The following is a 122,689-nucleotide window of genomic DNA, read 5'->3' as shown; positions in this document are numbered from 1 at the left end:
AAAAAAAAGAAAGCCTAACCTCAAAATATTCCAAAATTCCAAATGTGATTTATTGCGAAGGGATGATATGAATGCAAAGTAGAGATTGAAATTAAAAAGGAGCTAACAAAAGCAAGTCACAGTCAGTGTTGAAAGTGGCCACCAACGTTTGTTAATTCAATTTAGTAAATTGTAACAATTGTCAATTCGATTGATGACATTTATTGACAGAACTAATAGTTCGGTACTTCAAAAAAAGAGTAGAGCGGTACAGGAAAATTTACATGTGCAAAAATTCCAAAGGTAACTAGATGTAAATAATTTTATTCCACACTGTACATATAATGAGCAACTTTCCTCCCTGATTGTATGGAGTAAACCTGGTCTTTTTTCCCATTGGACATAGCCCACTCGAGCTTTTAGTCATCTTTTTCCCCTTGGGCAAAAAACCATAGCCAATTCAACCGTTTATGATACATATGTATTTCGAATTAATTTGTTTTTTTACTCGAGGTGCAGTTTGTAGCCTGTAGCCTACAAAGCACCGACGGTAACAATCAAGCAGTCCAGAGGTGCAGATACTATTATTTGCACGATCCAAAAATTTTAATTGAAAAAGCCGAAAGGTTAAAAATTATTTTTGACTGTCAACATGACACTTAAATTTAGCTTGACAGTTAGTGATAATTAAAAAAATTTCGGCTTTTTTCAATTAAAATCTTTGCGTTGTGCAAAAAATAGTATATGGACATCGGGAGTGAATGATTTTTACCCTCAGTGCTTTGTAGAACCCTCGGGCTACAAACTGCACCTCCGGTAAAAATCATCCACTTCACTCCGTCGGTGCATAATATACTATTTTATAATTTTCATTCAATAATGGCACAGGTAACTAACAGCTTAAAACTAAATGAATAAATAAAATTAATTAATTTAAAGGTTTCGGTTAGTTAATACGCACTAATTATTAGATTTTCGATGATATAACCTAATAGTTATTTATTGTAAAGTATCTATGCAAGAATGTTTATTAAACGAGAGACGATAGTCGAGCCTTTAATTTTCTTAAGTGGATAAAACGCGACTAAAACATGAATGCAATACTACATTTTATCCACAGTCACACTCATTTAGAATCAGAATCGCTGGAATTTCATCTGATTTTATCAAAAAATGATTTGACATTTCGCTCTGACAGCGGCTGTCACCTCAAAAATCATTAAAATTAATTAAAAAAATATCGGGAGGTGTTGAATGGTTGCTATTTATTTTCAATTGTTTATCGACTCCATTTGTAAAAATTTGCGAGGTTGGTGAAAAATACAAGAAAGTTATTCTGTTCCTGAGATAATCCTTGAAGAAGCTGAAGAAGCAACTCTCCAATTATTGCCTGCGAAGTCCAGGGAAAAAGTATTCTCTGAACTTACAGAATGGAAAGAAAAATGGGGGTAATGACAATAAATGAAGAAGTCCTGTTATTGTATTTCTTAAATTTGAAGAAGTATGCAATTTCATCCATGTCGAAGTACTCGATGCCCAAGGCCGCTATAAAGGTTTATAAAAACGTAGACATTGGAAAATATAGTAAGCTCACTGCCTATCTGAAGAGATTTAAGATTGTATTTTTCATTATCCCACTAGTGGAAAAAAGTAATTTCATTATTCTACTAGTGGATAAAGTGGTACTTTAGAAGGTTCATAAGTGTGAATAAAACTTCAATTATAAGGTGATTGTGGATAAAATTCATTTATTTTCCGAAAGGTCATAAAACTTAATTAATTGCATTGTTAGTTAATAAAACAGGAAAAACATGATCGAGAGATTATTTATCTGCCCTAATTTATTATCTATTAATTAGTTAGGTATAGGAAATTAAATACTAAAATGATTCGAGTACAGATTCATTGATTCCATAACTGAAACAATACTTTAAATAATTCTAGAATTTTGGTAGTAATAGTTACTGCTGATAACGAGCATGAGTCAAATAACAATTGTCGAAAAGCTTAAAAATGAAGAAATAAGATTACGAAAGTTACATAATTAATGATATTGGTGCATTGTATCATGCTCAAACCATTCACAATATTTCTCTGACTATTTAATTAATTTTTGTATGACATAGTAATGCCACCAACAATAATCTGACAAACTGTTATTGTCATTTTCGAAACACTGGAAACAGAAAACAATTCATTTTTACGTGAATGTACCTAATGTAGGAAAAAAACACTCTCATTTTCTATCTGCTGATAAAAAGTGAGAATGATTTCGCAAACACACGGTATCGTCCAGACTGCTACGATCGGTGCGTACACTTTTATCCAATGATATATCTCATGAAACTTTCTGCCCAGAAAAACAAACAACTCCATCATATCGTTTTTTTTATCAATCGTGCGCTAAAAAAACAGACATAACACCTATAAATATCAATAATTCTCGACTATCTAACGAGAATTGTCACATCTCTGACGTCACATGCACTTATCTGTCATTTTAATAACCCGATAAACTAATTAGCGCAGAAACAATCGATAAAAATAGCGCCTGTCCCGTCATCATCGAGCCGGTATTGCAGGTATCTGTGAAGCACTGACAGCTTGTCTCTTGCTTGAAATTCGTGTTGGTCACCATACAGTAGTCCCCCGAATGCTCTTCAAACTTGATCCAGCCGCAAGCTCTGGTAATGATGGTCGTGGAATCGGCGGTGATGATTTGCCTGGTCTTGCGGCAGAAGGCGTTGGGTTGGGGGCATTCGACGATCATGCTGGCGTTGTCTCCTTCGAAGGTGACGCAATTCATGTTCGTCCTCGACGAGCAGTTGAAGCATCTGATGCAATGGACTAGAAAAACAGAGTGAATCCCCTAAGTTGAAGTTGTTTGTGTAGATGACAAAATTGGGTCTAGGTGGTATTGCGTATAGGTTGCGAAAAGAGTGATTAGGACTCACCTGCACTCGAGATAAGAGTGAAAAACACGATTGTTATGCACAGGGCATTCGAGGATCTCATGGTTGCCGGAGTTGAAACTTTGTAGGAATTTTAACTGAAAGTTGAACAACATTGAAAATTGAAATAAACAAATTATTGAGAGAGATGATGATGATGTTGGATTTGTTTTGGGAGCAATTGAATTTGGATTAAAACAGGAAACTTGTGGTTATTTAGTGGGAAATTTACATGCACGAGCGTAGCAACTACGCTTAAAAAAGTGCTTATACACATAAATTATTGCAACATACTTGTCAAATGTAAAAATGACTGCAATATCTTTAAAATATCTGTAAAAATCTAATTGAGCCTAATTTGAAGATATGATTTATAGGGCCATAAACCTACATATTATCAGAAAAATTGCACCGCACAGGGATTACTCTCAAAGCATATTTTTATTTAATACCATTACATTTTTATCTAATTACATTACATTATGACATACAACATAAATGTTACATTGCTCGCAATTTTTAACTTTATCTGCACAAACAACAATTAATTTCTAAAACACCGAGATTATTTATAACACGAAAACATTGTTTGTAACTTTTAATGTGGAAATTAAATTTAGTAGAAATCCACTTGAAGGCCGTTTCAACACCTACAGTAACATTTCGCCGTTTGGAATCTTCTCGTTTTCTCCTAGGATTATATTTTTTGCAAAAAACAAAGAAAACATTTACGGAAAAAATGATGCCAATTGGTTTTACGTTGTTTTTTTTATTTAATTTAGGTTTTCCAAGAGGCGGCACTGTTGAAACAGTTATTTAAATGAAATGATTTAACACCCTTTACTTAAATTTTATTTTACAAGAAAATGTGCTTTAGTGCAGTTTGGTTCAAACAAACTTATGACAAAATGAGTGAATTTAGTAATAGCTATTTATGCAACGAATTGCAAAATGAGCGTCTTTTTTGCACTAGACATGACAATTGGACCACGAGTGTTAACGAGTGGTCCAACATGTCGAGTGCAAAAAAATAGCCATTTTGCTACGTGTTTCATACAAGATTTTTTCTAATTTAATTACGAAAAGCACGCATTCTGATTAAAATCCTGTTTAAATCTGCTATTTCAATAATTTTCAGGGATAATACTACTATCGGGGAGTTGCTATGGGAATACTGTTGGTTGTTTTGTAAACAATAAAAATAATTTTCTGTCAGATTTTTTAACACTAGTGATATTATAATGTCACTTTTTTTCAATAGTTATTAAATGGTTGGTTGTTTCGTAAACAATAAAAATAGTTTGCTGTCAGATTTTTTAACACTATCTAGTGATAATATAATGTCACTTTTTTTCACTAGTTATTAAATGAAACACGTTTGACAACTAAAACGACATATCACAATGATTGTTTTTCGTAACTAAATTAGAAAAATGATTTTTGGTAGATTCTGCTCCTATAAATGGCTTCTAAGCAAGTTTTGAAATTTGAAATTTTCTAAAATATAAAAGTTCTTAATTGAGCAAACTATCCGGAAGATTACACTACTTACTATTAAGATTATCATCATTTAACGCGCTTGACACTTTCATCAATTGTAAAACGTTTCTGTTTGGCCTTGAACAAATTGAATTAAATAATTTAGATGATTTCCTTTGGAAATTGACTCCAAGGATGAACCACTCTGCTTGTTGCAAAATACTCTTTCTATCGAATTTTAAATTTTGATCGGTATTAGCTCACACTGCTCGTTATTAAAGCTATAAGATTTAAAGTGGTATCTTTATGGTATCGGGTATTCATTTAAATTTTCGGTCAAAGTTGGCGTTGAAGAGTCGATTGTGAACGCACTACGGATTGCGGATCACGGATCAGCTGTTTAAATCTTACCGTTATTTGTGTTTTTACACGAGTGGTGCGTTCACAATCGACTCTTCAACGCCAACTTTGACCAGAAATTTAAATGAACACCTAATATAATTTAAAACTTTAGTTTTGTTTTATATTAAACTTGGATTGTAAAAGTTCTTGTCTTTTCTGATAAATATTTTGCAATATGGAAAAACAAGATTCCATTATCTTTTAACAAGTTTTTAAGATTTTCATAACGTCCAAACACATTTTCAGTTCTCCAACAAGACAACCATTTTGGCAACACTGTCAAAATAGTGAGTTTCGCTTGCAATTCGAAATATTTCTGTTGCTGCTGAATAGTTTCAGAATTGACAGAATTGTCGTTTACTTTTTCTGCGATGTTGAAAAGTGATTCTTAATAAATTCTTTTACATGACATGCAGCTCTAATAAATTTTTGATTTATAAATTTTAAGCATTTTTGAAACTGAGAAAGAAGTAATAAAAAATATAAAACAGGTACCTATATTATTCAACCAGCGTGTAATAATTGCTCTTACTTCCGAGAATAACGTGTGAATCAATGACACATTTTCTGTGACGTACAAATGTTATTATTGTTATTATCAAAATTGATTTTATACTCTTGTTTTTGATAAAAACAAGTTACAAGTACATCGTGACATTTCAAAATAATTACGACATTTAAATATTGCTCTGTATCATAGTAATTTTATAACCTACGCGATGATTTGCTAATGCAATTTTGCGATTGGTCAAAATCGGTGGAGTAACGAGTAATTACTCATGACCGTGGGTAATGATAATCATTACTTAATATCCAAAAATGTGTTATTTAATAAGCGTGGCATTTTTTATCCATCTTATAGTAAGATAAGAAATGTTTCATAAATTAACCAAATCCATGAAGGTTTCATACATTGCTTAATTTTATGTAGAATGAATTTCCTATGGGACTGAGTTTCGGATTGCTCAAATTGTCCAGATGCGTCCTTCTACACAGGGTGCGTCCTAAAAACGCCGCAAGCCAAATCTCCGTTATTTATGGCTCGATTTAAATAAAAGAAAAACTGGAATAAATCACTTTAAAAACACTATAAGCACAATAGAGGTTAATGCTTTTTTAAAAAGTCATTCAAGGTCAGATGATAGTAAACTTTGTTTTTTCAAATAGCTTGGTATATTTTTTTATTCCGATTTTGAAAGAGATTATTTTTCTGGATCCAACGATATGCTGCATTCTAGGATGCGCTTAATAGTAATCGAAAAAATAAATAAATAAAATACCATTATTCACTCATTATTGTAATTTTTCATATATAATACAATAAGTGGTCTAATTTTTTCCAACAAAATTAGTCATTTAAGACATGAGTAGCTTTTCCAAAAGCAAAAGCTACGAATTGTATTCGACTTGACAATCCACCGAGAAAATTTTTATCGAGTTGACCTAATAAATTTGACGTTTCATTTTGACATAAATTTTTTCGCTGAAAAACCACTAGTTGTTTTTTCACTCAGCTGGTTGTTTTTTCACTCTGCTCGGTGTTTTTTCACTATAAATCAATTTGATTGGTCCAAATTTGAAAAATGCTGCAATTTGATTGGTTAAAAATTTTCGAGTTGGATTGTCTTAAAAAAAAATCAGGTTACTATGGAAAACAATCCTACACGAAGTATTTATTACACATTCTGTCACATTATTTTTTGTTCTGCTCTTCAGAAAGTATTGCTATTACGTTTAGGATTGATTTCCATTGTAACCTGATTTTTTTTGGAGAAAAAATTTCCACTAATGCTATTTTATTAATTTATTTTCGCGGTTACTGTTAAATTCATTCTAAAATGTGGCATATCATTAGATTCAGAAAAATAATCTCTTTCATAATGGGTATAAAAAAATATACCAAGCTATTTGAAAAAACAAAGTTGACTATCGTCTGACCTTGAATGACTTTCCAAAAAAAGTCTATGTTGTGCTTATAGCGCTTTGAAAGTGATTTATTTTAGTTTTTGTTTTATTTAAATTGAGCCATAAATAACGGAGATATGGCTTGCGGCGTTTTTTAGGACGCACCCTGTATATAGACGTGTAGTTATTTTGAGAAGAAAAGCTTTAAAAAAGACAGAAATTGGGAGCCAATATGACTTTACAGTCAATTAGTTTTAATATTAATTCGAGTTAAAGAAATTTATTTTGTAAAACGTGCCAACTGAATTTTATCTTTTTTTTGTAATGACAGATGTACAACAAGTAAATTTATTTCAGTTTAATTCCTGCGACAAATGCAAAAACACAAAAAAAGAACAAATGTGATGATTTTTATTGGTCTACTATCTAAATATTTATCGCCGATCATTGTCGAACAAATGAACCTATTGATAAATTGTATTCACTGTTATATTTAAGGAAGTGAAAAAATCATCAAGGTGGATCTCTATGTTTACACTTACTGTGTTTAACACAATAACGTTCTTTGCGTTTTTATAACAATAATAACAATATATGTATTTATTGTCCTATGACCACTACACGTGGTACAGAGAGTGTCAACAACTTACATAAATATGTACGCACGCACAATGATATTTGATATTTAACGTATAATATTTATTTAACATACAAACAAAAAGTTCAATATATTTTTCTGAAATGAGTAATGATGAAACATCTGTTAGGAAAAGTTTTGAATAACTCAATACAACCGTATGTTATTTGCATCTATTCATTACTATTTTAAGACATTTTAGTTAGTTTTTCTTTATAGATCTCAACCCATTTGCTCTTGTCAGTTGGTTACACAAGAATATCTAATAATATCTAAAGATTGTTGATAAATGTGTGTCAAAAAAGATTGCCAAACCCACGTTTGGCGGATATATTATGGTTTTACGTGAATTTACTTACTTACATGCTTTGCGTTAAAACTGCACTGTTGAAAGTGCGTTCCGCAGCGAGCAGTTTTCAAACGAACACTATGTTGCCTTCGTCGCCGAAAACATTAGTGAAAAAGTTATATTTAGACTGGTTGTTGATTTTCTACTAAATTGGATGAAGGCCAATTTTTTATGTTTATCTATTGGACCTGGAAAAATTTGTCATCTGACGGAGATGCTTTGGAGAATTTAAATATAATAACGTGCGTGCAACTTATGTAATTATAAAATTTAACGGTTAGTATTTAATTCAAATTTGATTGCAGTTAAAAAAATACAGCTGTTAAACAAGCTACTTCCTCACAACAATTTTATCTGTGAAGTATGTTTATAATTCTTGTCATTTGTCAGTTGTCATCTCTTATCTGGCTTCCTCGTAACACTCTAAAATTACAAAAAATTGACAATTAAATGTGGAAGTGTGTAGTTCTGCCTCAATACCATTTATCTCAAAACGGGACCACTTAAAAGTCCTACTTCATCTGAAAAAATACATGATTTTTGATCAACTTACTACATATGTATTTTAATTCGCATAACCGGTTTTTATTTTATTTGTTCTTGATCTTTATCGTTTTTCTTCGTTGTTTTTTAAAGGTCAGAAGTTATACATTTATAAAAATATTAATAATGCACTGAAAATAATATTTAATTTATGATGGCTAGATGCGTGATCTAAAAAAATAACCCGGTATAATATGTATATTCTTTTATCCTCTAATGCATAGTAACGAGTGTCGAAGTTGGCGTTGAGGAGTCGATTGTGAACACACCACCGGATTACAACTCTGATAAGCTGTTTAAATCTAACCTCACTTTTTGCGTTGTTTGTGTTTTTATGTTTTTAATATGCAATTTGAAAAATCAGTGTTTTTAAGTCGAGTGGTTCATTCACAATCGACTCTTCAACGCCAAATTTTAAAAAACACCCTTTATAGTATGTACCTATTTTCAAGAAAATATTAATAAGGTAAACAAACCACTACAAATTTACTTATAATTGTTCAAAAAATATATTTTTAATAGTTCCTACAGTCCAAATTACAAAACAACAATATTGGAAATAAGTGTTTTTACCTCACTTTCAATGCAAAAATAACTAATTGTAAGATACCTACTATTTGCAGCTAATTTTCCTGAATTGGACCCTGAACTCATAGTAGCCCAATTCAAATATTTTTACGCTATAAATATATTTGTACAGAGTGATTCACATTTTACCGCCCACACGATAAACCTTATTAAAAAATTAGTAAAAATTACGGAACGTTAGGGTTAAATTCCCTTGATATAAGGCTTCAAATGTGTGTAATCAATTTTTCCGTATCACTTCATTCATAGCCATAAAATTTAAAAAATCGATTTTGAGCAAAAAAAATTTTTTTTCGTACACGCTCATTCACAATTAATTCAAAGAACACATTTATGAAATTCGTATCAAAAGAAAATTATTTCAATTTTAACACTATCAGCGAAAAATGACCAAGATTTACAACTACAGTGTCATAAATAAATACCTCATTGTTGGTAAACAACCAACAAACATTTCCATTTACTACAAAAACCGGTGATGTTTTCATTATTTCAGTGATACCAAATTTTGCCTAAATGTTTGAAAGGACTCTCAGTGAAAAAATATTTACCTGTTTCATTAAAAAAAAATTGAAACTTTTACAGAATATTCTATAGCGATACACAATCGTTCTTGAATTTTTTGGGAATTTTAAATCGATTATAAGTGGGTGATTTCGATCAAGCGGTAAAACTTGAATCACCCTGTACATACATATAGATGATCATATTATACATAAATGGATACAGAAGTAGATCTTTAGTTACACCCAGTATATTCACGTTCCAAGAAATCAAAGCATCCTTGATCACTTTTTTTACCAAAACGCGATAAACACCATAAACACGCCAGAATAAATATCAATTAACTCTAATCAACCTGTTGGAATCATCGCATTCTAATCACATTATCAACAGTCATAATGCACCGATCATTCCACAGGCTGTCAAATTAACTGAGCCATTGTCGACTCAAACAAATGAGCGTCAGTGTCAGACAAAATATGGGGCTCAGTCCAGCAGGTGTCTGCACAGTCGCCGCATTACAGGCCTCTGTAAAGCACTGACAGGTGGTTTCCATTTTGAAATCGGTGTCGCTGACTTGACAGTTGGTGCGGTTATCCTTGTTCAGGTACCAGCCGCAAGTCCTCGTGATTCTGGTGAACTGCGGCGCATCCAGGACGGTCTGGACCACTTTCCTGCAGAACATCTGATAGTCGTCGCGCTGTTCGCATTTGTGCAGGAAAGGACTGTGCGTGTCGTTGACGGGGATGTCGGCGCACTCGGGGTTGACGAAGGAGTTACACTGGAAGCAGCGGATGCCCAGAGCTGAAACGAGATATAATAAATTAATTTTGTTGTAGTTTAATATTGTTTTCTATTCAGGTTAACTACTAGAATAGACCTAGTCAGATTTCTTCTATCTTCCTTTTCTGAAAAGCAGAAGCACGAAACGAAAGACATGGAAAGAGAGAAAATAAATTAAAACAGATCCCCAAAAAAATAACTGAAAGTCAAAATGACTGAATACCTATCTATTTTAACAGTAAAAAACCCATTTTTGAGGTAACTGTTGCTTACAATTACAGTAAACGCCTGTAAACTTTGACGAAATCGAAAACTCGTTTTCTAAGTTAACAACAGCACATCGTTGACGTTTCTTTGACATTTCCGCGAAAAATCTGCTTACCAGTGGCGTCGGGTTTGACAATAAAGCTGGTAAATTACCAATTCATCCGAATGTAAAATGTTGCCCTTGTTTATTTTATAAATACGTTGAAGGCTTATTTGCATAGGATTCCGCTACGACATGACCGATAATTTGCAACGCCTGCTCTGATTTGTTTTCTTTTTGATGGCTTTGTACAGCTAAACTTGAATTTCACAAGAGCAGATAACGGATGAAATAATCGAGCATTTGGAAACCAGGAGTTTGACGTTTCTGATTATTTTAATTTTATAGTTTTACAGCTCGACCCTTCAGAGTCACATAAAAATCCGATATAAGTAGTTTCCTCAAAGATATAGTGCGATTATGGATTTGTTTTTTAAAGTAGTTTACAACGGCTTAATCACGATCTGCTGTAAAAAAAGCAGTAAACCAATAAATACGAACCTGGATTTGTTTGCTGCCAACGATGACAAGGGCTTAGTAGGAGATGGTTTTATGATTTTCTGCTGTGAATAAATGTGAGCAAAAAGTAAGCAGTTAAACATCAATTAAGCCATAATTGCACTATGTCTTTGGGAGAAGTTTCTAGCAATTGATCTAAAAAATCTAAATACGTATCACTAATGTCTTGATACCATAGAGACATTTTTAAATCCAGATTAGAAATAATTTCCGATCATTTTCGATTTTTAACGCTGAAAAACAAGTATTTTTAAAAAAGAATATTTTTCCATTTTTACCAAACTTTAAAGAGAAAAATCGTAGCACTATTTATCAGTTTTTTTTTTTAATATTTTTTTAAGTTTTGTCCTTTTAAGATAGTATACGATCTTTTATTGATATCTCTGGTACTGTTCATAAAAAACAAATACAAATCCAAAAAATTGTATCTATTTGGCAGATTTAGGGGTGGAAAATAAAAGCAATTAATTATGATTTTTTTTGAGTGGTGGGCAAGAAGACAATCATTTTGGAAAAAAATGTTTGTTTATTTATTGTTGGAAATTTTTATATACAATTTGTTATAAACATTTTTATAATAAATATTTAATACGTATCACATATGTAATATATTTTTGATTTTTGCATATTCAAAGAACATTTGATATACCGGCTGTATTATGAAAAATCTTTGATGCTGTAACTTCTTTATTTTTCATACGATTGATGTGTCAAACAAAATCGTTTTAAATGGGTTACAATTTGAATAGATCCAATATTTGTTCTTGAGTTCTGTTTTTGACACATGATAGTCAAATTTTTTTTTCAAATTGCACTTTAACTTTTTTTGCTCAGTTTTATAGAGATTTTTATTTTGAATAACCACTCTCATGCATAGAAACAAAAAGAAAAAATTAAAAAATAATGTATTTTTTTTAAATCAAGCAGTCACATTAAACAGTAATAAAAGTGCATTCTAATTTTGTAAAGTGACTAAGAGAGCTATGGACATTCAAGACAATGTCTATTTGACTCCGACCGATAACAGAGATGATTTAGTAAGAGTATGTAAACAAATACCACCAGAATTTTTTTTATTAAACGTTGCAATGGGCGTCAGTGGAAGGTGTCGAATGTACCTTACAGACCTTTCACAATGACGTTAACGTTACGTCGATGTTAACGTTAGATCTAATTACATGTATTTTGGTATTTTTTTTAGATTATTTCCCTTGGCTAATGTTAGAATGTAACGTTAAGAATCCAGAACATTTCTGGCTATAACGCCAACGCTAACAATATCATGTAACATTAACTTTCATCATAACGCCATTGTGAACGGTCTACACTGAAATACATGTAATTTTGAATTTTTAGATCTAACGTTAACATTAACGTTTTAACATCGACGTAACGTTAACGCTATTGTGAATGAGCCTTTAGAGAGAATGGAGGTAATTTCGAACATTTGCTATAGTAAAGATACGGTTACTTGATTTTTGGAAATTCAATGTTTTTTATTAAAACAAATTTTTGATTTTTTATTTTAATATTTGTGTATTTAGAACATAAACATCTATCAGAATAAAGATACAGTGCAACTTAAAAAAACAAAGTTAGCTGCTATAAATATTTACCAAACTTACGTAATACATAATAATAATAAATTAATATACTTCTGTTGATAAGGACTACACACAATAGTACAATATTTACGTTTTGACCTTATTAAATTATGAAACAGCAACTTAATTGTGTGAAGTCTTGCCTGTTTCTAACTATAATACCTACTTATGGTTTTCTTGAGTTATTGACAGTAAGTATTCTAAATATAAAGAACAAGAGTCAAAATGTTGTTCATCATTGCACCTAAATCATAAATCTCCAGGGGTACACCACGATAAACACGATTTAAATTTAATTTATTATTACGAGACCAAGAAATGAACAGATCAATATTATGTTATAGTAATAAATAATAGACATAAGTGTTAATTAGCTTAGCAAAGTTGAAAGTTTTACAATTTAAACTGTCTATAACATAATTAAAATGTAATACAAAAGGAACTAGACCTACGTTTGAACCCTGGCAACTCTTCAATTTTTAGACAGTACTGAAAAAATGACACCGCTGTAGTTTAGAGAGTCCTCTTTGCGTTATATCTATTATTATTATAAATAACTTAAACAGATTGTGGAACAAAATTTAGAAATTAAATATTAAAAAAGCAAAATAGAATTATTTGTTTCTTACTAAATTTTATTTCTTATAAAATACTATGTACCTACATAGTTAAGTTTTTTATAGTCATTATCATAATCCACCGAATTCTCTCTAATTATTACACACAAGATAAAATCGAATCAACTGCCTAGACAACCATAAAAATGACATTGGACCACAGGATATGTATTATTTTTTAAACCGATCATAAAATATCTTGTAATTTTATTAAATTTTGGTTTTAAGTTTTATTCGAGAGGAAACAGTTTCAGGAATTGAAAATAATGATATCAATTAAGCTGATGGAATTATGAAATTGATTACATAAAATATGTAAGTATTAGGATGTTGCACAATTTTAGCCGAATTTATTGTCTGTATACGTCAATTAACTAATTTATAATCTATAATAAATTGTTAGCTAGACATTAATTTAATAAACTTTAATTTTGAAAAAACTTAATGAGTTAAGTCAATGTATAAAACAATAAAATTTTGATCATGTATTTAAAAAATATAGGAAACTTCCACCGTTACCACTTGTCAGTCATAAATTCTCAAAATACTTTTTGTATTACAAATTTTGATTATTTCTATTTCTTGGAATGAACATTTTTTAACTCTGAAACATAAATACAGGGTTATTCACGATATTTCTGAATTTGTTTTTGCCGCATTATACACATTGCAACAATATCTTGATTTCAACTATTGAAAATAATTATAACTGAATCCACGATGGCTCTTAGTCCTGTCTCTTTGACGTTAAAGCAAAAAATCTTTGCCAATTCGAAAAATTTGTTTTTACAATTACGACGAAAAGACTGATATGCTCCCATTTATGGAGAGCGTGGAAAGAATTCTGTCGCCGCTGCGGATGTTTAGAAGCCGATGGTAGACACGTTTTACATTATTACATTAACTTAATTTGTAAATTTATTTGTTGAATTTTGATTAAATACAGGTTATCTGCCAATCTGACATTTCTAACAAATCTATCCAATTTACTATGATTTCTAATTTAAAAGAAATAACAAATTAAATTTAGTAATTACTGCCATTGGTATTGTTGGTTGCGGCAAAATAAAAATTCAGAAATACCCCTCTCGTGAATAACCTGTAAGTATATAACTATTATTATTTTAGTGCCGATTCACCGAAGTTCAAATGTGGATTTTGTTACTATGACAATTATTGTCACTATTATTATCTAGTTAATACCAGCTTAGATTCATAGGACATATTAACTAAATAATACAAGATGATTCATTTCATGAGTACCTACATAATTATAAGCCTAACAAAATGCAATGTGATGCAACCAACAATACAGGTCCATCATAATTTTTTAGTTTTGGTTTGTCTTTTGATTATTCCACATATTGATTTTGATTAAATTTGACAAATGACGGGCCTGTCGACTATGTTGTATAAAATTAAAATTGTATACAGGATTATTCACGTAAAATGACGACCCTGACCAGTACAATTTATAAAGCTATCCTAATGCACATAAAACATAGATATGGTTTGTTTTTTAATCAAAGAACCACGACCTGTTGATTTAGGTTTGCGATAATAAAATTTTACTAAATTTAGGGAATTTAATGATATCTATTGGCTATACCAGCCAACGCCTGTCATTAGTGTCATTTTTTATGTCTTTGAAAGTAGGTATGCAAACTCGCATTTAAAATTTGTGTTATTAAAAATGCCTCGCAAAGTGAGACATTTATTAAACTCTCAAATTAGTTGTTATTACTTGTTATTTACTTTATTAACATGCTGCGCTACTAGTATTTCTACGTAACCTAAGTTTTTTATGATGAGATTTGTCACCCTATATCAAAGGTGTACAATGTTGCCAGCTCTATTTTGGGTGTAAATTGCGGTGTTAGTGGTTCTTTGATAAAAAACACAGACTACGGGCCAGTTTATAGAAAGAGAATTAGATACCTATTTAATTTGAATTAAATTTTAATGGGTGATTAACCCACAAATTCAAAACTTCGATTGGTTCAATCTGATCACGTGTTCAGTTAATTCCACATTTGATTACGATTAACTTAATTTCGCTTCTGTAAACTAGCCCTAAAGCTTTTAACGTCAGCCTAATGAATGTCAAGTTCTGACAAACAAATACCTCTCTCAACAAAGTATGATTTAATAACAACAATAACCAATTAAAATCACAAATGTAATGGGTAAGTAGGATCATGTCGATTCTGTCATCGTTCGAAAACCTTTTGAAATACATACTAAATATGTATGAACAAAAAATACAATGACAGATATACCTTTCAAACTAATAAAATACCTTCTTGGATTGGGTTGCATTTTTACCTGATTAGGCTCGTCATCTTATGTGAATAACCCTGTATATTTTTTACATAATAGGTGCAAATGTAATGTTGGCTGCATCACAAATTTCGTTAAGCGCATTATTATTCGTGAATCACCCTGTAGATTCATGGGACATTGCATCGAGGTGATCAACTGATCACTAATCATCATGACAGTAGTTGACTAATAAATCAATTTTTATTACTAATTACGTAGCATCAAGAAATTTTATTTAAAAAAAATAGTAATATGTGTATGAAACTACTGTGACGTTTAAAAAATGTATGAATAGATAAGTAGGTATCTATGGTATTCAAAGCTGACTTAAAACGTTTTATTTTTCACTTTATTATAATTGCATGATAACTCCTACGATACGAAATACGTAAACATGTCCATAACAACCGGGAAATAATAACAGGGCGTAATAAGAATAAGCGGGCGTAATGAATTCATAACACCCTCATCAATTCATAATTGCAAAGATGCCATTTTTTTTTTAAAGAACACGTATAGTGAAAAATAAAATCTTGTATGCACCACGGCCAGGGCGTTACCGAATGATTACGCCCATCGAACGATATCGATCTCTCGGGCTAAAGCCCTCTAGCTGGATTCATCGTTCTCCGGGCGTAATCATCGTTGTAACGCCCTTGGTGCATAAATAACTATTGTGAATCATCAGGTGCAGACAGAAATTACAAAATATTAAAGAAATAATTAAGTGTTGTCATGTTTTTTTTTCAACAAAGAAAATTTTGACATTCTTGTTTAAACAATAAATGTTTGTCAAAGTTTATTATGCTATTCAACATACAGATAATACGGTGCGATCAATTAAAAAATAAATCGAGTCGGCGTGTTACCTATGGCAACCCATGCTATAGCATAGGCTCCAAAGCAAACTCGATTTATTTTTTAAATGATCGCTGGGTATTTACTAAAACTTATAAAATCTATAAACACGTTGCTTTAAAATATGGTTTGAAATTTAAAAAAAAACAGCTTTCAACTTTTATTTTTTAGATCTTCAACGTCATCGACGCTTTGAATAATATGTAAATGAAACAAATTTAGAGAGGAAATTCTTGTAACTTTTGAATTCGTCCAGAAAATTTAGCAATTTTCAAAACGACTCAAGTCGGATTGTTTGCGAAATCCGCGATAATATTCGACTTCCCAAACCTCTCGACTTGTTTACACCACACACTTGAACGTTGTGGCATTTGAAACAATTATTGGAATTCTTCGATAACCATGGAACAATCGTCGCCAAAATTCTGGGTCACACCTTTGTCTGCGCCGCATTCCACCGATAAAGCAATCGTAAAATTCGCAAATTGGGTAATTCACTTGTTGCTCACCATCAACAAATCTCGATAAAAACAATTCTAAAAAATTACTCACCTGGACTGATCAAACCGAGGACCGCAACTAGCACAGTTATGTAACAAATGTTGTCGAGACTCATTATTGCGCTCGTTAGTGTTACACCTGGACACCAAGAGCTGCGATTGTTAGACGACAATTACTGTGACGCCACAGAAGCCAAGATAACACAAAATTAAGCAAATATGCGGAATCCGCGCCTAGCCCTCAGCAACACGGGGCTGGTCCCAACAGCGAACGCGTCTTGCCCAGGACCTCCGGCGGTACTCGGCGACGGCACGCGATCCACCATAAATAAGACGAAACAATTTTCCGGATATTTCTTGCCGAATCTGGATCTGGCAATTTTTCTCGCCGATTTTTCGACAATAAGCGCTCACCCGGCGACTACCCCGCACGTATCGACCACCAGATGGACAAACATGGGCGCGGGTCGTGACGTCGAAGAAGGGGTTGGTTGCGGCCGTCTCCGCCGGAAAACCCCATCTCTCGAGGCAGTGTTAAATTTTTTGTGCAAACTGCAGGAAGCGGCAGAACGCACCAGTTGAGTGTGGTTCGAACGGACCGAGTCTCGTTTGATTATCGTAATTGTGTTACTTATAATATTGGTAATGGCACGATTAAGACGAGGAGTGTGGTCCGATGGGAAGCTGGACACGAGGCTGGTACCAGCGACCTGGACGCACTTCCTTAATTCAAAAAGGACAAGTGCGAGGTCGAAGCGAAGATGAGATTCGACAAGAGGAAAACTTGTAGAAAATGGGTCAGTACCTAATTGATTGTGTGCGACCTTGATAAGACAGGGAGAACCGCATTCGATAAGATTTTTTAAAAATATTTGCTGATCCACGACTTTTGATAAGTCTTTGCGCTTGATAACCGAGTCGGAGAGACAAAGAGGCGCAACTGGTGTTAACTGGAGATCCACCGTATCGAGACTTTCTGAAACTAGATTATCTACAAATTATATCTTTTACGTTAATAACCTCACAGAAAAAATTACCACACTATTATTGTTATCATTATCATTATTATGACCGATTTAAATGAACAGACTTTCCGTCTATACCTAATGCTCGATTATGTTGTTTTTTTCTTATTTGCTGTTTTAACAAAGATCTCAATGCATACATTTTGAATGCGTTAATAAGGTATTAACACATCCGAAATCTAGGAACTTTTTTTCAGTTGGTTACACACATTGCCGGCAGCAAATTGACTGTGATATTCTCTGCTATTTACCCTATTTCTGGATAATTTATCTTTAATTGCAATTTTACTTCCGAAAAATGACAATTAATTATATCAGTCTAGAGTCAAGTTTAAATTTTAATTTAAATATAGTCGTTTTCAATGACATCCGTGCTGTCAGTGTCATTTTTAATATGTTGTTGCAGATTGTACATACACATTCATAACCAGTATTCAGAGTATAAGAAAATCCTAGTTAAAAAAATGTCAAACAAGAAATTGAGGTTATGGTAAAAGAACCCTTATATTTCGTGAAACATGAATAAAACTCAATCTTCAACATGGTTAAACTAAGTCATCCTCGGAATCTGAATCAGACTACATATTTGCTTAGCTTTGTCGGAAATCATAGATAATAATTTGAATTTGCCGCGTGAAGGTAAATTACCAAATCAGGAAATTCAAAATTACTAAACTGAAACAGTAAGTGATGCCAACATACTGCCATACTAACAGCACGGATGTCATTGAAAACGATTTTATCAACTTTGAAATAAAAGTGTCACCAACTGCCACAAAATTCCCTAAATTACCAAAATTGATTTTATTTGTAAAAATCACGTATTTAATATGCAAATTAGCAAAAATAGCATAAAAAACTCATTTTATAAAACATAAATCAATGCCAAATTTGATTTCTCATTTGAGTTACTTCATTGATATTTTTTGGTATATTTAGTTGTCTATCTTGAGTAAAAGATTTGTAACTATTTTTAAATTGTTGGAGTTCAGATGGTTGTTTTATTTTTAATGGTGTATAATATTCTGCTACAATTTTACTTTCTTTAGTATTTGTCATTCTTTTTATTTATTGTAAAAATTTTATTTAATTATTGCAACTTCGAACAATAAAAAAGCTAGATTTGTTAGTTGCATCTATATGTTCCAGAATTCGAGAACATTAATATTATTAAAAACTAAGATTATGTTTTAGAAAGAATAGAAGATGGAATTGATAGTTTTAAAAATTTATAAACATGCAAAACACCTTATTAAACTTTTTTTGTAGCATTACAACAAACAAATGTGGTTTGTCAGGTATATAAATATTCTAACTTTAGAAATCAAGAAATTATTGGTAATTTCTTAGAGGGGAGAATAATATAAGAAAATAATTCATGAACAACTTAAAAAACAAATTATAATGAAAAGAAATAAATGACATGTCTTTTACTTTTGTTGTTAAAACAAAAAACAGGAGAGCCTTATGAAAATACATGAACAAGACGATCAATGATATTAAATTCCATGATGATTTTTTTCTCCGTTTTCTCAAAAGAAAAAAAATGCATACATATATTAAGGAAAAATCAAAAATTAGGTAAGCAGCTAAAGAGATTTCAACAGTACGATAGTCATATTTTCTGTTCGAACTTTGTTAAATAGTGCCCAAGTCTAAAGTGTATATATTTATTATTTGTTGCAAAAATTATTTTTTCTACTTCTTCAAAATTTATATGTTTACCGCAACTACATATTAATTCACCAGCGTCCATTGATGGCACTCGCTTTTTTTTACAAAGAAAATACAAGTTTTAAAATTTATATCGAGCTTTTTAAAAATTAATATAATGTATTCTACATTCATTGTTTTCATTTTTTTTTTAATCACACTCTCAACCTGAAGTTCTACATTAAATTAATATCATCACTAATGTCGAACTCCTGTCTAATTGTTAACATTTCTCAGGTATATCAAATTTGTAAATAACTTGACTTCACTTTGTGTTACGCAATATTCTACAAAATTAAGTAATAATTTCTGAAAATAGATCGAAATTTCAGAACGTGGACTGCAGTTTGACTATATTTTTCTCTATCTTGTCACTTTCCTTGTCTTGGAAACATTCCTATAGTGGCAACTTAATTATGACATAATTTTTTTTTACTTTTTTCCTGAAAATTCTTTCAAACCTTATCAATTGACAGGTCCATTCCTCTAACGTTGTCTTTGTTTAATCTCAAGAATAGAGTGAGCTATTTAAAACAGGCTTGGTCATTAATTGAGGCATGCTGTTTTTATTGTACAAAACGAATAACCTCATACCACTTTCTTAAATTGTAGCCCGCACTGCAGCCGTGTGGCAGGTCAAGTTAGTCCAAATTTATAACACATGCGTTTTTATTTTTTGTAGCAGAAGTGGTGTGACATGGAGGAGTTATCAGAAGCTTATATACTGGCATTGGCCACTGTGAAATCTGAAGTGGCAGAAATGAAGAAGGCGTATGACACTGTCCTGCAACAAAAAAATTCAATACATAATGTTTTAATCCAACTAAAAGAACAAAGAAATGAAATAAACAACAAATACGAAATATTAAAAAATGAGACAGACAAAACGATAATTACACTTCGGAAGGAAATTAAGGTAAAAAGATTGCAAAACAACATACAGGCGCTAGAAGATAAATCGAAGCAATCAGAAACAAACAAGCTTGCATTGCAAAGTAAACTTATCACATCATACGAGGAACTTAACACATATAAATCGAAAGTAGTGACATGCTACGAGGAACTTAGCACATGCAAATCGCAACTGATGAAATGCTATGAGGACCTGCACAAAAAGGAAAATGACTTGGTAGGTAGTAAAATTTAATAAACAAGTAATAATTAAATGTACATATAGATATAAATCATAAACAATGTACTTCTTCAAGTGGAGTTACATAAGGCAGAGTGCCTAACATACTTGCAGCATTTCCACGTTGAATTGCCAATGAGATTCTTTGGTAGAAGAAAAATTTTGCTCTAGAATCTCCGGATTCAATCATAAGTTTTGCACCAATGAAATCGATAAATGTTGTACATTCCAAACTCCATGGACCTAACGTTTCGAAAGCTAATGCTTTAAAAATATAATTTGCAGACTTTAAATTTTTATATTTGTCATTTTTTCGTTTACTTGCTTCTTCGGCAGCTGATCCTGCAATTATTGAAGTTTTTCTTTACTCCATGGAATGAGTGTAGCACCATCAGGTCTTTTACCATCGTCTCTCAAGAGACCACATGGTTCAAGAGAGGAGGAAATGTGGATAGAACTTAAGGCTCGCTGGATAATTTGATTTAAATCTGAATGTCTTGAAAATCTGCCCTTACTTTTAGCACAACTAAGTCCGTGACGGCCATCATTTGAAACTGTAAAGCCGCAGTGGCAAGTATGTTTCTCAAAAATTTCAACACCAAAGCGATTTGCTACACATATTTGTAAAATCTTGTTATCCATAAATGTACCGATGTTTCTTGAGGGAAAGCCATGATGCCAAGCATTAGATTCCTTTCTTTGTGCGGCAAGAAAACGAGCTGAACCAATTTTATGACAAAGATTAATTTCATTGGCGATGATTCTTGTTGTATTGATTATATCCCAGCCTTTTTGTAAAAATGTTTCCGTTGGAAATGTTTTACCATTTAATTCAATCCATAATCCAATAGCTTCTTCAGCAAAATGAACATTAACCTTTTTGTCCGTTTTTGGTAATATTTGAAAGACTAGGTCGTGAACACCATGTATTGAACCAAGGAAGGCTGGGAGAGAGATATCTTGAATTTTCCTAATACCGAGACCACCATTTGAAATAGGAAGGGAAGCAAGAGTCCATTGATTTTCATTAAACTTTATGTTTAAAAATTTTTGTAAACTGTTACGAATAGCATTGTCTATTGATTTAATGCAATTGGGAAATTTCCAAAAGGGAGATGTTCTAAGTAAAAAATTTAATCTTGGAACAAAGAGACAATTTTTTACCAAAAAATAAGCCGTGTGTGAGTTTAAATTTTCTTGTTCTATATTTTTCAAAAGAAGAAAAACTTTTTCAATTTTCTTTTTGGCAATGAAATCAAAACCATCTTCAAAAATTGGGTTTCCAAGTAATTCTAAATTATTTTTGTTTACTACTAGAATTTCTGATGTTAGCGATTTGAATTTTCTTAAGACATCTTCATCAACAGTATCAGAACAAAAAAAAAGTTCACATTTATTTGGGTTAATATGTAGACCTATTTCCTTGGCCGTCTTGATAATTCTTTTAAAATTTTCAAAAACAATATCAGGAACGTCAGCTATTGTTGCGTCATCTAGATACCAGACGTTTAATTCAGTTGTAATTGATTCAACGATAGGATGAACTGTTAAGCTGAAGGCCATTGGTCCGCAAGGATCTCCTTGTTGGCATCCAACTACTGAAGGTATTATATAGTTTCCAAAGAAAAGGTGTGAAGGTTCTCTATAGCACTGATTCAAAAAAGGAAATAATGACGGAGTTTTATCCTTTACTTGTTGCAACATACTATCTCTTTCGATAGAGTTAAAGGCATTTGAGAAGTCAATTTTTAAAAGTATTTTTCCAAAATTTTCTGGGTTATGAACATATGTCCTGACAGAATGAATACAGCTTTCACAACCAAGTTTTGTAGCAACTCCAAGTTGATTTGGTGTCAAATAAGAATGTAGATCGCTCTGCAGTTTATAACATCCAATTTTTGCTGCAAGTCTTCGAAAAATGTTACCAATGGCAATAGGGCGAATACCACCATCTTTCTTCTTTAAAGCACAAAGAGAAGCACCGAAGATGAAAGGACACATTTCATTAATTATTTTTCCTGATAATAGAAAGTTACAAAGCAAGGTAATTGAAGATAATGCTCTTTGTCCGGCTTCACCAGCAGAGACAGATATCATATCTTTTAAGAACTGCGGTCTAAAACCATCTATGCCTGCAGCCGACCCACAAGGAAATGAATTAATGGCCTTTTTGACTTCAATTTCATTGACATTTAATATCTGGCAATCAGTAAGATTTATATTTGGAAATATTAATTTTCGTGACGGTTGTGGATGTTTAGATTAAGTTAATTTGGTAAGTTAATTTGTTTATTTATTTTATAATATTATTTTTCACTTGGTCCTCTGTCTTGGAACACTGACATCTTTTTCCAAAGTTTCCATTGTTTAATTTCGATGTGTGTTTCATTTATTGGTAAGTGACTATGAAGTCCACTTGTTGATTCCAGTATCCATTTTATTCGCCCTTTCGGAATAGAGATTGTAAACAACTTTTTCCCAGTTTAAAGATAGGGAAGATAGGTATCGGGTGCTTGTTTATACATTCGGAGATGTGAGGAATTACATTTCAGGTGCGCCCTGTTGCAATATCTAGTGCCCAAGCGCTGTTGAAATTAACACTTAACACAGTGCAACACGGTTCACTCCATGTAGTTTTATTATTTTTTTTAAGTTCTGCTAACATATTTGTTCTTAACAGTATCTGTTGCCTCAGATTTTTTTGCCGTTTCCGAGTAATTTTTGTCTGCTGTTGCCGAAAATGCCTCTAGTTTTTTTCTATCAGCTCTAGTTTTTGAATTACAAATAACCCATACTTTTGTTAGTGCAAGCAGATTTTTCTCTTTCAATCGTGAAGCTAACGATTCAGAGACTTGTTTTGAGAGGTTCAAATCTCTTGCGAGATCATTGTTGCATTTCTGTTACATCCAACTGTACCCACGAAGGTCTGGACGGCTGGTTACACCCCCACCGTCATTTTTCGTAGAACTAGGTAAAATTTGTAAATAGTAGAGACTTAGTCAGAAGATTTAGATTAGAAACCAGTAAGAGACAAATAAAGCGCTCAACAAAAGTGAGAGTAATTTTTTCTCTCACAACAAGACAAGAATAAAGACGTCTACCACGAAACGTCCAATTCTGTCGCAACAACCCAACACAAAACAAAGGGGTTACAGTCCTAACAACCATCGAGCTCGTTTTGTGAAAATCGTTGAGGTGTTGATGGTGAATAGTCAAATTTAGAATCGTTTTCTGATCTTGCTTCTGAAAAATCGTCAAATCGTTTGTAAAATTTGCTCAGCAGTGAAAGGAATCGACGGAACTGAAACATCATCTGAATGTCGTGTGGGAAGCTTTACAGACGTAGGAGCACTTGGATATTCCCATTTATGGCGATTTTTTTGATTTATACCCTTCACATTGAAACTGCAAAAATAACAATCATCTAGATGATTTTTGGGTTCTCGCCATATTGCTGGAATTCCAAATTTAAAGGTACTTCTTTTTCCTCTGTTCCAAAGTCTTAAGTATTCGACACACGATTTTCACAATTAGTAGCCCAAGACTTGTTATTTTCATCCAAAGGCATGGCAAAGTACAAAAAGTAGGCACTTATGACAAAATCAGAAATTGTTTTCCTAGATTTTCCAAAGTATACTGGCCACATACGTAGCAGAAATGTTGCGGATCGTTGAAGCAAAACCTTCTTGAAGAACTCATTCCAACTGCACTCCCGTTAATAGTCGTACACAGTGATCAGTGATCAAAATATACCGAAACATTATGTGAAGTAATATTCGAAAAAATCACAAAAACTAGAGCTGTTGATAAGATTCTGACGGCAGATATAAAAAAAGAGCCTAAAAAGCTTTCATATTCAGCCATTAAATTTGCGGCAACAGACAAAAAGTGAAATTTTGTAAACTAGTGTAATATACCCTTTTGACAAAATACTTGGTTTAATGCCTTTTCTTTATTTGTACTTCTAGATCAAATTAGTGGAACAAGAATAATTACTGATGTTACGAAAGGCTCTTAGCATGTTTGAAAAATCCAATATTAATGTCGAAGATCCAAAACGCCGGGCAGAGTCTTGGTCTGCCTACTTCGAAGATGCCAAGCCGAAAGAAGTCTTGGAGAAAGTCAAATTTAATAATGCAAACTTAAAAGACACCGTAAGAACTCTTTTTTTACGCATGAACGCAAAAGTACATGATGTATATCCTATAAATCATGAAATGAGAATCAGAGAGACCACAATTTCACCAGACGAACAAAAACTTCTACGTGCCTTATGGCAACTGTCGCCGCTCCGTAAAGGAGATCTCAAAATTGTTTCCGACAAACAGTACCTAAATACTATTCTGCCCAGGTTTTTGTACTTACTATAAAATAAAGAATCTTTAATGCCATGTGTGATCAATTTACCCTTATTTTAAATGTTATTTTATTTTTATTAAAAAAAAACTAACTTATTAAATTTTATAGTTTTTCCATTATAATTTGATGTTTTGACGCAATTAACAACGCTCAAAATTCAAAATGCGTTCCAAAGCGATATTCCTTATTCGTTATTAAATTACACGAAGAACGATGGGACGTATTGAATGTGTGTATATCTTTAAAAAGAATCAATTTGTACCTGCTTATTTTCGAGCTTATTATGTACGTCTCGTAATAGTATACAGGGTGTTTCTGAAATAGGTGCATTCATTTTAACTTGTAATAGAACTCGTCAAAAGGAACAACTTTTCTATCTACCATTTTGCCGAAAAACGATGTTTAATTCAAAAAAAAATAGCTTAGTTTTGGAGATATGAACGGTTTTAGGAAAATCTTTCCTAGTTTTGTAAGCAATTACGCAACGTTTTTCGCCAAAATGGCAGAGAGAAAAGTGATTCCTTTTGATGAGTTCTATTACCAGTTAAAATTAATGCACCTATTTCAGAAACCCCCTGTATTATGTTATGAGGAGCAAAAATGAAGTTTTATGTGCTGCGGCTGGTAGATTGGCGGCCGAACGCAGTGAGGCAGACAAACCAGCCAAAGCACATAAAACCATTTTTGCTCCGAATAACATATAGGTACTATTTTTTCTTCAAACCTTCATAACAAATTATTTAAGACATGTTAAGAACCCATGTAGGAAGTTCAAATGATTTAGCTAGTTTACTTTACTGCCGCTCATCAGCCGAGATAATAACTTCACGGACGCCCTCAGCGGAGATAATAACTTTATCTGCCGCTCATCAGCTCGTTAGATGTCATGACAATGAAGTGACACTTTAGCATTATCAATGCAGCAGGATAATGTCATAATTTACGGACGTTTGAAGAAAAAATTACATATTCAATACGAAAGCGTCTTTATAAAATCCATTATAGGCGTGTTGGTAAAATATTCGCGTTCAATCCAAGGGGTCTTGGGTTCGAATTTCCACTAATCCAACTTTTTTCTTATTTCGTAATATTGCGTAATTTGATGTATTATTATAGCTGATTAGAAATCATAATGGACTAGACCTAAATAGCTCAAATCAAAGAACCACGACCTGTTGATTTAGGTTTGTAAATATAAAATTTTACTAAAATTAGGGAATTTAATGATATCTATTGGCTATACCAGCCAACATCTGTCATTTTTAATGTCCTTGAAAGTACGCAAACTCGTAGCTAAAATTTGAACTTGTTATTAAAAATACCTCGCAAAGTAAGACATTTATTAAACTCTCAAATTAGTTGTTATTAACTTTACTAACATGCTGCGCTACTAATATCTCTAATAACCTCAATTTTTATATGAGATTTTACACCCTATGTCAAAAGTGTACAATGCTGTCAGCTCTATTTTGGGTGTTGTGGTTCTTTGATTAAAAAATAAACTATAGTTGTTCTTAAATCTGAACTGGTGTGATCTCGAGTGGCCATAGAGATTGATGACCCACGAAGATTGACGGGCAACTGAGTGCTGCCAAATATTCTCAAAACATTTCTCGGTTTTGAGACTCTTCCATCTATTCAGGACTTACAGTAATATCGAATAATAATGACCTGTCCTGTCTTGTTAATTCAGGATTGATGGTCATGCTGATGATTCTCCTCGATAGACACATACCTATAAACGGTATAAGCTGTCGTGAAAGAGGAGATGCTGTAAGAATAGATCGGATTGTAGTCGGGACGAAAACGGGGAATGTTTTGCACTCGGGAAATATTGGGGGTGTTGAAAACCGAGGGATTTGAATAATAATTTTTTCAGTTGTTTTATATCTTTATCATTTTTTTTGGTCGTTTTCAAATGATTTTTGCATGCGCCAACTGGTCTGGTCCAGAAATTAAAACTTATTTTGGGATGTCTAAAAACAACGGATTTTGTAAGGTTTTTTTAGGTGCTTTTAAGGTAATTATGTTTTATTTTGGATGATTTTCAACGGTTTTATCATGTGCCCAATTTCTGGTGGTCTATAGATTTTTAAGTATTTTTGGGGCGCATAAAAATTAATGATTTTTGAAGGATTTTAGGTCTTTTTCGGTTGTTTACTTTTTGGAAAGCATATACATTTTCAGGATTCTGCCTAGTTTTTTAAGACGTCAAATATCGTGGTACCAACCCTCCTTGATTTGGTGTTGTTTTTCCTTTTTTTTTGCATGCCCCAAATGGCTTGGTCCAGAAATAAAAAGCCATTTTGGAATGTCTAAAAGCAACGGATTTTGTAAGTTTTTTTGAGTGCTCTTGAGATAATTTTGCATGATTTTGGGAGATTTCAACAGTTTTTTCATGTGCCCAATTTTTGGTGGTCTACAGATATTTGGTACTTTTGGGGTGCATAAAAGTTAATTCTTTTTAAAGGGTTTTAGGCCTTCTTCGGTTGTTGACTTTTGGGAAAACAGCTAAATTTTTAGGGTCCTGCCTTGTTTTTTGAAGACGCCAAATGTCCTGGTCCAGAAATGAAAAGCCATTTTGGGGTGCTTAAAAACAAGGCATTTTGTAAGTTTTTTAGATCTTTTTCGGATGTTTACTTTTGGAAAAACACTAAATTTGTTTGATTCTACCCTGTTTTTGGTGTGCCCAATTTTTCGTGGTCTACAGATATTTGGGTACTTTTGGAGTGAATGAAGATTAATGCTTTTTGAGAGGTTTTAGGCCTTTTTCGGTTGTTTGCTTTTGGACAAACAGCTAAATTTGTAAGATTCTGCCTTGTTTTTTAAGACGCCAAATGTCCTGGTCCAGAAGTAACATTTTATACTCTACTGAACTATTAATATTTTTTACTAAAATTTATAATTTTAAAATTATTGGTAGTCTGATAAAATTTAAACATTTCTTGACAACCGTGAAATTTATGTAGGCAAGTTTGTTTGTTGTAAAACATGAATGTTGAAGACTTTTCTGCAAAAGAACCTGAGGAATTTGCTGAAGCAGGCAACGTTGGAATTTCAATTTTGAAATTATAATTTTCATTTTGTCTTAAAATTTTCGATTTTCATTTGATTTATAGGTACTCGCACCCCCACTTGTTCTTACACAGGGATGGTATAGGTACCTGCACCTCCCACAAATTTTTACCATTTCACCAATACCAATATGACTCTAGCTCTCCCTGCGAGACGTTTGTAACTTAAATTCTACTTGCTTTCCTATATTTCAATATATCATTGTTAAACACTTACGGAACAAGTGTCTGATGCATGTTTAACAAAAGAGATTCTGATTTAAATCTTATCTATGTAAGATGTTTGCGACAAATACTTTTCGATAGTCCCGAGAAGGTGTATGAACTATGTGTAACAGCAATGTCCGATTACGATGTGTCCTTATTGAAAGGAATTTTATTTAGATGTTTGCAATTTTCTTGTTTCAGATCAGGGACATTTTAATTTTGCAGTTTAAAAAAATTAAAATACATACATAGGTACATATCGGTCTTTGATCAGTAACCAATTATTTACTTCCTTTTAGAACCAATCATATTACAAATGTTCTTTTACCTGCACTAAGAAAGATTATATAAAAAAGGATGAATACAAACGAAACGGAACACTTGGCATAAATCAAAATCCCTTTTCCGACCTAAAGCTTTATGAACGTCGGCGCTGTTAAAATAATATAACAATTCATCATCGCTAGCATGTAAAATTCTAACATAAATTTGACTAAAATTATTTTGCAGGTCATTCTCATTACTGTCTCATTAACATTTTGGCTTGTGAATTGACCTAAAATAGTTTGCAATGATATTAAGCTGTAAAGCAATAAATAACATTTTCACCCCACTTTTACTGGTGAATTCAATATGTTTTACAAGACATAACGCATCGTTCGGCTGTTGTTTCTTCAATGTGCTTAAATAAAAATAAATTACATTGTTTGCTGAAAAATGTTAAAGTTTCATATTTGGGAATATTTAACTTTAACTTCCTTCAGATCATCCACACATGTAAAACGCTTACAATTGAAAAAGCTGGCAACCATTAAAAAATGAAATAAATAATAAAGGACCTAAATTAGAATACAAATACTCCTCAAATTCCATCCAAAAAATAGATTTGTAAAGTATTATATAGGGTGTCTCAAAATTCGCGAATTCCGAATTCAGAGCGTGGTAGGGAAGGGCCCAGTGTAGCTCTAAATATTCGCGCTTCCTGAAGAAGATATAAGCACTTTCATTTTCTTCAATACATAGCAGTCTTCATATCCACAGTGACAAAATACTCTTCTATACTCCGTACTCTGATAGATTGCACGTTTTTTGACAGAAGACAGACACAGAAACTGGTTTGGCGGGAATTAATCTGCAGGGATACAACGGTTTTCTACATAACGTGAAACAATTGAGATGGAGAGTTTAGTATTTTTCACTGCTTTATGTTTTGGAACTAGAATTTAAAAACGTGCAATCTATCACCGTACGGAGTTTAGCTACGTTGCCGTTCCATTTTTAAGAAAAATTACAAAAATGTAAGATTTTTTTACTCCAAAGTAGGTAAAGTTATTCTTCAAAAAATTGTTTTCCATTATTATTTTCCACAATCATCTACACCATAAATAACAATAAACACTGAACTTTTCAGCCTGTATTTGAAGAAAACGCAGTTCAAAGAGTGCACCTTCAGGCCAACGTACGGTCGGTGGACAAATAAAACTGGGACACTTAAAATTTAATCTATGTAAATCAGACCATTGAATTGTCAATATATCTGTCAGTGTCTATATAATATGTCATACCAAAGTTAACCTATTTGTCATAAAGCCGTAATTAAACGATGTAAATTTGTAAATTTTGACTTATGTGATTGTCATCTTTGTCCCAGTTTTATTTGTCCATCGACTGTATCTTTGTGGGGGGAGTCCCGATTTTTTTTTATTTCCATATTTAGACTACTGAAGTGACCCCCTACAACGCTCTGAATTCGGAATTCACGAATTTTGAGACACCCTGTAGTTTCACAAAAAATAACAGACAAATTATTGTACAAATATTTACTAAGGGCTGATTGCACCAACGCCAGTTAAAGTTAACTATAGGTTAAAATGCTTCATTACTCTAGTTACCTATTGTTATATCAATGTTTTCGTATACATACTTATTTTAATCTGTAGCTAAATTTAACTCACGTTGGTGCAACCGGCCCTAACTGGTTTATTTTCAGTGAAAACTAAAATTTTATTATCTTATCTAAAATACTTTACTAAGAATTACCATACAAGCTAATATAGCCCCGAATCATGCATTACCATAGGAATGTAACAATTGTGCAAAAAATCCAAACTAAATTTTTCCTTTTTTTCAAAATGCACAAATTTAAAGAATGCCAACAACTTGACAATTAACAAGACCGTATTTTGTACATTGAAGGACAAGCATAAATCTTGCCTTAAAAAAACAAATTTTCAAATGTCTATTTATTTATTTTCAATATGTACTATTGCGGGCAAAAAAAGTGGGACATCAAATTTCTGTCAGTTTTGAAAAATTCGATGTAGTTCAAGCTTTATTGTCATTTTTTTTGACACTATTCCAGCTGACAGTTTAAGAATTTATTTTATACTCCTATTTTCCTTTTCCAAATGCCCTCTTCTTTTGATAAAGGTAGATTTTGATTGGAACTTTACATTAAATAAATATTCACTACGTGCTTACTTACAATCATTCCCTACAACCTACAATACTTAATGACAACGTCAATCAATTCAAAGTAGGGTTAGAATCAGGTAAAGGTTATTTCACATTAAAAGTCAAGACAATGACGTTGATGTCCCACTTTTTTTGCCCGCAATAGTACTTACTTAGTCCTTAATAAATATTTTTTGTTTTTTATTTTAATTATCTTGGAAAACAAGGACAATATTTAAGAATAAGAATAAACAGCAGGTGCAAAACTGTAACTGTAAATGGGAGTAAAAAACATAAAAATATATCCTATAAAAAAATAACCAGGATATCTGTTTTAGAAATCGACTTTCTGGAAAATAACGAAAGAACAAATAATTGTGGACGTAACATTTAAGGAACAATTATACAGGGTGATTTACGAGGAATAATGAGCCCGACGGAATAGAAAATGCAACCCACAATACATTGCAACAAAAAGCCGGACATCGAAGCGGTAAATGTCCGGGTTTTTCTCCTGATGAATTGCGGATTGCATTTTCTATTCCGTGGGCTCATTATTCCTCGTAAATCACCTTGTATAATTAGACTTGCTTCAGACAATTCAGAAAGAGACAATTATGTAGTTATAATTAGTCAATAGAACTCAAGAAAATAGATTAGTTTCGTAACAGTTTTGTATTGATATTTTCTGATCTCTAATATTTCAATATCTTTGTCAAGATTAGAGAATACAGTTTACTTGTCCTTAATTAATCAAATATTGATTTATCAAAAACATTAAACATGATCTCATTGTTTGATGAAACATTTGGATTACGTCATTATTTTCCAATTTGTAAGAAAAGTGGAAAAAGTAAATAACATCTTTACGGAGTTTTAAAAATAATTAAAAGTCAAAAATCAGAAGAAAGTGTTGGGCAATAAATCTAAAGACGGCTGCACACGACATGGTCCAGCTTACCCAACGTGAAGCTAGGAAAGATTCGTCATGATTGTCATGTATACGATAAACTCTGTGTCAATATTTGTCAATACCGGCGTTGGCCGAAGTTTGATCTGGAGGAGGTAAATTTCCACACACCAAAGGGAATTCGCAGGGTTGCCCTTGGCATGTGAATAGTTACATCCACACAAATCAATGCTTACAAAATGTTGTTAAAATATATGTTAACTACCGCAATAAAAAAGCACATTCATTTGCGAACATTATTTCTATTAGGTTTATTTCGTTCTACTTTTATGAAGAGGCGACATCCACCATCTTCTTTTGGTGAACATCTTCTAAAATGTACTTAATAAGTTTTGCACAAGAAATTATGAAAATTGTTCATTGTCGTATTGTAGTGTTCTAAGTTCAAATTCAGTAGTTCATATTGATAATTTTTAATTAAAATTGAAGAATGACTGAAAAGTTAATTTTGAGGCACTAGGTCGTCTCTAAATATTTTATTTCAGCTCCAAATTTCAAGAACCACTCTTGATGTATTAGACGCACATGTGATGATATCATTTCACCGATGTTCAAGTTGACAATGTTTATTCGCCAACTTCACATTGACCCAGTTCAGGCATGTTGTGTAAAGCCCCCTTAATGTATCGATAAACTAATAATTAAATTCAGTTGGAATAAAACAGAATTAAATAAAATTAATTTGTATTTTGCTGAATAATGTTCTTTTTTTAATTACTAGTATATCCATTACATTTGTTCTTCAGTTGTCTCTTTGGAAATAAACGATTTTCCTTTTCTGTTTTCACTCACATTCGATCAAATAAAACTTCAAGCTTTTTGAAAAAAAAATTCTTACATTTTACAAATCCTACATTTCTTACATATTTTAGGTAGGTATATTTCTTACAAATTAATTGAAACCAACTGGTGTACTTGAGAATTTCACAATTCAATCGCATTTTCTCGCTGTACATGTGTTTATAAACATTTCATAAAATACAAAAAATAAGTAAATTACAATTAATTGAGTCAATTGTTTTATAAAGTTGCAAGTTGCAGTTAATAGATTGGTGTACCGGAACGTTTCTTTCATAGACGTTTCTTTAATAAAATTTAAAAATGGCGCTGTATTTAGTGTTTACTAATCGCCACCAGAGTTCGCTCAATTCAGATTCGTAAATCAACATGTACAGGAAACTTTATTTAGATAAGAAGTCCACCAATGTTCGATGCATTGGTAACAGAACACATTAATGTTTAAGTTTTTTTTTAGTGATGTAAGTGGTTAAATTTGCAGATTTTTAAAATTTTGTAAAATTTCTGGTGTATCATGATGTTCACATTGGTGGAGTTGGCAACCCTTCAGTTGACAGTTGTAGGTTATGCAACCTCGACATCTCGCGTGTCTCGTTTCAGCATCTCGGAGCCTTCTCCGTCGCCTCCTTCCGACCCCTCCAGCCGTGAAGAACGTCGCCACCTGTGCGCGAGAGGTCCAAGCTATGCAAGAGCCCTCCTGCGCTGCTGTAATCAAAGCACCTTTTTAATCAAGGTGGCCATGGCAGTGCCTTAATTTATAACCGAGCTCTTGACAAACGTGAAATGTGCGAGAGTTGGTGCGGCGGAGTCTCCTCCCGTGAAAACGCTCCATTCGTCGCTAAACAATAAAGAAGAGGCTGTGAAACCCGCTAAAATTAATGTTGAATGTGTCGGTGTACTTGATGTGTCCCTTTGTTTTTGTGTCGGAAGTGTTCGAATATGTGTAATGTACCGCCAAAGTTTTATCAGCTCTGTCGTCTTTGTTTATCGATAGATAAGGATGCTGCGCTGTCTATTTTCGACGATGTCGGCGCCCAGAACAACCTCCCGACCAAGATAATGACGTGTCTCTCTATCCTGGTACGTGATTCATTGTTTGATAACCGAGACAGGGCCGTTTTAGGCGATTCGCGGCCCAGGCTCTAACCTCTTGTCGCGGCTCCAGGGCCGGCCTGGCCGCTGCACCTCGCTATTTCCGACGCACCGTCGACATAAATAGAACCCCGAAGAACATCTGCCGTCGCGCGTGGGCCCCGATGCACCGGAGAAAGTCGAACGATAACAGCTCCTGATAACGCGACCGGACGGAGGCCTCTTTGTGCTTTGTCGAGCGGAGCCCGCTGCGATGGCCGACGACGCACAAAAACCGTCTTATCAGAATTTCAGATTGACAGACAGAAGAAGGGAACCGGGCGGTGACGGCGGCGGACCGGTCCGCGGAAAAATCCGACAGGGAGGGAGAGGTAATTTATGCGCGGAGATAACGGCCTCCCTGATAGCGCTTTAATTACGCGAACAAAAGAATCGACGAAAACAAAGAAGGCCACGTTGCCGGATCGACACAGACGAAGATGTTCGGGGTCACGTGACGGGAAAGTTAGGTTAGGAGGACCGCGGGGGTGCGATCGGATTACTACGATAACGAAACGTACGTCGACTGTTTTGTGTTATTTGGATTATCGACGGCCGATCGAGGCGGCTTTGCTTGTCTGGTCCATGTTAATTGACGTTTGTCTTGTGGTTAAGTTAACAATCAGCTATTTGTGTTGTGTGACATAATAACATTCGAATGGGGTTTTTACACTGTTTTCACACTTACAACAAATAAAAAAATATATAAATACACATACGTCAATAAATCTAAAAAAAAAAAATATCAACGATATATATTCTGGAGATAGAATCATACAAACATACCAAAAACAGCACACCATGTTTTCATTTTTGTCAATACAATAAAAAAATTTCTACGTATAACGTCATCTTTTACAATGACAATACTTAAATAAATTCATGTCAACTTTGTCATTATAATATAAAAAGCTTAATTAATTATAAAAAAGTAACAAATGTCAATACTAAACTGGTCAATTAACTCTTTGAGCAAACTGTCAATGTATACGTCACTGTAATTATGAAAAGAAGTGCACCTAGAAAGTACACTGTACGTTACTATTAATGATCTAATATCGTGTTAATAATTGGGTATTTATATAACTAATACGTTTTTTCTCTGTATTTATTTTTATTTCCAATTAAATTTACATGGAAATAACAAAATACCATTTAAAATATGAATGTTTGTTGTTTACCATTCTTGACATAATTATGATTTAATTATATTAATTTTAATATGGATAATTAATTATATTATATAAATAACTACTGCTTAATAAAAATAAAAGAGGAAACAAAAAAAAAGAAAAGATAGAAAAATGTACTGGGTGTAATTGTACAGGGTTATTATAAATGATTGTAGTCCAAGTAGGTGTAAAAACGGAATGTAAAATTTATGGTTGCCGCTCCATATAAAAAACATCAAAATGATGTGAATAAGTGAGTACACACACAGGAATTAAATTGGGTGTAAAACAATACTTTTGGATTCAATTTTTAATTAAAAACAAAAAGAAATAAAATTCTCATCACCGCACTTTTACTTAAAAAATGACTGTGACAGGGACAAAAATTGACAGTTCACATGAAATCGGCAAAAATTTCATAACATGGGCATGACCTGCTTCGACTACAGTAATTTATAATAACCCTGTATTATGAGCCGTCATGCATTTTTTATTGTTTCTTGTTTTCCAAGGGCTTCGTAATACCCTAAAAATATGACTCATGATTAAAATAAAATGGCATCTTTATTACACTAGTTTACTGTTACTTAATAACAAAAAATGTATCAGTATATACTTGGTGTGACTCTAACATAAGTCGCAATTGAGTTTTGTTTCTACGTTTTTTAAGTTTTATAGTGTACACTCGCAAAAAATCAATAGGAATATTTTTCAATCAACAGTCCTGTGATACAATACAGGGTGTTTTCGAAGTTGATGCGTTCCTTTTAACATGTGATCGTATACGTTGTTCTAAAGAGTTTTAGCCAAAATCACCTTAGTAAAATGTGTACGGCAATGAAGATACAATAAGTTTTTAAAATTTAATTTTTTTGAAATTTTTGAAACCGGTCCTGCTCAAATTTTGCGCTGATTTGCTAGAAATTAGAATTGACAAAAAAAAATCAAATGAGCATGGACGTTAATGAAAAATACTGTCAGAGTTGTCATGTAATTAGTCGGAATGGCTTTATTATTAGGAAAATAATGAGCTCACAGATATGTTGCTAATGTATGGGCAATGTTATCACGTTATCAGAATGCAGCTGCGGCGTCCAGAGAGTACGCAGAGCGATTTCCGGAAAGACACCATCCTGGGCCACGTCAGTTATTAATCTAGTAGGTACAGCGGAGAAATAGACAGGACCGGACTCAAAATTTTAGAAAACAATAAAAATATACAATCAATTATCTCCGTTAATACAAACATTTTACTAAGAAGATTTAGGCTAAAATTCTTAAGAATAATGTATTGTACCTCGTGTTACAAGGAACGCCTCAGCTTCGAAAACACCCTGTATACAATAGGTACTTGAAAATGTTATTGCTTGAGTGGCAACTGTATTGCAATAATTATTTATTAGAAATAATTTTAAAAAAATGTATAAAGAAAATGTTAGAAGAACTAGGTGTGATTGATTAATTTTTGTTTCAAAAATCCAAGAACAAATTTTAAAACGGTCAAGTAAGATAGCGATCACAACTCACAATGTTATTTAAAATATAATGACGGTTGTATATTTTATTATTATAATTAGGTACTTCTTCCTTGTTACGAGTATTTCTAATTTATTTCTAATTCTTAACGAAAACAAAGTGAAACAGAAAATGACAAAATTATAGAAATAAGAATATGTATACATAAAAGGTGTTTGTTTTTTTTTAAATTTGGCGTTGAAGAAAGAGTCGATTGTGAATGAACCACACTGGTTTTTCAAACTGCAGATTAAAAACACAAACAACCTAAAAAGTGAGGTTAGATTTAAACAGCGGATCAGAGTTGTAATCCGGTGGTGCGTTCACAATCGACTATTTAAAGCCAACTTTGACGCCAAATTTCAAAAAACACTCGTTACAGGGTATAATATGTATTTATAAATGATTGCCTGGTCAAGCCATCTTTGGAAAAAAATATTATTGTGCAGCCTTTTTGAAACATCCCAAATTTTAATTTATTATTACCTGTCACATCTGACATTAATAGCTTTTTATTCGCGCTTTTCAATCCAGTTTTCGTTCGTTATATTCGTTTTATCACAGTTAATAAATGAGCTAAACGGGCTGACAAAATTTGTAAGGGTAGGATTAGACAAGCATTTATAGCCGGTCTGTCCAGCTTGCTGTCAAATATGTAGAATCAATTCGGCAAATCCTGAATGTCACATTTTCAGGTTAGGTTGTTGGTTAAATCCTACCCTCACAAATTTTCTTTAGCTCTGTGTTACATTAAGACACCTGGTATATTATTCCTTTCTTTTTCCTCAAATTATAAAATGTAAATCAAACGCAATATTAAAAGAAGAATATTTTTATTGATAGTATTTTAACTTAAAAATTCTAATGTAGATTAAAATAGAATGGTGATTTTTCTTAGAACAGTTTATTTCTAAAACACGCCGAAGCTATAATCTGATGGTTTTGTCATAAAAATATGGTCAAGAACTGCTTATCCAGACTGATTCACATAACTTTCCGACCCTAATGAAAGTTAAATGCAGCCAGTAATACGTTATTCAGTGATAACTTGATATAATTGAAATTTTTTAATAAACAATTGTCAAAACGTTGTCATGTTGGTATGAGCCAAACAGTGATTTTCATGATAATATGATTTGTCACATTGAGTGTCAACATTTTTTTTATGTACTGTCGCGAGCAATAAATTTTGGTCGTCAATGTCATTTCAAAATTTGGTTAGATTGTCACAAATTTAAAAAATTTCCCTGCCTGATTATGCCCAGGTCAACAAAGTGTCAAAAAAATTGAGAAAAAAAATGACATTTAATGTCATACAATATGATGATAGGTTATGATATTTACGACTGTTTTACAATGGAGCATTTTCGACTGTTTTACAATGGAGCATTTTCGACTGTTTTACAATGGAGCATTTTCGACTGTTTTACAATGGAGCATTTTCGACTGTTTTACAATGGAGCATTTTCGATTGTGTCAAAGAATGACCTTGACGACCAAAATTTATTGCTACAATATGATGATAGGTTATGAATATGGAATATGGAAGCTGGTCCATATGCGCATATTTTAGGGTGGTACAGTTACTTTTTTTTACTTAATTTTAACACTGACAATTGTTTATTAAAAAAATTTCACTATACCTTTATTTACTATGAAATCTGGACACTCCTGGCATTATTGACAATCACTTGACAGTTCCTTTTTGTATAATTCTGAAATAATTTTTGTGAATTAAAATGTACTCCAATGACTAAAGGATCGGTATGATATTGATGTATGATGAGTCAATTTCTTAAATAAAAAGAAATATTGTCGATTACTGCAATTTATAAATTTTTATAATTGTGACTTGTGAGGGATGTCCAAACCATACAAAACCAGTGGCGTAGATAGCTTTTTGCTTTGGGGGGGGTCCACGTACTTTTGCATTAAGTTTTTGATTTTCAATGTAGTTTCCTACTTATAACACTAGAATATGAAATTATCACAATACGACTTGAAGGAACACATGTTTATTGTTTATACTCATGTTGAAAAAAAAAAAACCTCAAAGAACAATTTTAGATAAATAGTCCAGCACGGAAAAAAATCGCCAAAAATTATGCTGTTTTAATTAAAAAAAGATCATGATTTAAACAAATACGTACGTATAGTCGCGATCATTAAATTTTGGTCATCAATGTCATTCTTTGACGCAATTTAAATGGTCCATTGTGTTCAGGCCGTTAGCCCTACCACTGGTGGGGGTTACCACCCCCCCTAACGCAAACCCTTGTTAGTTCTATATCGCACTTGTAACTGAGAAATTAAACCAGAAACATCATTTCAATAAGTCTTTTTTTGCTTCACCAATTTTAAAAGCGCCAAACGATATCGCAAATCTGGTCCTGGTCCGCGATCACATTGTAAAACGGTCGTACCTAAATATCATAACCTATCATCATGTCGTATGACATTAATTTTCATTTTTTTACACTTTGTTGACGTGGACATAATCCGCTAGGGATTTTTCTTTAATTTGTGACACCAAATTTTGAAATGACATTGACGACCAAAATTTATTGCTCGCGACAGTACTTAGGCAGGCAGGCAACGTTCACGTTGTTTTGGTATAACGAGAGGCCATGATTAATTTTTTTAACGTTGGACACACTGTTTGATTTCTGTCACTAAAGTGCCTGACATGCGGACCTATTAAAATGAACATAACATGTTGCTGAATTTCCCGCGATGTCTGAGTATTCTTCTATTGCAAAGTAGTAAAACTGACAAAAATGCACTAGACATTGACGCTATTTATAACCTCAAACTTAAAAAAATATAACCTAATTCAACAGACACCGTTACTAAAATTAAATGCAACATTTCCATGGCCTCCCATTAGGCCAAAACAACGTGAATGCATTTTATGTAGTCGATCTTTCAATTTTTAAATCGTGATTTTTTTTTCAATACTTTATGTATAGGTACAGTGCAAAGGTGCCAAAGGTAATTGCATGGTAAAACTTATACCCCCTCTTAACTTTTGTTCAGATGAAAATATTCAAACCATTTTTTGAACAAAGTTGGAAAAATTTTTAAACTAAACTGTCAAAAAAGTTGTGAAAAAAATATTTTAGTAAAAGTATTTTCTTGCCACTATCATTTTTAGCAGGCTGAAATGTTAGTTAACTTTTGCCACCTTCATTTTAAAAAAAGTATTATTCAGTTGTGAAAGAATATGGATGAGCTCTGGGGGGGGTCCGGACCCCCTGGACCCCCCCCTTATCTACGCCACTGTACAAAACTATAAAGTAATTCATGTTTTTGGATCAAGTTATGAATGAAAAACGTATTGCTGGCTGTATCTAAATTTCGTTAGGGATTCAGTCTGTATTATCATAAATCTTAAATTTTATTTAAATGGTCATTTACTATGTACAATTACCAAAAAAATTATATTGTTTTCACCAAAATATGCTTTTACTGACAATTCTGATTAATTGAAGAATACACTTTTCAATTTATAATAAAAAAACATTAAAAATACCAGGTGTTCATTTAAACTTCTCCTTAAACTTGGCGTTGAAGACTCAGTTGTGAACGCACCACGGAACACGGATCAGCTGTTGAATCTAACCTGACTGTTTGCGTTGTTTGTGTTTTCAATCTGCAGACTAATGAGTGGTGCGTTCAAAATCTACTCTTCAACGCCAACTTTGTGGAAGAATTTAAATGAACACCCGATATAAGTAAAATGTAAATTTCTAATTTGTAGTGGTCTGTGACCCATGTACACAAATAGAGAATGACTGTTATCCTACTTGTTATAAAGATTGTACTTATTTATAGATCCCAGCACTCTAGATCAATAGGAAAAATTAAAACATATTTTCACTGAACTCTCCTCCTGTCATTATTGTAACGAAATCACCGATAATTATATTTTTCGATTTTATGAAATTAGATAGGAAAATAAATTATTACATTATTTACATTCTTTTTACTATTGTAAAAAATTCTCCATTTTCTGTTTTCCTCCATTTTTTCTTGCTAAAAATTTGTATCTATTCTTTATTAAAGGAACACATTTTTATTTCATATAGTCTTTATTTGACAAATAATAATTATTCATTCTGAACGAGATATTTAAAAAAAATGTATTCTCCACCATTTTGAATTCCCCTTATTAAACCAGAATATTCGTATTAGTCTATTGTTCATTTTTAGGTTGCAACTGTCATTTGTGGAAACTTATTATTTCAGTTGTTATAGCAACGGTGAATTAAACTTAGTCTCAGCGTTAGTCATAATTTCAGAGAAGCGTCGACTATTATCTTGATCATATGGTCACACATTTCGTTCTTTTTTTAACCCGTGACCAAATTTTAATTGGTTTTTCCCTCTTCTTCTCCATCGTTTACACAACTTTCTTTGTTTTCTTTCAATTATGTACCGAACGTAACTCAACAGCTTACGTCAACATTAAAAAGTGTGTCTCGCAGATCCGCACTTTTTTCCTTTGCGAAAGAGCGTCGAAACCGTGCATTCTTGGAGCCACCACGCCACTGCCTAGCATCGTTTATCGATTGTCATTTTAATACCATCTGTCCCATTTTCGTGTATTTTAAACAAGAGACAGTCGCGCCAAGACACTCCGAGATCAAGCGGGCCGTCCGTACGTCATTGAACGCAAACCTAAATTAAACATACGGAAGCACAAGCGAATTATATATTACGTCACGACGGATCAATTCCGCCGACTTCAATTGCAGAAACAGTGGATTCTGTGCACTTTTGCAGCAATCGTTGCACCGCATGACGTTTGGGTTGTGAAACGTCAAAATTTCGAGGTTAGGTGAATGTCGCACAGATGCGCCGCTCGACGTGACACTCTGTATATACCGGGTCTATTGTTAACAATCCATTTTTTTTTACTTGAGGTTGTTTGTGCTCAAGTCGAGCACATTTAGTGTAGGTGTCTGCTGTGACCTTGATTGATATAATTAGGTGATTTTCCATTGAAAAATGTACCGATTCATTATTTCGAAAAAAAAATGTATGTGTACTGTAGAATTGTGTTGTCACGTGACTTGTACTTTTTTCATCTTCGGATTCCATCCGTCCCCGGACCTGACCCTAACCCAAATTGATTAGATGACGTGACCAGTGCCGTGCGTCAACAAGGCGGACCATTAAATCATGATTATTAATGCGGAATAGCACGTCGAGACGGCTGAAATGTCAAGTTTCGTCCGTAAATCTCGCGGTCACGATAAGATACTTATTTTTTCCGCTCTAATGGTCAGGTGGAAAAACCGCACTTGATAAGGGGTCACAGAAAAAACTAGTTCTTCGTATCTTCGCTTTTATTGAGGCGGTCCGAAGTGCGGCTGTTCTCTTGAATATAAATTAGCTTCTCCCACAAGTTGATATCACTTTTATTATACAATCGGTCAAATAACGTGTGAGTCATTTCGCCATAAGAAACTAACAGATATAAATAAACAACGCGCGTTCATTCTCAGGCGGAATATACACTACAGAGTAGGATCGACCGCCCACTCCGAAGGAGATGGAAAAATGAGGAAAAGCGGCGACTGTCGGTCTTCATTGTTCTCAAACTGATCGTTCACGCTTTTTGTGATGATTCTAACCGTTTCTTTGTTCAGGTTTTTTAAATATTAGCTCCTTCATCTGTCTGCGACGTGGAAGGAACTGCGAAAGGCAAGAATTAGGGGGATGTTTCACTGTTTCAGAAGAATTTACTTTTCTAATGTAACATTACCAGCAAAAAACAATTCCGTTTTCATTTAGAAAAAGAGGTTTTGCTCTAGCCTCGAGTTCTAGAATATTAAATTAAGTTAGATTAAGTACACGTAATTTTGAAAGGAACTTTTGTTCAAAATGGATTTTCTCAAAAAAAATGCAATTAAAAATGTTATATTTGTTAAAAATTTAGTATCGGTTCTAGGGTTATAGCATAATCTTGTTTAGAAGAAAAATATGTCAACAGAAAATCCCTTTTTCTAAATTCGTATGTACGTTTTTTTTTTTTCATTCTTCATGATGAGAATATCTTCTTTTTACGAAAATAATCCGCGATAGCAACACTGCCGTTGATAAAACAAAAGAACGTTTTGAAAAAACTGAAGATGTTAACCATAACTACCGTGAGATCGAAAAAAAATAGAGTAGGCGCTGACCATACATTTCAGTTGGCAGTTCGTGTGATTTCAATTAACAGATGTCAGTCCTAAAAGTTAGGTTAGTGATCTTGAGAATGTTGAAATCTTGATTTTCATTAAGAATTTTGTGTGACCTGTCTGTTGTACATAAAAGAATTTCCTCAGCTAGTGCAATGCAACAATGAGATTTAAAACTCCCGCACCTTTATTTAACGTCAACGGTGAGCACGGAGCACGCGCACACCGCTTGTTTATAAATCGATCCAAGATCCAACGATCATCGATCAATTAATATTATCCAGAGGTTGTTGTCGGTTGTAGGGGCTCTTATTGTCAAGGGGTAATTTCATGCACAACAGACACACGATAGAGAAAAAAGTGCAAATCTTTTTTAAGGATAAGCTGAACTGTACCAAATGATAGGTTAGTTTCTTGGGTTAATCTCTGCTATAATTCTTTTTTCACCTTTTTCAATATTTTCAGCTGATCTTTTTGTAGGTCGTCTGCTGCCTTTTTTACGCAGAACACTACCTGTTTCCAAAAACATGTTTACGCATTTGTAGACTTTCTGGGCAAGTTGTTGGTTAAGTGCCTTCAAAGTCCGGAAACTTTTGTTGAAATTCCTCAAAAACTCGAGGTGTCGAATAGGACCAAGCCTTTCTCCATTGTTGAAGAAACACTGGACAATGAAAATTTGTTGCTCTAAAGTGAACATATTGTAATACAAATTTTAATAGTCAATAATTAATAATGACAATTACCATTGTAATGACATTTGAATTAAATTTTTACGTGCTGCCAACTGAAGTGTGTTAATCATGGCTATCTCGATTTTTTTTATTTTCGATCGCACGGTACTATTACTGAATACCTGCGGTTTTTGGGTGTGATCATAAACACAAAAAAAACGTGTTTTTTTTTATTGAACTTTCGGGGAATTATTATATTTTTTCCTGGAAACATAACGGAGACGAAACATTGTTTCTATGTAATTACTAATTAGTTTACAGTTACTTGATTTTTTCTGCACGACACTATTTTTTACATACTACATATTGATTTGGAAATTTGGACAGAAATTGACACTTTAAAGTTTCCTTAATCAACCGTTGTTAAAAATGACTATTCTTTAACAGTAAAATGTAAGATTTGTTTAGATTTTAAAATGTTATATTACGTGACGACTGTGTAATGATTGCTATTATGCACAAGGATACAATTCGAGTGCGTAATAATAACCTTTACGCGCTAGTAGAATATCAGACATTTTCTTTAGTAGAAATTTTAATTTTAATAAAAAAAGGTGAGTGAATTCGCGAATAATGCTATTTCAAGATCATTATTTCTAATGGATATTGCCCTGTATCAGAACAACTTGATAATCTACTGGATAGCGTAATTTTCATTTTTTACTTGTTGCCATGACAAACCTTGCACCGTGCCGGAGACATTCCCCCAGGGTTCATTATAGCAACCAAAGCACTAGGTGATTTTCTATATTCTATGTTTGTTCAAATTGTTCATTTAACATTAGCTGTCGAAAAAATATATTTTTTGTTTCTGTTTGATCCAATACTGATTCACATAACTCTCCGACCCTAACGAAATTTAAATGCACCCAATACGTTTATTTACTATGAAATCTGGACACTATTGGCATTATTGACAATCACTTGACAGTTCCTTTTTGCGTAATTCTGAAATAATTTTTGTTAGTTAAAATGTGCTCCAGTGACGAAAGCATCGATATGATATTGATATGAGTCAGTTTCTTAAATTAAAAAAAATGTCGATCACTGCCATTTTTAAATTTTTATAATTGAGGCTTTTGTGAGGGATGTCCACACCATACAAACTTTTAAAATTATTCATGTTTTTGGATCAAGTTATGAATGAAAAACGTATTGCTGGCTGCATTTATATTTCGTTAGGGTCGGAAAGTTATGTGAATCAGTCTGTATAATTAGTAAAAATTCCAACTTTTGTTTTTTTTTTTGGTATTGGGTCCACTTTGTTTTACGTTTGTGTCACCCAGTTGAACAATTTTTATTTGTGTCGTGATAAATTTCACTTTGAACTTATTAACACGTGAGTCAGAGCCTAATTTTGACTGTTTTTTTGACATACTTGAGACTTGATAAGCTTCAAGCTTATCCATTGTTGCAGTAATGTGCACGAAACAACAAAAACATTGAGAATCTCAACATCACAAGGTTGGACGAATACCGTAGTTGTTATAGTTTGTTGTTGTATCATTAGAAAAGACCTTCTTGATTTTTTCATGTCTATTAATGAAGCAAACTAAGGAATGACCTTTTTTACTATTAGATGAACATTGAACTTCATTGTTACGAGACAGACTTTTTCTAAGGTTCTAAGTCCACTATATTCATAAGATCAAAACCAAAAAGATGAAGAAATCCCATTGTTATTTTTACTGTTCTTCTGTGTCTGGTTTAGGGAAGCGAACTTGGCAAAAATTAAATGTGATGAATAATAGTAATCAGAAATCAGAATAGAAAATGAATAGATTGTATTGCAAATAGATAAAATTAAATCTCTAAAGAAAAAAACAATCTCATGTAGCAAATAATTTCGCAAAAGAAAGTAAACAAATTAATTAACATAACACTTTAAATTCATCATACACATACATCATTATCCTTCAAAGGATAATGAAAAAAATACGGCTACTAAAAAAACAAAACAAAACTGCAGTTTAAGGAATCATAAAAGACAATAACTAAATCACGTACCAAAGAAGTTCATTGAGCAAAAAAAATGTAATGCATCCATTGCAAAGAAACTTAAAAAACAAGAAGGGAACCTCAGAAACCGCCACAACATCATAACAGGTGACGGAGCCTGGTCCTCAATAGACACAATGCATGTTTCTCAATCTGAAAGTGTTGAGAAATAGAAGATTCTTCTTTTTTGTTAAATCTGTACGCGTTGCAACTGTTGCTTTGAGAAATTAATGCACAGTTAATGAAGAATTGAATAAATAGTGTGCTTATAATTTACGACCTCTTAAAAATGAGAGAGCTTTTTACCCTGACAAATGCTTCATCTCGTGTTGTGTTACAAAGAACTCTTTGAAAGCCTCAGAAGAAAAATGATTTACCCTTTCTGGGTTTCAACATGCACCTTATGATTTCTTTTTCATATCGAGATTAAAAAGTAAAATTCGTGGTTTTCAAGTTCCGATCAAACTTTCAAAGTCCCTGAACTAACTCAGAAAGAGTGTTGAACTTATAATGACTGGGGAACAACGTAAACAGTGTTGAAAAACAAAAATTAGAATGGTTTCTGATAAAATTTGCAAACGTGTAGCTTATCTTGAATAATCCAGCCATAAATGTGCTTACGATAGTTGTCATAAACTAAAATAAAAAATGATTTGGATTTGAAAACGGTTCCTAGATGAATGAGTCACCGTTACCAACATTTGACGGAGCCGCAGCGCCCTAGATGTGGTCCCATAGCACTGAAATCCACAAATTGAAAGTCGTATTGTACTTGTTTCATCAGTTTAGAGCAACCAATATTGATTTGTATCATTTTTGTTGGTTTCAAAATAAGACTATTTTACTCTGTACGTGTAACCAGAGTTAAATCCGAAGAAAGGAGAAGAGGAGGGTTTCGTATAAGACAGCATCAGTCAAACTTTGTAACCATTGTTTCTGCGGTTTTATTTATCTATAGATCAGCTGTAGCTTATCGAACATGCTTGGAATAGCTTACAACAACCAAATATACGAGGGTCGTTCGGAAAATTCTCGGCCTGAAGCAGAGATGTCGCTATATGACCATAATTCTGCCATTTTATTTAAAAAGGAACCTTCAGTTGGCGCTCTGCAAAGTTTTAGATTCGCGCGTTTCATAGCTTTGTTGTGGTAATCAAATCAAGCAGACAATTCTTGCCATTCCTGTGAAATGGATAAAATTGAGATCCGTGCTGTGATCAAGTACTTCGTTTTAAAAGGTCTTACCCCAACAGACATTAAAAATGAGTTGGATTCTACATTAAAGGAAACTGCTCCTTCATTTTCGACGGTGAAAAAGTGGGCAGCGGAATTTAAACGTGGCCGTACCTCAATCGAAGATGATGAACGCACGGGACGTCCAAAAACGGCTACGACCGACGAAATCGTTGCAAAAATTAACAATGCTGTATTAAACGATCGCCGATTGAAGGTCCGAGAAATAGCTGAGGCTGTAAAGATCTCTATAGACCGCGTCCATCACATTTTACACGAAATTTTGGGTATGCGAAAACTGTCTGCTCGATGGGTGCCGCGTTTGTTGACAGTCGCTCAAAAACGCGTTCGAATGAACATTTCTCAAGAGTGTTTAGATCTATTTAAACGCAACCCTGCTGAGTTTCTTCGACGTTTTATCACTGTGGATGAAACATGGATTCACCATTATACCCCTGAGACGAAGCAGCAGTCCAAACAATGGATTGGAGCAGGCGAAAGTGTTCCAAAGAAGGCAAAAACGGTTCCATCTGCCGGGAAAGTCATGGCAACGGTCTTCTGGGATTCTCGTGGTGTGGTGTTGATAGATTACTTGCAAAAGGGCAAGACTATCACTGGGGCCTACTACTCTTCACTATTGGATAAACTGAATGATGCTATCAAAGCTAAACGTCCCCATCTGGCCAAAAAGAAAGTGCTTTTTCACCACGATAATGCACCCGCGCACACGTCTCGCATTGTTACGGCAAAACTTGAAGAACTTCGATTTGAAGTGGTTCCACATGCCCCGTATTCCCCAGATTTGGCTCCCAGCGATTTTTTCCTCTTCCCGAATTTGAAAAAATGGCTGGGGGGACGAAGATTCACTTCCAATGAGGAAGTCATAGCTGAGACAAACGGTTATTTTGCAGAGTTGGAAGAATCGTATTATTGTGAGGGTATCAAAAAGTTAGAACATCGTTGGACGAAATGTACCGATTTGGAAGGAGATTATGTAGAGAAATAAAAAAAAAAAAACCCAAAAATCTTGAGTTTTCTTTATCAGGCCGAGAATTTTCCGAACGACCCTCGTAGACCACCTCCTTCCAAAGATGTCCATCAGATTTGAAGTTTGTGATTGTTAATAACTGCAGAGAATTGGAATTGCTAATCTAGAGATTTTCAACGGATTCTTTTTTAATTCGTCAAAAAATAACTCCATTTTGTGTCTATTAATGACAATTACGCTTCGACTTTGCTTCCTACACCATCACGCTTTATAAATTATTTATGTTTATTCACCGCCTTATCATAGAACGATCGCTGCAGAAATCTTTCGCGACGTAATCACCGCCATCTGTCGTTGTTGATTTTTCGAAAAAGAAATCGCGCCGAGTGCGCTTTCTACTCGAAAGGTTTCACTTAAGTGCAAATCCGCGTCGAATCCATCACAATTAATAACGATAATGACGGACGGAACGAGAGCCGTCTTTAATTAATATCGGGAGTAATTATATGGCTGAACACAATGTGATAAAAGGCTCGCAACCCGTGCAGAACGCATCAGAACCGAGTTAGAAAGTGCTTCCGGCGTTCACTCTTATCACATCTCGTGATCGTGGCACAGGAAAAACGGACTTAATTAACGGGGCCCCTCTGTCTAACAGGAGCGCTTTTTCGTTGCGGAATTCTTGCGAGAGAACGTCATTTTCTTCGTTTTTTTCTAATAGAGAAATGGACAGATTTTTGTCGCGGTGGATTCGAGCAAAGTCGCACGAAAAAACGACGACGATGCGATGGAGAGTGGAAAATTAGGGAAAAAACGTCGTAAACTCCATAAACGATTTGCTCAATTTCTTAGAAATTTCTTAACAGACTGAAGAATAAAATGTTGTACCATTTCCGAGTAACAATCCAATGTTGTAACTTTTCCATTGTGCAGGAAATGAGTCTTACATTAGTTTTCTAATTGGACCATTCTACGCATTTCACTTGATATACAGCGTCGGTCAAAAGTAGATACATACACTTAAAATTTACCCCAAAACAACTATTATTTCTACATTTTATAGTTCATAAACTTTTTACAGTATTATCATTTAAATTAACTTGTAATCTCTTTTTATAAAAGACAAAGTTTAGTTGGAAAAAGCAAGAACTGAAGACTAAGACCTATCTGGGGTCATTGCAGACCCGTGCCTTTGAAAACTATAATAGGATTTGAATTACGCTTCACCGCTTGAATATTCTAGGCAGATTTATGTTTCTTATTGCTAACAGTAGCTTTTTTTAACATAAACGAAGAGTTTATGCGATAATTAATTCAGTTTATCTTCTCTGGGGATACAAATAGACCCCAGATACGTAAATTGTAAATATTTCTCTTGTATTTTTTTAAAAATGTCTTTCTTTCTTTTATTAAAATAACCACTACAAAAAACAATCTTGTTTTTTTTTCCTCGGGTGTGTATTCATTTGCTGAACCGGAACACAAGTTCCAACCAATGACAACAAAAAATAAAAAAGGACAATGTGTTCTCTGTTCCAGAAACACAGATGGAAATACAATTTTGTAAGATAAATGCTGTAAATGTAGTTGTAACGAATACATACTGTCAAAGAAATGAAAAATGTAAACATATTATCTCGTTTGATTTACCCTTTTTTGATTGTTAATTAATTTAAAAATTTTCCATCATGATTGTCGTTTGGTATGTGAAATATTCTTGAATACTGATATTTACAGATGTAAGAACATAATATGTATGTATTTGGGCAATTTTTACATGATACATTTATTTGAAATATGTAGTCAAAATGCGATTTTACAGAATCGGGTCCGATTTGACCCCCGATTGGTACGTGAAATTTTGTGGCAAGTGAATGGCGAGAGTTCATTGTTCATTGAAGCAACGAATGACATGTAAAGTAAATTTTAATCAGAAAAACAACGTAAGACAAAACCGGATAAGAAACCATACAGTTTAGACTGTTTAGAGGGAACACAGACGTGTTCGAGTGAAATTTACACGAGAGCATTTAAGTTGGTTTAAAAACCAGTTAAAAATATCTGGTTATCGGAGGTAGTCGTGTTTTGGTGTGAAGTTGCTTTTCTGGTCATAAATTGGGACCCTTGGTGAGAAGGGAAAGAATAATGAATAGGCACAAATATCTTGATGTATTCAAGAATGGATAGACATTGCATTGTATTGAAAAAATTTACCACAGTCACGTAAACTTTAACATGACAATAATCTTAAGGATACAACTGCTATTATAAAAGAATTTTTACACGCAGAATAAGTATGTATTTGTTTTAAAATGGACGGTGCAAGGACCGGATCTAAATCCCACAGAAAATCTTTGGAATGATATTGAGTACAAGATCTTAAATAGGAGTATAAAGTATGAATAAAATTTTCTGGCTATTTTAAGTTAGCTTCTTTACTTTCGTCGCCATAAGATTTAGTAAAGAAAGTAAAGTAAAAAAAGAGGATTTTCAAATACGATTACGATTAAAATAATAATTTTTACATTTAAATTTGGCGCTTCATATACGGCGTGGTCATAGCTCTCGATGAAATCACGGCGGTAGTGGTTCCAGTGTGGCACTAATCGAAAAGCAATTTTCACTTTAGTGTAAATAACAAAAAAATGTGTCTACACATGTGAAATGCATAATAATTAATTAATAACATGCCGCGTCATTTTTGTTCCATTCCATACAAATTTGATGCTGAATTTTATTTATTTAGTGTGAAAAAGTTCACATTTGAGTACAAAGAATAATTAAATTATTTTCTTTCAGCCGTGGTATACCATAAACCCTTTTTATTTTTGTAATTATTTATATGTTATTGCAATTTGTGGACTGTAAATAAAAAAAATATATGTATATTTATACTTTGTTATAAAGTATTTTAAAATTTCGTCCAACACTAAACCTGGATGCAAACTATAGAAAATATTTGGAGCTACATTGAATAGCAAATAAGAAGGTATCAACCAAAAACAAAATACGGAACAAATTCGTTATTACGGACAGAGAAAATTAAAGGTTATGTTTCTAAACACTTGGCTTTTAAATTTTTGATTGGCTCTGTACAGGGTGTCCCATCACTTGTGTCAGGTAGAAAAATGACTTTAAAACTAAATTATATGAAGGCATTATAGATGCATAAATACTGTTCACCGCCACAAAAATTGGGTATTACTTTTTTGTTAAAATTAATTACCCCGGTACAGCAGGCAAAAAACTATCACTTTAAAAATAAAATGTTCGACGCAGTTCAAATACAGTATACGTTATGAAAAAATGATAGGGAAATAAAATCCGGGAGTAGAATTTAATAAAAATGTTTCGATGTAAAGATATTTGGTTAATTTAATTTAGGTCCTTCTACTTTATGAACATTTATGGAAGACAAAGTTAAGTTTGTGGTTATTACTCTTGTCCGCAGTTTATGGTACGAAGACCACTCAAGAGGGTTCCAGGGGTACCTGCCTGTGGTACGGCGTCAGACAAACTGCAACCCCTCGTAAATCTTCGTCTGCCATAAATTTTCATAAAGTAGAATGGCTCAAATTAATTTAACTAAATATCTTGACATCAAAACATTAATTAAATTCTAACGTATGCTAAATTTGAACTGCATCGAACAAAATTTAATTTTTAAAGTGATAGTTTTTTGCCTGCTGTACCTAGGTAATTAATTTTAACAAAAAAGTAATACCCAATTTTTCTGGTGGTGAACAGTATTGATGCATCTAGGTAAAATAATAAAGTGAAGGGACACCCTGCATATCGTCACGATTCGTTACACTCCCAAAATAAGTTCCTCTGGACAGTTATCACTTAAATGTAAATAACCAAAAATATTTTTTTGTTCGACACTGTCAGAATTTGAGAATTTTCTCCTGTGTGAACGGATTTTGATAAATATCACAATTTGTCAAAACGAAACGTCAAGCTAATTTTAAAGATTTTAAGTGATTTGGGGCCTTTAATGTGCTCGTCGAACAAAAAAACGTATTCAACTCGTTCGTCTGTAAATTGGGCCTTTTTTACTTTTAATACAGATTATGTCGATATTCGGTTGTATTCGCATTGAAATAATTTATGTAGCAGAATTCCATCAATATGTAAAAAATATTCCAAGTAGTTTTTTCAAAAATGGTAATTTTTGCGTTACGACAGATTTATGTAACAGTTTTTCGTCTTCACCTAGATTTTGTACATCACTCAGCGAAATCCATTTTTGGAATAACTTTCATCTTTAAATTAATGTCATAACTTTCAATTATTTTTGAAGATTTTCACATCATTTGTTTTAATTCGCCCAATTAATAAATTTTCATTAATTTATTGTTCTGTAATTAAAGTATGTATTATTTAAATGTTCAATAATAGAATGTGATATCGATGAACTGAACAACCTACATTCTTTTTACATTCAGGTTACGACTTCGTATTTTTAAAAAAAGCTAAAATCATCAGTACATAGTTCCTATTAACTAGAAGTAAAAATATCTTATCTCGCGATGATTTTTTTTATATTCCTCTTCTTCCGAGAAATGAAAACTTGAAAAGCGGTTTGGAGAAGTCTTACTTAGTCATTTGGAAAAAATATTGGTGAATCAGCAATTGTGCCGATACTGATGTTTAATTGGAACACAGTCCATTGTATAGTAATTTAATTATTTATTAAAGATCTATTCTAAATGAAGATCATTCATGCTGCAGGGATTTCCTACTATTTTTTATACGTAACAACATTCCAATGTTTCGAATTACACGATTATTGAATTTAAATGATGTCTGATCAATAGTTTGCGGTGAAAGTAATTCTGTAAATCTCACAATTTTCAATAGTTGTATTTAATTGCACGAATTTTAAAACACGTAGTCTCAATACGATCGTTTATAAAGAAATTATGCAAAATAAATATTTATAACACGTACACTATCTATTTTATTGGCCAATTTCTATTCGGAACCGGTTGACATATTCTGCTTATGATGATCAAGCAAACTTGCGGACCCAATAAGTTGTGAAAAGAAACATCGCAATCGTAGATTGATTCGTACGGGTTTAATTGTCAAACTAGAATTGGGTTACATCTGCCGGTAATTTTTCACTGGAATGTCGTCTTTATGTTATTCTACGCTGCATTATTGCACTTCAAACCGGTTTTAATGTGTTGCACATTGTAAACTTCAGTCATTGTGATTTTGTCGTTCGGGAGAAACTCGACTAGATCGCATTATCACCTAAGTGTCAAAACATCAGAATTGTCACATTGGATGTGAGACTTGAGACACTTGTTGTCTAATTCTCCTGCTTTCGCTTTGAATATTTAATAGTAATAGAGTTATTAACATTTTTTCACCATTTCTTCGGACAATCGTTATAGTAGAAAACTTTTTATTTGGATGTATTGTCAAGGAAGACTCCTTTTGTTGAGAGCGAGAATTTTGTTAACAATACAATTCACAAAAGAGTTCGTTCATACCAACTTAAACTACTGACAGGATTTGACTTTCCTAGAAATTTGTACAACTGAGGCTTCCTTCCGAAGCAGGTATGTACATACTTAGAGCACTGTCGAAGACATGAATGAAACGTTGAAAAAACCCTTGCAATAAAATAAACGTTGGACAGTTTGAAAATTTAATTTTCTTCTTGTGTGAGTTTTTGTGAAACTAAGAGTAGTGTCACAAAGGAACTTTTTGTGAAATTGTTTTTGGAGGTTTTTTTTTATACGTATGTATTACGTTGGTATTGCTGGCCGGTGAGCTGCGAGCGCCTGAAACATTTGACATAAATTTCACAGAAATGCCACATAAAAGTCCCTAGATTATTTCATAATTAGATTTTTGAGTTTTTATCAAATTAATGCGACCAAAGTAGAAAAAATAGTATATTACACGCGTTTTATAAGACCCACTGTGACGCACTCGCACTCGTGCCACAATCAAGCGTCTTATAAAACCCGAATAATAATCTACTTTAAAACGAGTGGTTTTAGACTTTAAGATAATGTAGTTTAAAGTAAAAAAGTTGTCACAAATAATGAAAATTTTATTGAAAAATGATAAATACAAAAACAGAGCACAAAAACAAAAAATGTATTGTTTTCAAATAAATAATGTTCACTGATATATATTGCGGCATTAAGGTGTAATTTCTTCCTGTAGTCTTTAAACTGTTATTTAAGGCACGTGGTCTTTAAAATATCCAAAATGTATTGCAAAATGTTTGTGCTCTATTTATTTCTTTAATCCTTAACAGCTTCATGAGATTCTGGAAATCCAGATGAGATCTGTTGGTTCCATTGACCACCAATGACGTTTGTTGGTTTAGATTTAGACTATTGAAATATTTTATAAGGTATTCATTCTTGCCAACAAATACTGATTAAGTCCACTCATCATTGTTGCATATTACATTTCTGTAATAAAACATTACCATGAAAGTATTCTGTTTCAGGTAATAAACCATTGTTGCTAAAGTAAGAAACTGTTTACGTTTATAAACTAATAAACATAACAAATTTGTTTATTAGTTACTGAAGTAACTAATGTTCTGCACGCTACAGGGTGTAACAAAAATAAGTGCATTTATTTTAACTGGTAATAGTACTCATCAATTACTACAACAACTTTTCTAAATAAAATTTCTTTGAATTTGCAAAATTGAATTGCCATTTGTCCACTTTTTATTTTGACGTGACGTTCACGTTGAATGCAATTTTATAAATCTGAACATTTTCTTAAACAGGAATCGCAAAAATTGAATGTTTTTATTCCCTTCGTATTGCATTTGATGAATAAAAAGGTCTCACTTTCGTTTGTTTTTTTAGATTAAAATCGTTTGATAGGCTGGAAAGCAAAGTTTTAGTAAATTTAAATTAATTTTTAAAACCCTTTAGAATTTGTTTTCGAAAAAAAAATATTTAGAAAAGTTGTAATTGATGAGTACTATTACCAGTTAAAATTAATGCACTTATTTTTGTTACACCCTGTATACTCTTGAAGAAAACTTAAAAAAATGATAAATAAAGAAAAGTGCCTAGAGTAAGCTGTCAAATTTACAAATTCAGAAAAGGCGGCAAATCTATACGTAAAATGCATTCACATTGTTGTTGCATAATGAGAGACCATGGAAATTTGAATTAGGTTTTTCTAAGTTTGAGGTTATAAATAGCTTCAAGTCTAGTGCACTGTTGTCAGTTTACTAGCTTGCAATAGAAGAATACTCGACATCGCGGGAAATTCATCAACATGTTAGGTTCATTTTGATAGGTCCGCATGTCAGGCATGTCAGACGGAAATCAAACAGTGTGTCCAACGTTAAAAAAAATAAATCATGACCTCCCATTATATCAAAACAACGTGAACGGTGTTTATACCATAAATCGCAGCGAATTACGATGTAAGAAACATTTGCCATAACTGTGTAGATAACTCTTATATTCGCAAGTTCATCTGATGGCATATGCATGTGCCTTGCAATATTTAGCATTTGAAGAAACAGTCTTTTTATTGTTGCACATTTATTGCGCAAAGTTAGAAATATTGATCCTTTTGTACATTTGTAAACTCGACAAAAAGAATTATCACAAATTAATGTCTGATAGAATTTTTTTTTAAAGATCGATGGTCCTAGGAAAATCGAAAAGTAAAATCAAATGTGTTACTACGAGTACGTAAAGCAAAACCTACATGTTTTAATTTTGAAGGTAATGTCAAGGTAATCTTTCTAATCCATTTATCTCATTTCTTTGAAAGATTTAAAAAACTGATAGTCATTGTTATTCCATTTCCTCTAACGTAAGTTACTTTCTTTGACGGGTTATCATTTTTGAAAACGTGTATTTAGCAGAATTTTTTTTTTATCTTTCTAGCTTTCGTTTTTTGTTTTGGTCATTTTTTGCAATGTGTAATCTCTCTTAAATTAAACGAAAGGTGAAATGTGTTGTTACCAAGATGACTCGTTAAAAATAATTAGAAAAACAGATTTTTTTGTTTGTTCCTATGAAGCTGTTGTTATTCGGGAATTGCCCAATGTTTTTATAAGCTGACGTAGGGTATTAACCTATAAGACACCAGCTTAGGTGTATAGATAGTCCTTAATTCAGTTGAAATGAGGAAAATGTCCTTCCTTTCCATCCATTATCATTATCACAGATTCAGACTGAGAGTGGTTTCGCTGGGAAGTTTTTGTTTGGACCAAACTCATCCTATTTTTATTTTTTTTTCGTTAAACAAAAGTGAATGTGTGTCAGTTTAATCAATTGTTTTTTCTTATGTTTTTTTCTTTTTGCAAAAAGAAACTTTCAACCGTAAAGCACGTGGCCACTGATTCCAAGACATACCTACCCACACCAATAAATCCTATAAAATGGATATGTCATAAAATGTTACATTTATGTCTTTTTATGATGGATAATTTATGTAAATTGTATGCTTATCAAATATTATTATGTAATCAAGTCATATAAACAAATGTTTATGTATTAAAATTACGTATTTTCTTACGTTTCATTCAAATAATTTATTTCGTGCTCTTTTTGCTATTAATTTTATTCTCGTCGTAAAAACAACTGCATCTTGTTGTATTTGGCTCAATTATAAAGTTTATTAATTTCTCTTTGGTTTATTTTACTTTTACTTTTCATCATTCTCCCCTATACCCGTAAGTATTAAGTAAGCACCATGTGAGGAACAAAAACCATCAAGTAGAGATGTTTCAAAGAAAATTACAAATTTAATTACAGTTTTACTTAAGCACAGTTAGTAAATTAAATTGATAAAAACGATAATTCTGTTCTTACGTTAAGAAGCATAACGAATGAACACGTGACTGAATTTTAAATTAAATTCTAAGTAAATTATCAAATCCCGTAGTTTAAGAATTAAGTTGTTACATGTGTTGAATTTAATTAGTTGCAATTATACTAATTGCCGCTAATTTGTATTAATTTCAAAGCGATTTAAGGAACGTTTTTTAAATGGTGAATAAACAATTAAACGTGATTTCTTAATTCCGCTCCAGGGTAATTTGTCAACTACTAATTAAGGATCAAGTGAATCACAGCAAGTAGCATTAAGTAAATTATCATCCCGTACGTCTCTAATTTTAAACTATTACATTCTTTAACACATTCGAATTTATTTCATTCTGAAATCAGAATATTATGCAACCTCTGAGATTAAAATAGTAACACCAAGGATCTTTCCAAGTTTACTACGTGTACGCAGTGTATCAAAACATTCAAATCAATCTTCCGTCTCTCTCTTGGACTCTTCACAATGGAGAAATGATCGAAAATCAAATTTTGAAACGGTCGCAAAGACAAACTTTTATTTCTGATGATGTGCACGATTAAACCTTGGTAAAATTTGGCAACGGTTCAATTTCTGTTCCTAGAAATGAATGAATACGCTTTCACATAAATTACAAAAAATCTGTTGAATTATTTTCAAAGAGAATTTACTGTTTCGACGACAACTTTATGCATTGTCATATTTAAAATATCGCCCTTTTGATAAAACGACGACCGAATGCGTTTCGTAAATCTGTGTGGGTTTATTGAAGTTGATGGATAGGCGCTCTCAGTGACCAACATTTTTATCGAATGCAGCAAAATACAACGGAACAGTTCTGGAGATAGTTTCTGACTCATCCTACATACAGGGCGACCTAAAATATGTCAAGTGTTTATTTTCGGAGCAAGTGTTTTACATGTTTTTCGGATGTCTAGCTCAGAAGAAAGATATGAATTGTGATCAAGTGGGCGTTTAAATACCAGAACAGTTGCCAAATACTAGTGTCAACAGCTGATATGTTGAGCACACAACAAACAAATGCGGTTTTGCAGCGGGAGAAATCAGAACCAAGATAAGAATTTTTGTTTAATCCTTTCGTTAAAAAACACTGAAACAAAACAAAAATCACCGGAAATAACGTCACCAAAATATTGTTTCAACAAACGCACAACACAAAAAAAACACAGATAATTTGTCACCCCCGACGTCATCTAGTCACTTGTCCGTGTTGTTGCAGGTTGCCAACAGCGACCCACTACCCCACGTCATCTGTCTCAGATGCAGCGAACAGCTGGAAGCTCTCTACAAGTTCAAAGAGGTCGCCAGGAAAGCCGAGGACCTTCTCAACCAATTCCTAACGTATACGAAGCAGCTGACGGGAACGACAGAGGTAAGTCACTTATTATAGTCTTGCGTTGGTGTTCGTTATCGGACTGTAGAGTACGTGCGAGACGAAGGGTTCGTTCCTGTTTTGGACGAACCTCCGGTACCGGTTCCACCCCAGTCCCACGCTGACAAAAAGACCCATCATCAGAGCGGCCACGAGACCGGCCAGCGGCACCGAGAAATGATAACGGAGCAACCGGCGTTTCGCCTTCATCGGCTGCAAAAATCACATTTAAAGTGGTGTGACGTCACGTGCGCAGAGAAAGAAGTACTTTCGCTTCGCAGATGTCGCGGGTCAGAGAGTAGACTTGGAGGGGTTGACCGGTGGCGGGGTCCGAACAGGTGGGACCGTCTTGGTTGCGCGTTATGTCACCGGAGAGGGCGCCGGCGATATCGTAGAGGTCGCAGGTGCAGACGAGGGGGTTGTTGTTGAATTCGAGGGTGTCGAGTTGGGACCACTGCAGGAGGTCGTAAGGGAGGGCGGTGAGGCTGTTGTTGTTCAAGTACATCTGAAAGAGAGGAGGTTTTCGAGATGGGGTCTTTGAAGGGTGATGATAACTTACTTCTTTGAGGCTTGGGGAAGAATAGAACGCTTCGACGTCAATGTCTTGCAACAAGGGGTTGTTGCGGAGACTCAGTTTTGTTAGCGAGGGGGTTAGGGAGAAGGTGCGAGACTTGATGTGTTTCAATTTTGTCAAGTTGTTGGCCGAGATTTGGAGCAGGTGGTCCAAATCTAAATTTGAAAAATAGAGATGTCTAATTTGAAAAACCAAAGTGATAAAGTTGATGTGCTAGAAAATTTTGAATTGCAAAAATCAAATTATTATGAAGCCGTTGGTTAGAGGATCACTTTTGGCAAAACCAAAATAAAGTACCTAAAAGAAAAGTATCTTGGAAAGTACCTGAAAATGATTCCTCGTTTAACTCGATGATGGGATTGTCGTCTAATTTTAGTACTTCCAAGGTTGGGCCCAACGCCTTCAAACCACTCGGAACAAAATCCAATTCATTCTTGGACAAATCCAACTCAACCAAACACTTCAAGCCTTCTATAGCTTCCGGAACCACCTCAGTAAGCTCGTTATTGGCCAGATTCAAACCCTACAAGCATTAATTCAAAACGGCACCAATGAAACGTTCACTTATCCCTACCAAAAGCCCCGGTACTTTTCCCAAGGCCGCCTGCGTCTGGACATCCAACACCACGAAATCGTTCCCTTCGAGATTGAGCCGTTTCAGTTTGGGCAAAAACTGGAACACGTTCTTGTACAAAGTATGGATTTTGTTGTATGCCAAATTGAGATGTTCCAAAGCGATCGATTCGGGATCGGTGCCGCTGTAAGGCCCTCGGAAGTTATCCGAAGAGATATCTCCCGCTGTCAGCTGGTTGTAACTCAGATCGAGATACATCAAGTTGATCGTGCTTTCGAACACTCCCGGATACAAGTACTGGATGTTGCAGTTGGAAAAGACGACTTCCACGGAGGCATCCGTAGGTGGTAGTTTCTGGAGAGAGGTGAAGTTGTTTCGGGTGAAGGTGGCTCTGATGGTGGTGTTGTGTGGAGGCCATGACGCCCACATGTGAGTCAGGCTGCGGTCGGTACAGTTGAGAGTCAGAATTTGGGCGTCGTCCGATTTGGAACATGTACATGTCGTGCAGATCTTGGTCGAGTTTTCGTAGATTTCTTCGCAGGACACCACCACGACGCAATAGAGGAGATAGAGAAGGATCTGGAAAAAATTCGGTGAGATCTTGTAGGGGAACGTGACAGAAAAGGAACTCACCATGTTTAGTCTGGTGCGAAATGATTCAAACTTTCATAATTACGCACCTGTGATGATATCAGCGCTTTGTAATCTTCTTATCAATGTAATTGATAAGGTGAATACTTGGAACTCAGCCATGTTTATTTGAGGGAACTTTATTATTTATTGTAATAAAATCACGATATACACCAAATTGACACATACAAAAAATCGTAGTATCAAAGTTCTACAATAAATCCTTACTTAAAACTATGATATTGCTAGTTGGTTGTGTGCACGGGGTCGTATAAGATTGTCTGGCTGTAGGGGTAGCTCATGTTCCTTTGGTACTTCCTGTATCTAATGAATCCCAAGACGGCAGCCACCACAGCAATCATCATGACCACCACGCTCAAAATGATGAGAGCCACCTTCACCATCGAAAAGTGGTACTGAATGAATTCCTTCTGCGTCTGGTATTTGCTCTGAAATAACAACAGATCAGTTGGTGTCGTCGCAAACTCTCCACTCTTACAACCTTGACCAGACAGATGTCGCTCTTCAAGTTGTAAACGAAGGTGTAGCGTTCGCTTCTGGGGTCCATGCAGTAGGGACCGTTTTCCACTCGCGTAATGTCACGCGGAAGAGCTTTGGAAATGTTGTACAAGTCGCAAGAACAATCCAAAGGGTTGTCGTTGAACTCGAAGACGTGCAGTTTGGACCAGGGAAGGAGTTTGTAGTCGATGCGGAAGAGGTCGTTTTTGTTCAAGTAGAACTGCGAAAGAGAGAGGGAGTGAAATGTTTTGACCGACTGGTTCCAAATAGTTACCTCTTCGATCGATTGATTGGTTCCGAAGGCTTCTCTGTCGATCTCCTTGAGAAGCACGTTGTTCGAGAGACTCAATTTCTTGAGTTTGGGCATCGAAGCGAAAGTGTTGGCGTTGACGTACTTGAGCTTGGTCAAGTTGTTCACCGACAGTTCGATCACGTTGGGCAATCCTGAAATCGAAAAATTGGAGTTTTCGGACAGGTTTTCGAACTGACAGACCTGAAAACGTTTCGGAGACGAATTCGATGATGGGGTTGTCGTCCAGGATCAAAATTTCGAGACTCTTGCCGATGGTGGGGAGAATGGCGGGAACAAAATCGAGCAAGTTTTGTGACAGATTCAGTTCCGTCAGGTTCTCGTGGTGTTCTATTGCGGTCACGATCATTTCGGTTAGTTCGTTGTTGGCCAAGTTGAGACTCTGTGGAGGTTTAGGAATTAGCAAAATGTTGACTGTTGGATGCGCTTTTTTTTTTACTTGAAGTTTTCTTATCGAAGAGATGGCAAGCTGAGTGTGAATGTCGATCACACGGAAGTCGTTACCTTCCAGATTGAGGATTTTCAGGTTGGGCATGTGTTCGAAGACGTTTTTGCCCAAGCTGTGGATTTTGTTGTAGGCGAGGTTGAGGTGTTCAATGGCGATGGGTTCGTAGCTGGTGCTGTTGTAAGGACCCTTGAACTTATCGGCGGATATTTCTTCGGCTAAGATTTAATAAAGAAATAAATTAATGATGTGGGCGATTTAAATCAAATGTCTTTTGGTGACATTAGAAGTTTGAGGTTATAAATAGCGTCAATGTCTAGTGCATTGTTGTCAGTTTTACTAGTTTGCAGTAGAAGAATACTCAGACATAGCGGGAAATTCAGCAACATGTTATGTTCGTTCATTTTAATAGGTCCGCATGTCAGGCACTTTAGAAAGTAATAATTCCTTTTCGGGATGATTTTATTAATATGTACATAGTTCAAGGGAATCCCGCTTTTAGTAGAATAAGCTACCTACGTTACTAATACTTTAAGTAATTTTATAAATAAAATAAATAAAAATAAAATTAATTGATCTTTCAGACAATTTTCTAATGTATCAACGAAATCTTAATAATTCCAAATCATGATTAATAATAATCTTAGGGCCAGTTTCATAATAAATTTAAAGTCGGCTTTATCTAAACGTGACTTTAATGGATTGTTTCAACAATATGTTTCTATGGTAAATGGTAAACTTTTGCTCTTCCTGAAGAAGATACAGGGTGTCGCAAAATTAACGTATTCCAAGTCGGGGGTCTTGTAGGGAAAAATCTCAGGAATCTCGAAAAAATAAAATAAAAAATATAGGGGGGGTCTTTACAAAGATATATGGGTCTGAAGGTTTAAACTTGTCATCATGTTTTCTTCAAATAAAAAATATAAATGCTTGACATTCATTTTGAAATATGGTGAGGATGATTATGTAAAATATTAAAATACCGGGTGGGGCATCGTATACGCGCATTTGAGAAATCGCGACTTCTAATTAAATAAAATTGTCGAAATTTTTCAGACTTACCTGGCTATTGGTAAGGTACATTTCATAATTTTTTGATAGTTTTTCACTTACAAACAAAGCCAAAAAAAATTAAAATGTAAATTTCAACCAAAAAGTCAAATTCTGATTTTTATACTAACCTACCCAGATTCACTTCCTATAATTATTTACGAAATCTACGGAAAAAAATACCAATTAGATTTTGAATTAAACGTAGTTTTACATTTAAACTTTCAAAATCATTTTTATTTATGACCTGCTACTTGTGCTGTCATAAATTTAGGTGACAATGGAAACTGTCAATTTTATGGCAAAAAGGTTTAAAACGGTCGGCTATACCTTTGTTGGGAAATTATACCATTGTGCCGTAAATCACCCGTCTGGTTTACGTTTAAATAAAAAAGCGAATTATTTAGCTAACCAAGTCAAAATTTGTAATTGTGCCACCAGGGTTTGATGGGCTAGCAGATACAGATTCATTTAGTGTAAAAACTTTATAGATAAATTAACAATTAATTTCAGAAAACTAATAAAACTGTTACGGCCTTATTTATTAACAAAAAAAATTTAAAAAATTCTCAAATATACCTTATCAATAATTAGTGAGGTATATAAAATTTCGCCAATTTTATTTAATTAGAAGTCGCGATTTCTCGCGTGCGCGTATACGATGCCCCACCCGGTATAAATGAAAAGACATTTCTTGAAAAAACAGCTTTATCTCGAAAAAATAAAAGTTTTATTTTTCCAATTTTTGTTCAGAAAGGAAGTACAACATATGTAGCTAGAATATTGATCAGGTACTTTTGAATAAATATTGGCAACTTTGATATTTTTTTCAAAGTGACAGCAATTTTTTTTTTAACATATTTACTTGGTCAACAGGATGTCCCCTACTAAGCCCCGAACTCGGAATACGATAATTTTAAGACACCCTGTATAAGCACTTTAATTTTGTTCAATACACATAGCAGCCTTCATATTTATAAAGATTTTTTTTACTCCAAAGTAAAGCAATTCTTCAAAAAATTGTTTTACGTTATTATTTTCCACAATCATCTACACCATAAATAACAATAAACACTGAACTTTTCAGCCTGTATTTGAAGAAAACGCAGTTCAAAGAGTGCACCTTCAGACCAATGAATGTATCTTTGTGGGGGGAGTCCCGATTTTTTTTAAATTTCCATATTTGGACTACAGAAGTGATCCCCAACAACGCTCTGAATTTGGAATTCGCGAATTTTGAGACACCCTGTATAATTATTTTACTTTTTGCCAGGCATAACGGAGATTTATTTCCATTAGTATACTTAATTTGCTGGTGTTGCAGTTTGGTGAGCACGTGCTCTTGTGCCCTCCGGCATCAACCGCTTCTGAGTTGAATTAATATTACCAAAATCGTTAATTACACCAAGTACCAAATCCACCAATGCTGTTGTTGGACGCACTCGTATTCCAAAAAACAATTCCACCACATTGTTTTTCCTTTGTTTTCAATCAACATCGGCGTTATCTCGTCCCGTATCGGTGTTGGGAGTGAAACTGTTTTAATTGATGGCTGCTCCCGACCTATTTCCAACAAACCGCGCTTACCGAGCAAGAGATTGTGGCTAAGATCGGCGAACTTGATGTTCTTGGTGGCGGCGAAAAGCTCCGGTCTCAAGTATTGTATGTTGCAATTGGACAAGACGATCTCGACGACGGCGTCGGTGAGCGCCAACGGTTCCAACGTCGGTATGTCGTTGCCGGAAAACATGGCTCTAATCGTGGTGACATTTTTTCCGGGCCATTCCCCCGGGACGTGGTGCAATCCTCTGTTTGTGCAATTCGTCGTCAGAGTGTGGGCGTCGTCCGACGTGGTGCAGGTGCAGGTTTGACAGAGGTCGCCGTCGCCGAGGGCCTGCACCACCAGCAGAAACATCAGGAAGGAACGATGCTACGAAAAAGTTTGAGGTGGAAAGCGTTGGTGATAGGAAGATTTTGCTTACCATTGTAGTAACGTGGATGAATGCGATAAAGTGAGACACTATTGCGATCCGGGTTTTGTTATCTATCAGGTTTGTCCTTATCTCATGTTTTGTCGGTTTTATCAGAGTGAACTGATAAATCGGTGAACTGTGTCAGGTAGACTGTGGGACCTGCTACAATGAAGAATTTTCCTGCTTCCTTCGATTTCAATTTTAATATGAATTAGACGATATGAATCACGTTTTCGTTACGTATTATGTGTACAAGGTCGTTGAATACAGGGTGAGTCAGGTGACGCGGTTCGCTATAAATGTTGAAGAAATGGGGTATTTTGGTTTATCGAATGTTCGGTAAAATTCCACTTATTTATTATTTTAACTAACGAGATCAACTTAGCTATGACTAAAACAACCATGTATATTGCATACAGAGTGACCCCGAAAATCTGCGAGAAATACATAGTTGCGTTGGAAGCTTCAGTATTATTACGAATTAGTAGTGGTCCAGTCAAAGGACATTTTAAGGAAAACATAAACTCGTCGTCTGACCTTGATGCGTCGTATCATGATAAAATTAGGAATAAGATTTGTTAATAAAAATTTCCTGGTAGCCAATTTTGACCGGATATGCCCAATTATTGGAAAAATTATATTCCATAATTTTTTTTCTTGGGTTACTTTAAAAAATTGGTACGGGGTAGCTATCTAATCACAATACAATAAAAGTTTTGGAGTATTTTGGAATGTAACTGGTTTTCAAAAAAAAAGTTGAATTGATATAACCATTCGTCAACTTAACTGACATCTACTGACAAAAAAGTTTCAAGAGCAGAATTGTGAAAAAATGTCTGTAGCTATCAGACTTTTTGGAAGACTGGCTATGTTTATTAATGTTCCTAAATCGTTTTATTCCTAATAAAAAGTAGAAACTATTTTTATGGAAAACAAGGTTGATTATTTGGTTTATTCACAAAACAGCATTGCTAGATTTCTAAAGAAAAACATTTTTTTCGATAATAATATGTAATACATAATAGAAAATAGTATTTCAATTAATTGACGCCAAGTTTCAAATTTCTTGTAATTTTTTGTTTTGCATGTAGGTATGGTATCGTCATAAAGATAGTAATAAACCTATTTCTGAAGTTTGGTATTTGTCTACTGACCACAAGAATATAACAAAATGAATCCGCGTTTTGAAACTACATTCACAAAGGCGGTATTAAGTAGCTCTGAAATTCCATCAGAAGAGATTTTTTCATGGACATACTTCAGAAATCTTTTCTTCAAAGATCCATTGAAAGTAACGTCGGGCGGTTGCATTCTGGAGCAGAGTTAGCCCTCTGTTGCGGTCAAATCCATCATCGGGGCCGGTGTCAATTTATGGACCGATGCGTTTTCCCCGCCGAAGTGACTCTGGAAAGAGCCGGGTGGGTCCCGTCTCGAAGAAGAGCATCGTCTTTTTTGTCCAGCTCGCTTTTACGAAGCTGAAGTCTTTTTTGTAGAGGGACAGGAGAGGAGTGAACGAAACGAACACGTTTAGGGCGTGAACGAAAGTGGGACGAATTTCGGTGGGCGTCACCTATTTATCGGAAAGTTGAGACCAAACGCGGCGCAAACGAAGGTTCTCTGCTCGCTCTTTGGTCGGCCAATGAGCGGGCAGAGAACTTGGAACAAACCGGGACGCGAACGACGCTCCGGTATCACATGTTAGATCCATTTTATAAATTCTATCAAGAAGGAATTCATACTTGAGCATTGCCCTTGCAAAATTTTCAAAAAAAAGTTTTATTTTCTTCTCTTAACGCAGCGATTGTATTGACCAACTATTAACTTATCAGATTTCTTAGGATGTTTTGAAATTTTCATTTTTATGTCTGTTCATCAAGGGCGCTTAATTACGTTTTGCGGGAGGATACTGTGCTTTTTATAGGTAGCGTGTATTAATAACGGGAAATATTGACAACTTAATGAATTTTAGTTTTTAAACGAACTCCTAATGTTATCCAAATGTAATCTATCGGGTTTAAATCAGGAGATTATGAAAGCCAACATAACACCTACTCTGTAACAAGAATTAAAATACATATTCTTTGGGTTATTATCTTGCTAAAAGGTGTAATTAAACTCAACAAATACATCATAATGTGCCGAAAAGAAACCAAAACCAACGTCATCTTACTAATTAGTAAATGGAATTTATTTTCTTGGAAAACTCTTTATAATTCGAGAAACTCATTTTTAAATGAATCTCTTCATTTGACCTTCCAATTAAGACCTTGTTTCAAAATTTTATCACAAAAGATTTTTTTTTTTTGGGAAAGAAGCATTATTTTCCTCATCGACCATTTTCTTTTTCAGTCTTGGAACCAATTAAAAATAATTTGTATTGTTTGTTAATGCGAAGAAAACGACAATAAATTCTTGAATGTCTTGTTATCACTGCTTTCAAATAAGTTATGGCTCACGCAGAGAGCTAATTAACATACTTTTACTGTAGAAGAAATGATGGAAGATATTCACAAAGAAAAGAATCCTCTGGTTGAAAGCAAAAATTATGTTTACAGTTTTAAAGCCAGAGTAATTCCAAGCATGATTTTTTTTCAGTTTTCCTGAGAAATTATCTAAATATTATTTTATAACAAATGTCGCTTGGTTGATACGAAAATTATCCTTGAATTAATATTATTTATGGTCTAATGTTACGTAATACAATTCTCATATATGAAAGTATGTAACAAATATTTTTTCCTGCGCTGTTATCTACGCCACTTCTTGCTGTTATACTATCGTATTTTTATTTGTAACGTGCAAAAAATGTTTACTTAGAAAACATTAGATGACTTGCGACGGTCGCACTTGTTGTCATGGTAACGTCGCAAGAGAGAAAGATGACGCATATTGGTAATTAATGTGTAGGACAAAGATAGCTACACATTAGCGCTGCACCACCTATTTGCGACCATGACTTGAAATCGGGCCCTTAGAATTTATTTAATGTTGTCCTGTCGCGACTGGCTATTTTGCTAATTTTCCATTTTTGACAACAGGAAAGAATGAGACAGTCGAACGCCGTTTTGGAAACGATGATGAACGCCTCGAGAACAATGCAGACCGAAGAAACGCCCAACAGTATTACGATCAGCGTGAAGACGGACCCCGCACAACAAACGAAAGAGGACCAAGAATCGCACAAAAACGAACCAACAGACCTTAGATATCCACCACCGGACAGCGAACCCACGGGCGTACCACCTTCGCCGTCGATGGCGCCCAACCTGGGGGAGAGTCCGATGAAGATCGATCCCTGTCCCAATCAGCCGGCGGACTTGTCCAACAAGAAGCCGGAGAACGTGACCTGCGTCCCGGAAATAGACTTCATCAAAGAGGAAGCTAACGACAACGTCTCCGAATACAGCAACAGTTCGGATCCCGAAAGGCTGGAGGTGGACATGTCACAGGTAAAGAAATTGAAAAACGGAGACATTTTGCTATATAAGTGAAGTTTTTTGAGGTTGTGAGGAAAGTCTGACATTTTGTAAAACTAGTCTAAAAGCTTAAAAAAATATACAAATAAAAACAGATGTGATTTAATTAGAAACAAAAATGTAACAACAATAAACGAAGTCAAAATATTGGAATGAAAGAGAGAAGCTTCAGAAGAGTGTTTACAGATTTGATAAAGAGTCTCAGAAGACAAGAAGAGAAAGTTGGAATTGTTTAAATATAATTTAACAAAAATAATAGTATATTATATTATAAGTGATAGAAATGCATCATTATGCACGAGTGAGAATTTTGACCGACGAGTGCGCTTGCGCACGAGTAGGACACTTCTCATGAGTTTCATAATGGCATATTTCGATCACGTGTGATATACGACGTTTTATCTTACAGGTGCAACTATTGCAAAAAATCCAAGAAATGAAGTTTCATTCAAGTAAAATGACAGCTGTCAAATTTAGTCACTTGTGAATAATTTATGTCAAGTTAAATGGCAGCTGTCAAATTTACTCACTAGTGAGTACTTTATCTCACTTGTGATTAAAATTTGACTTCTGTCACCGAAAACAATGGTCTAAGGTAGCTCAAAAACTCCACCTGTAAGATAAAAGAATTTCCGCGTAAAATTGAAAGTAAAAGAGCAAAAAGGAACCAACATGATCATGCATTTGCTGTTGAGAGCTTTGGTAAAAATCATTATTTTGGATTGATTGTTTTAAAGGACTGATTTAAAAGAACAAGAACCTTCCACAGATGATTCATCGCTCGTAACAGTCATTCATATAACCAACACACAACATATTAATTTCTCACCTGCTGCGTGACTGATTCCTTTAGTAGAATAACTTTTTTTTAGAAAATTTTTTCGCAGAAAAAAGTGATAACGAACAGACCTGAATTACTTGGAATTGACAAGTTGTTGTGTAATGACTTAAACAGTGCATATTAATAAAATAACGCACGAAGCGTTCTCGGGTGTTTGCAAAATTTTGTTCTGTGCCGAAAAAGAAAGAGAAAAATGTCGCGAAGTGACCACGTTTTTCCCAGAACGTATTGAATATATTTGAAACTGAAGGTTGGTTGTGTATTTGCTTGGAAAATGTTTAACATTGAAGTAAATTGTGATAATTCTGTTTCATAATGTACAAAAAAAGGTAAAACAACACATTAATGACTCAGAGATTACAAAGTACCAACTTGCAAGTTATCTGCTGCGAAGTGTGAACGCTTAGATATTATATCTACAGATGTTGGAAAGATAAGAGTCAGAGTAGCAGTTTTTCGTTGTTACTTCAATAAATCACCCTGTATATTTCGATGTGACATTGAACGATTCCTGAACGATAAAAAGAGGTGCTACGAAGTCTGAAATACATTTTTTGTAAATGTTTTGACAGCTCAAAAAATAAATAGCTTCACTTGTCGTCCAAACAATATAAAGAATTACGTTTTACTTAATGTATTGGCTAAATATTTTTCACGTGGTATTGCAAAATTGAAAGGAAAGGCTTTTTTTTCTTTGGAAAAATTCAAAAATTTGGAAAGGCGACTCTAAGGAATATGGTAGTGAAAGTCTTAGCTGCTAACATTGAAGAGAACATAAAAGACCAATTAATATACCAAATTAATATTTAATTGTAAACAAAAAAAGTGGTTCTCTTCGAAAAAAGAAAGTAGGAGTCATTTCTTGCATAATCGTGGGTATCGTAAATTGTCTGAGGTCAGCAATTCTACAGAGTGACCAACGAAGAACATCAAACGTTAAAAATGACGGACATTTTTTTTATGTGTTCAATTATTGCAGTGATGATAATGATGATATGATAATTTGTTTGTCAGGGTGTGGAGGAGCATTCGAATTCGACGACGGCGAGCGCCACCTCCCCCATCCCCGAAAACATCCAGCCCGAAGAGGAGACCTCGCTGTGGAGGGCCCTTTCCCACAACGGCTATAACGCGAACGTACCGCTGAGCGGCGAAGCCAGCCAGTTGCTCAGGAAACTGATAACGTGTCGAAAGTTGGGCATGAGCATAACGCCGGCACCGCCCTTCGTCCACTTGGACGGCCGAGTCAACTCGCCCAACGAACCCCTCAACATGGAGACCAACCCCAAACCGGCGTCGGGGAGGAGAAAGCAGAGTTACCCCACCAAAGCCTCCATAGAGGATTCCAGGTAGGGAAGGAAAAAAGAAGGAATCGCAGTCGGTCGAACATCGAGAATCCAATGTTTTTCTACGGAAAATGTAGCATAGGATCAAGCAAAAACGCCCTGCAAGTTTTCTGTGGAAAACAAAAATCAGTTCTTATTTGAGATGTCATTACTGTCATGTCATTTGGTATTTTATTAAGCACTAAACAGAAACTTTGTTTGTTTTACAATTTTCACAAGATGGTTTTTACTGTAAACCATAAAAAATGAAACATGTATGCTTTTTGTTTATTGTATGTTTTTTAATCAAAGAACCAGGACATGTTGATTTAGATTGCAATAATTAAATTTTACTAGATTTAGGGAATTTAATGATATCTATTGGCTACGTCTGTCATTTTTAATGTCCTTGAAAATAGGCAAACTCGCATTTAAAATTTGCCTCGCAAAGTGAGACATTTATTAAACTCTCAAATTTGTTGTTGCTGCGCTACTAATATCTCTTCATAACCACAATTTTTATGTTATAAAAATTTTCACCCTAAATCAAAAGTGTACAATGTTGCCAGTTCTATTTTGGGTGTAAATTGCGGTGTTGGTGGTTCTTTGATAAAAAATTAACTATACTTAAAAATTGTATGAATTACGCTAAGGCGCTGAGTTTTGTTTTTCATAGGTAACTTTGATGGCATTTTTTTTTATCATATCTTCTGCTGATGACATATGAAGGTGTTACTACTCCTTATTGTTATTGATAGTAAGTGGGTAATAGTACTAACCAGGAAAACTCCAATAGCTAATTGAATATGAAGATATTTACAAAAAGAAAATAATGAAATAAGTATCATCCAATACTAAAAAAAATTAAAAAACCACCAAAACATGAAAGAAATATGTGGAGGTATATTGTAACAACAGATAAAGGAAAGATTACTTGATAGATTTGTTAGAGAAGATGAAATGACGAAAAAAGAACTATAGAAGAAATTTAAAAAGAAACCTTTCCTCAAATATTTAACATAACAAAACTTCTCATTACTAGAGGCTGCTAAGTTTAACCAAGCTATTTTGCCGCTCCCAGACTTTATTAGGTGATGCACTCGTAGCCGTAGTCATCGATTAATTAACCTGACATCCGATCCACCTGTTGCTGTAAAATTTCATTGCAGACGTGTTCGATACGTATGAAATGCAGTATAAATTAATTTGTCCGTAAAAGATGTTAAAAATATATCAGATATTTTTCTTTTAAAATCCAAAGAACATAAAGGAAACATCATTAGTAACTCAACTTGATTGAATCCTCTTTGCGAAAATCTCTTTTCAACAAGTTTGAAAAGATATTTAAGAAAATGAGGGAGATATTTTTCAGGGTTTATTTTATGATGCAAACAAAATGAGAGTTGAAATCACGGGGGCATATTTTGCTCGAGATTTTACAGAAGCATAGTGCGACACTTTTAATGAAAGAGAGAAAGATGAAAAACATTAATATATGCAAAGACGGAAAGAAGGAATGAATGATTAATCGGAAACAGCTACGGAGGGAAAGAGATGGAAGACGTTAAAAATTTAGGAGGTTGAGTGTTGCGTTCAAATGTCAAGGATTTATCTGTAGGATTTTGTCCGATGAATCGCGAGAGTAAATAGTAATAACTGTTGCAGAAGTCCGGCCCGAGACGACGGCGAGGACTACATCCCCGACTTCACCGGCAACAGCCCCTGGTGCAACCTGCAGATCGTGAAGGGCGGCAAAGGTGGGGCCGGCATGGCGAGGAGGGTGGACTTGTCGTGCACGAACTGCGGCACCCAGACCACCACCATCTGGAGGAGGAACATGCGAGGAGAGATGGTGTGTAACGCGTGCGGTCTCTACTACAAACTCCACGGCATCGACAGGCCCCACACGATGAGGAGGGACACGATCCACACGAGACGCAGACGTCCCAAAGCGGCCGAGGCCCGGAACGAGAAGGAGAAGTGCAGGGAGTACGGCGCCGTTAACAATCAGTTCAAAGGTTGGTAGCGTAGCGAGAGGGGGTAGCGGTCGCTTGATTTTGGTTAGTTATAGCGCCGAAAAAGGGACACGGGAACGCCGAAACCACCGACACGGAGGACATGCTGAGCGCGCTCAGACGTCAGATACAGCCCCATCTGGTGATGGCGCTGCAAGGACACAAGAATACAGCCTACCCTCATTTACAAGTGAGTCAGGCGCATTTTTTGACACGTTTTATCGAAAGCTGTGTCAGAGCTTTCATAGAATACGAGAATGTTTGTAAGGTTTTTAAAGTACGAGGAATGTGGCATGTGAAACCGTCATTACATCACAATTATTCATTACTCACTGGAAATAAAAAGATTCTGAGTGCAATGTGTTTTAAAAAAGACAGGTGTTTTTTTACAAAACAAAGAAATCCCAAATTGTATAACAAGAAAGTAAACACAAAACGATTGTCAAAAGCAAATTAACAGCGAAGGATACCAACTGCGTCAAAATTAGGGTATTATTAGTAAGGGTTTTGCTGCCAACGTAAATTTCCAACGCCTACCGCGATGACACTTACTCTGAATTATAATAAATAGTGTTTCTTTCAAAATAAGACGAAACTAACTTAACTCCTTCCAAAATATTTCGATTTCATCGCTGACTAATGATCCAGCTAAAACATTTTGGAATTGTCTTGTTCATTTTTGCATTCGTTCTTGCCGAATCTTCTATTCTCACAACAGAAAGACAATTTCAAACCTTAACCTATCCTCCCCCACAATTATTCCCTGTAAACTTAGATTTGTTACTTTGTAATACATTTCCACTGACATTGAAGATCTTTTGACAGCCTCCAATATTTTTAGAGCGTTGTTTTTCTTTATTTTTGTAAGAACTTTTCTTACAACAGCTGAACAGGCTTCAGTACTTTTAGCTAGTGCTGAAATTAGTAAGGTGTCTTTTGACTCTCTTTCTTGCAATGGGTTTAAACTAAAATTTTAACTTTTTTAGTCTTGAAAGTCCTCAAATGTGACGTGTTTTTGAATTTCTGACAGGATAAGATGTTCAAAGAAAATTGTTTTCGTAAACTCCTTGCATAATGTTTTACTTCTAAGAATGTTTTATTTAATTCACAGACAAGACAATGCGACCCAAATTACATAAATAAAATAGGAGATGCCAGTCATTTTTAGATTCGTAATAATAAATACATATTGTGATTGTTAAAAAGTAAATAAAATATTTGCGTAGGGTAAACTCAATATTTGTCTACAACAAATAGAGTGTTTACTTGCCTACAGTTTGTTTTTTGTGTTGTTAATAAAAAGTAACTATTTTCTACGGAATGATTTTGTAACAAGTTTGTGTGAATGAAATTTAAGTGTTTAAAAAAATGCCATCAAAATTACCTGCGAAAAACAAAACTCAACGTTTAACTCACGCAATTTTATTTAAACACCTGTTATTAGAAACATAAATTTTTTATGGTCTAAAGTAAAAACCACCTCATGAAAATTTGGATGACATTTTTATTTTATCATGTGGCAACCTGTTTTTTTAATTGAATAATTACCTCAGTAGGTATTTGAAAAAATCTTGTTTTTGTTAGTTTTATGGTTATGTTGACCACAAAGAAACTGTTTGCGAGTAGGTCTTCTTATCTCTTGCATTTTATTTTGTTTCGAGAATAACAATACGATTGAGATGTTTGTTTATCTTTTTTTTTTCTATTCATGTATTATCTAAAATTAAAAAAGATTAGCTACGCTTAAAGTTATCACACGACCTTGAATTAATTCCATCAACTCGCCAAACTCCTTCCGTATTTTATTTTAACAATAGTCCAATAGCTATGAATGAATTAGTTATTTACTTTACGGCCAATAGCTATGAATGAATTACTCTCGTGTCAAAAATAAATTACTCCCTAGAATTCGAACTTTTAGGGAAATAACGTTTTTCATGTTGTGTGTAACTAGAATTTTCAAAAGTAATTTTGAATGCCTAAGGTTGATTACTTTGAATTGAGAGATTAAATCCAAATAAATATGCCGCCAGTAACCAAAATTGATTGAAACGAAAAATCATCTATCACTTAGAGAGAAATTAGTCATTTGCAACTGTTACAATTAACTTGCTGCCTTACATTTTTGGGATATCTTTTGTTTGTCACCAGAAACCACATAGCCTCCAACCTGACCAAATTTATGGCAACCTGGTAACGAATATCCCTAAATCCTAGGGAGTAATTTATTTTTGACACGAGAGTAGTTATTTACCTTACGTATGCGGTAGGCTACGTTTTACAGCGCGAGGTTTTTAGTTTGAAACACGACCGCGAAGTGGGAGTGTTATAACAAAAACCGAGCAAATGTATATGCCGTTCACGATTGTTTTAAACACGCAGGAGGCCACGATATTTTTTTGTTAGATTGACGTCAGGTTCTGTCATATGACGTTTCGTTATTAAATATTCGTCTTGTTGTCAATTCCCTAATTGATTCAGTGTAATTCAATTATAACCTAAAACAGATTTATTATGCCAAATCACAATATTGCCAACTAAAATGTCAGATTTTCATAGACAGTCCGAATTTGAAACAATCGTGAACGGATAATAAAATGCCTATCTTTGTAACCAAATTTGAAATTTGTTGTAAGCAATAATTTTGCAAAATCTGTGAAGCGAGTGACATTTGATAAATGAAATGACCGAACGTTATTCTACTGTACCGATAGACTGACATGTTTACGATTTACACCACAAGATGGCGTCATCAGACTTCAGACGAAAACAATTCAAATTTTGTCCGTCATGACAATGTTAAATAGTCGGTGGCAATAATTCATGTAACATGTTTTGTAACGTTGTAGGCAGCGAATTTCGCCCAGTTCTTGCCGACAGGCGGATCCCCCGGCGGTTCCGCCCCCGAAGCCGAGTCCGACGAGGAGAGCATAGCCGACCTGCCCCTGAACCTCGTCTCCACTCAAATGACAGAAACCGAAAGTCATTGAAACGATTACCAGTGATACCAACTACTTAACTAGATACGTACAGAATGCTTGGTTAATTAAAAGTGCACCTAACTCGATTTTTTAGTTACGTTAGGTTAGGTTTTGTTTACTTACGGCGGAGCTCTCTTGATTTTCTCTCATCCCAGTTCTTTGTAGATATTTATTTATTTTTTATTTTATGATTCAGTACTTACTTATTTAAATAATTATTAATACTCAGTTCTGTTGTGTAACTTAAATTTTTCGCTGTAATTTTTTTTTGTGTTTATTTTTGTTTTTCACCAAATGTGATATTTTCCATGGATGCATTATTACCAATACGACACCGTAACCAAACTTTTTTTGCTTAAAGCCAGTAGTACCTTGTGTATTTTTTTAGTTTGTAATCAATACTCAGTATTTTAAGCGATCTTGACAGTTCTCGAAATTTGACCAAAATACTCATTATTTATTCTCTTATTTTGATGTGATGCAAATAATAATAATAATAATAAAATACTCTTTGATGGTTGATTTTTCATAATGAAACTTAATAAAAATGTTGTAAACGAGTTATTAATATTTTGTAGTTTTTTTAGCTGTTAGATTTTTTATATATATATGATTATTGTATTTAAGCTTTTTCTTTGTCGCGCCCCCTCTTTTTGCTCTGTGATTATTTAACAGTTGCAAGCACGTACTACTCAGTATTATTAAATAATTACAGATCAATCTCGGTTAGATCTAGACGTAACCTGGTAGTATTAACATGTTGAGTGATATTTCTTTTAATTTTTAACCCATTTTTTTAATAATTAACTTATTAAATCCAAAATCAGTATTTTATACATTTTTTTTTACTTTTTACTAAGCTGTATTGCCTTAGGTTTTAGTTGTGTTATTTTTTAACTATGTTTTTAATTCGGCAGCTATGCCCGCAGCTTGAAAAATTGCCGTAAATGTTGCCCTTGTTCACGAAAATTGTTGATTTTGTTGGAACTCGAGTGTTTGAGTGGTTGTGATAAATCTTGTTAAGAACGGGCGCGAGCTCGCACACCGAACTCGCGTCTATTTGGCGTGTTTGGTTTTTCTACATTTTTGTCTATTTTTCTCATATATTTTGTAAAGAGTGTTTTCTTAAAAATAACTGTAACGTATTAACAAATTGGCTAATAGAATTTTAGAATATTTTTTTACAAATAAACGCTGCAATTACTTAACCAATTTTATTGATTACACCCAACTACATTCCAAATGAGAACACTTCCATTAATGATACTTGTAATTCTTGTGGCGACCTGCAACAGTAACAACAATTAACACCAGAGGGCGCCTCGCTAACTGCACCCCAACTTACTAAGTTTCTTTGAATTAATCACGTAGAAAAAGACCATTGCCCCCGACACGACCTGCAAGAACGGGGCGATCCCGGCCCTCTTGGGCTGCACGTACTTATGCTGCCATCTCCACCAAGCTGTCAACAAATAAATTAGCGGTGATTTTTTTTGCGAAAATAAAGACGTACCGCGACTGACGGCCGCTACCATTGCGGGAGGCGTCTTGTTACGGCGCGCCAACCATGATCCCAGATCTCCAAGCTTCACTTGGCTTAAAGGAGTATCAGCTGAGGGATTGATTATGTAATTTATAGGTTATGTCATCCAGGTTCCGATCACACCGTGGATACTCACCCTTGCCGTAATAGCGTGCGGGGTCGTACGGACCGTGCACTTTGGGGTCGTATTCCGCTGGATAGTCGCCGAAACCCATTTTAAACCACAATCGAATTCCACCCCGACTAATAAACGTCAAGGTTTTCGATGACGGTCAGAGTCAGATACTCAGATGTCAACGCTTGGGGGCGCTGGTGTCACGAAAGTATTAACACTTATAAATAACTATTTTATACCAATCTAAAGGTATTATTACTTACTTTTGCCTGTTATGACTTTCTCTTACATTTATTATAATTACAATACGATCAATGGTCATTATTTACAACCACTTTGATCGATTGTTGAATACAGTTATCTGTAATAATTCTCGGCCAGCAGTCAATTAAACATTTCACTCGCGTTTTAAAATGGCCCACTCGTGCCAAAAACGGCCCAATTTACGCACGAACTCATTAAATAAACTACTAATTACGCACAGATAATTAAACATAGTAAGACTGTCTAGATCTATTCAAATTTCGCGACGCGCTAAAGTGAGGCCGAACTACATAGATGTATGTATAATAAGTTGCATATATTTTCACTCATCATTTTACAAACGAACTCGTTAAATAAACTATTTATTAATCTATTTTTAATATTGTGGTTTTATTTGTAAAAAAAACAAAGAAACAAACAATTGTCCAAATATTTTATTCCATTATTTTTAAAAATGTTTTATTAAGTTTTAAATTTTGAAATTGTTTTTCGCTTGTCAAGATTCATGTAGAAAAGAGATTTTCTTTTCTCTGGGAACGAACTTTGGTGCGTTGAAAAACCTGTAACACTTTGCCTGAGAATTTTGATGAATGTGCACGTTCTTGGACAACTTCAGCATCAGTCATAAAAGCCTATCGTTATATCTGGGAGGCCGTGGTTTTCAGCAAAGGGTGCCCTTGCCTTAGATATTTGCTTCGAGAATAGGAGTCGTTGAATTATTCTATTTTTAATCTAAAACATTGCAAAGAAAGAAAAAAGAAAGATGTTTTTGGGCCTAAATTTTAGGTTAGCTGTCAACATGCTCCAATTAATATACGCTTTAAAAAAGCACAACTATCCTAGCCCAGGATTTTATTTGAACGCGCGATATAATTATTTATAATTATAACAATGGGCCGGATTGTTGTTTTCTCCAGGTTGGTACTGGTTACTGTTACTGGTTGGTACGACTGCCAGATTATTGTTATGTTATGACGTCATAATTAGGTGTCAAATCGATGGGTGTTTGTTGTCAAATTACTCACTGGGTGATTAATAAAAGGTAAAGGTGACAAGGCAACACTGCGATGCCTTCTCCGAGTAAAAGCAACGGTGAGTCTTCAAAACGCAGTAAGTTCGAGTTCGATCACTTCGGTTATTCTTAATAAATTGATGATTGTTAGCTGGCGGAACGACACCCGAGAAAACCGAAGAAAAGGGGGTTTCTGTTAACGAAATAATGATCGTCGATCCAGAGACGCTCGAGCTGGACTTGAATCACGGCAGAATCGACAAGCTTCAGAACCTTGAGCCCCTCACACAAATTGAACGGCTGTACTTAAGATGGAACCTCATCACAAAAATCGAGAATTTGGACACTTTGGTGACCCTTCGCGAGCTGGAATTGTATGATAATCAGATAGTTAAAATGGAAAATCTAGACGCTTTGGTTAATCTGGAGTAAGCAGGAGACAAGTTGTGTTTTTATGTCGCTTTTTCAAGGATTTTAGATTTGTCATTTAATCGCATCAAGGAAATTGAGGGTTTGGACAAGTTGGAGAAGTTGGAAAAACTCTTCCTGTCTTCAAATAAAATCACAAAAATCAAGAATGTCAAATGTCTAAAAAATCTAACCATGTTGGAGCTAGGAGACAACAAAATCAGAGTAAAGCAAAAACGTTTTGGATGTGAATTGTCAAACACAAGGTTGCTTAAAACTTTTATAGGCCATGCCAAACCCAAATAACCACCACCTGTTAAATTATGTTGGTGAAAACAAAATTACACTAAGTGTATAATGACAATTTTGATATTACTAGGATGCTAGACCAATCAAATCTAAGTATACAACGTTGCCGGTTGATTTTCTAGGTAGAATGCAGTGTTGGTGGTTATATTTGGTTTTGACTAGACGTTAGTGAGATCTGTCACATAAATTCCGATTATCTTATTGGCGCGCCTAGTTACTTTTACCGGTAGTGCCAACCTAACGACAAGTCCTCAATTCACATCTAACGTTCCAACAGTATGTTTGTTTTTTTGATTAGTACCAAAGCGATAAAAACTGTTACAGGAGATAGAAAACCTTGAAGACATGACCTCCCTGACTCATCTCTACTTGGGCAAAAACAAGATAACAAAAATAAAAAACCTGGACGCGTTAGTCAACCTGACCTGTTTGAGCTTGCAAAGCAACAGAATCACAGTCATTGAGAATTTAGACAGCTTGGGCAAGTTGACTGAGTTGTACGTGTCAGAGAACGGTATCACAAAAATCGAGAACTTATCGCACAACCCACTGGTGGAAACGCTCGACGTGGCCAAGAACAAGATCAAAACCATCGAGAACGTCGACCATTTGAAGCATTTGGAAGAATTCTGGATGAACGATAATCAGGTGTCCGAGTGGGCTACAGTCGAAAATTTGTCCAAAAACAAGAAACTTACAACGGTGTACCTGGAGAGGAACCCGATCGACAGCGACCCCATGTACAGAAGAAAACTGAAGATGATCGCCCCCACCCTCACCCAAATAGACGCGACTCTCTGTCAATGTTAATCCATCTGTCTTATTGGAATCCATTTGATTTTATTTTTTTAACTAATCGCGGTTCTTGATTAGCTAATGATTAATTTTAGGCATCTAATAATAGTAAAACCGAGTAGTAGTGTTTATACCGTTTGAATAAAGGTTATAATTTTTGTAAGTGACACACTGTGCTGTATCTAACGTTCCAACGTGAATCCTTAATAAAAAAAAAGTTCCTTGGTGTTATTTCTGTTTGGAAAAAACAAGTTTGTTAGGTTAGCGCGAATTTGCTGGCACCTGTTTTGTTCTCCAGTGGTTTTATAAATAGCCAAGCTGGATAAATTCTGGGTTTGTGGGCCAGTTCCCATGATTTTTCCTCGTCAGCCTGACCGCTCCGCGTTACGATGAGCGAGCAGTTCGTCCTCCGGTGGCACTACCAAGAACTCACCCTCCTCAAGAACCTGTCCGCTTTCCTCGAATCGGACGTCCTCACCGACGTCACAATATCTGTCGACTCGCACACCGTCAAGGCGCACAAGCTGGTGCTCGCGATGTGCAGCGTCTACTTTTTCCAGCTGTTCCAGGTGAGTTTTTCGTCGAATTCGCCTCATTTTTGTGGAAAGACGACGCATTTAGCCGCGCTATTTTTACCCGACATTCCGCCCACGTCCTTCAGGAAATGGGGGACACCCAACACCCTGTCATCGTGCTGCACAACGTCTCCCTCAACGACATGAAAGCCGTCCTAGCGTTCATCTACAGGGGCCAGTGCGTCGTCTCCAAGGAGCAACTGCCGGGCCTGCTCTCCCTGGCCCGCCTCCTCAAGATCCAGGGATTATGTGATATGAAGGTGCGACTTTTCGAATTTGCCGCCGAGGGCGCTCGCGCTCAACCAACGAGATAGCGCCGATTCGGCGCCAAATTCAAACGCTGACACGTGTTGTTACTTCAGGTACCTGAAAAACCCGTACAAAGCGACATTTCCAGCGACAAAAGACAAGAGAAGGATGCCGCCTCGAAAGCGACCGAAGACCTCGACGCCACTCCCCCGAAACCCGCCCTCTGGGACAAACCCGCCGAAAGTGAGCCCCCGAAGCGCACTCCCCTCACTCAATGCCAGTTTGCAGGTTTTGCCGAAACTTTTCTCAAGAACAACGACGAAGAGGACGACGCCTACGTCTCGTCCGTCAAGCGAGCCCCCAGGGACCTGTCCGAAACGTGCAAGTGCTTCCTCTGCGGGAAGTACTTGAGCAACCAGTACAACCTCCGGGTCCACATGGAGACGCACGAGGAGGCCTACCACGCCTGCCAGTCGTGCCCCCACGTCTCCAGGAGCAGGGACGCTCTCAGGAAGCACGTCTCCTACAGACACCCCGAGGAGTACCACACCAGGAAGCGGAAGAAAATTACCTGAGCATCGGACAGCTATATTTATTCATATAAACAAAAATAATACTTTTTAGATTAATAGTATTTGGATGATTTAGCAGTTTTTTTTTTCATAACACTCCTCCATATTTACATTATTATTATTAATAGTAGAAAAGAACGTACTCTCGAATAAATAAATAAAATAATTGACAAATCCGGCGGACCGCAAGGTTCCGGCTTAGGCCAGCGACTCTCTCTACTGCATCACCCTACCTCCATCAATAAATAAACAAAAGCCATACGAAATCACACGTTAAATGCAGAAAATAAATGTTAAATAAAAAAATGACAATCGAACACATTCTCTTAGAACTTCGTGATGGTCCACAGTTTCGTGTTGCAATCCTGACCTACCGAGACCAACGTCTGGTTGTCCAACCAGGCCAGTCTGGTCACCTGACTTTGAGCGTGGGCATCTGCAACCAATCGGTCGGTTTTCACCACTTTTCACGTCACATTCAGCACCAGCTTACTTTTGATGATGATGTGTTTCGCCGGTTTCTCCACCGACCAGATGATGATGCTCGTGTCCAAACTGCCGCTGGCGACCAACAACGAATCGGGGGACCAAGCGACGCTGTTGACGCGAGCGTTGTGGAAACCCCACTCTTGATTCGTGGCGAGCTGATGAATTCGTCTCGTGTTAATTGACACGTTTAAAAGATTCACGGGTGCAAAGAATTGTTCTACTTACGTTCTGAAATTTGTCCTCGAATGCGTGAAATAACAGTACGTTTTTTTATTTCAACAAGTGACATTCGAACAAACTTAAGAAATCGCTTGAAAAACGAAAGTGATTCGTGGTGGTCATCGATCTTGATAACAATATAGGTATGACATAAAAGGCCTGTTCATTTCATTAAAAATGCATCATGAAAACGTTTCCGAGGAAGAGCCAATTTCGGCCGATTAGGGTGCCATAAAACGCTCGATTCACAAAAATAACAATCAATACGCAATATAATGAAGAACAATAACCACACTAAGCACAAAAACAACCAATTTTTAATTTCAAAGCAGCAAAAAACGAGGAGTTTTTTGAGTTCAAATTCAAAATGTCATTTGAACAAGAAAAATTGTCAGTGACAAAAACTTGAGATGAATAATATCCCCAAAAAGCGCCAGTACACGCTGCGCTCTGTGGAAATAATTCAAACTACACTTTTGAACATGCCGGTTATTCACATCATGGTTATGTCATTATGACTGACAGTTTTTTATTATGTAATAAAAACGGATGTAGCGGTATAAGCGGAACGTTTTTCTTTGCTAAATTGTCTGCACCGTGACTTTACACAACTCTGACGTCCAAACGACCGATGTCGACCTTTACCGGCAACAGTGTTTCCAACAATTTTTTGAAACACTGTGGATGGGTTTAATGTCAAAACAGTATTTATGGCATGACTAATGTGTTACGAAAAAAATGAATCGTATTGAATGAAGCGTATTGAATCGATATCCGTATATGAGGAGAGACTTCTTTTCACCCTGAATGCAAGTCTGTTGCACCAGTGCATCGAGAGCAATAATTACACGAGGGATGAAAACACACTTTGGTCTCGTGGTCTGCATGATGATGATGTTTTTCCATCAAACAAATCGATTGACATTTTTCGATGATAAAATTGTTTGAACATTGATAGATCGTTCGAGTCAACAAAACACTCGCCACTTACCTTATATTCGGGCACGCTGTAAAGAACGACTTTCCTGTGGGCGTCGCAGGCCACCAGATAATTGTCGTCGGGGGAATACGCGACATCCGTCACCGCCCCCAAATGATCGAGTTCTTGCAACGGCGCCAAATCTGTACCTTTCAGTTCGTACAGATGGACCTTATTGTCCATGGCTCCGCCCACGGCCACGTGACCTCTAGGCGACACGCTCACACTTGAAGGTTCATACGTGACCTTGAACCAATCAAACATGTTGCAACAAGACATTTTATTTACGTTATACCTACTTTCAACGTGCTAAGCTTGCGATTATCTTGCGCCACCGTAATCTCGTTGACGCTCGCCGTCACTGCGATGTTCTTCTCTTTCAAGATGTCCATGCCTCTGGGCTGCGATCCCAACTTCAAGTCTTGTCCCTTGTACGTATTTTTTTCGATGTCGATCTGTTTCAACGAATCGTCGATTCCGCAAGTGTACAGAGTACCTCCGTTGACTCTCATTCCGTTGATTTGGTTGCCGTGTCCCACTCCTTCGATGCGATCGTTCTCGCCGCTGTCGGCGGTCCACCTCGTTACGTTACCGTCGTGGGACCCGGTGAAGATCACGCTGCGATCTTCGTTCAGTTCCAGGACCGTTATCGGTTTATTGTGACCCTTGACAACCCTGAGGGGTTTCGTGGGGTTGTTTACGTCCAGATAGTTGATGAAGCCGCTCAGAGAGACGGTGAGCAAATGTTCGTTTTGCCACAAACATGACACCTAAAGACAAAGCAGGCACAATGCTGACAAGCAAAGCATCACAAGATGACTCACTTGTTGGTCTTCGACGGTAGACCCTAAGACAAACTCGGACACGACTTGCCGCGTTTCCACGTCCCACAGTTTGGCCGTTTTGTCGCCGCTCGCGGTCAGCAACTGCTTCCCGTCCGGACTCCAGCTGACCCCGTAGACTCCACCGCTGTGGGCCGGACTGCCGACCTCCCCGACCAGATCCGACGAGGTCCCGTCGTAGATGAACACTTTACCGTCGAATCCCGCCGATGCGAACAAGTTCCCGCTGGGCGAGTAGCGCACAGCTTGCACGAACCTGCTGTGGTCCTGCGCAAGCGTCATTCACGTGACATAACCTCGATCGTCACCTTACCTGTTTTGTCATCTTGAACTTGAACGGAGGTCCTTCAAAAACGGCGATAGTGTTGTCTTCGGAGCCCGTGATGATCCTGAAGGGTCTCGAGGGCCTGAAATCGCACGAGTTGATCGGCTTCGACTGGCCCGAGATCTCGCCCACCGAAGTGCCGGTCTCGGACATGAACACGTGACCGAAGCGCTCGCGGCCCTCGCCCACCACGACCATGCGCTGGTTGTCGGGGGACCAGGCGATGTCCTTGATGGGACCCCCGATCGGGTGGAACTCATTCTTGAGGATGTGCTCCTTGTTGACGGTGTCCCAAATCCTAACCTTACCTGACTGATCTGAAAATTGTGACAGGTGACGTTAACCGCGACTGTGTTTTGTTTGCAGTCTAACCTCCAGAGGCGATGTAGAAGCCGCTGGGGGAATACTTGGCCACGTTCACAGGGCACGAGTGTTCCGTGTAAACGTCGGCGATCGCGGGATTCTGCACATTTGCGTCTGTTAGGCAAGGTCTGGTAAATGCGGCAAGGTACTCACTTGGATGTTTCGGATGATCACAGAGTTGCCATTGGTGTACAGAAAGTTTTTACCTTTGGGGTCCCCGCCCAAAACTAGGGGTTGTCCACGCGCAGTTCGCGGTAAAGTCGCATAAATATTCTCTGGAAATGATAAGATAAATTGCATTACAAAAAAAAATCACAATTATACACTTATCACTTGATTTCTCAGGAATTCACGGGGCTGTCAACCAAAAAACAAAAGAAATTGTATCACTTACTTGATGCATATGACATTTTCTCGGTTATTGTGTGAAAAATGACCCGGTTTACCGGAAATGGTGAAAATTGTCAAGTGGAACACGAGTACAAAACGATTACAAAATGTTTCCAACGGCGTCACTTTTGGCAGTCTTCGAGAAAATCCGTTGGCACACGGTTAGATCATGAACACTTGGACGATACAATTTTATTTCGCAAATTTCACGATTATATATTATTATCTAGCGGTTATGTTTGCCATATACGGTATATTATAGTAGTCCCCCATATGACGCCTGCGCCACTGGAGGTATCCTCCCATCTACAAGTTGGCAACATTGCAATTACGTCACCTCAAGCATGTGTCAAATGTCAAATTGTCGAAACTGTGATGTTTTTTTGATTAATTGACTACCCTTTCACGCCAAGCTAACCGTCGTAAATTATTTGAAACTAAAATGGCCACATCCAAGACAACAAATACATATAATCGACAAAACTGGGAGGATGCGGTAAGTTTGAATGATTTCTAAACATACAAAAACTTACCTAACCTAACTTTCAGGATTTTCCCATTCTGTGTCAGACTTGTCTTGGCGACAACCCTTACATTCGTATGGTACAAACGCTATCATAAATTATACCATGCCATGCAAACTAACGATTAATTTTTAGACTAAAGAAAAGTATGGAAAAGAATGTAAAATTTGTTCACGTCCATTTACCGTATTTCGGTGGTGTCCTGGGGCCAGGATGCGCTTCAAGAAAACTGAAGTGTGTCAGACATGCAGCAAGTTGAAAAATGTGTGTCAGACATGTCTCCTAGATTTAGAATATGGTCTACCTATTCAAGTACGTGATGCTGCTCTCAAGTTGAAAGATGACTTGCCAAAAAGCGACGTCAACAAGGAGTATTACATACAAAACATGGAGCGGGAGGTTAGTTTGTTTTTTGTTGTGGATTAGGCTTGACTATTTAATTTTTCACAGTTACAACGCTCAGATACAGGTGTTTTGACCAACAAACTTAACGAACCCAATGACTTGTTGATGCGTCTGGCGCGCACGGCACCCTATTACAAAAGGAACAGACCCCACGTTTGCTCGTTTTGGGTCAAGGGTGAATGTAGAAGAGGTGAGGAGTGTCCCTACAGACATGAGAAACCCACAGATCCTGAAGATCCGCTTGCGGATCAAAACATCAAAGACCGCTATTATGGGGTCAATGACCCCGTCGCGGATAAACTGTTAAAACGAGCGGCGGCGATGCCGGCTTTACCGCCGCCAGAAGACAAAACAATCACCACTTTGTACATTGGCAATCTTGGTAATCTCACAGAACAGGATATTAGGTATAAATAAATAAATTATGTTTTGAGAGGAACAATGATAACAAAATTAATTTCTGCAGAGATCATTTCTACCAATATGGCGAGATTCGGTCGGTGAGTTTAGTCCCGAAACAGCAATGCGCTTTCGTCCAGTACACTTCAAGAGCCGCGGCGGAAACTGCCGCTGAGAAAACGTTCAACAAATTAATTTTGGGAGGACGGCGCCTCACTATAAAGTGGGGACGGTCGCAAGGACGCGCCGGTCCTTCTATCACTACAGGTCTGGAGGCTTACGAGCCTGTGCCAGGCTTACCAGGAGCCTTGCCAGAGCTCAGTAACAACTTTTTCAACTTGGAACCGGGACATATTCCTTTGCCGAATATGCCGCCGCCGCCGTCTCTAATAGTCCCTCCAATGTTCGGACCGCCTCCTATGCCCCCATTTTTCTTCAATCCTCCTCAAATGTCGGCGTACGTCCCGGCGGCAGCGTCGAGTAGTACAGTAACAAGTGAAGCAGCAGTGGGGGCTTCCAAAGGGACTGTACATTATCCCAGTCAGGATCCGGCTAGGTTAGGAGCGACCCAATTACATGCGGATAGACAGGAATAAGAAGAGTTTTTTTGTACCAAGTGTAAAACTTTTTTTTATTATTAAAATGAGTAATCCCTTGCTCTGGTTTTATTTAAATGTAAAATGCCAACTTTATGACCGTCGCATAAAAAAGTTGGTATCATTGAGTTGTTTTTTTTTTTAAGATAAAAACGTTTTTCACGCTAGTAATTATTTGTTTACTTGTTAGAAGTCTCAAAGCAAACATGTCAATTAATTACTTGAGAGAAGTGTAAAAAGGAGACAATAATTTATTAGTTCTAATTTTATCTGTCGCGCACGTGGCGCCCTCTTTGACATTGACCACCCGTCGTGACAGCTGACGTGTGCTTTGACACGATGTCAAGTATAGCAAAATTCCTACTTTTCTATTGTCTAAATTGAATAAAGAACGAAGGTAACAACGAGTTTACGTGAAATAGGGCAAGGGTCAATGGTATGAGGCCAACTTGGTATGTCATCTCCGGTACAAGAGTCGGGTCTTCGTAACACTTCACCATCACCTGAGCCCGGGACCACTCAGAATAATGAAACCGGCGCTCTCGCGACAGACTCAGATAGTGACAACGATAAAGCTGACCCTGGCGTGGCAGAAACAAAAACGCGTCCCACGTTCGCTATCAAAATGTTAAATCTGTGCAAAGAAATAATCGTGATGGTCCTGATAGCGGTCGCATATGCTGCGCTAACCAACGAGTGAGTTGCGCCCCGAAACCCGACCCCATTTCAGCTTGACTTTTCAGAAGCCCCCCGAAAGTGAGCAAGAGCCCGGCGGCGTACCCCTTCTTCCCCACAAACTCCATAATCACTGACTGGTACAAAGGTCAGATAACTGAGGCCATCGAAAAGGCGCGCTCTTCTGACATCGCATTCGTCATGTTTTACGCGCCGTGGGACGCCGAGAGCCAAACGGCCCGGAAGCAGCTCGAGGTAACTGCCAGCTACATGCACCAAGAAGTAGCCTTCGCAGCAGTCAACTGTTGGCAGCCAGGCAGCGAATGCAAAAGACAGTACAGCAAGGTGTACAAATGGCCCGTTTTGATCGCCTACCCCACGCACGGCAGAGGCATCCAGTACAACGGCCCCCTTGAGGCTTTCCACATGATCAAGTTTTTGCAGAACTTGTGTAAACCTCTGGTGCGGCCCAACAATACTGATGACCTCATAGGCAAACATGATGTAAGTCTTCTAAAATGTCAACACTCGTCTGTGCAATTAAAATTATTTCAGACTGTAATCTCCGCTAATCTTAATGTTTTGCCGGGGAGCTACGAATACGCGGTTTTTTATTCGACAGCGCTGCGGTTCCTGGAGAGGGACCCGTTCAGGGACGCGATTTTCGCGGTTCTGCCGCAGAAACAAGACCTCGAACCGAGCATACACCTCCACGTCTGGAACGGAACAATTGTGAGTCCCGCTGAAGGTTTTATCAAACGATTGTGTTTTGTTCTGTAGACGTACGACGGAGAGTGGAGTCCCGAGTCTTTGACGGCGTGGATACTGAAAAACTCGCAACAGGTGACAAGTTGGGTTGCCCCCACGGGGATGAAGAGCTTGACTTTGGCGAGCTTCGTGCAACCGGGACCCACCCTCATTCTGTTCACCCCAAAAAATCCACTCTTTCAACGTGTTGATTATTACGACATGGTAACAGGGAGCGTTTTGAGTAAATTTGTTTTTATCGATCACATTCCAGTTGAAAGAAGTGACCTACGAGTACTACAATTGTGCCAACAACACTTACGCCGCCAAAAGACGAGAACTAGTCAGAGAAGAAAGACTAAGTAAGTCGCGGAAGTTTATTTCTCTTTATGTTAACATCGTGTTGTAGGAGGTCGTGAAAACTACCAAAAATTGCGACAGCGGTGTTTAAATCGACGAATAAATGAGGGGAAGAGGGTGGTGACAAGCGTACCAAACATTTGGACCAACAGCACCTTTAAAGACATATGCAATTGCGTCAGTAATGAAATGATCAGTAAAATATGTCCGGAGAAGGACGCGTCTGTATTGACAGTAGACCCGATGTCACCTGACCACCTACTGAAAACTGTAGCCGAGGAGGCGTGCCGAGAGTTTTTATTGGCTCACAGGTACGCCCCGCCCATTTTTGAAAGGCGTGTCGAAAATTCACTGGACGTGACCGGTTTTGCCTGTCAAACCAATTCGAGTTTAGGCTTTGTCGCGATTGACAGTTTGAGGTTCAGTCACTTCGCCGAAAAGTTAGGTGTGGACTTGTCGACCTCGGTACAGAAGACTGGAGTGGTTATTGTAGACGAGAAGGTGACATAACCGTCACGTGTCAATTTTTGTTGTAAAGGGATTGGTTTGCAGATGGAGACGCACCACATCATGGCCGCCAACTTGAACGGAACAAACCTTCGCTTATTCATTCGCAACTTCACCCAGAATACTCTTTCCAGATCTCTGCGCTCCAGAGTTCACCTCAAGACGAAATCTAATCACTTTTACCCTCACCTGGACTGCTCCAAGTCGAGTCATTTCTGCGTCACCGAACTAGCCACTCATAATTTCCTCGACACAATCCTCCAACCGAACAAGGTAACAAGTCGCGATTGTCTTGTCGTCGCTGATGGTGTGTCGTAGGTCGTCGTTGTATTTTATTACTCCAAACAGTGTTCGTTTTGTAACGGGATAGGGTACGTGTTTTTGACAGCCGCGAAGTTGCTCTTCGGAGTCGAGAATATGGTCTTCGCTCGGATCGACGGCGACGCCAATTTGCTGCCCTGGGAGTACACGATGGAGAGTTACCCGACGATATTGTTCATCCCGGCGAACAGGTAAGAGCCATTTTGTTGTCGAGTGACAGTTGACGTTTGTCTTGCAGAAAGTCCGAGTCGCGCGCTTTCCCCAAGAACCTTCAGATTACGGTGCCAAATCTCATCGGATTCATACTGGCCAACGTCGAGCCGGTTCTAAAATTGCAGACTATGTGGTCGATTTGTTGCCAAACTAAGGTGAGTGGCGGCGCTGTGGCCGAATCGCGAATAAAGTTCCTAGATATAAAGTCCAAAGACCAGGCTGTACCACCCTAAAACCTTTCGTTTCGGGACACCTCTATCGTAAAATCTCCCTAGATCAGGTTTGAGGTTATATCAGTAATTTTCAAATGTCAGAAAAGTTTCAGGTGTAACCAAATTTTATACCAAAAGACAAGAAATAAAGAGGATAATGACACTAAAAAGTGCAACTGAACATATACAGGAAAATGAGAATTTATTTAATGGGTTATATAAGCAGTTTACCTATTCATTTTGAGAATCTAACCCCCAATCGTCTTCCAAATATGATTCTGCGGAAGAGGAATGTCCTCAATTGGTAGATTTCCCATCAATTTTTTCCAATCCTCTCTAATCAGTTCCTCGCAGTGACGAACCCATATATTAAAAGAAAATACCTCGAATATGATGTGAGCATCTTTACTGCAATTTAGCATGGTCGGTTTTTCTGTCTGCATTTCTTCACGTAATCTAAACATAGCCAATTTTTCTCGTTGTGTTAGATCCTTGTTTTCGGAAACTCATTTAACTTTGTATTTTTATTTAAATGTAATTGCGGCTTCAATAGCGCAAGCGCTTTCACATCAAAATGACTGACATACAATTGACATTTTACGTTGCCAATCTAATAACTATCAAATAACCAGTGGCTTATACCAACATGTCAACACTTTGACAATTGATTGTTAAAAAAATTGGACTATATATCTAGGGACTTTCATCGCGAACTTCTCCACTTGCGTTTCAGTTCGCCGACGAGAAGAGCAAGTGCGTGGCGTCCGTACGCATGGAGACGCTTACCGTCATCGACAAGACGCTGAAAGAGTGGCGCAACTCGACCCGAAAGCAGAACGTCTTGCACAAGTTGCAAGTGTTGCGACATTTGCACTTGTTGTTCGCTCACTCTCCAGAAGAGGTCGTGAAAATCAGAAGTTACCTGACTAAAGTGCGAGACTGACGTGGAGGAGAAGGCTCACCAAGTGCACTTAGAGAGGAACCAACATTCCGAATCGACTTCATTTGGGATGTCTCCACCAACTGCTCGTTTTAGTTTTTACATTATATCTGTGATACGGTTGAGTAAATTTTATAAATCCATTCTCGAGTGTTTGACACGTTTACCAGCGCCTCTCGCGACGAGTTGAAAAATCACCAATCAACACAGCTCTCCACATTTGGTTTAATAAACATCTTATGACAAGTATAAAAGGTACAAAACTTACTATCGGTACAGGGGGGTCTCGAACGAGAGAATTTTCTCGTGGGTTGTACTGATGGGCAACCAATTGAGCAACGAATAAAACTGTGCTGCCCTCGTGCTCTTATATGTGCTTATGAGGAATTTGCGCGTGGCGTCTCTCGCTAACTCTACTAGAATAGGAACTGTCGGTAAACGTTTGACTTTTTTCGTAACACAGTTAACATCCCGTCGCAAACAATAATCTCTAAATCTAGGATTAGCGAAGTAATCCAACAGTATTTTCATCGAGTTCACTGAGCAATCGTGGGGGTCTTTGAGGAACGTTTCTAGATCGAAATGAATGTCACAGATTATCCTTGGCAGTACGTCGCATCTGGCAATCTCGCGACTCTCGGGGATGGGGATCATGTGCAACATGGTCTTGAAGAGGTCGTTGTATCCGTCCAAGTTGTAGACTTTCTCTATGTCCGAGAAGGAGACTCCAAGTCCAAAAGTCAGCAGATACTGCATCAAGTCGACGTCCGCTTTTACAGGGGTTTTTCGCTGCACCATGGACATTATAAACGGGATCGACATCTGCTGGATGTACTCAATGGTTTTGGGGGCGAGGTGACTCTCCAACAACAGTCTGAAATTGTCTATGGAAGTCTCATTGAAAGGCCATGTCCAGCTGGTAGAGCAACAATTATCGTCTGACAACATTTCGTCAACTACGTGATCGAATTTCTCCAAGAAAACTCGCAAGTGGTCCGTTTTCATTATTTCATCCAAAACGGAGCATGTGCCAACACGCAATTATCCAGACTCACTTCGGTCACTCGATCCATGACTTTGTAAAACAGCGGCGACCCGTTAAGCATCAAGTACTCCAGGGCCTTCAGACAAATCACACATTCTGAGTACGAGTCGTACGTGAGGTCAAACAAGTGTTCCAGAACTGCAAACGCCCAAGCGTGCCATAACACGAATTGTTCAAATGTCGAGACACCTTTGTCGTCGCAAATGGACGCGTCAGCACCATAGTACAGTAGCAAACTCACACCCTCCTCGAAATCTTTTCGTGTTTGTTTGTAATCTATATGTATCTCACGGAAATCTTGTCTGTCGCCAACCACGCGCAAGGGAGTTTTACCGTCGTCGTTTTGGGCATTGATATCGACACCCCTCTCTATCAAACACTTGGCAACTCTGAGAAAGTATTTTCTTACAGCAATGTGCAGGAGGGAGTCGTTGTTGCGACAGCGGGGGTTTATGTTGGCGCCCAGCTGGATCAGTTTTATGGCAAAGTCTTCTGTATTCACTGAAGTACACATGTCCTTCATAGTAAGGCAAATTGTCAACGTCGTATCTCCAAATCTGTTGGTCTCTTCTAGACTTATTTTGTTGAATGAATGCAAATAGTCGAAAATTGCATGTCTGGATTTACAAATAAGTATAAATAATTCATTAAAACAGGGAGAAAATTGGATCATACTTTTTGAAAAGGACAGCTATGTGTAAGAGGTTGTAGTCGTCCCAGTCTTTGAGTTTGTACCATTCTGGGCAGGAGGCCAAGATTTGTTTCAGAGAGTCGATCTTGTTGGAGCTTATGGCTGCAGATGCCTGCAATCAGTTTTGAGGTTATGAATTGCGTTTTGATTTAATATTTTCATTCTACCTCGCGAAAGATTCGATGGCGGTCATCCCGTTCAAATTCGAACATGGTGCTTGTACCCGGTGCATAGGTACCCCACAAACTTCAAGAATTCAAGATATTGATTGACACTATTGACAGACCAGAGAATACAGTTTCAGTTAGACACTGGCTACCCTCTGGCTACTGGCAAGATAGAAAGAAGTTCTTATGTATATCGTGGACACTGGTTAGCACAGCTGGTTGGACCGTGATTCAAACCACAGAACACATGTTCAAACCAGCAAACCAGAACAGGACAAAGGCGGAGCTTAAGATGCGCGCCTTTAAATTGACCAGTAGCGTATCAAACAATTGCTATTTATTTACTGATTAAAATAATAAACATTATGAAATGAACGGGCAAAATTGATTTGAATTTTTAGCAAGGTTTTTTTTATTTTTTTGTTCGACACTGTCAGAATTTGAGAATTTTCTCCTGTGTGAACGGATTTTGATAAATTTGACAACTTGTCAAAACGAAACGTCAAGCTAATTTTCAAGATTTTTAGCGATGTGGAGCCTTTAAGGGGCTCGTCGAACAAAAAAACGTTGTATTCAACTCGTTCTTATGTAATTTGAGCTTTTTTTGGCACTCGTGGACCTTTAGAACTCTCGTTTCACTCGAGTTTTAAACTGGTCCACTCATGCCAAAAAAAGCCAAAATTACACACGAACTCGTTAAATAAATAACTATTACACAACACAAGTGACAAACAATAAGCGTAGAAGCCGTCAACAACTATCAACGAACTGTCACTTGTCATATCATTTGACATGTACCGATCCAACATCACGCCGAAAAAATGTATATTAATTTATACAGAACAAAATGAAATCCTTAAATTGCATCCAACAAAGATTTATCAGTAGTAAATCAGTGTTTTTCGGTTGGTATACCTGACAATTATGTCTTTACTGGATTAGAGCTCAAGTCAAAACGAAACATGACAGGGCGGAGCTTAGCATGCGCGCTCTCCAATTTACCGCTGACAGGGGCGTCGTTTAGGGACAAAAACTTAAGCAAAACTCAATTTTCTTAATCTGATGAAAGAAATTCTACACCCAGGTCATCTACTTTTGTTGCAGAACCTCTAATAGAATAATAAAAACTATCTTCATCTTCAGAACATTTCCCTAACACCCTCTATAGCGTAAACAAAAGAAAATTTTTGACTTCGCCACTGTCATATACGTAAGCTGGATTAAACTGATCCAAGATCTACATTCGTCTTCTGCGCAAACCACGTGATGTCATGTTTCGTTTTGACATTACCTCTACAATACAGCGTCCTTTTTTTTGCATAAATCCTTTTAGGCCAAATTTCTCAACTTACAATATGCAAAAACATTTCGTGTACAACACGTTAGGAAAGTCTCTTTTTCACTCATTTGCTTGATTAACACGGGCTCCGTCTTCGTTAATCAAAACGCAAATTCATGAAAAAAGTATGAATTTCGTAACTGTTGTAAAATATACTAATTTGTGCGCTCATTTAAAAACAAATATTGAACTGTTCTTGTTTTATTTTTTATACTTTTATGAATATACCAATGCTTAAGTTCTTTTTTTTTTTAATTACCTGACTCGACTCATTACAACACGTTACAAAATCTTCATCACTTAAAAATAGTTATCTTGAACTGCTGGAACTGGAGCGGCTGTGCTTCCTCCTTCTCGGCGGCGGACTTCTGGAGTGCGGCCTCCTCCGTGGCGGACTCCTTCTCATAGGCCTCATCGGCGATCGCCTCCTGAATCTGGGCGGAGTCCTTCTGTGCGGCGGAGGTCTCCTCATGTGCATCGGAGGAGGACTTCTCCTCGGAGGTGGCGGTCTCGGCTTGGGCACGAGAACCGGAGCCGCTGTGATCTCCTGTCCGTCGATCTGGCCCCCATCCATGTGCTTCATAGCGTTTTCGGCGTCGTCCGCGTTCGTGAACTCCACGTAGCAAAAGCCGCGTCCCAGATGCTGGTGAACGTGGTCTTTGGGGAAGTCCACGTGCTTGATTGGTCCATAGGTGCCGAAAATTTCCATGATGTGGTCTTTGTTGACGGTTCTAGTGAGCCGGCCGATGTGGATCTTGGTGGGACGGGGGGTGGGCGAACGGCGCCGCCTCTTCCTCCTGTCCGACCTAGACCTAGATCGAGATTTGACTCGAGCGTGGTTCTTGTCGTCACGCACTGGTGATTTTCGGTTGTTCACATCTTTCTCTTTTGTCTCCTCTTTGTCCTTTTCTTTCACCTCCTTCTCCTTCTCTTTGTCCTTGTCCCTTTCTTTGTCCTTGCGCTCCTTGCTGCGCCGAGCGGGCTTACTAGTGGAACGCGAACGGCGCTTGGGTCGGCTGCGGTCCTTGTCGCTGCTCGAGCTTGACGACTCTGACGAACTGCTACTGGAGCGGGAACTGGTCCCAGAACTGGAACTGCTCGACGATCGAGAAGTGGACGAGCTACTATCTGAAGAACTAAAAACAAGCGTTTTTTCAGGTCCACAAAATGGCAACACCGCCATTTACAAATTTTTTTGCTTTACTATTCTTTTGAAAAAAGAATCATACCTTCTGCTGCTGTCGCTGCTACTCGACCCGGAATCGCTGCGTCTCTTCCTGTCTCTACCTCGCTCCTTCTTCTTGTCTTTATCGTCTTTTTCCGAGTCGGAACCGGGTTTCGCCCTAGAATCAAATTCCACAAATTAACACATCAAAATGCTCCAAAAATGTACTCCGACGCACGTTTAGCGATTGGAAACACAAATTGGTTGATTTCTTTTTGGAATTTACGTAAAACTCTTAAGCGCCGCCAAGTATAATATACATAACCTCAAACTTTGTCTACTTACATTTTCGTTAGTTGTGGGCAAAATGGGGTCTTGAATGAGCGCCCAGTCTTTGGCTTTGGTCAATTCTTCACAATAAACACTTCCGTTATGCGAAAATCTCACATAAACCAAAACTAATTAGTCGAAGGGACGCCACCAATTGTGTAATGTTGGCAGACCTGTTTTCTGGTGGAAAATGACGGTGACATTTCGTTTCGGCGGTCATTTTGAATATGATATGTGGGTTGCGATCAAGACACATCATCGATAATAAGTGATATAATTTTTGTTTTATTTTATAAATACAACTTTCAACATAAAAACGTTAAAAAAATTATACAATCTGACAAATTTAAAACAGACTTGAATCAATGGTAGCTTGAAAACCGTACGATTTTATTAAAATGCAAACGAGGAGAATAGATAAAAAGAAAGCACACCTCATAACAGAAAAAAATTGAAGAGAAAATGATAATAAAATATTGCATTGTTGCCGAAACTACTTAGAAAGAATTCTGAAGACTGCACCGCAGTGATTAACACAATTTTGTAATAATTATGAAGTTCACAATTTCAAACAACCACGTTAGGCTAGTATATTTTATGTACAATTTTAATATACTGTTCATCAGTTTATGTGGGTATGGTTGGGTTAATCTCAGCTCACTCACTACCAGTACCTCGGCGACCTGAAAAACCTAGGCAGAGAGCGTTGGAACCAAGACGAACCCTCGTCCGACTCCGTTCCAACCTCTCCGGCACCGGACTCGTGAATGCGTGGGACTGGAGGAACCACTATTCGGGATCCGAGGCCATCGCGACGTCACCATTCGTGCTGATGACGAGTGCGTCGTCGTCGTTATAGTCGATACTGAGGACGGACGACCTCCTAACGCGTTTCACACATGTAGTCCTCTCAGCCTCCGAGTCCGAGTCCGTCCTTTCCTGTTCACAAACACTGTCACCGTTCGACCTCCCATTGGCCAACTTAAGAGTACTGTTCTCCTTTTGCAACACCTGCGCCGTCTCTTTAGTCTTTCGTAACTCCGTCTGCAGGAACAGGATCGTGCTCTGCATGCCCTCGACGTCCTCGTCCAGGTCGGCCAAGAACGCGTCCAGCTCGTTCTGCGACTGTCTCACCTCCTCGGAGAAGCTCTTCTGCAGGGCGAGGTCGCTCTCCAGCTTGGCGATGCGACCCGAGCTGGTGATCTTGCCCAGTTCCTCGTTCTCCTGATAGAGGAGCCGGCACTTGGCCATCAGACGCTTGCCGGTGTTCGAGTCGGGGGTGAACTTCCACGCTGTCAGTTCGTTCTGGGTGTCTTCGAGCTTCGAACGAGTCGACTGCAGTTCAGACTTGAGTTGCTGCAAGATGCAGTTCACGGCCGGGTCCAGCAACGTTGAACGCAAGGCTGACGGCGCTTGGGCACTTTTCAGTTCGTTCAGTTGGCACTGTAGCAGAAAATTTTGTTATATAAGGGAGAAATTGTACCGATCGGGGACCAAAATGTTCTTAGATTGGTGGTGGCGCCTATTTCTGAGTGGACCCCCACACATTATTACATCATTTTTACAGTCAACTATGATAATTACAGAAAGTAAGTTCAGGGTGTCTGTCAGTCTCGCTGAAAATTCCAAGAACGTTTCCACACTTGGATTTACTGCAGACTAAAGACAACGACTCTTCGTATCAAACCAAAAAACGATTTTCAGTTCATTCAGAAAACAAAAAATAAAATAAAACCACTTTCAGGACAGATTATGTGACAACTGTCAAATTTTAAAAACAATTGTAATAAAATATTAGTAACATTTTTACATCTCACTTAGTATTTAGACAAATAAATTACATAATTATTGCAACTATTTTGGAGTAAAATGATTTAATTATTACAACTCTGGAGTACAAGAATTGAAATATTTAAGGAATGACTGTCAAAATCTGAAAAATAAATAATAATCCAAAGAGTGGTATTATATTTTTCTCCCCCATTTTGAAGTGATAATTTACTAACCAGTTTTTTTTTTAAATACAGACCAATTGGTTTAATTTTTTTTTTGTCAACACAGACGCAACTAATATGAAAGAGAGAACATTTAACATTACAGCAAGGATAATTTTTTCCTACATACAAATCCGATTTGGTGCTGATACACTTTTTACTGAAAGGACTAACATGTTGATTTTGATCAAATGGGATGTACTCAACTAATGTTCTCACGCCTTCCCTTTAACATAAAACACGGATGGGGTTTGTAAAAAAGACCAATTTAAATTTAGAAATAAAATTTTACATAAACTCTACTCGTTTCCAAGCACATTGGACCAGCATTTTAAATAAAGAAAATGCCCACAAATCCTCAATTTTACTTTTTAAACAATTTATTTCTCAAGTTCTAAAAAAATATGTTTTGTCAAAAAGTGAACTCACCCATACGGGAATAAGACGGAGTTTTTTTACAATGTTCCAGACAAAATCGGTGTTTTAGGTTAGCGGGAGGGCACAGGGATAGTTTGGGTTCATATCCTTTTGAGCGAAAATCGACATCTTGCTTCAAAAGCATTAAGGTCACTATTCAAAATAAATGAAAAAATATACAATTTTTATAATTACTGAAAGTAAAACATACCGTTAAAAAAATGAACAATTATTCTGAATACCCACCCTTTTGTTGATATACAGTGTGAACATAAAGTTTGGAACAAAATTCATAGTAGCGTTATGTGATATTTTTTGGAAAATCGCTCGGACAGGTCGATTTTATTTTGAAAAATGCCATCATCACCAATTTTTTTAAATGGCAACCTCCACTTTTTTCATCTCTTTCTGATAGACCTTCCTACTACCTAGACGATGAATGAAAAAAATTGGTACTTTACATAACAATTTTTTTTTGAGAAAATGGCAAATTAAATTTCATTTAATTAATTAATTGACCTCAAACAACCTTCCAAGGTTAACAATAAAGTTTAATGCAAATGTTGAAATTATTCCCTGCCAACCATTTGACACTTACCGACACTTTGTACACTGCGCTCAATAATGTCAAGGCTTTTCGTTCCATTTTAGAGCGAATTCGCTGCAGTAAATCTTCTAAATTGTTTGGTCGATTAAAATAAACCTTCTGTTTTAAATAAACCCACACAAAAAAAATGCATTTTCTCAAAAAAATTGTTATGTAAGGTACCAATTTTTTTCATTCGTCGCTTAGGTAGTACAGCGTGATCAACAATGACTGAGTCTGTTGGCAATGGAACAAGTGAAAAATATTGGTGTTTTTCTGTTTCGTAATTGGCACTGACCGGATGTTTTAACTTGACACGACATTAAAAAAAAATAGGTTATGTCGGGTATGTTTATGCTAACACAAAAATGACCCTTTGATGGTAAACGTCAAATTCACCTGTCAACTCTGTCAAAGCTGACAACCGGAAATGCGTTTAGATTACAGTGGTCTACCAAAATCATTCAAACTTTCATTGTTACCAACAGACTCAGTCATTCTTGATCACGTTGTAGAAGGGCTATCAAAAAGAGAAGAAAAAAGTGTGGGTTGTAATTTAAAAAATTGGTGATGACGTCATTGCGCAAAAAGCAGTGACGTCATTTAAACAATTTGTACGTTACAGGATGGCATTTTTCAAAATAAAATCGACCTGTCCGAGTGATTTTCTTAAAAACATCACATTACGTTATTATGAATTTTGTTCCAAACTTTATGTTCACACTGTATGTTTGATTTTAGAGGTCAGTCTTTGTAATTTCTCTCATTTACAAGATCAATACGTTACACACTACAAAAAAATTGAAAAATCAATGGAACTACGACACAACAATGGGACTTGTTTATCGTTTAGCTGTGGCGCTAATGGGAGTAGTGACGTCATGGCATTGTAACAATACTGCAAGAATGTACCAACAAAGTTTTCCGTTTTTCGTGCCTGGGTTATAAGTGTTATTTCCTAATTCTCGATTACTCAAAAGTATTTAAAAAAATGCCACCACACAACACAAACTTGCTCTTGTGACCAGGGCTTCGATATTTGATATTTATGGTGCGAGTTCAAATTTGATCCGAAATCTTACTCACGAAAAATGTTTTTTTTTTCGATACCTACTGTAATGCACTATCTAGAAGCCTTGCGTACTATCATTATCGCTACAACTGTTTTTTTTTACTGATTACAACAACCATTTCCTACTTTTCTTGCACAACACGTCGAAGTTCACTTGCGTCTTTGACAGAGATTCAAATTGTTGGCAAAGAATTTCAGAGGACCCAACACTTCATCTAATAATAATGGGCTTCTCGACAGAAGTGTTGTAACACTACATAAAAATATGAGGAACTGTACTGATAACATAATTAGGTACGGTCGGTGGACAAATAAAACTGGGACACTTAAAATTTAATCTATGTAAATCAGACCATTGAATTGTCAATATATTTGTCAGTGTCTATATAATATGTCATACCAAAGTTAACCTATTTGTGATAAAGCCGTAATTAAACGATGCAAATTTGTAAATTTTGACTTATATGATTGTCATTTTTGTCCCAGTTTTATTTGTCCATCGACTGTACATAACATTTTTAATTTACAATGCAAAAATTTCCGATAATAATGCGCAAACTGGAAAAGTGCCCCGAATGCTTGCAGCGTTTCCACGTTGAATGGCAAGGGAAATCCTCTCAAAAAGGAATTTCTTTAATTTTGAATCGCCTGATTCCGCGATAATTTTGCAGTAATAATAAATAACAAAAGCTTCTAGATATTTCATTACATTATCAAAAAAAGTCGTTTCTTTATTGACCAATTTACTTTTCTTCACGAGCAAAATTCCGAGTTAAATTTGAATTCTGATAACCAACAAATAACGGGTGTTTTTTAAAATTTGGCGTCGAAGTAGGCGTTGAACTGTCGATTGTGAACGGATTATACAGGTTACGGATCACGGATCAGCTGTTTAAATCTTACGCTTTTACACGAGTGGTGCGATCTCAATCGACCCTCCAATGCCTACTTCGACGCCTAATTTAAAAAAACACCCTTTATGTTACGGGTGTTTTTTTAAATTTGGCGTGGAAGTAGGCGTTGAACTGTCGATTGTGAACGCACAATACAGGTTATGGATCACGGATCAGCTGTTTAAATCTTAGGCTTTACACGAGTGGTGCGATCTCAATCGACTTTCCAACGCCTACTTCCACGCCAAATTTAAAAAAACACCCTTTATGTGCTGGTCACAATAGCAGTGTGCAAAAAATAATGCCATTTACTTAAACCTTTTAGGCACACATCGTTAGAAAATTAGATTTACCATGCAAGAACAAAATTTTTGTTTTAGAGTGTGAACATAAAACTTGGAACAAAATTCATAATAGCGTTGAGATGTTTTCAAGAAAATCGCTCCGACAGGTCGATTTTATTTCGAAAAATGCCATTCTGTGACATGCAATTTGTTTAAATGACGACGTCATTGGTTTTTGTGCAATGACGTCATCATCATTTTTTCTTCTCTTTCTGATAGACCTTCCTAAACGACTAATAAAAAAATTTGGTACCTTACATAACAATTTTTTTTGAGAAAATCACAAATTTTACTTCAAAAATTTAATTTAATTTTTAATATAAAAATTCGAATTAACCTCAAACAAAAATAAACAAACATCTTAAGATTAACAATAAAATTTAATGGAAATGTTGCACGTCACGGGATGGCATTTTTCGAAATAAAATCGACGTGTGCGAGCGATTTTCTTAAAAACGTCACATACCGTTATTATGAATTTTGTTCCAAACTTTATGTTCGCACTGTATAGTATAATTCGATCAATACATTAAAAGTGTATTTCTAAGATATTCGTGTTTCTTCTTTAACATACTTGGAGATCTTTCTTTGACCATATTGAAAAGTATACGTTCTTTGGTGATAGAAAAAGTAGTGTTAAATTATTAAGAACAACTTAGTCAGTTCTCTGTCATTCTATAACAAAGACTTTCTTCTCCGGGACAAAAAGCCAAGACAGTAATTTGAAATATCTAGCAGAACACCAACTGTAGAAACAATTTACATATTTTTACCAAGTGCTCTTATTTGCCAAAGAGAATATGTTTTCTTTTAAAATCAGTAAAGATGAGCACAACTAGAATACAAAAAATTAATCTGTTATTATAAAATATATTTACATTTTCTCAATTAACACATTTGTACGAAATGCAAGGTATTTGACAAAATATTGTTGGAACAAATTACCATGACAGTTACAAAACCTCACATCTACACTTAAAGAAAAATGTTCAATAACTACTAAAGTTTGCAACAGTTGGATAAGTTTTTGAAAGAATCTCAAAAATCAATCGTCTTTGCTGTTATTGTTTTTCTCTTATACGTCAGTACTTTGTAAATATAATTGCACAGATACGGACATTATTATTAAGTATGTTTCAGCCAATTCTGGCACCTTGGAATTAAGTACTACGATGCCTAGTGGCAAAGCAACGAACTAGTCAAATTCCAAACCATTTATCTTTCAATTTTGTCGCAGCCAGTCGTGAGTCATAACTCATAACTTGATTAACTCACTTCATTTAGTTTAAATTCAGATTTAAATCAGAAAACACTTAATTATCATCCTCGAATAAATTTTAAAAATGTTATTTTGGTATACTCTTGTTATTTTAAAATATACTCCTGTTATTCTAAAATATATTCGGGATTAATCCAAACAAATAACAAACAAACCTGTTCTTTTTGGCTCCACCGTGTAATTCTAATAAGAAAAGTCCTATACATAACGAGGCTACAAAACAACTGCAACGTGATTTCTTATAAACTAAACAACTTATTTCAACTTAATCAGAATAGACAATTCGTGATGAAAATTTGTTTTTCTATGAGAGCTCTTAAATAGAAAAAATATTTTCTCACTATTTTTAAATCTCACTTTTCAAACATAAATTTTTAGATGTCAACAGTACAAAACAAGATTTTTTACACACTTACTTTACTAAAAATAAACCGATTTAAAGGTTCATTAACCGTATGTTTTTACTGTGTATAAATAAAAATATATAAATAATAAACCTTATTAGTTCTGCTTCAGTGTTCCATTCAAAAATTTTGTAAATTATAATTTCATGAAAAACCTGAATACTGTACAACTTTTTGAAAAATCCATATCTCTTGTCTCACTGTGTATATTTCATACAGAAATATTTCAATTTCAATGTAATAAATAAATATATCACAGAAATGTTGACCCTGAGTGTAAATGCCGCCTATTTAGAAAAAAAAAGTGAAACAGGTTAAGAACAGCAGAGTAGAGAAAACTGAACATTTTCTTCTGCTTTCTTTGCTTAAAAGACGTTTTAATTGTGCATTACTTCTTCTAGATAGGCAGCAAGTGTCTCAGTTGTGACGTTTCACCTTCTTATGGTATGCGCCCTTGATATTTTTACGTAAAATTGTGTAAAAACGCTCATATATATATTAGGTAACTATTTTTGAGTAAATCGAGAATGTTTTATAAGTTCTGGGAATTTCCTGGCGAGCAGACACCCTGTCAATAGTTTTAGTTTCCATAAATGGCCAACTTAACAACGATCAACGACAAATGCGTTCCCACTTCACTGTGTCACTCTGAGGTCCCGAGAGTCAAAATCCACTCAGAAATCTAGTGTAATTGCGCACTCCGGCACACCGCGATTAAGAACATTTGAGTGCCAAATGAAATAATTACTGACCACGTAGTCCTGCGTCTCCTGCTCTTTGGCAGTCAACCGTCTCATCAACACCCTTTCCCGTTGCTGGGACTCGTTGAGTTGGTTTCTCGTCTTGTCCGTGGTCTGGCGCAGGTCCTCTAGTTCGCCTGCAATCACGACGCATTATCACTTCACTGATGCACGAAACACTACACTGCACCATTTAATAAACAGACAGACATAGAGAGATATTAATTGAATTTTTTGTGGTGGTGGCACTTAAGGACACACTAGAGTAACTGAACTAAGTACCTTCCTGCTGGGCCAGGCGCCTTTCCAGGGCCGTCACGTAACTGTCCTGCTGCCTCCACCGGCCGCACCAATCGGAGGGGCTCAGCGCCGCCATCTCGGCATCGCTCAGGACGAGCCGCGTGGGGGCCTTGTCGGGACTGCTCGGCTGGTGGGCCTCCGCCCCATTCGCTCCCTCCGACATCCTACGGAACCAACAGTCAAGCTAGATGTTGGACGAAAACGTGCCCCGGGCGGCCATTGTTATGCCACAAGCTACACCGATCGACCATCGATACTTACCTTGAACGGCTGCGTACGCTATGCGCTAGGGCTCACTTATTAAATGTCCTAAAATGGTCACGAAAATTCGTTATTTTCGATTGTTCAGGCATCTGAAATCAACACCGAACGACACAATTCGGAAAGTGCACAACGAAAACGGCCGCCATTACGCACTTTTTGACATTGCGAACGGCCGGTAACGCAGATACCATCAATCACTACATTGTTGGTTGCATATCTCAAATACAACAACAAAAAATTGTACACCTTGGTCCACCATTAATGTCCGGAAATGCATCCACAAATGTGAAAAAACACTTAAAACAGAACTTAGACGGTTCTACCATTACTTTTAAATCAATAATATTTTACTGAGTCGGACTAAAATAAACATGCACAAAATTTCCCTAGAAAAAATATTTTCGTACGTGATAAACTACCAAAAACAACCAATAAAGCAGTTAACATACCAACACTGCAAAACAATTAATAAAAAACCACGAACGCGATTTGGCCCGATAATTGATTGTTGCTAAAAATAACGCATAAATAATAGCTCGATAATAATTAGGATGTGTTTGATAGTGTCAGCTCAATTTACAGTTAATTTTGTTTTCTTTTGAGATAAGCAACAGTTTAATTATTTTCGTACAGTCGAGCCTATACAGATTAATTTTATTTCGAGCTTCTTGCGAAATTATCACGTTATAAAAAGTTGCATTTATAATTAGAATGTCGGAAATATTTTTAAGTATCGAGTTACGAATTAAATAAGGCAGAAATAACATAAAAGCTGTGCTAATTTTAACAGTCACTTTCATCTGATCATTTGTGTGAGTTTAGAGAACTCTGGAGATCTACACCCACGTTGCTGCCGAAGCTTTAATCTAATTATGTCACGATTATGGCCGTGTATATTTAACAAGAGCAGAAAACGGTCAAAATTATGTACGATTCAGTTTTCGATTGCAGAATCAGATTTCAGCACCAAAATTGAATTTTTCCAGTGGTTCTTTTATCTGTGATGATGGAAAATCCGTGAGACCCGACAAAACAACTTCCCATTTTTATCCTTCATACCGACTAGCTCTTATATTTCCCCCAAATTTATTTTTCCCGCTTCACTGGAAATAATTGTTTTCTCAACTCTTGATAAAAATATTTCAAGGAAAATCAAGTGTTTTTTGTTACAACACGAACTTCTGTTCTGTTACGCTTACATTTTTGCAGTCAACATATTGCGTTACCAATAACTATGATAAAATTGTTTACATGTATTTAGCTGCAATAAGATGTTGATGTAAGATCAATATTGTGGTTTGTTGTTTACTTCTTAGTCTTGCTTCACATCATATGAACTTCCCTAAGACTTTCGGGTTTTAGCTCCAAGGAACTCCCTTTTCAAATAGATTTTACTGCTATTTATTCCCACGTGGGCTTTTCTCTTCGATTCTTAACGTCATGTTTACTAGAGGATATTTCGACAATAACTGCAAGAATTTTAGCTAATTTTAGTGAGGGATTAATAAATGAAGCAGTAATGAAATAAACGTTGCCCACTCTTTAAAGATGATCAGACTGTAAACTCTTGAAGTTTTTATGCATCCTAGAATGAAGGATGCGGCGGTAGCAAGACGGAGCAACTGCCCACACGGACAGAGCAACAATTGATTTACTCCGACACCCGACAGACTTTCGAAGAACGAATAATTACGTGAAGTTCAGATTTCAATTGGCCTTCACGTCCGGCTGACTTGACAGCACCACACCTGATGGATTGGGTAAATGTCAATAAGCCTCAAGCCGTCCAACAGCGTAATCACAGCGTTCTGGAGCCAGACATGTTAAAAGCTGTTATGGAAAATGCCAAATAAGGATGCCGTGCTTGTGGCTTGTCAGACAGAAAATGTGTATAATTTACGTGACACCATTTTACACACAAACTTAAAAAATAATTCAATTTTCTGTACAGTTACGGCCACGGAATTTCGTCAGTTATTTTACTGTCAATTCTGTAGCCTAAGCTTTATTATCATTATGACTGACATTCAAAATTTTTGTGACAGAAATTCTGTCATGCACAATAAAAATCAAAATGCCACCAGTAATGTTTTTGATTGACAAATTGACATCCATGTCAAAAATTCCAATGTGGGGTTAGAAATATATAAAACCTGTTTTACAGATAATCTCAGTTGACTGACAACGACTGACAAAATTCCGTGGTCGTGACTGTACCTACTTAATTATATAAAAAATAAATACAAATAATTAAGCGACTAATGGGCCACTTGTATTTAAAAAACTTGTCTAAAAAGTAATATTCAGACTTGTAGTGTTACATTACCACATGTTTTAAAAAATATAAGATCAAGAGCGGCTGTGAAAAAGAGAAGATTTGAAAACATATGGCGTAACTTGAATAATCCAGCCGTAAATGTTGTTATTACGATAGTTGTCATGACCAAAAAAGTTTTGGTTTGAGAACGGTTCCTAGATGAATGAGTCACAGTTACCAACATTATTGTAATTCGCACATTCAAAGTTAGGTTATGTGTCAATTTTGGTCTGTAGTTATGTGTAATATTGTAAAGCTGCTCCACACATTTTCGATATTATTGGTTTTTACAGCTGTTATTAATCAGACATTTTTTTGAAACATACCATATATTGTATCTACTGGAATAAAGGGATTTTTCGATAAACTTAGAGCTTTTACTCTTTTGTACAATTACATATTTTATTTTATGTTAATTTTGGTGGAGTTTTTGATCACCTAATAGTCGTCGATATGATCGAACTAGTTTGTAAATATTTGACATTACGTCTGTTTCTACAGACAGTGAGCTTCAAAACTTCTATATGAAAATGTACACTGCTATGCAGAAAAATCGCGTACACTTCAAAAATCAAGCAATCAAGTTTTTGAGTGAGTGATTTGTGCTTTGTAAATGTGGATTTTGACATTAGGTACATATATTTGTAAATAGGTTATATACACTCTCAGTGAAATTGTCACTATTTTATTTATTTATTAGGAAAATGAGGCAGTTGTTTGACACTGACAAATAAAAAGTCAAAACCTATCTAGAACGATTTAACATAGCGAAAAATAGGTGTACGCGATTTTTCTGCACAGCAGTGTAACTGTCTATTCGTAAACCTGGAACTTTTAGTTTTTTTACTCCAAGGAGCAACCAAATGAGAGGAAGGAAAAAACTTCCCGTCTTTTTATTATTCTTTTTTAATTTCACTAAAATACTTAGGTAGCTTCCTAATTTAGATTAGGTATTCTGTCACAAAAATAAATAAAAATAAAAGATTTGTGACCCCTTATGTAAGGTTTTAATTTTTTAAAAGAAATATCGAAAAAGAGCACGTGTTCATTTTATTACAACACCAACTTCATTTAGACTTATCTTTTATTAATTATTAGTACTCAAATTGTTGTATTATTAATGATCATGATAAATATGTTTATAAATATTTGACTGCAATAAGATGGAGAGATGAAGTTGCGTCTCTTGGGGTTAAATGTTGAAATGGCTTGATTAAATACTCAGAATTAAAAAAAAAAAGTCATATTTCATCATATGGACACGGTGCCCAACTGCAGGAGCAAAATTATTCAGTCACATTCATACGTTGAGTACTGAATAGTGCTTAACTTCAATTTAAATTAATTCCACTTTTAAACACCCTGTGCAAGAATATTTCATAAATGATTTTTTATAGGTATTGATCATTCTCTTATACAAATTATAGTTTTGAATCGCTCTAAGCTTCCACGTTTACTTTTGTTGTAACTTAACGTAAGAATTTTTTTACGAAACTGTTTATAATTAAAATTTGTGTATTTCGCGATTTCTTTTTTGTCCTTCATTATTTTATAACCTGCGATCAAGAAAAGTTGTCATCGAGTCCGCCTTGGAAATGCTGATGACGTAACTGCAAATTTCAAATAAAATTAAATAAACAAAAGAAATCTTTAAATTGAAGCAATAAATATGTACGTATTAAGTACACAAATGACAGCCAAAAAAAGCGAATGCGAGAAAGTAAGGTTAATAAGTTGTTTGTTAACGTATACAAATATGTATGTGTGCAGTTGTGGTACAATTTACAACGAAATATCTACCAAGAATCTGGCGAAAACTTTAAATTAACGTAAAACGATAGGTTAGTTGGAAAGGTTGCATTTTCTACATATCTATTTAAAACATTGAATATATGAAGTTTTTAGAAACTAACATTAATTGTATTAAAGTCTGAGAATGACGCAGACAGATAGTATCGGGTGTTCATTTAAATTTCTCCTCAAAGTTGGCATTGAAGAGTCGATTGTGAATGGTGCACTCGTCAGTCTGCAGAGCAAAAAAAAACAACGCAAAAAGTGATGTTAGATTTAATCAGCTGATCCGTGATTCATAATCCGTGGTGCGTTCACAATCGACTCTTCAACGCCAACTTTGAGGATAAATTTTAATGAACACCGGATACAATTAAGCATATCAGTCGGGAAAGACATTCGGTTTCATTAGCAAGGCTGATTCGATTACTAATTTTCTTGATCACACAAAATAAGTACAGGAAATTTTTTTGACGTTTTGGTGGAAGTGAATTTAGTGACAAAATTAAAACAAATGAGATTTTTTAAATGAAAAATAAGTTCTTCAACGTAACTGCCCAATTAACTCCTAATGACCAAACTAATAATTAAATTTAATGTACGTAATTCCTAATTAAAGTCTGGAAAAGACGAAAAGTCTGGAAAATGTCACGAAATCACAATATTTGTAAACGGCAAATATACACAGTGTTCTAATTTTAAATTCGAAATCGTGTTTTCTTCTGAAAATGATGATCAAATATTTGGTACATATTACGAAAGACAGGTTTAAGTAAATTACTGAAGTTGTTTGTAAGTTAGACAGATTTCTTTTTTTATATTCTGTATCTGTAAAGGGTGTTTTTTAAATTTGGCATTGGAGAGTGGATTGAGAACGCGCACTCGTGTAAAAGCCTAAAATTTAAACAGTTAATCCGTGATCCTTTATCCGTATAGTTATAGTGCATTCACAATCGACTCTTCAACGCCAACTTCGACGCCAAATTTTAAAAAACACCTGTTTCATTTACCTGGTTCTGTGGAATTATTTGAAAGAAAAATTACAAATTGCAGCCTTAAATAAAGTAAAAATATAGAAAGTTACATAATTTGCAGCATTAATTTTAGTTTAAGTTTCCACATTTAAAAAAACGCGCGGAATATTTCCTGCATCTTAATTAACTTTAATCAATGCACATGCAAATTAGTTGAAATACATAAGTGGATATGACAGTACCAATACGGTGCTGTCGCATCATTATAAATTTAAATATGAGCTCACGCTGGGAAAATGTGGAAAATTAAAAAGTCACTTGCAGTGAATAACAACAATAGTAATAATTACAATTACAAATTATATTTTGATCGAACAGTTTTGACATTCATATTAAGCATAACAGACCAGACATTATTATTTTAAATAAACAACAAAAGCAAGCATATCTTTTAGATATACATAGCTGTTCCAAATTCACATAATATAACACAAACATATAACATAAAAATTAATAAATATTTAGAGCTCTCCGTTGCTATGAGAAATCTTTGGTGTTTAGAAAAAAATTCGATTTTACCACTTATAATTTCAGCAACGGGAATAGTACGGCAATCTCTTTTTAAAAATTTAAATATTCTGGATTTAGGGAACACATTGGTAGTTGAAATTCAAAAAGGTATATTATTACTCCTGTCATATCGTGAGGAAGTTCCTTAACATTGACACAGAACATAATAAAACACAACAAAGTCAAAATGTGGAGGCGAGACGCCGGTAATTATGTTGATTAGCACTGCACTATTACTTGATAGTAATATCCGTAATAGTGTATGTACTCCGGCAAAATTGCCGTGCCGCCGGGCGGTGGAGGGAAATTAATAATAATAATAAAGTGAAGTTGGTTCTTTACTTCTGTTGAGTTGTGTTTGTTCATTAATCATTATGCATTTTTATTTAAATCGTGTGGGCACATGCTGCATTAAGTCAGATTACCGATTCATGTAAATAATTTATCTTTCATTCATTTTTATAACGTCGAATAAACAAAAAAAAAAGAAAAATCACAGAAAATTATACTGTGGCTTTCATCAGACATTTTTTATTTACAGCTATATTTGTGTGTATCTGTCTGTACATACAGGTGTACTTGCGGGGTGAATACCCTAAAATTACGCAACGCCACAACTTGTTAACACTTTTCCGTTCGAAATTACCTCACCCGATCTGTTTGCTCTCTGTAATTTGCGTTTTTGCAAATGTGACATCACAATGCCGGATTGGCCGTTGTGACAGCATAATTACCGCCATCTGTGAAACAATCACAAACTGTCAACAACATCAGCGTCGTCTCATCAATCATGAAATTTCCGCAACGATTTCACAATTCCGATAATTTACGACCTCCTCTGCTCGTCTACGGTCGACCGTAAATTGATCAATCAAGATTAAGGCGCATCACATGAATTAATCAAACTAAACACATAAACAATCAGTTTGGTCCGAAAGGCGGCGAGATCGCGTGATCTGCGCCCCACCAGGGGTGGGGGCAACCGGTGCGTGACGTAGCGAGGTAAACGCGGGTAAAAATTGTCAAGCCCCGGTCCGCGAAGAGTATGCGTGTGGAAGCCGCAACGACCGCACGTGCGTACGGACCTTAAGCGCGTTATTAATTTTTTTTGACAGCGGGCGCGCGATCGTCTCTTGTCCGTCGAGATTGACAGGTGCCGCGGCGATTTTCACGCTTTTTCGAAAACAGAGTGCGCTCGAGAACGGCATGGCTTCGGCGAGGACGCGAAAATGGACAGGTGAGTTTCGCAGACGGGGTAATCGTGGTTGTTGCAATTATGGCGGAGGAGGGAGGGTCGGATGGCTCTCGCCAATTAGGGGGCGCGATTGGTGGCAATTCCCAATTCCGGTCTTGTTTCTCGCCGGAATTGGTTAATTGGCGACAATTTCTTGAGAATTGGCGCGTGGAGGGCATCCGCACCGAAATAGAACGTGCACGATGCGCTTTTTTCCGTCTTGTCTGTATTAACATAACAGGCGTGACATAGCGGGTCTATAGGTACTTACTCCGTATTCATGAGAAATTTCGTAATTTGTGACCGGAAGGTTGGCAGAACCGGCGCTCGTTTTGTAGAAATTAAATATATTGTTGGGGTGACGTCAAGCCAGTAGGCACTTGCCAAAAAGAGATTTTTTTTGAATATTTTTTTGGCTTTGATCTATTCCTGCATGTGCGTGAGATGCGCGTCCTTGACACTGTGCGGTTGCAGAATAATACATATATTTAACCTTGCTCCGCGAAAATAAATACAAAATGTTTGTTATTTTGCAATTATGTAGTCCGAAAATTATCAATGCATGTCACAAGGTAGTCGAAATACCCCTTCAATACCCCCATTATAAAGCCTAGTTACACTTTATAATATAACTTGTTGCCACAATACACAAAACTACAATTTTCAAGAAATTGTTGCACTGAAAATCCTCCCAAATAACATTCTTACATATTTAGTACCTAACCTATAGAAATCCAAATATCGGGTGTTCATGTAAATGTATCCTCAAAGTCGATTGTGAACGCACCACTCGTCAGTCGGCAGAGTAAAAAAAATACAAACAAGGCAAAACGTGAGGTTAAATTTAAACAGTTGATCTCTGTCCGTGGTCCGTTCACAATTGACTCTTCAACGCCTAGTTTGAGGATAAATTTAAATGAATACCCGATACAGTTTTCCGAAAATATGTGTTTTAACAAAAATGGGAACAATTTGACATTTTTGTCTTGATCCTAATGCGAAATTTATTGTTATCGCGCTAGACAACAAATAGATAACGAAAACGAAATGAGTGACTATCCAGACTACGTCGCATAAAAGTATAGGTGCATTTTGTAAAATAGTTTATTTTGGTATTAAAGGTGATACATTTGTCATTAATTTGGCGATAGCGCACACTATCGTTCACATAACGTTGTAGTTAACAGAAAAAAATGACAAGTAGGTATTGATAAATATTTTTGTTATTAAAAAAAAATAATGCACCAAGCATTGTGTAGATACACTACACATCAAAAGTTACATTTAATTTTTTGAGAAAATAACGAAATTTAACAACTTTGTAAGTGGATTTTTGATTGTACAGCTTACCGTTCCTTGCCTTCTTGTAAATCATATACAGGGTGTAATCAAAATAGGCGGAAATATTTTAAGCAGTAAATCATCATTTTCAAAATTCACCACATTCACGGAACCAAGTGTCTCTGGAGAATAGGATAATAGTCTTCTTCCCTCATAGTACTGTGTATTAATTTTACAGTGCCACCAAGGCATTCCTCAATTGTTTCAAAGCCAGCTCCATGTTTAGCAGTCTGTGCTGCACGTCTTGGTTTCATTCAATCCCCCAAAACTTCCTATACATTTTTGACGCTTGCTCAAGATTGTTAGTTTTTCTTAAAAGTAGTTTCGTGGCGACAGTATAACCGTTTAATCCTCATTCTTGAAGACAATTCTTCTCAGTCGCCTCAAACATTCTAGTTTCAACAGGTGGAGTTTATTTCTGCACAAATGTTTGACCCTGATTTGATTCTGTTACATTTGCTAGCGATTATAATATCGAAATATAGTATTGTCAAATTCCAAAGGAGTTGTCGGGGAAGTATTTGATTTTTCATTCCAAAACTATAATGCGTCTCTAAAAGAACGGATATCAAGACGTCGAACATATTTTATTTTTGCCGCTCTGTAGCATACATATGTATAGAAAATTGAGGTTATGTAAGTCCATCAATGACAAGTTTTCAATAAAGACTGTTGTAAGATGAAAAGTAATTACGAGTAGAATATAGAAAAACTGAAGAAAATCACAAGCAAAACTAACACGTAGAACTCACAATTGACACTAAGATTTAATAATGCCTTCAAAGGCTTGACATACTCGTAGTTCGACACAATAAAATTATAGACCCGCACAATTCCACAGGACTCTTGACATACGTTCTTTTAGAGACATTTTGTACTTTATACATAGATTGAAATCATAATCAGTTTGTAGACATATAATTGAGTCTTTCCTAGTATGTATATCCAGTGATTCTCAAGCCATTTTTAGTGGTATGTATCGTGGAGACATCACTATAGAAAGTAATATTCCTGTGTCCTAACTGTCTAGACGGAAAAAATATTTTCCGTCGAAAGTAAGTCAGTCAATGTTATCTGTAATAATAACAACAACAATAATAATTTTAATAGCGGATGCAGATGATTTTTATCCGCAAACAAACAACTAAAAATATATGAAAATAAATGTGAAAAACAACATTTGTGCTAGTTCACTTCACTCCTAAATACGAGTACTCCTAATAAAAATGTAACAATCAATCTGTTAAAGTTCCAAATAGGTACAGTGTGGTGATAAAGTAAGGAACAAAATTTATAATTGTGTTATTTATTGTTTTCAAGCAAAATTTTATTTTTTAATTAGCCACCTTATGACATAAAAATTTTACTTATGACGTCATGTATTTTTTTCAATGACAACGTCCACTTTTACCTTCTGTTTCTGATAGACGTAAACGATGGGTGAAAAAAATTGGCAAACTCCGTCCAGCGAGTTTGTAACCCAACACTACAAAATGCACTAGAATACATTAATGAGAGCATAATTTCAGGGCAAAAAATGTTACTGCTTGAAGGTAAATAAATAAATAATTTACGCTAGGTAGTACTTTCTCTATATAGAATTTTGTGATTTTTATGTCAACCAATCTCTCGCTGGACAAACTATACCTTACATAACAATTTTTTTGGGAAAATGATAACTTTTATTTCAAAAATTTAATTTAATTTTTAAGGTAAACATTTTTTTCTATGGGTTTAGTTAAAATTGAAAGTTTATTTTAATAGACCAAACAATGTAGAAGATTTGCGGCAGAGAATTCGCACTGAAATGGAACAAATAAGCCCTGACATTATTGAGCGCAGTGTACAAAGTGTCCGTGAGTGCCAAATAGTTGGCGGGAGGCAATTTCAAGATTTGCGTTAAATTTTATTGTAAACCTTGGATGTTTGTTTGTTTTTTTTTTGAGGTCAATTAAAATTTTTACAATAAAAATTAAACTAAAATTTTGAAGTAAAATTGGTAATTTTCTCAAAAAAATTGTTATGTAAGGTATCAATTTTTTTTCACTCACCGTTTAGGCCGTACGAAAGTCTATCAGAAAGAGAAAAAAAAAGGTGGGGTGTCATTGAAAAAATCAATGATGACGTCATTGTGCAAAAATACATGACGTCATAAGTACAATTTTTATGTCATAATGTGGCTAATTAAAAAATAAAATTGACATGTCCGAGCGTTTTGCTTCAAAACATTAAATAAAGCAATTATAAATTTTGTTTCTTACTTTATCACCACACTATTTAGTTGTCTTCATTTCCGAGTGAACCCATTGTATGCAAATTTGTTCAACATTAGCAAAAGAGCAGACACATTAGCGTTTATATTAACTTCGAAGAAAACAAAAGAAAAAACATATTTATGTAATTTAATTATAATTTCAACGTAGTATTGTGGTGACGTCATGCCAGGAACGCTTGCCAAAATGAGATTTCTTTTTAATATTTTTTAGAACTATTTTTCATCACAGATACCTGAGGTGTGCGTCCTTGACACTACAATATTGCATAACAATTCAATAATAACAGAGTAATTTTAAATAATTATACATTTATACGTTAAAATAAACCAAAAAAAGACGGTCAAAAATCGCTTTAAAACAAAAACAAAATCAATTACATCAAAACAAATCAAACACATCATATTAAAAAAAAAATTCTTGATCAACTTGATCAAACCTTTAATTTAAGTTTGGAAAAGAATAAAGAAAGTTGTTCTAAAATTCATTTCTTATTAGGTCTTTAATAAATAAAAATTAATTTTGATTTATAATTCCAAAAGAGTCGTTAATAGTGATTATAAACATTTTCTAATCAACATTTATTCTATGGAAATCAAAAAACAAATATACAGTCTGATTTTGAAAGTTGTGCATATATTTTAACCTGAGGTACGTGTTAAAAGAAGAAAAATAATCCAACTTGCCTTCTACAAATGTTAATGGTTTACAAGAGAATCAAAGGAATCAGTTTGTTTGGGAACCGCTGAAAAAATTTCAAATTGGCGGGCAGTTTTGACGTACGACCAACCTAAAATGTCAAGTTTTTTATGTCATGCGAGGTTATGTTTGATTTTTATGGTTAAATTTTTTTGAGTTTCATCATGAATCTTTGATAAAATTTGTAGTGATGATAAAATAGTGCCTGCAACTTACTCAGAAAACAAAGTTCAGAATGCCTCTATTTTGACGAATTTCCTGAGCGGTGTTTTGAACTCGCAAACTGCGAAACTCCCAGGTGATTTGCAAGAAGCCGAGTACTTGTTCGTGGCCGGTTTTCAATTTCGTGAAGAATTTCTTCTTCTGCAAACAGAATGCGATCTTCTCGTTGGCAGCCAAAATCGCGTCAAAAATCGCGAAGATGCTGTACAACGTTTAAAGTCGTCGTCAAGAAATAGTCAATCTTGACTTAAATTGTAAATCATTTTACAATAGTAGAGGAAACCGTATTATAACTACCATAAATAATAAGAAAGTGAGTGTGAGATTTACCTGTGCAATATTTTCCTTGAGTCGGCACTGCACAACAAAGGGGCAATAAAATTAGAGGGTATAATGGATTTATTTATGGTAGTTATAAGACGGTTTTCTCTCCTATTGTAAAATGATTTACAATTTAAGTCACAGTTAACTACTTCTTGACGAGGACTTTACAAAGGTTTGTACATTGGGAAGTATCCTTTGAGGAAATCTTCCACCGTAGATTAGCCGTGCTATAGGGCATTCATTTTAAATGTTGGGTTTTGTAATAAAACTTGCCTGCTTTGACACTTGTCCGAAACTCAGTGAATCTAAAACTGTGTTCAATATATTCGGGTCCAAAATTAAAGAATGGTGGGATCGAGATCAACTTTTAGAAAACCAAGTGGAACCATTAATATTTGTTGCCAATACTGGTGAATAATCTAGTGAATTTGATTCAGATGACGATTAATTTTTTATTTGTTTACGTATTTTATTATGTATTTCTTACTTACTTTAAAATATACATGTAATGGATACTTTACTAATTACTCTTATTTCTTTATTTAGTAATCTTATTTGTTAAATACATTATTTAAAATCAACAATCTCTTTACATTTTTTTGGTCACTGATCACAAAATGTTTTAATTTTTTTTTACTTGTGGATATTTTAACGTTTCTTTCTTTTGCTCGTCGATAAGATGGTGAAAGTAGGACGTGGTACCAGTTTTATATGAACAATGAAAATTTGCCGCTTTCCTAATTTATGGTGTTTTGAGTTTACAACTTTACCCAACATTTAAAATGAATGCCCTATAGCTCTGAATGTCCACGGGCTTCGCCATAGATCAAAACTATATCGGCTTTCTCCAGGTTGGTGAAAACCATTTGTGATTTAATTTCGGTTAAGATTAAGATTCTTGTCAAAGCGACTTAATTTTGAATTAAATGACAACAAAAAACTCTACTATGATTTTTTTGACTCATTTTTTCATAAAAGTTCCCCCACACTTTTGAAAAATATATTAGTCCCTTTTTCTCTAAAAATTTCAACATTTGGCTCAATCGTTACCTGTTGTGGAGTTCTACCACTGATTAAATATCTGGACAGTTTTGAAAGTCACCCTGTATTGTTCCAAATTTTGACACAACATTGACGATTTTTTGGAACATTTTTGAAAATTCTTGTAAACGCTAGTTGCTTCTTGATACAAATTGTAATCTGGCTCTTGATAAATATCTTTGAAACTAGATTTATTTCAAAAGAAACGTAAAGCAAGTCATCAATGAATCAATCAATTCCAGACTTCTTGACATGCACCCAAATCCTCAACATCATGGTCATCCTCGGCTTCATGTTCAACTACATGCTCCGAGTCAACCTGACCATCGCCGTCGTCGCCATGATAAAAAAGAACGACACCAACTCCACCTCCACCTCCGAATCGGTTCAATTCGACTGGACCGAAGCCCAGAAAAATGACATCTTAGGTAGCTTCTTCTGGGGCTACATCCTCACGGAACTCCCCGGCGGCCGCCTCGCCGAGGTTGTCGGCGCGCGGCGCGTCTTCGGAGGCGGCATGCTGCTGGCCAGCTTGCTCACCGTCCTGACACCCGCCGCCTGCTACGCCAATTACTACGTAGTCCTCGTACTCCGCGCCGTCCTCGGCTTCTTCTTGGGGGCGACGTGGCCCGCCATCTTGCCGATGGCCGCCAAATGGATCCCGCCCACCGAACGCTCCAAGTTCATCGCCAACATGATGGCCAGCTCGCTGGGGGCGGCGCTCACGATGCCTCTTTGCGGGTACCTCATTTCGGCGGTGGGGTGGCCCAGTGTCTTCTACGTCACCGGTTCGATTGGGATCGTGTGGGGGGTGGCCTGGTTCTTCTTGGTTTTCGACTCGCCAGCGCAGCACCCTCGGATCACGATCGAAGAGAAGCTGGAGATCGAGTGCAAAATAGCGGAAGGGGGCGGCGGAAAGAACAGGAAGCCCAGCAGCGTGCCTTGGCTCAAGATCCTCACTTCGGGGCCAGTCTGGGCTATCATTTTAGCCCACGCGTGCTCGGTTTTTGGGTACTTCACGGTGGTCAATCAGCTACCGTCGTACATGGACCACGTGCTCAAGTTCAATATAAAGAAGAATGGGCTCTTGTCCAGCCTGCCCTATCTCGGTGAGTACAGAGTCCGGCACTATCGCTGTTTACGGTTTTTAACGGAACGGTTCATGGTTGCATTAATTTTTCGATAAAATTGTAGGCTAGCAGACTTTGGTCCTTCGAACCGGATACTTCGCCCTGAAGTTACGCGAATCAGAAATCATCTCGATTAAAAATCTTATAGCGGTACTCATCTCGTAAACAGAAACATGTTTTGAACGGCTAGATCAATAAATTGTACCGGAATTTCAGTCTTTAACCTGTCATGACTGTACACACATTTTTTCGTTAAAAATTTATTGCACCTATTTATCTCCTAATAATTTTATTTTGCAATTACTAACAGGTTATCACTGATTAAAAGATAATTCTTATCAGTTAAGCATTCCACACATGTGACAATTTATTTAAATCCCGCTCCCGTTGGGTTGGCCTTGACTACTAGACTATGACGTCACAATCCCTTCCACTACGCACATTCACAAGTTGGCACGCGCCAACTTTGTCAAAGCAACCCTTGGTAAAAAATGTTTTTGAAGATGTTCATCTTCTTCCGTTGCAGGAAAATACGCGATGGCCATCATCGCCAGCTACTTCGCCGACCGCCTCCTGCGCTCCGGCAGACTCTCCGTCACCGTGACCCGCAAGGCCTTCACCACGTTCGCCATCCTCACCCCCGCCTTCCTCATGGTGATCCAGGCGTTCTGCGGCGAGGACGCCGTCGTCACCGTCGTCGTCTTCACCGCCTCTCTCTTCTTCAACGGCGCCGTCACCGCCGGCTATCTTTCCAACGGGCTCGACATCGCCCCCAACTTCTCGGGGACGATCTTCGGCATGGCCAACACGCTCTCCTCGTTCGGGGGCTGGCTCTCCACCAAGATCGTCGCCATCCTGACCAACGAGCAGCAGACGTTTGCGCAGTGGCGGTACGTCTTCTGGATCTTGGTGGGCACGTACGCGGCCGGAGCTCTCGTCTACCTCCTCCTGGGGAGCGGCGAGCTGCAGAGGTGGAACTCGGTCGAAGAGGAGGCGGTGAACGGCGGGGGCAAAGAGATGCAGCCGCTCAAGAAAGACGAGAAGGAAGTTCTGGCGTGATCGGGTTTTTATACGATTTTGTAAATATTGTGATCGACTTTTTTAATAAAATTATTTGTACGCAGTTCGATCGTTTCGATTTATTGCCAAACGGCGCACAATCATTTTTCCAAGATTCCACCACAATCGGTGTCGCAACGCGACCTGGAAACTTTCCTCCAAGTGATAACGGATGTGGTAACCTCTTCTTCATTAATTTTGTGAGATCGTTGACGCAACGTTTGACAGCTTTCTAAACTCTCAAAGTCCGAACTTGATAAAACAACAAAACCTGGCTGCGGTCACGATTTGTTGTGATTTTGTTTCGGGTCGACACTGTTTGACCACAAGCTACGCCCACTTTGTCGTGTTTGTCTCGATTTTACTATTAATATTTTCGCTGTATATTTCCGTTTTATGGGAATTTTATCGCCCATATATTAACTCATCAGAATTTATGAATGAACACAAACTTTCTGAGATTTGTGTTGATAGAACTTTGAACGCAGACGTCAAGGTTCGAAGATCTGTTTTTTGTCACCGTTTTAACCCCTGATCCCGCTCTTCTCGTCTCTTAAAAAATATGTTTTTGCGTCTCCAAATTAAGGAACGGCTTTAAAAATCTTCACGTAAGCACCGGTAACAGACTTTATTGATAACTACAAGAACGTTTATTATGAAAATACATATTTTTTCTTGTAGGGTCCTAATCACATCTTTTAAAAATCATTTACCACTGACTAAACAAATCGCTTTCATACAAATTGAAGGAAATTTTGCAAAACAACAAAAATCATTAGATCAGAGAAGTTAAGCAACGTCTGGTGTGGTCAGTGTTTGGATGGGTGGCCACCCGCGAAACTGTCCCGTCTGGATTTCAATATTTCACAATTTTCTTACTTGATAGAAATATTCGTAATGACGGATAAATCTGGCGTCCCCGTTTTTATAATAATTATTCATGTATTCGTCGACCGAATAAAAGGCTTTTTAAATCAACAGAGTTTTTATTTTCTTCGTAAAACTCGCCTGTGGTACGTCTTTTAAATGATTGGGATAAAAAGATAATACGCAAAACATCTTGATTCACTTCTAATGCAAGACAATGTTTGAAATTCCGGATGATGTAAGGTTTTACGTCTGGTGTTGTATTCATAACAGACATATTTAAATTCGGACGTGTCATCTTTTATATAAATGAAACAATTAAAAATGTAGACGCAAGGTACAATCATCATTCAAAGATACTTAAAGCTCTCACGACAATTAAGATGGTACGACAAATGTGCTATGATTTGTGTACATTTTCTTTGAGCAGAAGTAATTTGGGCAGGTGACAAAAATGACCTCAAGGAAGTATTGCACGACGAAAATTACTGTGAATTAATCTGTAACAGGCAGTTTAGAGAATTGTTCTTAAAACAGATTAATACCTAAAATTTTTATAAAGTAAAATCGTTATAGACGTGAATTGTCAGTGTCAAGCTTTTAAAAATTCAGTGGCTCTACCGCTAAAAAATGTAAAAAAATATTTACTGTTTTTGCTGAGACTGTACGTATGTCAAATGCTAAGAGTGAGGTTATACTCCAAAAAATGGAAAACATTGTTAAAAAATTATAATAATTATTAAATTGCATTTCATTGTAGCAGTTAAGCACCCACACTTTTTCTTTTGCGGAATAGTCGAATAGTCCAATCAGTAGGGAGTTTTACCTTGCAAAAGGTACAGAAAAGTTTATACTTGGCAGGTATCTTCTATCAGGCATATTATTAATGTTGTTGAGTTTGCGACCTTGGAGGGTTGCCGCTCGCCCCGCCATACTGGAGAATAGGGGTGCAAAATCACATTTTTACGATTATTTCATTATCCGTGCGAGATACCTCTATCTAAGTTATTATAGAAAATGTAGAGCATGCAATTCTCTACATTTTTTGTTCTTTATGTTTTTTGTCAGATTAATAATTTCGTAGTTACAGCGTGTAGAAATCGAAAATTTCTTTTATTTTTGTATTTTTTATTCTTTTCCACACTACCACAGAGGTAGAGCAATAGGGTGCTTTTTGTTTTGATGTGGTGTCCCAAGTGGGCATAGTCCATGATGCAGTAGAAGTTTACTGTTTTACTCTTTTTGATCTCTTTGTAGCGTAGACGGACCCTAATGATCTGGATCGAACGGTATAGATGAGCTGAATTCATCAGAGTTTATGAATTCGGGAATTCCTCTTGTTCCTCAGGGTCATCATCATCATCATCAAGATCATCTGGCGTTTGCCAAAATAGAAATTCATTAATTTCTATTGTTCGTCTTGATCTTTAGATTCTGGAACGTCTGTGATTATTTCATTATCCGTGCGAGATACGTATATCTAACTGATTACAAAAAATGTAGAACATACAATTCTCTACAATTTTTGTTCTTTACGTTTTTTTTGTGAGATCAATAGTTTCGTAGTTACAGCCTGTAGAAATCGAGCATTTATTGTTTGTCCGTCTAGGGGAATATCGGACTCCAACGTGTATACTAATGAAACAGATAAACGCCAAATGATCCTGATGATGATGATGATGACCCTGAAGAACAAGAGGAAAATTCTCAAAGGAATTCTCGAATTCATAAACTCTGATGAATTCAGCTCATCTAAACCGATCGATCCAGATCATTTGGATCCGTCTACGTTACAAAGAGATCAAAAAGAGTACCTAAAACAATAAATTTCTACTGCATCGTAGACTATGCCCACCGGGGACACTACGTAAAAAAAATGCACCCTATTGCTCTACCTCTGTGGTGGCGTGGAAAAGAATAAAAAGTACAAAAATAATAGAAATTCTCGATTTCTACACGCTGTAACTACGAAACTATTGATCTGACAAAAAAACATAAACAACAAAAAATGTAGAGAATATTACGCTCTACATTTTTCATAATAACTTAGATAGACGTATCTCGCACGGATAATGAAATAATCGCAGAAATGTGATTTTCCACCCCTATTCTCCAGTATGGCGGGGCGAGCGATAACCCCCCCAAGGTCGCAAACTCGGCTATATTAATAATATGCCTAATAGAAGATACCTGCCAAGTATAAACTTTTCTGTACCTTTTGCAAGGTGGAGCCATTTTTATGTCTCTATTGACTGGACTAGAAAGCAATGTTCGTTTCTTTTGTGAACTCATTTTTCTTTCAATAAAATCTTCGAATTTATAACTTGTATCGTAACCTCCGAGATAGATAGAGGCCGCGACCAAGAAATAGTGACGTCACGAAATCCGGCTGAATAGTGTGTAACTTATATAAAGAAAATTATATATTTCATTGAGTAAAACTGAATAATGTTTGAAGAAAAATAATTATTATGATAAAAAAACAATAAAGAGGGTTTTCCACATCACCTTAGAGGTAGGTACACAATACATGCGTTCGCTTTTGTGGAGGCCTCGCCAATAGCCCTATCTCTATGTGTTTTATAAGTTTAAGTAATTTTCTTTTTGGTGGATCTTTATTTTGGGTGCTAATTTGGTCGTTGATTAATTTTGAATAATTATTAAGAAATATATTGGCAACGATATGACTATTTCAATATCAATATCGACTTCAATGATTTGTTACAAAAAATACATTTGTCATTAATTTCTTCTAGATATTTTTCCAATTTTAACATTGTCAACTCCCGTAAAATGATCCTTTGTTTACCGCTTCTTAGAAATTCAGTTTCATATTTATCGGAAATAAGCTCACAAAATATCTGATATGCCTTAATAGAAGTTTCAAACAATAATTCAGAGGGTTGTTTTTTAGAGCACCTCTTATTCAATTTTTTAAATATTCACCAACATTTGCAGAGTCATTTTCACCACAGTTGGTAAAATTTATAACAAAATCTGAATTGGTGGTAATGAATGTTAAACAATTTTCACAACCGTTAACAAATTTAATTAGTGAATGTGCACAGTTATGCGGCAATATGAAACAAACATGACAATATAGCAAAATTTGGGGATGTAACGGGTGTTTTTTTTTTTTTAATTTGGGGTCGAAGTGGGCGTTGAACTGTCCATTGTGAACGCACCATGGTACGCACTATACAGGTAACGGATCTAAAGTCTGTCTCAATTCTAAATTTCCACCAACACTGCATTCAACGTTGGAAATACAACCGGCAACACTATTTGGTGAAAAATGCGTCAGATTGTATTTGTTAGGTTATCTGTCAATTTCCGTTTTTACAACTCAAAATTTTAGAATAAAGGAAAAGAACGAAAACTTTTTTTTAAAATGCACCAAGTGAGTAGGTAGAAAATCAATTTCTAAAAGCAAAATAAACTTATGAACTAATTTTAATGTTTTCGAATCATATTTATAAAATAATTATATTGCCAACTTTGGTTATAAGAATTCCCAATTTAGAAATATTTTTATTTTGCCATAACACAACATAACACAACATAATTCAACAGGTGGTGGAAATTTAGAATTGAGACAAACTATACGCTTTTAGACGAGTGGTGCGATCTCAATCGACTCTCCAACGCCTACTTCGACGCCAAATTTAAAAAAACACCCCTTATCAAATGAATTCTTTAATATATCTGAAAAGAAAGAGATGTTTTCAGATAACCGAAAAAGACCATTATCATTTTCATCTCTGTCATCCACTGAAAAGTCTTTTAAAGAAAATGTTCCAAATTTCGCGGACTTTAAGAAGACTTAAAAGTTTTAACTATTGTTGGTCTGTTTCTTGCTACCTCTAATAAGGATCCATCGTTTCTGGTCATTTTATCGACTCTTAGAACCGATGACTGCGAAATGTTTGATACAGACCGCTGAATGTTTTGTTGGATTAAATGACTCCCCATGAATGCATTTAATCCATCTTTTTTTTATTTCTTCAT

At 35.9% G+C, this 122,689-nt stretch overlaps 15 protein-coding genes and 1 long non-coding RNA gene across 21 annotated transcripts; 7 read left to right on the top strand and 9 right to left on the bottom strand.

Moving 5' to 3' along the window:
• Nucleotides 1–2,479: 2,479 nt before the first annotated feature.
• LOC138138600 (uncharacterized) lies at nt 2,480–2,994 on the bottom strand. Its single transcript, XM_069058587.1, has 2 exons — nt 2,934–2,994; nt 2,480–2,826 (listed from the first exon to the last, which is right to left on the bottom strand). Exons 1-2 carry the CDS (start codon nt 2,992–2,994, stop codon nt 2,480–2,482), a joined length of 408 nt encoding a protein of 135 aa, XP_068914688.1.
• A 5,736-nt stretch (nt 2,995–8,730) lies between these two features.
• Nucleotides 8,731–17,344, bottom strand: LOC138139466 (uncharacterized). The gene is made up of 2 exons (XM_069059754.1): nt 16,900–17,344; nt 8,731–10,141 (listed from the first exon to the last, which is right to left on the bottom strand). Exons 1-2 carry the CDS (start codon nt 16,961–16,963, stop codon nt 9,765–9,767), a joined length of 441 nt encoding a protein of 146 aa, XP_068915855.1. The 5' UTR covers nt 16,964–17,344; the 3' UTR covers nt 8,731–9,764.
• A 15,867-nt stretch (nt 17,345–33,211) lies between these two features.
• Nucleotides 33,212–75,669, top strand: LOC138139446 (uncharacterized). 3 transcript variants are annotated; one of them, XM_069059724.1, is made up of 7 exons: nt 33,212–33,659; nt 57,596–57,748; nt 66,862–67,272; nt 69,155–69,489; nt 71,131–71,483; nt 71,531–71,670; nt 74,330–75,669. In XM_069059724.1, the coding sequence occupies exons 1-7, from the start codon at nt 33,519–33,521 to the stop codon at nt 74,468–74,470; spliced, it is 1,674 nt and encodes a 557-aa protein (XP_068915825.1). In that variant the 5' UTR covers nt 33,212–33,518; the 3' UTR covers nt 74,471–75,669. The 3 variants fall into 3 exon arrangements, with proteins under 3 accessions (XP_068915825.1, XP_068915826.1, XP_068915827.1); XM_069059725.1 differs by having other exon boundaries at nt 33,224–33,659; nt 71,537–71,670; XM_069059726.1 differs by lacking the exons at nt 33,212–33,659; nt 57,596–57,748 and adding an exon at nt 63,955–64,094.
• LOC138139470 (uncharacterized) lies at nt 38,792–45,813 on the top strand. The gene is made up of 2 exons (XR_011162302.1): nt 38,792–42,990; nt 43,051–45,813. It is a non-coding gene; the product is annotated as an uncharacterized lncRNA (long non-coding RNA).
• On the bottom strand, nt 57,432–59,643 carry LOC138139452 (chondroadherin-like). The gene is made up of 6 exons (XM_069059738.1): nt 59,530–59,643; nt 58,897–59,475; nt 58,647–58,845; nt 58,308–58,477; nt 58,017–58,253; nt 57,432–57,961 (listed from the first exon to the last, which is right to left on the bottom strand). Exons 1-6 carry the CDS (start codon nt 59,530–59,532, stop codon nt 57,761–57,763), a joined length of 1,389 nt encoding a protein of 462 aa, XP_068915839.1. The 5' UTR covers nt 59,533–59,643; the 3' UTR covers nt 57,432–57,760.
• On the bottom strand, nt 59,651–63,950 carry LOC138139453 (leucine-rich repeat-containing protein 70-like). Its single transcript, XM_069059740.1, has 7 exons — nt 63,833–63,950; nt 63,438–63,780; nt 60,795–61,018; nt 60,539–60,737; nt 60,320–60,489; nt 60,029–60,265; nt 59,651–59,975 (listed from the first exon to the last, which is right to left on the bottom strand). Exons 1-7 carry the CDS (start codon nt 63,833–63,835, stop codon nt 59,772–59,774), a joined length of 1,380 nt encoding a protein of 459 aa, XP_068915841.1. The 5' UTR covers nt 63,836–63,950; the 3' UTR covers nt 59,651–59,771.
• Nucleotides 75,661–76,301, bottom strand: ATPsynF (ATP synthase, subunit F). The gene is made up of 4 exons (XM_069059756.1): nt 76,141–76,301; nt 75,975–76,073; nt 75,807–75,923; nt 75,661–75,747 (listed from the first exon to the last, which is right to left on the bottom strand). The coding sequence occupies exons 1-4, from the start codon at nt 76,217–76,219 to the stop codon at nt 75,719–75,721; spliced, it is 324 nt and encodes a 107-aa protein (XP_068915857.1). The 5' UTR covers nt 76,220–76,301; the 3' UTR covers nt 75,661–75,718.
• Nucleotides 76,302–77,323: 1,022 nt separating this feature from the next.
• Nucleotides 77,324–79,074, top strand: LOC138139459 (protein phosphatase 1 regulatory subunit 7-like). 2 transcript variants are annotated; one of them, XM_069059746.1, is made up of 4 exons: nt 77,324–77,475; nt 77,547–77,823; nt 77,866–78,028; nt 78,437–79,074. In XM_069059746.1, the coding sequence occupies exons 1-4, from the start codon at nt 77,451–77,453 to the stop codon at nt 78,920–78,922; spliced, it is 951 nt and encodes a 316-aa protein (XP_068915847.1). In that variant the 5' UTR covers nt 77,324–77,450; the 3' UTR covers nt 78,923–79,074. The 2 variants fall into 2 exon arrangements, with proteins under 2 accessions (XP_068915847.1, XP_068915846.1); XM_069059745.1 differs by having other exon boundaries at nt 77,335–77,493.
• A 137-nt stretch (nt 79,075–79,211) lies between these two features.
• Nucleotides 79,212–80,374, top strand: LOC138139464 (protein bric-a-brac 1-like). Of its 2 annotated transcripts, XM_069059752.1 has the most exons (4): nt 79,212–79,476; nt 79,569–79,742; nt 79,845–79,974; nt 80,020–80,374. In XM_069059752.1, the coding sequence occupies exons 1-4, from the start codon at nt 79,297–79,299 to the stop codon at nt 80,304–80,306; spliced, it is 771 nt and encodes a 256-aa protein (XP_068915853.1). In that variant the 5' UTR covers nt 79,212–79,296; the 3' UTR covers nt 80,307–80,374. The 2 variants fall into 2 exon arrangements, with proteins under 2 accessions (XP_068915853.1, XP_068915851.1); XM_069059750.1 differs by having other exon boundaries at nt 79,845–80,374.
• Nucleotides 80,308–84,153, bottom strand: flr (actin-interacting protein 1 flr). The gene is made up of 9 exons (XM_069059721.1): nt 83,915–84,153; nt 83,674–83,795; nt 83,530–83,620; nt 83,146–83,474; nt 82,815–83,099; nt 82,290–82,760; nt 82,003–82,236; nt 80,797–80,947; nt 80,308–80,739 (listed from the first exon to the last, which is right to left on the bottom strand). The coding sequence occupies exons 1-9, from the start codon at nt 83,928–83,930 to the stop codon at nt 80,630–80,632; spliced, it is 1,809 nt and encodes a 602-aa protein (XP_068915822.1). The 5' UTR covers nt 83,931–84,153; the 3' UTR covers nt 80,308–80,629.
• Nucleotides 84,154–84,229: 76 nt separating this feature from the next.
• Nucleotides 84,230–85,894, top strand: LOC138139455 (pre-mRNA-splicing factor RBM22). The gene is made up of 5 exons (XM_069059741.1): nt 84,230–84,406; nt 84,460–84,513; nt 84,570–84,833; nt 84,885–85,246; nt 85,306–85,894. Exons 1-5 carry the CDS (start codon nt 84,353–84,355, stop codon nt 85,832–85,834), a joined length of 1,263 nt encoding a protein of 420 aa, XP_068915842.1. The 5' UTR covers nt 84,230–84,352; the 3' UTR covers nt 85,835–85,894.
• A 230-nt stretch (nt 85,895–86,124) lies between these two features.
• Nucleotides 86,125–89,953, top strand: LOC138139441 (thioredoxin domain-containing protein 11). 2 transcript variants are annotated; one of them, XM_069059717.1, is made up of 10 exons: nt 86,125–86,530; nt 86,578–87,013; nt 87,065–87,241; nt 87,290–87,481; nt 87,531–87,618; nt 87,666–88,117; nt 88,169–88,396; nt 88,442–88,635; nt 88,683–88,812; nt 89,567–89,953. In XM_069059717.1, exons 1-10 carry the CDS (start codon nt 86,289–86,291, stop codon nt 89,810–89,812), a joined length of 2,385 nt encoding a protein of 794 aa, XP_068915818.1. In that variant the 5' UTR covers nt 86,125–86,288; the 3' UTR covers nt 89,813–89,953. The 2 variants fall into 2 exon arrangements, with proteins under 2 accessions (XP_068915818.1, XP_068915819.1); XM_069059718.1 differs by having other exon boundaries at nt 86,126–86,530; nt 89,603–89,953.
• On the bottom strand, nt 89,548–93,094 carry LOC138139463 (uncharacterized). Its single transcript, XM_069059749.1, has 3 exons — nt 91,713–93,094; nt 91,530–91,657; nt 89,548–91,471 (listed from the first exon to the last, which is right to left on the bottom strand). Exons 1-3 carry the CDS (start codon nt 91,755–91,757, stop codon nt 90,814–90,816), a joined length of 831 nt encoding a protein of 276 aa, XP_068915850.1. The 5' UTR covers nt 91,758–93,094; the 3' UTR covers nt 89,548–90,813.
• Nucleotides 93,095–93,236: 142 nt separating this feature from the next.
• Nucleotides 93,237–94,719, bottom strand: RnpS1 (RNA-binding protein S1). Its single transcript, XM_069059748.1, has 3 exons — nt 94,562–94,719; nt 94,281–94,394; nt 93,237–94,187 (listed from the first exon to the last, which is right to left on the bottom strand). Coding segments are annotated over exons 1-3 (942 nt in total). The 5' UTR covers nt 94,564–94,719; the 3' UTR covers nt 93,237–93,361.
• An 85-nt stretch (nt 94,720–94,804) lies between these two features.
• Nucleotides 94,805–103,029, bottom strand: fl(2)d (female lethal d). The gene is made up of 4 exons (XM_069059747.1): nt 102,837–103,029; nt 102,558–102,739; nt 102,288–102,412; nt 94,805–95,989 (listed from the first exon to the last, which is right to left on the bottom strand). Exons 2-4 carry the CDS (start codon nt 102,736–102,738, stop codon nt 95,336–95,338), a joined length of 960 nt encoding a protein of 319 aa, XP_068915848.1. The 5' UTR covers nt 102,739; nt 102,837–103,029; the 3' UTR covers nt 94,805–95,335.
• Nucleotides 103,030–109,401: 6,372 nt separating this feature from the next.
• LOC138139451 (uncharacterized transporter slc-17.2) lies at nt 109,402–117,878 on the top strand. The gene is made up of 3 exons (XM_069059737.1): nt 109,402–109,728; nt 115,868–116,734; nt 117,282–117,878. The coding sequence occupies exons 1-3, from the start codon at nt 109,698–109,700 to the stop codon at nt 117,812–117,814; spliced, it is 1,431 nt and encodes a 476-aa protein (XP_068915838.1). The 5' UTR covers nt 109,402–109,697; the 3' UTR covers nt 117,815–117,878.
• Nucleotides 117,879–122,689: the final 4,811 nt, after the last annotated feature.

This window comes from Tenebrio molitor, chromosome 9 (assembly GCF_963966145.1).
Source record: "Tenebrio molitor chromosome 9, icTenMoli1.1, whole genome shotgun sequence".
NCBI classification, from domain to species: Eukaryota; Metazoa; Arthropoda; class Insecta; order Coleoptera; family Tenebrionidae; genus Tenebrio; species Tenebrio molitor.
This window is presented reverse-complemented; position numbering and strand designations above follow the sequence as displayed.

Coding starts and splice junctions, on each gene's coding strand:
- LOC138138600 (XM_069058587.1), bottom strand. CDS start 2,994: ATGAGATCCTCGAATGCCCTGTGCATAACAATCGTGTTTTTCACTCTT. Junction 2,827..2,933: donor CACTCTTATCTCGAGTGCAG/GTGAGTCCTAAT, acceptor CTGTTTTTCTAG/TCCATTGCATCAGATGCTTC.
- LOC138139466 (XM_069059754.1), bottom strand. CDS start 16,963: ATGAGTCTCGACAACATTTGTTACATAACTGTGCTAGTTGCGGTCCTC. Junction 10,142..16,899: donor CCTCGGTTTGATCAGTCCAG/GTGAGTAATTTT, acceptor ATCTCGTTTCAG/CTCTGGGCATCCGCTGCTTC.
- LOC138139446 (XM_069059724.1), top strand. CDS start 33,519: ATGTGTAATGTACCGCCAAAGTTTTATCAGCTCTGTCGTCTTTGTTTA. Junction 67,273..69,154: donor TGGAGGTGGACATGTCACAG/GTAAAGAAATTG, acceptor TTTGTTTGTCAG/GGTGTGGAGGAGCATTCGAA. Junction 71,671..74,329: donor CAGCCTACCCTCATTTACAA/GTGAGTCAGGCG, acceptor GTAACGTTGTAG/GCAGCGAATTTCGCCCAGTT.
- LOC138139452 (XM_069059738.1), bottom strand. Junction 58,478..58,646: donor AAACGAGGAATCATTTTCAG/GTACTTTCCAAG, acceptor TTTCAAATTTAG/ATTTGGACCACCTGCTCCAA. Junction 57,962..58,016: donor GCGACATCTGCGAAGCGAAA/GTACTTCTTTCT, acceptor TGATTTTTGCAG/CCGATGAAGGCGAAACGCCG.
- LOC138139453 (XM_069059740.1), bottom strand. Junction 61,019..63,437: donor TAGCCACAATCTCTTGCTCG/GTAAGCGCGGTT, acceptor ATTAAATCTTAG/CCGAAGAAATATCCGCCGAT. Junction 60,490..60,538: donor CGTCTCCGAAACGTTTTCAG/GTCTGTCAGTTC, acceptor TTTCGATTTCAG/GATTGCCCAACGTGATCGAA.
- ATPsynF (XM_069059756.1), bottom strand. CDS start 76,219: ATGGGTTTCGGCGACTATCCAGCGGAATACGACCCCAAAGTGCACGGT. Junction 75,924..75,974: donor GGTAGCGGCCGTCAGTCGCG/GTACGTCTTTAT, acceptor ATTTGTTGACAG/CTTGGTGGAGATGGCAGCAT. Junction 75,748..75,806: donor GATTAATTCAAAGAAACTTA/GTAAGTTGGGGT, acceptor TTACTGTTGCAG/GTCGCCACAAGAATTACAAG.
- LOC138139459 (XM_069059745.1), top strand. CDS start 77,451: ATGCCTTCTCCGAGTAAAAGCAACGGTGAGTCTTCAAAACGCA. Junction 77,824..77,865: donor GACGCTTTGGTTAATCTGGA/GTAAGCAGGAGA, acceptor CGCTTTTTCAAG/GATTTTAGATTTGTCATTTA. Junction 78,029..78,436: donor TAGGAGACAACAAAATCAGA/GTAAAGCAAAAA, acceptor AAACTGTTACAG/GAGATAGAAAACCTTGAAGA.
- LOC138139464 (XM_069059750.1), top strand. CDS start 79,297: ATGAGCGAGCAGTTCGTCCTCCGGTGGCACTACCAAGAACTCACCCTC. Junction 79,477..79,568: donor ACTTTTTCCAGCTGTTCCAG/GTGAGTTTTTCG, acceptor CACGTCCTTCAG/GAAATGGGGGACACCCAACA. Junction 79,743..79,844: donor AGGGATTATGTGATATGAAG/GTGCGACTTTTC, acceptor TTGTTACTTCAG/GTACCTGAAAAACCCGTACA.
- flr (XM_069059721.1), bottom strand. Junction 83,100..83,145: donor AGTTCAAGATGACAAAACAG/GTAAGGTGACGA, acceptor ACGCTTGCGCAG/GACCACAGCAGGTTCGTGCA. Junction 80,740..80,796: donor GAAACACATCATCATCAAAA/GTAAGCTGGTGC, acceptor GATTGGTTGCAG/ATGCCCACGCTCAAAGTCAG.
- LOC138139455 (XM_069059741.1), top strand. CDS start 84,353: ATGGCCACATCCAAGACAACAAATACATATAATCGACAAAACTGGGAG. Junction 84,407..84,459: donor GACAAAACTGGGAGGATGCG/GTAAGTTTGAAT, acceptor CCTAACTTTCAG/GATTTTCCCATTCTGTGTCA. Junction 85,247..85,305: donor CTCACAGAACAGGATATTAG/GTATAAATAAAT, acceptor TAATTTCTGCAG/AGATCATTTCTACCAATATG.
- LOC138139441 (XM_069059717.1), top strand. CDS start 86,289: ATGTCATCTCCGGTACAAGAGTCGGGTCTTCGTAACACTTCACCATCA. Junction 86,531..86,577: donor TATGCTGCGCTAACCAACGA/GTGAGTTGCGCC, acceptor TTGACTTTTCAG/AAGCCCCCCGAAAGTGAGCA. Junction 87,619..87,665: donor AGTCAGAGAAGAAAGACTAA/GTAAGTCGCGGA, acceptor ATCGTGTTGTAG/GAGGTCGTGAAAACTACCAA.
- LOC138139463 (XM_069059749.1), bottom strand. CDS start 91,757: ATGTTCGAATTTGAACGGGATGACCGCCATCGAATCTTTCGCGAG. Junction 91,658..91,712: donor GCCATCGAATCTTTCGCGAG/GTAGAATGAAAA, acceptor AACTGATTGCAG/GCATCTGCAGCCATAAGCTC. Junction 91,472..91,529: donor ATAGCTGTCCTTTTCAAAAA/GTATGATCCAAT, acceptor TTGTAAATCCAG/ACATGCAATTTTCGACTATT.
- RnpS1 (XM_069059748.1), bottom strand. Junction 94,188..94,280: donor AGCAGCGACAGCAGCAGAAG/GTATGATTCTTT, acceptor GCTTGTTTTTAG/TTCTTCAGATAGTAGCTCGT.
- LOC138139451 (XM_069059737.1), top strand. CDS start 109,698: ATGGCTTCGGCGAGGACGCGAAAATGGACAG. Junction 109,729..115,867: donor GAGGACGCGAAAATGGACAG/GTGAGTTTCGCA, acceptor AATCAATTCCAG/ACTTCTTGACATGCACCCAA. Junction 116,735..117,281: donor GTCCAGCCTGCCCTATCTCG/GTGAGTACAGAG, acceptor CTTCCGTTGCAG/GAAAATACGCGATGGCCATC.